Here is a 123,408-nt window from a genome sequence, read left to right as displayed (position 1 = left end):
AAAATCCAAGCTTCGCATATTGGTTTTGACCTTACTAACGCGCCACCTCTTAACCCTTTGACCCTATTTGCTGAGAAGCACAACAGCAACATTGTTTTTTCTTGTCTCTGTGTTTTTAAATGCTCAAAACATGTCCTAGTTAGATTGTGTTAATGTGAATGTAACAATGTCTTGATTTTAATGACTACCATGCGAAGAAACGCTTCTTTTTATCTGTTTTTGCCTGTCCCACTTTTCCCCCCAAAATAAATAAAAATAAATAAACGCTCCACTTGTATGGACAAGTGAAGTGGAGGCTTTTGACACCGGTGATGAAAAACACGATGTTGTAATTCTGTCGCCTTCGCAGCCATCTTGTTTGCCGGTCGCTTAGGTGTGGACTCAAGTAGTCACTAACTTTTAATTTTTAATGTGCTAGATTTGAATTCGGTAAAACTTGAACCGTGTTTTACAAAACAGCTTAAAAACATCTTCTATCTTTGGTGTGAATGAGGTATAACACTAATTCCTTTAAATTTTAGAAAAATTCCCCCGTCACGTATACTTTAAACAGCATTTCACGCTTCACGAATTTAATAGGAAAAGAATAAAATCTTTCTTCTTGTGTTGAGATTTTGAAAAAAGTTCAAGTGTCATGTATATTTCAGAAGGCAAATCACGCCTCACGCTGATTCATTAAGTCACGACTCTCGCTCGCCTCTCTGTAAAGGTCATGCGTGACATATTTTGATTTTGGCCTTGAGGTGGATTTCCACTGCTGCGTTTTTTGTCCACGCACGTGAACGTGTGTTAAAAAGATTGTTTACGTAGAATAAATGTCAACGAGCGTAAACGCCTTCGTTCGCTAAACTTAGTCATTTCTCCATTTCCACGTTTTGTCAAGACGTTTACGTACGTTTTACGTAGGTTGCAATTGCGAGTAAATTGCAGACTAAAGTTGAATAGCCTTCAACCTTGACTCACGGGCCTGCGTTTTTTGTACGTAAAAAAATGCTTTGTATCCATTTTTCGGGGAAATGGAAATTTCTTACGTACGTTTTACGTTCGCTAAAAGTTTCATGACTCTGGAAATCCATCTTAAATTACGCGTCACACTCAAAAACGGATGAGTGTGGTACGAGTCTAAGCTCAGCCCGTGATATAACAGGTGATACCGATTTCATTTGACCTCAATTTTCCGTTAAATTGCCATTGAATGATGTGCTTGTCCGAACGAGTATCTTATTACAAAATTTTACTTCATGTCGTGTCAAGGGAATGAAATAACTTTGTTGAATGTCTGGGAAGAGGGCAATTCAGAAACAATCAACATCAAATCCTGCATACAAGTCACGATTTTTTAAAAAAACTGAGAGGTTAAACAAAGTCTCCCATGAATGAGATTACTAACTCAAGCCAGCTCTCTGTAACCGGCTCGAAACCATAATTCAAAATTAAAGGGTTGCTTTTACGTTTAAAATCTTAAGGGAATCTTAGCCCCGCCCCACCCAACAAAAACGTTTCCTTCCTCTTTTCCGTTTCTTCATGGGAAGAGAAGAGGAAGGGGGGGGGGGGGGTTGGAAAGGTACGGCTAAAGGTAGGCTAGGAATTAAGCATGCGAGATTTCTAGTTTGGCTTTTAAGCGTCAGTTTTCATCACGTCACATTCAGCCACATTTAAATCTGTCACAACACAGACTCCATGCTCGGCACGTTTTTGGCAAAAAGTGGTTCAGGGAACAAGGAAACTTGTGAACGTGTTTCCGAGATTACAACACAGACTCCATGTTTAGCACGTTTTTGGCAAAAAGTGGTTAAGGTAACGAGGAAACTTGCGAACGTGTTCCCGAGATTACAAGATTATATCCGGCCACGTAATGTTCGTGTCCTAACATGAACGGGAACGGGAACGTTTTAGAAAACTGGCTCAATGCCGTCTTTCTCTGGTAGCTCTATAAAACAGTCGAACGGCTCCTGTTTGAGTCAGTTCCATTAGAGCTTCACAGAATACGCTGTTCAGCCCAGACGATTCAACCAGCCTCTCCCTTTTCAAGTTTAAATCAAGACTCCCTTCAGTGTCAAGGTAAACCAAATTGTTTTCCTGTAAGATAAATTGGTTTTTCAAATGATTTGGTAATGTAAATTGGCCACCGTGTAGAGTTTCTAAAGCTGGCGTTTCGAGAGCTAGCCCTTAGTCAGAGCGAAACGTTGATCACCTTTCAACTCAGTTGATACAACCAAATTACCTGGTTCTATTCCCCACCGACGCAACACTACAGTTTCTTTAGAAACTTACCCCCTATATATACATTTGTTTTCTTGTGATACGTTTTATGATCCTTTAAATCCATTTCTTTTCTAAGAGTTCCTCAAGTCATATACGCAGGTTTCGCTTTTCAATTCCCAGTGGTTACTTCTCTGGTTCTGGTTCTATTTTGATCGAAATCTTTCTGTATTCCGTCACCTTTTTACCCAAACCTTCGCTAGGGAGATTGTCTTTTAGAATTCACTCTCAAGCGTTATTCGCATACATTCTCTCCTTGCCATATATGCATCTTCCTTTAATATCAAATTCTCTTCACCAGTTTAAAGGGAAATGTATGATAACCACAAGGGAGAATTACTCGTCGGATTGAATAGGTGTATCGAATCAGTTTTCAATGAGAAACGACTCACCTGCTTCTTGTTAAATGATTGGGAGCATATTGAAAGAGCACGTTACCATGTGAATGAGTTATACATTGCTATCACTTTTCCTACTTGCAGATGAGTGCCATCGAGAGGACAACAAAGCATCAAGTCGATGAGCTGCGGGAAGGAGTGAAGAACATGTCTGTCGATATGAGAATGTTCTCCCTCACAATGAGATCCCTCTACGCCGAGAAAGCGGTGGGCACTGACGAAGAGGTTGCCAAAGAGTTCAGAAAACTCCGGGACGATACCAGGAATGATGCCATGGTGTACATTGAGGGCATCCTTCCTCTGACAACCGAGTTTGTCACATCAATCAGCACATACTTTGAATACTATGACGCTCTGACGTTTGATGAGTGGTGTGAAAATATTTCCATGATCCGCAATCAAGCTACTGAGTACAAGAAGCTCTGTCACACAATGTTGAAAATGCATGAAGAGATTTTGGTGCCCCTGAAGAAGAGAAGAGACCAGGCCGGTATTTTATTGAAGAAAATGACGCTCCTTGTGGCAGAATTTGAGAAGAAGAAGGCAGAATTGGAAAGAAAGGCAGGCAAAAAACGTTTTTGGGCAAAGGCACTTTGCTTTATCCCTAGCATTGGCACGATTGCCGGTGGCATATTACACGCTGCTGGTGACAAAAATTTGGCAGAAGCCGTTGCCACAGGTAATCATGCGAAGATCCAAGAAGCAGCGGCCTTGGCAGTGAGAGAAGCTCTCATTCCTGCTTTTGAAGCCTTCATTGGAGGAATTTCTAAAGCAGCCGGCTTCTTCTCTGTTATGGAGCACGAATTGCAAAAGTTTGAAAACAACGCCAAGAAGAGCGAGGACGACCCTCAATTTATCTTCTTCAAAGTAATGTCGGTTGAAGCCAAGGATATGAAGTCTATTTGCCAAGTGTTCTATGCAGGCTTACCAGATGTCAAGACCGACTTCCAAGCCCTGCCTACCGAGGGTACAGACCGCAACTACGTGGACGAATGGCTGGAAAAACAGAAAAAGATGATCGAAGAAGAATGTAGAGGTAAGCTTGCCACGAAGATGCTGAGAGCCATTGCGCATGCATTGGAGTAAAAAGACGAAGATGCTGCCCATGAAAAGCCACAAAGCTCCTGAACTCCCAAATGAACATTTAAAGTAAAGGCAGTTCCATTTGTTTCGCTTTTTTTTCTTTTTGTTCTTTGTGATGATTTTAAGAAAATTTCGCGTAAATTGTCAAAATTTTTTAGTAAAAGATTCACGTACTTCTTTCGTATCTTAGTCAAACATATTGAACTGAATAGCTAAGAAATAACCATCAAATACATAATTATAACAACCTTTTTAGAATTGATTGTTTAGAAAGATTTTTGACCATGGGAACAAAGATAAGAGGTTTATCACCCGGTCAGTTTTAAAATTTTATTGTGTTACTTTTGTACGATTATGTGGATTAATTTGGTCAGTTTGAGTACATCTTTAACAGTGCTTAAAATTACTCATCTGCTTCTTCAAAATATTCCCACATTAGCTTTTCAAAGAATTTTCAAATGCAGTAACTTAGCACCGCGAGACTAGAGCAAACTGAAGTTGTAGAGCGTAGCAAAATCAAATTAAACTTTTCATTATATATTTTTATTTTCATATATATTAGCTGTTGTATTGCAGAGGATTTGGGCTCCACATCATGACTTTATTAACATTCAAACGTGAAGGCAACTGAGTGGAACATCTTTAACAGTGTTTAAAATGACCCATTTGCTGCTTCTTTCCGGAGCCAAATTTTCTTTCGCGACTTTTAAAAGAAAAAAAAAGAGAACTGAGTACATCTTAAACAGTGTTTTTTAAATGACTCAATTTGATTAAAATTTTCTATCGCTGGCATGTTGTAGGAAAAACGTTTTCAGATTTATAAGCTTCCAGAATTGCCTTACAGCATTTATTATTGTTTCCAGTTTGAAAGTTATTTTGATTAAATAAAACTAACAATAAATTGATGTGCGTTAGCATTTATTTATTCGACTATATGCATGCACGAGGAGCCACGAGCGTTCTCTTGTTATGCAATATTCTTAACTGCGAATACAAAGTACCTTTGTATTAATTAAGAAACGTTTTCATCGAGCAGTGGGTCTGAAAACCCCAAAATAACTTTGGGAATATGTTTTCACCGAGGCCATCTGTAATGAAAGCCCTTCTTATGTGGCATTGACTTGCAAAATCGGACTTTTGACGTGCAAAATCGGACTTGTGTTCCGCTTAACTCTTTGATATCCGCAAAATGACATTATTTTTGATCCATTAATATTTTTGGCTTTAGCGCGATTGGTCGAGGCGCATCAAGTGAATTGAAGCCTTCAGCTTTCCCCGTGCTTTGCCCTTGTAAATTTTTCGCTTCTAGGATCTGATAATTTCCGAGGAGAAATATCCGCGAATATTTTCGCATCGTATGGAGGCTATTATCTACTCATCAAGTCGATTTTTGTTTTTTACTACAATCAGAATGGCTACATAAAGAGTGAAAATAAATTTTCACCCTAAGTATATTTCTGGCAGGAGACGTGGATACAATCGGCTTGTACTTCAACGAGAAGCGATGCTAGGATGAATATGTCCTCATTGACTAAAAGACTACTAATACAATCTATTAAAAGTGTGAGTGTTCTTTGACATATTTGGGATGTACTTACGCCAGGGCTTGGCTCCCCTTAGGAATAGACTACTGGGGATGTACCGCTGGATGGGACCGCATTTTCACGACTGGATTGACTATAATAGAGTTACATTTTCATTTGAGTTACTAGAAAGAAGACTCGCATTTTCGGGGTTTTGGGGATAAGATTAATTAGGAATTCGCGGCTAAAAATTTGTTACTTTATTCTAAAGGTGGCCAAGTTAGGGTCTATAATTGGCCACAGAGTAGACTTTGGTGGCTCTGAGAGGCCAGCGGCACATTTTCAGAAAAAAATTGACCCAGATACCTCCCCCGGCCTTGGCCCTTCCAAAGCTTCTACAGCTTGTTATAAGCCTCGACTGTTTGCCGTCAGTATTAGTTATCCCTATCTCCGACGGAAGCGGGTTTTTACCCAGAGTGGTCTTTTCTATGGCTTTCCAGACGGGTGAAAGCTCGTGAATAACCCAGTCATGATGGAATACTAATCTCCTTCGCAACAGAAGACGCCTAACTAGCCTCATGGCCACACGTGGATAATTAACAAAGAGCTTTAGTTTTTTAGCAGAAAGTAGACTAAACATGTCATCTCTTGTCTCGCTCCAGTCTCTTTACCTCTCGCACTTTACATCTTCATCGCTTATCGCATTAAGAGAGGAACCGACTTCTAGTCAAGCTTTTGACTCCAATTTTGGCAATATTACTTTGAAGAAAACAAAAAATGAGCGGACTAAGTTTTACTATGTCACACGGTCGTTCTCATGTCATCTTTAAGACTGATGAGCTAAAAAACCTGAGGAAGAAAATCGAGGAAGACAAACCCAAGCCAACTGATGTTAAGATCCTTAACCCATCCGACGATAGTGACTGGAAGATGATTAAGTCCTATAAATTGGTATGGTCGAATTCAAAGATTCTTATAAGTTGCTTTAAATGCAGGGGGGTTGTTTCAAAGGACTATTATCGCGTCTGTATAGAGCGAGTAGCAATACTCCTTCTCGTTGCATGCCGTGAAACTTGAATTGCGAACAATTCTCGGTAGAAATTAACTTCTTGGCCCTTAAGACTAAACTTAGAAGGATCATTTAATCTAAATTTTCAACATAATTTGGCGTTACTTCTAATCATGAACCTCCCTTTCTTTCAGATGAATAAGAAAATCAAGGATAGCTTCAGAAACGATTTAGACGTGAAGATTATTAAGCTTACTGAAGCTGGCCCCACAGGTCCATCAGGACCCAAGCTCGGCACTGAATGGCACAAACTTCTGAAAGACTCAATTAAGGGAAAAGAGATGAAAAAGTATCAGCCTGACCACGTACTGGCAGCCAAATCGTTACTTGACAAGTTGAAATCTGAACTAGGTATAGTAATATTAGAGAGCGATTTCTGTTTGTACGGATTCATGTATAGTGAAAGTGAATTGTCCCCGAGAGTATATTTCTGGCATGGAGAAGCTGATGCAATCGGCTACTACTACAACAAAATAAGAAACCAGTATGAGTACGTCATTGTTGATTGGAAAGTTAAGCGCGATCTACTGAATTTCTGGGAATCCAAGGACACATTTGGAATGTACCTACACCAGGGCTTGCTGTACGCAAAGCTGCTCCAGCTGCACTTGAAGCTCAACCATCTACCATCGTTCTCACTTGTTCCCATCTCTGGCGACAACGGCAGTGATGTCTACCCTGGTGTTTTCTCTGATTATCCCGACGAGTGCAAGGAGTTGATAAATCGCCAATTCTGGTGGGGTACCGAGCCACCTGCACTTAATCAACAGATCTATGCGGAAAAGTCACTGTTGCAGCGCGATGTACTGCTTAGATTAAAGGAAAAAAATTTTGATAAAAGCAGTTCTACCTATAGTGCAAAAACCCCTCTTAAAGTTATATTTGACGAAAATGCAACCGTTGGAGACTTGCTAAAGGCTCTGGGTTCTGATGCAGAATCACTGACCATCATTCCTAGAGAGAAATCAGAAGACAACTGAAGTGATTCCTTTGGCATCATCGAATTCAGTGGTATGAGGGACTCTAGTAATAATAACTAATAATGACAAATCATTTTACTTTATCTTTAGGCTTTACATTGTGATTAGCCAGACCTTTTATCTGCAGAGATAGAAATAACTATATCCTTCGATAAGCTGTGTAGTTATAAAAAAGCGGCTAGCTTCGACCAACAGTGTCATTTGCATATATACTTCATAAACATCAAAAAGCCCCGAGGCGCTCAGCAGGTTTGTTCTCAAAGAATATTTTTTTCAGAGGCAATATTCTTTAATGACTGCATTTCAAATGAGCAAGGCCAATCTTCACATGCCTTTTATGTAACGTTTAAAGAGGAAGAGATACGTGAAATACTTTAAAGCAATTTCATTTTTACTTTAAATATTTTTGCCTTATTCTATGGTTCTTTCGTTATTCATAATCAGGGACGCCGTAGAGTTCTATCCTGACATTTCTGTCACCAAGAACCACGTGACAGGACGGAAAAACGCGTGGACTGTAAGTACCTACCGTTGTCCCATACAAAGCCTTAGAAAACTTTTCTAAGGCTTTGTATGGAACAACGGGAGGTACTTACAGTGCATGCATTATCCGTCCTGTCATGTTATATCGATCGATTATCTTTGCTTGTCTTAACACTTCAAACGACCTGTAGCTTTCAAAGCTGGCTTTCAAATGAAGCCTTTTGTTCTTAATATTTTTCCTTATTCTATGGTACATTATTATTCATACCCAGGGACGCCATTGAGTTCTATCCTGACAATTCCGTCACTAAGAACCAATGATATCGATCGATTATCTTTTTTGTTTTTCTTTACACTTCGAGGGTTTCTCAAATGACCCTCAGCTTTTAAACCTGGCTGTCAAATGAAGCCTTTTGTTCTAGAAATTGCAATGAAATTTCACTCATTTCGAAGTTTTGACTTCCTTTGCCCAGATGATTTATTCTTTTATCAGAAATAACTTGCTCTCTTTTGTCCTTCATTTAGCTTGTCGCAAATGTCGAACGTTTTTTGTGACGTACAAAAATTAAACTTATGATCTTTAACTTCACGAAGACTACAAAACGAAATTGAAATGATAATAAACTAAGAAGGTACATGGATGGTTGAGGATTGAGAAGATTGAATTGGATTGCAAATGACGAATAAGGGAGATATTTTTCAGGACGCACAAACCGTTTCTTTATATGCTCTGAATCATACCATTTTACGTACTTGTGTGCCATTTTCGAAGAAATTACCATGTCTATGTTTCTTCTCATTTCTCAACGAGTTAGCCGCATGTCATTGAGGTGTTTAGTAGAAGAGGAAAATGCAGATTTTTATTAAACTTTGGGTCGAGCTTTAAGCACTAGACTACATCTCGAGACCACATGAGAATTATTGAAAAATGAATCCTTGGGTGAGATTTAATTCAGTGCGCTGGTAGATTATCACATGGACTCCGCAACTTACTAAAACATGTTGAACTGAAATGGCTAAGGAATATAAATAGTAAATACAATAGTTCATCTAGCTTTTAAGAGGTTCATTGATAAAAACGACTTTTGTCAAAGAGGTGGAAATTTAGTTTCAGAAGTTTTAAAGTTTCGAATGTTTTGCTTTTATGTGACTATGTGTGAATCGTTTTTGTCAATTTGAGTACATCTTTAACAGGGCTTAAAATGACTCATCTGCTTCTTCAAAATATTCACACAAGAGTTTTGTTATACAATTGTAATTACCGAATATTTTTAAGAGGAATTGAGTGAGACTAGAGCAAACTGAAGTTGTAGAGCGCAGAGAAATCGAGTTAAGCTTTCCATTAGATATTTCTACTTTGATACATAATAGTTAGTGTATTGCAGAAAATTTGGGCTCCTCATCGTGACTTAATTTACCTTCAAACGGGAAGGCAACTGAGTGAGATATCTTCAACAGTGTTTAAAATGACTCACTTGTTGTTTCTATCCAGAGCCTTATTTTTGTTTTGCGACTTTTGAAAGAAAAAAATAATTAGTGACTTTCAGTAGTGATCTTTGCGGAGACTAAAAATGGTCCAAGTAAAGGATTAGATAATTTTAAAAGAACTGAGTACATCTTAAACAGTGTTTTTTAAATGAATCATTTTTTATTGAGTTTTCTCATCACTGGTGTGTCGTGGGAGAAACGTTTTCAGGTTTATAAGCTTAGATAATTAACTAAAAGCATCTATTTTTGTGATAGTTTTGAAAGTTATTCTGATGAAATAAAATTACCAATCGATTGATGTGCGTTTCCATCATTTATTGTATTGTATACCTGGGGACTTGATGTATCAGTTTCAAAATTCACAAAGTTATTGACATGCTAATAAAAAGTGCGAGAAATGCCTAAACGATTCTTCAAATAACGAGGAATCGTTTTTACTCAACAGTGCTTTTGAAAACCCAAATTTGCTATGGGAGATAGTTTTTCACTGAAGCCATCTCAAATAGAATAATTCATAGAAAGCACATGGATCAGTGAAATGATACTGACTTCTGGCTTCATGTTCGGCTGAACTTCGAAGGCTGTTAGTTGACAACAAGCAAACATATTTGAGTAAATAAGTAGGTCTTTGCTAAACCCATTTAAGACGCCAATTCAAGTTATTGATCATAAGCACTCAGCAAGGATGTCACGAGCTAAAAACTGTTGTACTCGACACTTAAGGTATAGCAAAAGTTGCGTGACGACGATCCTTTCGTGATTCAATTCAACATTCAGAGTAATAGCTGGGCTTTAAAGACCAAATTCATGATGTTGGCGACATATTTGCTCAGCAGTGGGTTTCTCGACCGGAATTAGCCGGAAGATATATTTTTTTTGCCTAAGTTATCTAAATGAAACAAATGAAAGAGATCAAGGGGCAAGTCCTCTCTGGATTCTGTAAATTTTTGGCGTGCAAAAAGTTAGCAAAAGGTTAAACTTCGACGATACTGCCTCAGTGAACGAACGCTTTCACTGAAGTCAGCGACGACGAACATCCGGGACACTGATTATAATATTCGGTTAGAGTTTCACGAGCTAGAAAATACTTTACTTAACGTAAATGGTGTAGCAGGAGATAGCACATGAAAAACACGGGTTAGAAAAAATCTATACCCAAATACGTCATGAACGCTCTACATTTTCCGTATTACATTAACACACTGTCATTCATCAGTTTCCAAGCTATTTCTATTCAAATGAAGCTGTTTCTTCCCAGTGTTTGCGATGAACCCCAAATCATCAAAGTCGCCCATGGGAGAAATATTCGGACATACCGCTAAGATGAAGTTACCAACAATTCATTTCAATAAAGGAACGCATGCAAGAGGGGAGGGAGGCTTTGGTCATTATATAGAAATAAAGATGAAAAAAAAGACGCCGTACCGGGCCCAACCGCTAGAGGAGAGTCAAATGTACGTTTGAAGGTATTCTCAGCATCCTCCGCCGACTCGCCCCAGACTCTTCACCCTCGAGCGCCAAAATTTTCAACACGTCATGCACTTTGAGAAAGAAGGTAATCAATCAGTCTAACTGCGTGGCACCAAGGCATCTAGCTTCCGAATTGACATCGTCATATTGAAGACTACTGAAAATGACAGCCGAAGAGTTATGTAACTACACCAAGTATCTGAAAGAAGAGAGGGCGAGAATTATAGACGGGAAACCAACATCATCATCTCGTCATGTGAAGACTCTGAAACCATCTGACCAAAGCAGCTGGAAAATGATAAAGTACTTTGACGAGGTGTGTCGAATCGAGCGATTCACATAAATTACTCCCATATTTTGGAATGCTACTTTAAATTGGCAAGCACCCATTAAAAGAGAAGAGCAATGCTTTGTATTGTTTCCTACCATGGAAATCGAGAAAGCTTTAGCGGTAATGGGCTTCTTGCTTTGATAGCCTGATAACTTACCGAGTTTCGTTATGTAACTAAAAATTTCAAACCAGCTCGAAGAAGTCTCATCACTTATGTCAATTTTAATTTGATTCTCCCTTCACTTTAGATGAATAATGACGTCAAAGAAAGCTTTAGAAAACACCTATTCAAACCAGAAGAGATTGCAACACTGGACCATGCTGGCCCTAAGGGTCTGCCATATGGCACCGAACACGGCATAGAATGGCACACTTTAATGGAAGATCGTGCAAAGGCAGTGCTGACGAAAACCTCATACGAACTTCATGAAAAGGGAGATGCAGGTATTTCTTTACTCCGCAAACTGCGCGATGAAATGAACATATCTATTATTTGCGGTAATTTCCTTTTGTATGGCTATATGTGTAACAAGAAAAAAATTACCGCCAGTAACATATCTCTGGCAAGGAAATGCTGATGCAGTTGGCGTGTTCTACAACCAGAAAAGAAAATGCTCTGAGTTTGTCATCGTTGATTGTAAAGTAAAAAGAGATCTGCTGGACTTCTGGACAACTGGGGATACATTTGGAATGTACCTACACCAGGGTGTACTGTACGCAAAGCTGCTCCAGCTACATTTGGAGCTCGACTACCTACCATCAGTCTTACTTGTTCCCGTCTCCGGCGACAACGGCAGTGATGTCTAGCCTGGTCTTTTCTTTGATTATCCTGACGAGTGCAAGGAGTTTATAAATAACCAATTCTGATGGGATACCAACCCACCTGCACTTAATCAACAGATCTACGCGGAAAAGTCACTGTTGCAGTAAGATGTACTCCTTGGATTAAAGAAAAAAAATTTTAATAGGAGCAGTTCTACCTATAGTGAAAAAACACTTCTTAAAGATATATTTGACGAAAATGCAACCGTTGGAGACTTACTAAAGGCTCTGGCTTCTGATGCAAAATCACTGACCATCATTCCTAGTGAGAAATCAGAAGACAATTGAAGTGATAACACCAGAAAACATTTCCTTCCGAGCACCATTTTCTTCTGGCATCATCGAATTCGGCGGTATGAGGGATTCCAGTGATGATAACTAATAATGACAAATCATTTTACTTTATCTTTAGGCTTTACATTGTGATTAGCCAGACCTTTTATTTTCAGAGTTACAAATAACTATATCCTTCGATAAGCTGTGTAGTTTTAAAAAAGCGGCTAGCCTCAACCAACACTGTCATTTGCATATATACTTCGTAAACATCAAAAAGCCCTGAGGAAGAGATACGCGAAATACTTTAAGGTCATTTTATTCTTACTTTTAATATTTTTGCCTTATTCTATGGTACATTATTATTCATACTCAGGAACGCAATTGAGTTCTATCCTGACATTTCCGTCTCCAAGAACCAATGATATCGATCGATTATCTTTGAATTTCTTTACACTTCGAGGGGCTCTCAAATGACCTGCAGCTTTCAAAGCTGGCTTTCAACTGAAGTCTTCTCTTCTAGAAATTGTAATAAAACATCACTCATTTCGAAGTTTTGTCTACCCTTGCCCTGGTGATTTATTCTTTTATCAGAAATGACTTGCTCTCTTTTGTCCTTCGTTTAGCTTGTCGCAAATGTCGAACGTTTTTTTGTGACGTACAAAATTTACGATCTTTAAATTTAGGAAGACTACAAAACGAAATTGAAATGGTAATAAACTAAGAAGGAACATGGATGGCTGAGGATGGAGAAGATTGAATTGGATTACAAATGACGAATAAGGGCGATGTTTTTCAGAACGCGCAAACCATTTCTCTACATACTCTGGATCATACCATTTTACGTACTTGTGTGCCATTTTCGAAGAAAAAAAAATCATTAAGGTGTTTTGTTGGGGAGAAAAATGCAGATTTTCATCAAAATTTGGGTCGAGCTTCAAGCATTAGACTCCTTTTTTTTTGAGAATTATTAAAAATAATTCCGTGAGTGAGATTAAATTCGTTACGCTGGTAGATTATCACAACTGTTAAAATTGTATTCTTCGTAATTCTTAATCTGCATGTTTTTATCTAAGCTTTCCATAGTTGATAATAGAAAGTGGAATTTTTATTACATCAGTTGGTAGCAAAGGGGTGTTTTCCTCGGATAACTAAACCTTACACTTCTGATATAATAGACCTCTTGAGTTGGTACGATTTGCTTTCCCAATGCAGCTCTGGAGAACTGAGTCTTTCAATTTGCTCAACGTTTCAAGTGCATGTGTACTCATAATTTGCAATAGTCAAAGGGAGAATGCACTTGAGACTTTTATTTGGAAAACAAAATAAACAAGTTAAAGAGGCCATCGCTATATTAAATGATCGCTTGATGAATAGTCTGAAGAAATTTTCATCCAAGCACAAGGGCTAGGCCATGAGCATCGAGTAATATTGTTTACCGAAATTTGATTGTAATGTCGTTTGCTGAGTCAGTCTTTAACTTACCGTGCACCCTCATAGTATTTCGTGTTTTATTCTGCAAAATGAGAATCGTTGACGTTATTAACTTAAGTAAATATATCGCGTGAAAGTGGGTAAAAATAACAGTGTGTAGATTTACAGAACTTAAATAGCTATCTTCTTATGGGGCCGGAGTAAACTTCGGCAAAAATATGGCCTGTTATGATGTTACTAGTTGAATATTGTGAGTTTGTTGATTGTGCACATTTCTGCCACAACACTGAACTATTACTCAACAGTTATATTAACCCTTTAAACACGAAGAGTGACCAGCATCTAATTTCTCCTTACAGTAATACTGCTGAATCATTCATTAAGATCATGAGAATGAAGGAAATGATCGCCAACCTAAGAATCACACAATAATGTCATGAGAATAGGAGAAATGATTACCAACAAAAGAAGCTTTTGATCAGTAAACAAATTCTCCTTGTCAGCACCTTAGGAAATGTATAAAGAACAGTATGGAGAATATGCATAATGACGTTGGGGTGCAGAGGGTTGAGCATATGGCCAACTGTTGCTCGGTTAATTTTTAGGCTGCTGGCTTGAACCGGTTCTGTTCAAGATTTTGAAATCTCTATGATTCAAGGTTTCTTTTTCAGTCAGTACGCTAAGATCGAGATTTAGTTTGCCAAAAAGGTCAACCCTTAAGTTCTTGTGTATCATGGTGGAAAGAAATAAATTTTCGTTTAAGGATAACCTCGTGCAGTGTCAGCATATTTTTCTAGTTTCATCTCTTCGCAATTAAGGCAGTGGCGATGGAGCCTATTGCATAAGAGCTATTGTAAATTGGGTGGTGCTACCTTTAGTGCAAAGGATTTTAAATTACCTCCCTGTGAAAATATTGTGGGTTTTTTACGTTGATTTCTTTGGGAGAATAATCGCATTTGATTCAGTGTAAATACTGTTATAAGCGAGATCTCCATCCCAAGGACACCCTTGGCAGTACAATAAGCGATCCCCTGAATTTGGGTTCCTCTCTAAGCTTTAATTTGTGTTCCTAGGGATATGGAGCCCTCCGAGCTAAAGGGTCGTAGATTAGAGCCTTTCTCAACATTTTTTGTACCTTTAATTTATTTAGCCCTTATTCGATTTGCTATTTAATTGACCAGGATTAAACTGCATTACTACAAAAATCAACTAAAAGCGGTTACAGGCTTTTCGCTCTAAAATATCAATAAAACTTATCGTATTATACATTTCACACAAACTGCATGATTCGAGTAGTTAAATCTGCGCTACCTACTTCTGCTCACGACATACTCTATTCTAATCTAATTCGCAGCAAAACTGACAAAATTAGTGAAATATTGGCTTACAGAGAGCCTACAGTAGGCTTCGCTAAACTTAGACGACTGCTGGCTAACGGCCAGCCAACATTCCTGATGATACGTATCTGAGTTTACAACACAGACTTTGATTTACATCCAACATATTATGACTGCTTATTAGGGTATACATGCCAAAACTGCTCACTGTTGTGAGGTCTACTGTACTCGAGGAAATTCTCCAAGTTGTACTACACTAAAAAGAATTAACTGGGAAATAATATTCTACAAGAGCAAACTTTAGAAGATAAATGAACTACAAAGTTGCTACGTTGTGGTTCATGCTGACAATGGGGTTTATGCTCCAAAGCTATGATAAAGACGTGATTTCTAAGCACTAATTCACAAAGAAAGCAGTTCGGAATACATTACATTGCATAGCAACGAAATCAGCATACATTAACAAGCTTTTCAAGCACAATCAAGAAGAAAATGTTTTTATAATCCCTACAAATTATTGTAAACCTTTTTTTTAACACGTAAAGAATGCAAAAAATTTTAATGTCCCACTTGAGATAACAAAAACTAAAAAAATTCGAAACTGAATTATTTTAGTTTATACAGCCACACACTTGTAAAATACCACCTCTTGTTTCTAAGTTCATATTGGTTACATATGCCACGTATTAAGGCCGAGAGTACCAGCTAAACTGGAGGACTTTCGTTTCCTAAACAACACAATCTCATCTAATTAAAGGAAAAACAAGGCATTAGTTTTTCTTTTAAATTTCACAATAGCTCTTACAGGAAATAGTGTATTATGAAAACCACACTGAAAACAGAACATCATTTTGTTTTCAGTTGAGCTTATAATAATCTTAAAATGACTTTTATTAGGAGCTGAATTTCTTTCACGCTTATTCAACGCTGTTCCTTGAATTACAAATCTACAGCAACATACTCCATTTGTTTAGAAATTAACTCGTTATGATTTCAACTCAATTGAAGCTTGCAGCTCTGCCAAGCCTGAAATCCAGCCTCAGCACCAAGCCATTAGGGATCCGAGCGGATGAGAATTTATAACGCTCTTCATTGTCCATGCTGCTTAGAGACCAGGCTGAGAGATGGGAAGCCTGTAATGTTGAACATGGTATGGCTGTGGCTGGACCGAGTGATCTCAGTGGCTTGAGGGGATGCTAATTCCGACACGTAGCGCGTGACGCTGTTCGTTTGTGTCAGGTCACCTCCTCAAAGTCGTCACAAGAATGAATACTCCAAAATGATAAAACTGCGGGAGGGCTGGAGTCCAAAACTGCATGACGCAATAGAAGTCAAAAACATAGTTTGGACACCTGATGTTTTCGATTTCTTGCCCCAACGAAATTTTAGGACCGCATGTGGTTGCACACCTCATTGCCCACATTTATTTGGAGTATTCAATCTTGTCACGACAACCGCTGCTAGTTCATGTTTTCCTCGCCAATGGTTTCCTCAAGTCTGTAGGGATAAATACACCAAAACTAAAATAAAAGACTAGGTCATTTGCTTTAAGCTTTGAGGGTCTGGCTCAATCAATTTTGAGTTGGTCTTTACGAAATAGTAAACTGCCTTCACATTTGGAACCTTGAAATGACAGTTAACAACGGCAGATAAAAATGAACAAGCGAAAACTGAAGCAAAAAGTATCGGTGATGTTTTCGAATGAATAAAACAAACAAGGATTTTTAAATGGACTAAATTTTAGTTTTGTAGTTTCATGAGTTTTTCTTGTACTTACTGGCTGACGTCTTTCGACATGTGTTCGTTGAGTGATGTATACAGCGTAATAAAACCTCTGACAACCCTAAATAAGGAAGCAGTCTGTTAGAAACTCAAGAAAAATCAAATGAAAAGGAAAAAAAAATTGCAACGAATCAAGCTCAATTTTTTAAATTGCCTATTACTGCTTTATCATGGCTGCTTTCGACTGACGTAGACTTTCCTGGTACTTGATTGGTTAAAAAAAAATTGACACAGGTGTAAGGGCAAAAAAGAACCGAGCTGTCCAAATTTCAACATGGAGCACAATACGATGGCCTTCCCTGAAAGAAAAAATACTTTGCTGTATGTTACCTTTCAATTTGTTGGGTGTTTTGTTGAACTGTTTGGACTGATTCTCTAGTTATCATTGACAGCGAATCAAGTCTGCAAGAAAACAACAAACGGTTTTTAACTCTAAAACGTTAATGTGTTCTTTTGCACTGTAAGAGTGAGAAAGTTTCACACAATTTCATTGTCAGCTTTGGCTCAAATCTTGCGGGGAAGGGGAGGGGGGAGGGGTGAATTAAAGGCAATGCCGAAATGATCCAAGTGGGGATGACCCATGTAATCATTTCACTCAATTCATGACGTTAACATGAATGGTTATTTTACATATTGTCAATTCATGCCTATAGAGGGAACCGTAAGCCTACAGCTGACCTGCTCTAAACATCAATGGTTTCTTCACAGTTAATAAAGAAATCCTAATTGTGTTCAAATCCTGAACATATCAAATCTTTTTCTCTGGTAAAAGATTTATGAATTGTCCTTATAGCCTGCGATCAGTCTATTGTCTTTTGGTATACACTAAAACAGTGGATGGCGTCGAAGGCGTGCTCCGAAGGGCGACTCAAACTGTGAATATCTTTCAATATTCACCTTTAAGGAAGGCCCGCGGTATTTGCGCCCGAAAATATTGTTGTTGCAGGAATTAACGAGTTAAAGTCACCTTTTTGTACTTTATTATCTCCCCGTCTTGGTATATACGAACACAACGATTCACCCCAGTGTCAGAGGCTACTGGTGGATATTTACCCATAATACCCCCCTCCACTTTGGTGAATAGTTGTTAATATTACAAAACATCCCTGTGATGGCCATTTCATATTTTGTACTGTGCTCTTAGCAAAAGTAAACCCTTGAAAAATTTCCACCCGATACATACTCATTCCCAAGTTGGTTCACGGTGATACTATCCATATCTGGATCAGCATAACCATTCTGGGCGGCTGCAGCTGGCGCTGTTGCAGTCAGCATTGGGCTTGGAGAGGTGATGAGTTTCTGGAGCTTCTCAACAATCCTCTTCGACTTCTCTAGGCATTGTTCTTGAACCTTTAAAATCAAAGTGTCCCGTTAGCTGTCTGCTACGAACACGAACCGGTGCAGAATGTTTCTAATGAGTTTCGAGGTGAGTGAAGATGTGATCAAATAAGCTTTCAGATAGTGATCGATACATCTCATCCAACTACTTAAGAAGCAAAGGATGAATGACTCGCATAAAGCCATATTCGTTTTGCGTCTAATTGGTTGAAGGGGGATGACGAAAGTTTTCAGGACAAATCACAAAGCGAGGAAAAGTAAACAAAGTCATCTTGGATACTTTCGATACTCAATCAAAAATTTCTTTAACAGACTCACCGATCGCAACGAAATAAGAAAAGCATCTTGAGCTTGCTTCTGGCCCAGAAATGAAGAATGCAAGCTTTCTGCCTCTTCATAACAGTGGTTTACTTCACTATGAGAGGCAAACATTAATAGCGTAAATACAAATGTGTTTCTGCAGAATGTGGAAATGTCGATAGTTTTCTCTTTCGTAATATAGATCGATAACTTTCAACTGCAAGAAGTGGGTCTTCGAAAGTGAAATGTGATCATCGCAGTAAATTTTCCAATTTAAGCAATTGGAAAGAAGAATTGCTTTAATTGGAAAATTTACTGCGATGATCACATTTCACTTTCATCTACAACCGCAGTACAAATATGAATTATTTCATATAAACTTCACAAGTGGGTCTTCGTCAGACAAAGAGATGAACGCGCCACCTTTGAAAGCATAATGCTCCGCTGTGATTGGTGCATTTCGATCTTCGCTGGTTTAAAGAGGCAATTTACGCAATAACAACATCAAAAGGGGTGTTGGAATACAAATATTCCTGGAGCATGGCTACCCACAACAAAAGTGCAGTCGGATCAATGCACAGCACTTGGAGAATACACCTTCGAAACGCGCCAGTCTAAACAAACATAGTCCATGAGTGAGCAAAGCGCTAAATTGAGTTGACACAGTTCTTACTTGAAGTAGGCCATGGCATCAGTGTCGCGTATTTCAAGTACTCAAGCCTCGTCGAGGCTATAATTGTTTCTTCCGTGCTGTTTTAACGCCTTATCTGAACATTTTATCATAAAGAGGTCATTCCTTCATCACATCCCACCACGCCGCATCTTTTTTTCCATTCATAGAGGGGGTAAGTTTCGAGAGAAATTGTGGTGCTGTGTCGGTAGGAGTATAACAGGGTAATTTGGTATTATCAACTGAGTTGATAACGTTAATTTACCACCGAAAAGAGTTTCAAAGCTGACGTTTCGAGCGTTAGCCCTTCGTCAGAGCAAATGGCGTATGGTTAACGCTCGAAACGTCAGCTTCGAAATTCTTTACGGTGGCTAATTTACGTTACCAAATTACTTTGTTTGAATTCGTACGTGTAAATGAACGTTACTTAAAAAGGAAAATATAATTACTTAAGCCACCCCACAAGCTTTTCATGTAATGCACTTCTGTGTTTCACAGCTTCTTCAGTAATTTTGGTGATCTTATCGCTCAGGACAACCAACTTCTCCCGGTCAAAGTTGTGTCTTTGTTCATCTGCATACGAAAGTCCTACAAAAGCGAGGTCATATCACCAGCAGTTAAGAGTTGTTGAAACCGAAAATAGTGTTTTACCGAGTTAGGGGTAAATAATGTTGTGTAAAGATCTTACTGATAGGAATTAATTGTCTTCATCGCAGTAAGGACAAAGGGAAACACTTGTACTAAGATCAAGGTTTAGTCTCAAAGACAGTCGTTGTTGAATCTTGTCACGGAACAAGAGAAAGAGTGTTGCGTGAAGCCTGGTGCACACAAAAGATATAAGGGCATATCGAATCAGGTGTAACGAGGTTTGAATACCACTCTGAAATTTTGTTCGCTGTACGAACTCGTGGACATCAAGACAAATTTAGCCACCTGATGATATCAACACGACAACATGGGAATGGTCCTCACCAGCGACGACCAGCGACATGGAGGCATAACGACAAATATAACGACAAAAGAAGGTCGTTATGTCATTTTGATCGAATTGTGAACAGGCAGACGTAAACACAGGATAGCTACGTAACAGCATAGACTGAGTCATGAATAACGGAGGTAAGTTTCTAAAGAAACTGTGATGCTGCGTCGGTGGGTGGCATTACAAGATAAATTGTTTTTATCAACTGTGTTGATGATGTAAATTGGCCTCCAAGGGTTTCTAAAGCTGGCGTTTCGAGTTTCTAGTCCTTCATCGGAGCGATAATCAGGGACGGAGAGAGAAAAAAAAACTGATAATTTCTATATGCCGTTATCATGTCATGTCATAACGTCGCAAAGGAGTCAGGTTTGACTGCAAAGCAGCAGGTCTACAGCTTAAAAAAAACATAAATTAGATTGTCCAGGATTAACAGTTAAACTGAGTTATAGTTCCATACAAACAACTTACTCCTATGGTATTTGTCTTTCCGAAAGCTCTGGTAAATTTCTTCAATGTTTCCTGTATATGTAGACACCAAATTGAAGCTGGGAAGAAATAAATAAAGAAAAATTATTCAAAATTTCAAATGTCCTTAGTTTGTATGGATGTTGTTCTATTAAGTATCGTAATAAAAGGAGTATCAGATATTGCTCTATTTCCAACAAAGGAGGAAAATTATCTCCTGCAAAACACGAGAGAAAGATGTCAAATATGTCAAACATAGAAAGAAAAAAGGAAAGAAGAATCTGAGTTCTCCACGACGTTTCTAACCAAAGACCCTCCTTAGTTAAGGAAACAGGGCCTCATCATGTGTCAGTTTTGTGATGTGAGCTCCCTGAATAGAGACTTAAAGTACTATTCAATAAATATTATCATCATTGCTATTTCGTTATTATTATCTGACTGATAATAATACTATAAATGCTATTATTATACCTTCCGATTTCACAGTCGGATGCCCTAGTTCAGATGGGGGAGGGACTTCATTGTTAAGGTGGGGAGGGGGGGGGGAGAGAGGAGGGGCATATGTAGATATGTCATCTTTTGAAATGCAAAACTACCACTGAACAAGTAATGGTAGAAATATTTCTTGTAAACAACTTCAACAAGGAAAAAAACGGCCAAGCAGGCCACATTGTCGCAGTTTCTATGATTGTTCATGCCTCGATTCCAGCCGTTTCACTAGCTTTCTCCCGTTTTTAGATCATCGTTTCAGGTCATTTTAAAACGTAGTAAATAACAAAAGAGAAGAAAAGTTCCTTACAAGGATTGGTCATCGGTGTCCTTCGTGAAGTCTTCCAAGAAAGCACGGAACCTGTCAGTCTCTATGACTTCAGAGATAAGTGTCTTCATCCTGTCATTTCTCTGGTAGGCTTTGTTCAACTGTCAAGGAAATTACCATGGTAAGGCTTAATCCTTAACCTTAACATCAGTAGTTATATTCTCCATACTGTTCTCTATATATTTCCTAATATGCGCACAAGGAGAATTTGTCTATAAATCGAGTTTCTTTTTTAGTGATCATTTCCTTTATTCTCGTGACTGTAATGTTTGATTCAGGGATGATTCTGTAGGGAGAAATTAGATGCCTGTCACTTTTAGAGGTCAGAGGGTTAAACAGAGTTTTGCCATCATGCTTTTAAAGTGGAACTATGAGTGGTACAGTTTCTGTTCTTGGCTAAAAAGGCTGGGTATGAAACTTCAAATGCATGACCATTCATAAGAAAGCCGCTGAACAGTACTTTCCTTCTATCCATTGAGCCTGAACCGGTAAGACCTCAAAGAGTGATAATTGAAATGAAGGTTACGGTACACGTTCATGTAATACTAGTTATCATGTTGTACAAGTTGGGTCCCACCTTTAGGTCTGCGAATGAAAGCTAGTGTGGGGCCATTCAACAGAAAGCTACCAAGCATTCTTTTAATTCAAACAGTTTATTATTTAAGGTGGTTATCACTTTTAACCCTTTCACCTGTAGAGGACAAGAGAATAATGGAAATGATCACCAATTTAGGATGCTCCTGAGTGTCAAACAAATTTTCCTTGTCATTACCACAGGAAATGTAAAGAGATCAGTGTGGAGAATATGAGTATTGCAGTGAGAGTCTTTACCTCCGCTTCACTCTCTTTCTTACTCTCTGACCACTTCTGTATGTCTTGCACTTCCTCCAAAATCACTTTCACCTCATCTATTAAAGAAGTATGCACAATGAGAAAAGCGTACTTAAGGTGAGCGAAAATTAGGACATAAATTTCCCTGAAACTTACCCTTTGGTTCTGTTAGTTTTGACAGGAGAGCGTCAAACACCCAGGCATGGTGCATCTGGCTGTAAATAACAAATTTACCTGATTCAATATTGTGTTAATGATATAGGTACAGAGTTAAAAGGCAGTATTGAAAAATCAATATATATGCATGTATAATTCGGCTTGAAATCAGCCTCTCAAAGGCGTTACAATATCGGCCTGTTGGTGACAATTAAAAAAGTCTTTACTTAACCGGAGTTTATCCTGGTTTCCTAGGAGTATTACTACTTCCCCTTAGATGGGATGCTGGTCCATCGCAAGGTTACCCCTCAACCCCCCCCCCCCCCCCACAAAAAAAAAAAAAAAAAAAAAAAAAAAAAAAAAAAGAAGAAAGAGCATTAAATCAGGCTTCCTTGACAATTTGCTGGAACCCATTTATACTCCTGGGCGGAGAGAGGCACTGTGTGAGCAAAGTGTCTTGCCCAAGCACACAACACATTGACCCTGCAGGTCTCAAACCTGGAATTCTCTACCAAGAGTCCAGTGCACTGACCATCAGGGTGCTGCGTCTCCCTGCTAGTGGGAGAACCAGTGGCAAATGTTGGTACACCACATCAAATGCTAACTTGCCAGCAAAGTGTAAACATCAAAATCAATTGTTTAAGCAATACCCATTCAAGGTCTGAAAATTCTTCTATTGGAAACTTCCAAGAGGGGATTGCACCCTTAGATATTTCTTTTGCAACTGCCAGCACTAATCCCAATAGTTGAGCATGAACGAGAGAATCAGTGAGCTGCTCCTCCACGACAGGACTACATCCCTCCCCTCCCTCCTCCAAAAAAACGAAAAAAAGAGGTTTGAGGTTTATTTGGATCTTTTCAAGTAAACAAATACTCCTTCGTAGAGAGAGGCACTCTGAGAGAAAAGTTTCTTAACCCTTTAACTCCCATGAGTGACCAAGACAGAATTTCTTCTCACAATATCAATACAATATCAACCAGAAAGTGATGAGAATAAAAAAAATGTAAGTTTGAGGATTCTCTAGTTGATCCAGTACCAAATTGTCTGAACTAGCACCACAGGAATTGTATAGCAAATAGTAAGGAGAATTACTAAGGAGATCTTGGGCGTTTAAAAAACAGAAACAAAATAGTGTTGATAACTACCTTGTGTAATAGGCTTCAGAGATCTGTTGTAGGGCAGTCCATTCTGATTCCATTTGTTTACAGAAAGAAACATAAAACATCATATCCTTCTTGAGATTTTTTCTATGAAATAAGTAAATTTAAAACAGTTAATTTTGCCCTGTGGATTTAACAAGGTCCACACAGACCTGTGGTAAATTGACAATATGTGGGATTGCTTACAATGCAACCACCAAAACAATTTAAATTGTGATTCAAGTTTGATACATGGTAAAAGTAAGTCAAAATTGAACAAAGATCTAACCTTAACCCTCATTAATTAACATAACCTTAAGTAAGAAACAGATGTAGAATACAAGACTCACTAATGAAGTACTTGCTATTTGTTCTAAATACATTACATGTCCTCATGTAGCAATTATATAATTATGTCGGTGGATAAACTAGGTAAAATAAGCATAAATATAACCTGTGCAAGTAAAATAATTTGAATTATTGTAATCAATATCACCAATACTTATTTAATTATTGAATATATCATTTTCAACTGATTTGCAAAAATATGTTCCAGCTGTGAACATCTCCTTTATGGTGACAAGGTGACTTTTGAAGAATGTCCACAGGACTCATCAGGACACCTGTGTATAACATTCAATACAAAGAACATTGAGCACTCACAAGACGCTTTCAATGGTCACCAGCATTGCCTTAGTTGCTCTGAAGTATTGTTTGACTGCATACTTGCAGCACTGTGCACGATTTGCCATCATCTACACATAAATACATACAATATAAAGAATAAATAAATAAATAAATAAATAAATAGTACGTAATTAAAAAAACAGCAAATTCTTTAATTAAACCTTTAAACCCTAAGAGTGACCAGCATCTAATTTCTCCTTACAGTAATACTGCTGAATCATTCCTTAAGATCATGAGAATGAAGGAAATGATCGCCAACATAAGAAGCTTTGATCTTCAAATGAATTCTCCTTGTCAGTACCAAAATAAAATTTATAGAGAAGAGTGTGGAGAATATAGATACTGATATGAGGGTGTAAAAGGTTAAGACTAAAAACAGAATTAGTCATAAATTACTAAAAGTTAAAAATTTGAAATGCCTAGAGATAACACAAACAAATTTTCGCAAAATTATTAAAACCCTATATATCTGTATATTGAAGGAAAAATATGCATCAAAAATAGTTTGTAAAGATCAAGTGACTGTACTGTTTGTTAAACTAAAAATTAGAGTGTGATTTTGTTTTTCACTTGTATCAACTTTCTTTATAGCTAAACATCATTTTAAACATTATTTATTAAAAAGAGGTATTAAAGTATATCATTTTACATGACATAAATTCTACATAAAGTTTTTATTATTATTACATGTACCAGTACTCCCCAGCATGCAATAACATTAAATGAATGTTACCCTATGAGTAAGTAGATATTTAAAATATTTCATATTAAGCAGTAAAATCCTATCTGGCCCCAGTCGATACATGAGAGCAAAGCCACAACATTCAATCAATCTGCATGTACTTTGTTACTCTAGAGGGCTGTTCACAAAAACAATTGCTAGCCCTTCAAAGAAATATAGAAATGAGGAGATAGTGTTTGATTTAACACCAATATTACTGGTCTAAAATTTAAGGTATGCCTCACAAACAATGTAGAAAAGGATTCTTTAGGTCTTTGAGTGAAAGATTTAAATCAGAACCTTTGAAGTAGATGAATCTACTTCCAAAGTGCTTTCCGTTGGCAGTTTGAGGAGATTGGCTGCAAAGTGAATTAAAAGTCACAATCAAGTTTTTCAATCAAGGCACCACACTTGACAGTAAAAACTTTTTGCAAAGCATGCCAGATTAGCTCATCTGGCATGAATCTTTTTATTAAAGGGAGGCTTGGTGCAAACCAAATTATATCATATTTAGTGTAATTGAATTTGAATAAATCTGATGTTCATGTGAAATAGCACCCCAAAAGTCAGTTCAGGACATGACCAAAAAGTAAGATGATGTGGCAGGCCTATGAAAAAGGAGCCATATCTTATACTATAATGGATCAGTGTATTCATAGGCAAGATCAAAGGAGAAGTGCAGTGAATAACAAAAACTGAATGCAAAATTTAAAGATGGAGATGATTGGTTGCAATTGCACAAAGACGTCATTAGGTGACTAAAAAGTTTGAAAATATGACAAAGCATTCTGACCACATTCTTCAAACCATACATTAAAAAATCTTATCTAATCCTCAAGCAACATTCAGTCTCAGTGTACAATATGAAAGATCAATTCTTACGGATTTTGTAAAGGGATAACCGTTCTGGAGACATGTATTCTCCTCCAGTCATCACCATGAAGATGTCATCCTGAAAAAGATGCAACACTTATGTTGGACCAGACAACAATAAACAAATTAATTGATGGATAGATGGACACAGGAGTATTCCGTAACTGAGGATAAAAATATGCAAAGGAACTTTATTGCTAGTTCTCATACTCACAGATGTCTTAGGATAGGATGACGAAGGAGCCATGGGATCTGGCTTGAACTCATCATACTGAAAAAACAACTTCTGCTGAGCAGCACTAACTCCTGTTTGTACTGCAATGAGTTCCTGGAACTTTGCAAAGCTATATGGTTTAATAACAGGTGATTGTCATGTTAATAAGAAAGTCACAGGTACTAATAACATGAATTTTCATGGAATGCAAAGTGGTTAAAAGGTCAATTGTTGTGTAACCAAATGGTGATGACTGCTCACTTAATCACTACCCACAAGTTGACATGTGTTTACCACTGCTTAGTCAGTTTAGTTTTCTTTTGAATCAAAACTAAAAATTTTACTTCTACTACTACTACTACTACTGCTAATAATAATGATAATAAATTACTCATTCATTTATTGCCTTTTCTCCAGGATTCAAAGGCACTGATCACAATGGTTTGACTTAAAAATACTTAAACTACTTAAAATAAAAATAAATAAATAAATAACAAGTTACATATAAAGCCAATTAAAAATTAAATCTACAATAAAAAGACAGTAAAACATGAGTTAAAAGCTTGACAAAAAAGGAGTGGTTCAAGTTTGCATTTATAGTGTCCACCAAGCAAACAGACTTAATATACATGGGCAATTTGTTCCACATTTCTAGAGCAAACTCAGTTTTAGAGGTTTCTCCTAATGATTTTTTAAAGTTATCTACCACAATCACTGGCTTGATGTTACAACTGAAACTCACGTATCATTCTGCTTCATGTAGATCTTGTGGAAAGAAGCTGAATGGACCGAATAAAGATCGATAACCTATAAAAAAAAAAGGTTGTCATGATCATTATCATTATTAACAATACAATCATGGTAATAAAATTATGCTTAGTAGTCTGCACAATAATACAAGCAGTTTACTTGGCTTCAGAGGAGAAATATAACTCTTAACAAGGAGGCATTGAACACCTTTCAAGAGAAGGCTTTTTTTATGTCAGTTAGGGCAAGAACTCGTTTCTGAGAATGAGACTTCAAGATGTTTATGATTATCCCAATTAAAGCTCACAATTTCATCACAAAATAGAAGTTTCCTCCAACAAGGAAGATTAGACATATTGTAATACAAAATGTACCTTTCGTGACAAAATGTCTTGAATCCTTTTAAAAAACTCTTCAAATGACATGACATTTGCTGGGTCAGACTGCAAAATACCAGCCAGTACTGGTGTCAAGAGTTCTTTCAGACCCCTAAAATAAAAAAGAAAATAATTTATATGAAAAAAGTAATACTATTCCTATATTTAACAAACTTCGAGTCATCAACACAATGTCTTACCCTAATTTTGGTGGAAATTTGCTTTTTTTCAAAAGAATCAATCAATGTTATAATATTTTCTGAGTGCATCATTAACAAGTCAGTATAAACCAGTAATACATTCTTGATAAATGAAGGTCCCATCTACATTACATGTAAGTTCAAGTCAATATCAAACTGATTTAAGCTTGAGATAGTCAGTATATACAGTATATACAGTATATACAGTAGTCTACACAATGGCTGCCAATTTTTGCTAAGTCTTAAGGAGCTTTAATTTCATCTGTTGAAAAGATTAATGTTGCTCCTCTTTAAATTACCTGAGTCTGCATCTCTTTTACTATACTTTCCTCAAATATGATCAAAAGATGTTCTTAAATTCTTAAGAACTAACAATTAAAATGTTCAAGCCAACTGAGCCACTTTTAGATTGTAATAAAAATTTGTTCATTTAGTATTATCAACTAAGTTGATACTTAAATTGGCAGTTGTAAAGAGTTCCAAAGCTGACGTTTTAAGCGTTAGCCCTTCATCATTCACTCTGTCTTAAAGGGCTAACACTTGAGATGTCAGTTTTGAAACTCTTTATGGTGGCCAATTTACGTTGCCAACTCAGTTATAATGCTAAATTTCCCTATTATACTCTCCCACCAATGCAGCCTTACCCCCTTTAAGAGAATTTGTTGCATAACAATCACACTTACTGAGACAATCGTGTATGATCAGGAAGTTTGTCACTCCACTCAATGTCCTCCCCCTCACTCTTCTGAACTCCAGAAATCATACCAGACCGCTTCTTAGATGTGATCACATGCCTATAAATAGTAACATTACAAACAACCATTTAATTAGTTCATCAAAACCTATATGCAATAAAAGGTAGCAACCTGAACAGGAGTTGTAGGACCAGGTTAGCTGCTTTTAGGGGTGTGTCTCCTAAATAAAAGATGCATTTAGAGCACATAATAATATGGCTTTACATCTCCACAGTGGCCACCCCAGAGCATAATCTATTTGCTATTGTAGATAAGCCCTTTGCGTGAAGACCATTTAACAAAAGTTCACGTAAGAGTTTAGACTGCAACAGAGTTGTAACTTCTCCATAGTGGCCATCATAGAGCACAATCTGTTTCTACTGTACAGAAGTCCTTGCTATGAAGACATTTTAATAATTTACTATGAGTAATTAAAAGTTCATATCAGAGTATTGACTGAAACAGAGTTGAAACATCTCCACAGTGGCCAACCCAGAGCACAATCTATTTGTGCCACTGTACATAAACCCTTGCTGTGAAGACATTCTAATCAAATATCATATACGAGTATTGACTGCAACAGAGTTGGAACCTCTCCAAAGTGGCCAACCCAGAGCACAATCTATTTCTATTGTGGAAAAACCCTTGCTGTGAAGAAGTTTTAATCAAGGTTCGTATAGGAGTATTGACTGCAACAGAGTTGGAACATCTCTATAATGGCCAACCCAGAACACGATCTATTTCTATTGTGGAAAAGCCCTTGATGTTAAACAAAGTTCATATAAGAGTATTGACTGCAACAGAGTTGGAACATCGCCATAGTGGCCAACCCAGAGCACAATCTATTTCTATTGTGGAAAAACCCTTGCTGTGAAGAAGTTTCAATCAAAGTTCATATAGGAGTACTGACTGCAACAGAGTTGGAACATCTCCAGAATGGCCAACCCAGAGCACAATCTAATTCTATTGTGAAAATACCCTTGGTTTTTTCCACGTTCATATCAGAGTACTGACTGCAACAGAGTTAAAACATCTCCTCAGTGGCCAAACCAAAGCACAATCTGTTTGTGCTATTGTACATAATGCCCTTGCTGTGAAGACGTTTTAGAGTATTGACTGCAACAGAGTTGAAACATGTCCACAGAGGCCATCACAGGGTAGATAGATAGATAGCTTTATTAAAATCCATTGCAGCCAAAAGGCTGGATTACGGACTGTACAAATGTTTACTTAATACTAAATACAAAAAGAATTTAAAAAACTAAAAAAAAAAAAAAGGCTAAAAAATACCATATATGTATATTAAAATTCACATTACACATGATAAAGCCATTAGAAAATAGCCGCGTTGTACATGATAAAACTATTCTTCAGTCTATTTGTTCTGCAAAAAGGTACGTTAAAAGCGCGCTTGCTCTTTAAGGCTACGGTACTAAGATTACATGACGGCAAAAGGTCATGAAATTTGTGGCAGGTGTTGTCTTCGATATCACTAAATAGGCACTCCGTCAGCAATTGGCGCCGTTGTTAGAAGATGGCAATATTGCACTCTTTAAGAGCTTCTTGGTAGCTTAAGACTGGGAAAATTATTCTAAGTGCACGGCGCTGAATATTCTCTAGTTCTTCAGAAAGATAGACCATTGTGGAAAACTTGGCAAGCATATTCAGACACGGGCCGGATACACGTAGTATAGAAACAAACTAGCTGCGCAGGATCTCCTTTTGCACGCCTAAGTTGCCTTAACTGATAAAGCCTGGAGGATCCTTTTTTGATAACATTCTCTATGAGAGCGTTCCACTTAAGATTGTTTGAAATTGTGAGACCAAGAAATTTTACTCTAGTTACAACCTCTATTGGTTTGTTGTTGATAGTAACTGCTTCGAAAGAATCTGCAGATCTTGAAAAACTTATCTGCAACTCTTTACACTTGGTCTCATTCAGTTGAGACTTATCTGTCTCGGCTTGCCTAACTAGTTCGTCTACAGCAACTTGGATTCCACCTAGTTGGCCCTTGTGGACTGTCTCGGCCATCGATGTGTCATCGACGTACTTCCAAAGGTTAACGCTATTAACAGTGATGTCATTTATCTTGACCAGGAAGAGCCAGGGCCCCAATTTGGTCCCTTGCGGTACACCTGCCCTGACTGATCCCCAATCCGAGTAGCAATCATGGGCGAGCTTCACTCGTTGCTTCCTGTCTGTAAGAAAGTCCGCAATCCAGTCCAACAATTTTTGCAAGGACGGCAGGCTTGACGTAGCCGTCAACGACAAACTCTTCCCCAACTTTAGAAAGAATTGGGGTCAGAGAAATGGGCCTCAGGTGTTTGTTAGCATCACTAACAGGTGAGGTCTTCGGGAGGGGTATATTCTTTCAAAAAGGAAGAATTCAAGATGTCTGCCACTGGTGCAGCCAATACGTCCGCGTTTTCTTTGAGTACCCAAGAGGGGATTCTATCAGGTCCGGAAGCTTTGTTCGTGTTAAGCGCCGATAATTTCTTGAGGACTGAGATATAGGTCATATATAGGACGGGGAGGTTCTTGTTGGTGTACGTGCGCGTGCGCGTGTACATCCGACGTGGCTAGGGGGGGTGAATGCGCTCATTGGTGACAAAAAGGCGTCATTAATAACATGGGCCAAGTGTTTAGGATCTTCCCCCTCATCGGCAAGGTGTTGAAGGTCTGCGATGGGGTTCGCACGCTCGACTTTAGAAAAGCCACTTAGCTGTTTGATTTCCTTCCACCACTGGGCAGGCTTGCAAGCCTTGAGATCTTTGACTTTGGCAACGTAGTACTCTGCTCAAAACACTTTCCGATCTCTGTTCACTTTACTCCGGAGCTGATTGTACTCGGCCAGATTGTTGTTGGTCAGTTCTTTTTGCCGGCGGCGAATAAGGCATTTAAGAGAGTTATTCATCCATGGTGCCTTATTCGCTGATACCGACTTTTCTTTCAGGGGCATAATTGCGTCCATACCGGAAATAATAGCTTCCTCCATCATCTGCATTTTCTCGGCACATGTATCCTTGTTCTTTACAAGGTCAGTCCAAGTATGAGCTCGGAGCGACCCTGTGACTTTCCCGCTGGTCTCTTGTAATGATGGATCGTTTTGAAGGTTGTGTTTTGCGGCGAGACAAGGGCTGGAGTTCAACAGATGCGTTGTCTGACAGACCCAAGGCTGGGCGTTTTATTGGTTCCTCGTAGAATCCTTTAATGTTGGTCAAAACGAGGTCTAGAGTCTGATTTCCTCGAGTATGGAATTTAACAATTTGTTTTAGCTTAAAAGCGTTCCTAAATCTCGAAGTGTCGAGCCTGTTAAAATCCCCTGTGATCAAAATTCCACAGTTCAAAAAGCGCGATTCAATTGTAGACATTGAATCGAAGAGATAATGCAGGATCTCAGGATCAGAAACGTCTTTGTCTGTCTGCGGGTGGTAAACATTGGCGATAATTATTCAAGATAATCCACTAGGGAGGCGCGAAGGTCGTAGTTGAAGCCAAATTGCTTCAATTTTATCGTCATAGATCTTCTAGAACGGTGTACTTCAGCCCTTTCTTGATGTGAATACAAACGCCTCCATGTGTTACGTCAATCCTGTCTCTTCTCACTAAGTTGTACCCAGGAATACTGACGAGATTGTCGTGAATGTGGTCGCGCAACCAGGTCTCTGTTATGCAGGCAATGTCCAAATTTGCGTATGTAATAGCATTAGAGACTTCATCCAGTTTGGGGGCCAAAGACATTACGTTCGACAATAAAACAGACGGAACGTAGACCTTCTTCGCTCCTTGTTGGTCTTGTTGTGATAGAGAGATGGTCACACAGTTAGCTTTATTTCGGTGTTGCCGGGAGCTTCGTGAATGATTGATACGGTTGGTTAGCTGCACTTCGATGGAATAGCGACATCTGCTTACTCTTTCCCTTGCTCGGCGGCCGGCTCTTTTCCCTTTAAAACAGGACCACACGCGCCTAACATCCTTAGAACGACTTCGAAGCTGGTAAATCACCATAGGACTTAGAAATAGATGCAAATTTTCGATAAAAATATACGGAGCAAAAAAGTGCAGCCAAGCACGGCGCATTACAATCAGGGCACAATCTATTCACTATTGTGGACAAACTCTTGCTGTGAAGACATTTTCATTAAAGTTCATGTTAGAGTATTGACTGCAACAGAGTTGGAACAAGCTTAAGGTAACATGGCTGTTAGTTGTTAAGGTGGTGGCCTGTATCAGGTGTTCACTCAGTAAGTTAATAAAAAAAAAAAAGAAAATAAACAAATGGTGCAATAGTAAGCTATGGAGCAAAAAAAGAAAGTAGGTTTGGGTTGAATTGGGTTGAGTTCATTATGTGACCAAATCCAAACCTCCTTTTTTCACTCAGCCACAATCATTGTAATATTGACTAGGCATTCTTTGCTTTACTGACAAAACCCCTGAAACAGCCTATGACAATGCTGATTTGAGGAAGTACTTGTCTGGAAATGAGAGTCAATGATTTAACTGTAGGTCTAGTACTCTGACAAGGTTGATTTACTAACATGGTATCCTTGTTCTGTCGCCCACCATATGGTCTGAAGGGCAACTGTCCTGTAGCAATATGGTAAAAAGTTACCCCAATGCTCCACAAATCAACCTGGAAAACAGACATAATCATCAAAATACCATGGGGTGATTTGTTTATTATTCATATAATTATTTACATATTATTCATTCCATCGTACGGTGTAAAGGGCAACTGTCCTCAGTAGCAATATGATAAAATGTTACCCAATGCTCCACAAATCAACCTAATCATCAACATTACATAGGGTGATCAATGTTTATTATTACACCCATTCTGAAATCACTGGTGGTCCCTGTAATCTGATTAGTTCTAATTGGTGCGATTTATTCACGAATTGCACCATTTTTTGCTTTAAATTGCATCTTTTTCCCAGCCAATGAGGCTACACTAAAAAGAAAACAACCAATCAGATTTCAAGGCTTGTTTAAAGTAACCAATCAAATTGCAGGAAAATGAAAGACAAAGAGTATCATGTGGCAAATTTTGCAACTTTTGTTTACAAAACTCTTACTCCCCCCCCCCCCCCAAAAAAAAAATGGATGATTTTAATTACAGACCAGCTCAGTATTGCATTAATAAAATATTTGAACTGACTAAGTCCTGTATTTGGGCGATTTCAAAATGGATGTAATAAAGTGATAAAGTGTCATGCAATTTTGGTCTGAAATCATACTTGTGATTTCAAATCACGTGTATGATTTCAGCCCAAATTGCACTCCACTCAGTTCAATTACCATTGCTTATTTATCTATTTATACTTCACTCATTTCTTCACATCTTTATTGAATTTTAGTAAAACTATACATAACAGAACAAAGTGTTGGTGGTGTTTAAGGTCCTTACAACTTACAAATGCTGACTACCGTAATTTCCGGTCGATTACCCGCGGGTAATCTGTTGATTTTGCATTAAATCCGCGCCACTGCGGGTAATAGGGAGGTGCGGGTTATGTGACAATTTTAAATTCTTCTGGAAGTTGAATTGAAAAAATTTCTCACCTACCTGCGTTTCCACCTCTCAAATGAATTTTATTGTATCAAAAGTGCCACAAAGCGGCACGAAAACATGATGCCAACTCGAGTTTATTTCACGCATAATTAGTTGCGTGACAAACAAATTTTTATCGGCACGCGTGAAAACAAAACCTTGATGGTGACAAAAATAATCCAAGGATATCCGGCGCATCAGTAACAAATTTCCAGTTTTCACTAGCTTGAGCTAAAGAGAATTTTCCCGTTTTAAGGGACTTGTTAGGCCCAGTAGAACAGGAGATATCGATTTTTTTGAGAAATTGCCGACAGTAATTTTAAATCCCAAATGCATCACCAGAATGTTGAAAATAATAGGTGCGAAACTTAACTAATTTCGCGCTGAAAAAGTATTTTAACGACAAATGAACAATGGATATTGCTCATTACGCTCCTACATGCTATAAAAAGGTAACTGACTGAATAAGAATTATAAACCTCGATCATTCGCGATAAGTGTATCCACGAGTCACCAATTAAGTTAAAATGCCTGCTGTGAAACGCCCACGTCACAGTTTTACGTTTGATTATAAGCTTAGAGTAATAACTCTTGCCGATGAAATCGGTAATAGAGCAGCAGCAATAATCAATCAATAAAGTATAAGCTAATATTGACACAGAATTGTGCACATGTCTGAATCGAAAGACTGAAATGTATCACCTTAATGTCACGTTTTCGCCACCGAAAAAGTTGAATAACAACGTGCGGGTTATCCACCGGTGCGGGTAATCCGTTGACTTTTTTTTTCGCCGTATGCAATAATCGGCCGGTGCGGGTAATCGGCCGTGCGGGTAATCGACCGGAAATTACGGTAATTACCTTAAGTCACCACAAAAAAACTGTTAGATCTGAAGGAACCAATTTAAATGCAACAGTTATGAGTCTGGACAAGATTAATTAATTTGCAGTGAGTTAATACTTTCCTTAACTTACCATTGCACCAAATGTCTTGTTAGCATGTTTCCTAAGCACTCCTCTTTCATAGAGATCTGGATGCTATAAATTGAATTTGAGTTTAAGTAATAACATAAAACATTACAGTAAGAGAGGAAAAAAGGATTATTATGAAAGAAATATAGATCACAGGTAGCGCTGCCCCTTAGGGAATTGTGTTCTGTGATCTTGAGGTAACTCACACTGCATCCAGAGAGTAGTAAAACATTAAATTAAACATAACATTTTTACTCTTGATAGATGCTGTATTTCCTTTGACTTAAGCTTGTATGGGTTCCGTGGTAGGTGAGGTTTTGAATCGTTATAAATAGAGTGGTGATAGAAACAGGTTTTCAATGTATCCCTACTTTTGAATTAATTGAGGGAGGGGCACTCTTCCAAACAGGGCATGGCCTTGAGGGTGGGTGCATATTCGATGGAGGGCATTTCTAAGAGCCAGGGCACTTATTTGAGAAAACAGGGTGCATTTTGTTTCTATCATCAATTTTTTCAGCCTTTGCCAAGTAATATACACAATATATTGCTATCAACAGTTATTAATTGTGGACAAATCTAATTAGTGCCTAACATACTAGATATTCCTCTGTTCCATAAACAGACATAAAGCCTTCATGAGCTTCCAGTTCCCTTGCAGCCCCAAAATCAGTTAACTTGTAAACAAAGCTGATAAAAAAATTGCAAAAATTCAATTAGAGCCAAAATAAGAACAAATTTCCCATTTAAGTAAATAAGACAGCTGCAGCTCTTGCATGTTGGGTACTGATTCTCCATTGACAATCAGAGGAACTCAAGTTCCTTTCATGTTAAAATCTATTCAGAAGTATCAAGAAGTTGTACTCTGGTCTTTCTGGAAGTCATGCCTCAGCAATCATGTAATGGACATCACAATCATTTCAAGTCAGTGATAATTGCAAGCTAACATATACTGACACCCTCAATGAATCTGAGAGTGTATAATAATAGGAGGCAGAGCCAAGGTGGCTGAAGCTGCCCCTCCCCCTGCTCCCTAATGGAGAAATATCCAGAAATGCAGGCAGTAATGAAAATTGCAAAAAATTTGTCAAAATCATCAAATCTGCCAACCTGATTTCTCTTTGATGAATTTGACTAAAATTCACCAAAATTGTCAAATCCATGAACAGTCACTCAGTTTGAAAAAATTTCATCAAATCTCCCATTTTCATTACTATGTGCATATTTGGACATAAGTGGAGATATCTGGACATGGGTCCTAGTGCTTTGGCATGAGATAATAGCTTGCATCGCATAAATTGGCATGCTTAATATGCTCAGTCTCTTTAACTTATATATTCGCAAATTGTCTAGTCAAGCTTGAAAGGGATATACACTATGCTACGTGTATACACATTTCTTTTAGTTTAGCACCAGCTAGTTTGTTACCTTTGTGTATAAAGAAAGAAATTGATCTTATAAGAAATACCTTCCATCATCTTTTAATGCTCTCATGATGTTCCCAGGTTTGAGATCTCTGTGAACCATGCCTTGTTCACGCAAGTGCTTCATTCCTGCAACTAAGTTGAAAATGCAGGACAGTTTTATGTCACACTTATCTAATGACCCATGGTTACATTCCTTTGAGGACATTGTGTACTTTTCCCTCCCCTCCCCTTTTGTCTTTCTCTCTACCACTGGTCCACTTTTAATATCCCCCCCCCCTCTCCGTACCTCCTTCTATGAAAATTCTTCACAGATAACTTAAGAGGCAAGAACACTTGATAAGAATATTGTGGTGCTTGCAGGCCAAAATGTGCCTGCCATATAAGCCGGCCAGCAATTTTTGGATGTTTCTGGCTGCTTCTGAAAGTTAAAATTACTCACATTGTTCTTCAAATAGTCAGTGGGTCTGCCCCATACTGGCATGGATTAAAAAATTTCAATTTCAAACAAGTTCACCTACAAAATTTTTTTCACTGTCAATTTCCCAATACTCTAACTCAGAGAAACACCATCAGGAGAGTAGTCAGTGGGGATATTTCTTAATCAATGAAGGGCGATAATAATTCTTACCAACATCTTTAAGCACTTGTTTAAATTCATCTTCCATAAAGCCATAGGTATTAGCAGGATTTTCAAGCAGTGTAAACAAGCTCCCACCTGAGCACAGCTCCATGACAATGATTTCATTTTGCGACCTCAGCTGTTAGAGTTTAGAAGCAGTGTTTTGTTTTTTGAATAAATTCTGATGAATTCTCAGTAACTAAATGCATATAGACATTTATGGTGAAAAACAAATTATAAGTGGTAATAACTTGGTGTGTGATAGGTGTGATTTTCTACCACTTACTGAGGCTAAGGAGACATGGTTTCCTTAACAAACCTTTATTATTTAAAAACTCCTGTTGACGAATAAACTTCAGTGATATTTTTAGAATTAATATTTGACTTTGACTTCAGCTCCTAGCCCATTGATTGAGCCCAGACATGGCAAGGCAATAAGGAGTTAAAATAAATTGGCCATGTGAAAATTCCACTGTAAATCACATAGCTTCCTTATTTCATGACCTAAATAGGGATTATTAAATAATAAGATGAGCCTGTGATCAAAGCAAATGGGGCAAATCTTTTAAGACCATTAGGGAAAGCTGGTTACTAATGACAGTCTTTAATTGCTGCCAATGAAGATTTTATTGATAAGATTTGAGTGGCCTCTTAACATCATAGCCAAATATTCCACCATTTACAGTCACTAATGAAATGAATGACTGTTAGATATCCAAGGCAATGAATAAATGAATGACTAAAGTAAAGCCAAAGTAAATGCAATAAGTCTGTTTTTCCATCTATCAAGTAAAGCACAACTGTCTGAAGTCTTATCAGCAAGGTTACTTGACTTCTGTGGCCACTTGGAAAGGAAATGCCATCCAGTGATGTCAAACTTTTGAAACAACATCAATTTTATAGCTTCTCCCCAAGAATTATCTCGAAGCTTCCCCATTTTGGAGAGAAATACGTTTTTTTAAGAGTTATGTCTACAGGTAGCCCTTTATGCCTCCTTAAATGGTAGTCGGGAAGTTATCATTGGTGACGTAAGGGGAATCCCCTGATACCATATCGCAACCAAAACTTAAGAATCGCTTAGTGAGGCTAATTTTGTGAAATTTCATTCCTTTTAAGGCGATCTGCAAGGAAAGCCATTTTTAAATCAAAACAGAGCTACGAAAAATCGTAATAGTGGTCACTGAAATTTAAAATGGTGAATTTTAATCAGCCTTGTGATGGTTTTACGCTTGATTTGTCTCAACAATATTCAAGTAACTATGAATATTCAATCTGTTCTAAAATAATCAGGAAGTTTTGGCATTCTTGTAGCAGATATGTTGTTCCTGTACAGCTGTCACATATCTTCATCTCCGCACCTTTAAATGTGATTATAAACAAACGGTGGGGAAGATGCGAACATCTTGACAGATGCCGAATGACAACCACAAACCCGTGGAATTTAAACAATAAATTATTCCCTTGTAAAATATTCAATATACATTTATGACTTAAAACTAAAGACAATGAAGGCTATCGAGCGTTTCAGTCTTTAATGGGCAAGATCGAAATACATACCTCCTTTTCACTGTCGTATAACTTCACTATGTTCTCATGATTCAGTTTGGTCAACACCTCGAACTCTCTTCTCCTAATCTCCACTGGTCTCATCATTCCCATGTTATTAGACACTTTCACTGCAAACGTATCCCCAGTTTTCTGATTAGAAAAAGAAAGTGTAATTTGTAAAGGCAGATCGTAGCTCAACCTCTATACACGGAATTGAAAGCTATCGTGCTCCGAAATCAACTACGGAAAGCCCACTTTTTTTTTACCTTATGTCGAGCTTTGAAAACTGTCCCTGTGGCTCCTTCCCCCAAACGATCCTTGGTGTTCCAAATATAGTTCGAACTGCTTCGGATCTCCATATTGCTCTACGTAACATAAATATACATAACGAGATTATGTTGCAAACACTTTTGACAACAGAGTTCAATAGATTTCTTACAATTTTCGAAAGCGTATCGCAGCTGATCTTCCACTTTACATCAATTGTATTTGCGCCTTATCCATGTCAGCAAGTTTCCAGGTCTGTGCAGCCGTTATATTTGAAGGGAATTCGAAGAAACTGAGGAATATTTCCGATCAGACTTAACAGCTAGATCGAAGTACTTTGGACTAGTTGTGTTTACGTTACGATTTTTCTATGGGAGAGGAGGGTTGAGCAGTTACCTTCCCCTCCCTTAGAATATCGCGGGGCGCAGCTGTCTGCCATCTTTTCCTCTAAAATGTTCACATTTCAACTCAAAATCTAAGGAGCTTATACAAATAACTAGTATAGTTCAGGTTTTCGATAAAACTGTTTGACAGTTAAGTTTTGCCAAAATAAGGAAGTTGAGATGCTAAATTTCTCGGAATCGAAAGTGTTTTTTCTTCGAATCCTTGAGACCTCCATTTCAACTTCCGGTGATCAGGTTGAAGAAGGTCCAAATACCGAAGATTTTGTAAGCAACAAGGTACGACCAGAAATCAGCAAACCGTTAATCTTTTGCCCTTCGTCTCTCTTTCTATATTCTAACATTCCTTTTAGCTACATTTGCGAAAACGTGAGTGTCGCTTTTTCGCTTCGTCACGCAACGTTGGGTGACAGCTTTTATGAAAGATTCAGTGTTTCAATTCACATTGGAAATTTAAAAGTAAAAGAAAATAAACAGCATTTCTCTATTAGAAAGAAGCTTACCAATTACGTGATTTAGAAGATTAAAACTTTCATTCTCTTCGTTTTATAGAAAGTTTGCGAGCATGAAAAAATTGCTGCTTAAACATAAAATCAGGCCACGTCAGCCAAGTCAGCGATATTTTTACTTCTAGAGTTCTTTCTTCTCCTATTCCAGGAAAAATCGTTTTAGATGAAATCTTGTAGATGTCTTACCTCAATATATTCTTCAAAGGTAATATGAATTTCTTCGTGATTATCAAAACACTCTGATGTTTGATTCCCCTTTGTAAGTTAAAGTACACGTGCATCACAGAAAGAAGCTTGTATTGGGACGCAAATTTCCACGTTTTTCAAAAAGTATCAAGTATAGTAGCGAAATATGGCTTAAAGATCACTTAAAAGAGAAAAATATTTCGAAGCTTACCTCTAATTTGCCCAGTTCAAATAATATAATATTTTAGACAGCCCTTTAAGTCACGGTTTGGTCGAAACCTTACCACTCTCACGTGCAATACACTCAAGGTCACTATCCAAAATATCCACGACGAGGGAGAGTACGAGGTTAGTTATGTCAAGTCACTGTCTGCTATACTAATCTCAAAGACAAAAGAAGTAGTAAACAAAAAAATATTTTCCCGATCGAACGAGTCAAAGCGTGATCGAAGCTAACACGTAGTTTTACTGGCTAGGGGTTTTCCCATGGTAAAATTTCAATCTGACACTTGCGTGACTTTGAGTTACTCGATAAAAGATATAATGATTGCAAAACATCAACTGATTCCCGAAAAAGCGTTCAAACGAAGCTATATTTTAAAAGACAATTTTAAAACTTGCTGAGCAGTAAAAACAAAAAATTTCCGTAATTTGAGTGTCAAACATGCCCAGCACGCGTGACGGAAACTCAGTCTATACGCTACCAAAATGTAATTTCTCAAGCGTTCAGAAGATGACACCACAACGTAAAAATATGTCCAGATGCTTTCCACATTGCGCATATAGGTCATAGAATGCTTTCTAGAAGTCGTGTCGCCCCTGGAGAAAGTCTGCCTACGCATTTTTTAATGTAAACGTCAACGTACATCTCATTAAGCTTTACTTGTATTTGCCTTTCAATTGATGAATCAGAAAACTTAACTATTTAAAAATTACTCCTCGAAAGGAGAAGTGAATACTGTTTAAGACTGTTTCCTAAGCCTAGGGAGAGTAATGATTACTAAGAGGATTGCATTTGTTTCATTTTATGTTCCTTTTCAGAGATAAAAAAATTTTGGGACCTTAATGGACGCCCTTTTAAATTGAGTGCTTCAGTAATACAACTACTCTGCATGGCTTAGTTGTGTGGGTGATAATAGAAAGATGAGGCATGATCCTGGACCAGTCAGTCAGTGTGCAAACCTCTCTGATGACCAGGGCAATTTCTACTGGTGGAGTAACATAATTATGTTAAAATTAAGACACCTTTTAAATATTTCTTTGGTTCCCACTTGTTAACACCACAACAAAATTAAGTGATCTTCAATATGATATATATACATATATTGGATACTGAGCAGTAATTAGTGATCCAAACACATTTCTCTACCGCTACAAAATGTTTAAAATAGTTAAAGGTGACTCTGAAACCCACGGCAAGAGGATTGTAGTTGGAAATTGCATGTAAAAGTTAATAACTTGCCAAAAGAGAGCTAGTATTTCATTTGGGCTACCCTCAAAGCATGTGAAAATAAGTATGTTACCTTATCCAAAGTCATGGAACACTCTGGATTCTCAATGTAATGTTGACTTGTTAATTCCAAAATGAGGACACACTTCTCACAAAGAGAGAGAGAGAGAGGATACACCTATGAAAGATCCTCACAGTTTTGTTTGCTTTTCTAGCTTTAACCCTTTAACCTCTCGGAGTGACTAACATCTAATTTCTCTTTACAACATCACTCCTGAATCATGCAGTAAGGTCATGAGAATAAAGAAAATTATCAGCAGCTAAAGAAGTTGTCAATTGTTACACAAACTCTCCATGTCAGCACCTTAGGGAATGTTTGGAAAACAGTATGGAGAATACCTTTACTGATGTTAGGGTGTAAAGGGTTTAATAATTCATATAAATCTAGGAAACTTTCATTAAAACATTCATTGAAAAGGATGTGGAAAATCGTAACCTTAAACTGGAGTCCTTATTAAAAATGACTTAAAATTGCAAGGTTTCAACAAAATGACATAGTTAGCCTGGCTCTTCTTTTCAATGAATGTTTTTAATGACAGCTTCCTAAATTTATACAAAGCATCACATTAGTCGTAATAAATTTAGATATACTTTATGACAACTAATGTGCTGCCTGCAGAAGCATTAAGCCAGATCTTAAGATCAAGTATGGAACCAAAACCTTGAAGTAGATTGTTATTCATTAATAGACTTAGATTTTCTGAAAATTGCAGTCTAGGTAGATTTACTTTACCAAATGCTGCCTCAAAAAATATTAACCTCACTCTGCTTCTAAATGCTAGCATTCATCCTGCTATAAAATATTGCCTTAATGGTTTCTTTCAGTTAGCTATGAAGGAAACTTCCAGCAAGTTTGAAACTGATGAAAATGTTCTGTATCCTGAAAATTTGCTGAAAAACTAAGGTACACAAGAAGCAAAATTTATAAAAACTGGTAATACACCCAAGCAATATTGATGTTTGAATTTTCCAGTAAGCATCATTTTGTATTGTATGATGTCACTACCACTATCCCTATTATCATTAATCAGTCCTGGTACCTCTTTTTCTGAAGTAGTCCAAAGAGCATCATGCAGATAATTAGTACAACTGTAAAGGGCTTACAAGGAGAATTTGTTACACAATCAAGCATTAAATCCGTTTGTTTTGAATGTTGAAAGCAAAATGATGTTAACAGTGACGTCATCTATGCCTCTGTCCTTCAGTAGACCATTGGTAAAAACCAATTAAAGTAAAATTTTATCACAGCTTGTGATATAAAATTTGATTGAATAAAATTCCCTCTTGATGAGTGCCTAACTCTTAAGGGGATGTAAAATTTCTATTGATTGACATACACACCCCTACAAATTTATCCCAGCCTCCTACATCCCCAAATAAAGTTAAGAAAAAAAGTAAGTCCTATTCTGGCTGAATATACCTTACCCAACCCCAAATGTGTCACTAAATAAATGTACTGAAAGTATTTTCTGTTAAAAGCCTCTGGGCACCCCTGAGCGTGTTGGTTTCAAAAGACTGAAAAAATTCTGTTATTCAACATGAGAGAATGGAAACTTAATTTGGAGTTTGTGAGCTGAATAAAACTTTCGGTCTTACTTATAGTTACATGGAAGAAGAACCTCAATACTTAAAATGATACTGAAAACCATGCTGAAAGACGTGCAACGTGTCAAAAACGTACCTTGAAGCTTCTTGTAGGAAAACAGCCAGGCTAAAGAATGTTATAGAACTAATGATTTTCTTTACTGCTTCGTATACTTCTGAAACTATGCTCTGAAAGTAAAATATATAAAGGGTATTACCGAGCTAAAAACAGCTTAATTGCCGTTAACCCTGTTTGATTTTTCCCGCGTGCAGTTTCGGTTTTCGTCCTGTAACGCAATACTTTGCTCGTTCCAGCCCTTTCTCGTCTACTGTCACAACCGCTTACATAACGCCACTTCCTCTCTTGACATTTTGGTGAAAACCACGTCGAAAAACATGATCAAAAGCGCTTTGATTCAAGGTGCTAGCCGCGGTATTGGTCTTCAAATATGCCGTTACTTGCTTTCCAAACAAACATCTGTGATTGCAACATGCAGAGAACCTTCAAAAGCCCAAGAATTGTCTCAACTAAAAATCGATTATGGCGACCTCCTTTCAATTCATCGTGTCGATGTCTTAGATGAAAATCAAATGTCTGAAGTGGCTGTTAGCGTTGGAGATACGAAACTTGATTTGTTGGTAAACTGCACTGGGATGCTGCATCCTAGTGGTAAAGGAGAAACAAGCCTGCGAGAGGTCGATCTACGAAGTCTACAGACGACTTTAGCAACGAATGCGTTAGGCCCCTTGGTAATGGCGAAACATTTTAGTCCAATGCTAACGAAGAGAACCAGTGCAGATAAGAATGCTTTGGCTGGGATTCTGGTAAATATATCAGCAAGAGTTGGATCGATCTCGGATAATGCTTTAGGTGGCTGGTACAGTTACAGAATGTCTAAATCAGCTCTCAATATGGCTACGAAAAATCTCAGTATCGAGCTTGGAAGGAAGCGGGTCATATGTGTTTGTTTACATCCTGGAACAGTGGACACAGATTTGTCGAGACGATACCACAGAAATATTGACCCCGCCAAGATATTTACCCCGGAGTATTCTGTGAATTGTCTCATGAAGGTGATCGAAGGACTGGAAGTGAAGGATAATGGGAAGTTTTTTGCTTGGGACGGAAAGGAAATTCCTTGGTAAATGACGTGTCGTACACGGTCATTAATGCAAAATTGATAAAGGATTATTTTGAAACCTCATTTGAAATTCCCTTGCTGGAAAGGAAAATACCGGCACTTGATCACAAGTAGTCTCATTTTGTGATACTTGTGAATAGCATAAGTGAAATTAATTGGCCAAGTGTGGTATTTGATTTAGTAAGCCTTCAAGCATTACACGATCTTACACCAGTATGTTCCCCATACTGTTCCCGCACTGACAAGGACAATTTCTTCAATGATCAAGAGCGTCTTCAGCTGACGATCTTTTTCTGTATTCTCAGGACCTTAATATTTGACTCAGCAGTGATGCTATAAGACTGAAGAAATCGGATGCTTATCACTCTTGGGTGTGCAAAGGTTACTTAACTGAATCGAGGTAGCACGATCAGGAGCTTAATACATATTGCTTAATTGACTTGGAATTAAGTGAGTGATTTCCTTAGAAAGAAAGATCAATGAAGGTGTATATACAAGTTGGGTAAAGATTAAAGTAATACACTTTTAGCGATGCAAAATTCTGCATTTGTCAATGGTCATCTCGTCCCTGCTTGATCCCAAATGATTAAAAACACTTGGAAATTAAATATTCTCAGAGCAGTACATTGACAATAAATAATGTGCTGATGGTCACTCACCGCTTATAGCTAACACACAAACTTGCAATTATTTCATCTGTGAGAGCTCCATAGATTCCCCAAATTTTTATGTACCGCAAGTGAAGTTAACGCTTTGTTTTCATGAAGTATTTTCAAAAGGTTGCCTAGATCTAATTAGTCATCTTTTCACACGAAGACACTTCAAAAGAGAATTTATCCACTTCAGCATTTCCTCAGGTAAAACGATACACGCAGATACTTAACTTGTCGTAAAATTCCTTTCCAACTCATCAGAAAAGCCGGATGATGACATAGAGTTGATTGTTCCGAGAAAAAAGGTAACTCAGTCCAGTTTCGATCCTTCCGCCGGTTTTTCCAAGAATATAAACAGATATACCTTTTAAGGGAAATGTGGGACAAGAAAGATCGAAGAAGAATTAGGTTACAAAAGATCGGTATTGAGCCTACAATCAATGAGCAACTGGTCTTAGAATTCTGGTTTCGAGGGAAACATTCCAATTTCCCAAAGACTTCCTCGACAATTTGCCTATTTCAATAAGTTCTTTTTCTCTGCGCCTCAATTTCTATTTCTGAATTTTGTAACCCACTTGGAGCGACGAAGATAACTTATGGTAAGATTTCTACACAGTTTCGTTCTACCTTCGCCATTGTTTTCTTTATCCAAGACTGTATGCATAATAAAGTAAAGGGCTGAGCGGATATCTTACCCAACTTAATTCTACGAAAGGTGACAGAACAGATAATAACAAAACATGACGGTTTTCAAAGGTTGTTATTTCTTTATCTGGAGTTCCTCTGCCTGTCTCTAAACATGAACGCTACTTAATGTTCGTAAAAAGCGTAAAAAAAAATATGTCTATGCCTGAATAACAAGTTTGTGTTCGTGGTTGACGAAATACAGTGGAAAAACAAAGGCAACGTAAGAAAAAAATATGGTTGACTTCTTTGGGTTAATTTAAAGCGAAATTCTTTCTTCTGTACATGTAGGATACTATTAACAAATCAAGGTCTTGAAATAATTTATAATAACAAATTAACATTATTAAGAACCGGGTTAGAGCGAAAGCAGACGGCAAAAATTTAACTTTTCTTGTCCGCCTTTGAGCAATAAATTGAATATATTTGCATTTTTGTGAATATGAGTAATACTTCTGCAGGAAATTTATAGCGATTAGAGACCTACAAGTGAACCCCAAAGTAAATTTCTCCATTTGCCAGCAAACGCTTAAATATGCATGCACAGACTGACTGGTTTCCAAGCCATAATATTCAAATTTAAGAATTGTAATCCCAGGAGCGATCAAGGGACACTTTTCCACCTTGCAATATCAACATAATGTCAAGCAGAAAGGTGATGGAGAGCAAGAAAAATCATCACCAGCGGGATGATGCTTGACTTAACACCAAATTCTCAGAATCAATAGTTTATGAAATGTAAGGCAGACGATGCAGAAAATTAATATTCAGATCTTGGGAGTGAACGGGATAGAGGCACACTGCCTTTCTCTGACTAGTGTGTTCTTCTAAAAAGAGTACAGTTGAAGATACATGTAATTTGTTTGTTTCTTTACAGAATAATATTTACCCTCTAGACGTAACAATGGATCTGTTCAACACCCTTTCACTGAGCGAGATTGCGGTACCCTTAAATAAAGGCTCAGTTTAAAAGTTTTAGACTGAAGTAAGTGCTGTCACTTTTACAGGAAAACACACCATCATAAATCGGTGACCCCGCTACCAATATAAAAGAATTTGTAGAAAATTCGGTGCTATTTTCTATTTAAAAGAGAGCAGATTTGCAATTTTGACAGGTTTACCAAATACTGACTCTTTTTCAAATAAAAAAATAGCTTGTGAGGTAGTTTAGTATGTTCAAGATAATTTCAAGAACCGTTTTAGGCTTTGCTCAAATTGTAAATATCATTCAACCTTTGATCTGTAAAATTTTGTGTTTAACACTAACTGTTTCGATTTTCTTATTCGGGGACGCTGTCATCTCTATGATAAAATTAAAGTTAAACTCTATCCTCTGTTTTTACAGCCACCACACTGTAACTACATATATTAATATTAAACAAAACTCGTTCCCTCCGTCTGGTGGTGAAGGGACTTAGCCTTGGTCAAGAACGAAGGTTGGTGAAAAAAGCCTGAAAACAATAAATAAATGAACAGTTGTAGACCACAAACATCATACAAAGCACTGAAAGCATGCCGACTACCATTGCATTTAAATATTTAATTTAGATAGGATTAGGGAGAATTAGGTTTATTACTATTCTATACACCATTATTGGAGATCGCGGAGCACGAATAGGCAGATTCAGCACCGTTCCTATTTGGCTCGTCACGCAACCATAAAAGCGCGTTTCGTAACGAGTGTTGCGTGACGGAAAGCATAACGGCGCGGGAAACTTAAGCCTGGATAAAGAGTCATTTAGATGCAATACAATTACCATTATTTGTCTCGGCTTTAACAGAGAGGAATCGTAAATGCAGAAAACACACGAGAAAAGAAGTAAATAAAAGGAAAAAAATATAAATCAATGAATAAATGAATAAAATAAACAAGTCATCCCCAAGGTACCTTTATATAGTTCTTGAAGGTTTTTATGTCTGCGTGCTGTAAAGCCCTTGTATATTCCTAAGAATACAGTAAAAAAAACCAAGCAAACAAACAAACAAATTAACAATATCCGTCAGGGAAGGGAAGGAGTCAGTTGGGGGGAATGTTCGTTGGGAATGTCCGTGGGGAATGACCGAAGGATTAAGTCCGGGGAAAAAATCCAGAAGGTAATGTCCAGATGTAGCGTTCAGATTGACGTCGGGGGCATGATGTCTAAGGGTAACGTCCGTAGGTAAAATTGCTGGTTTTCACGTGACGTCACTAAATTTCAGACTTCAGAACTATTGATCCTCCTGAGATTTTACTTTCATGATGTATTAGAGCAGCTAAAAACTAATATTCAGACAAATTTTCACTCCAAATGGGTTCTTGGTTTAGTGATAGACTACTCTTGAATTTCTAAGCTTTTGCGTGACGTGGCCTTTACATGACGAGCGAGAGAGCTGTTATGTTGGTTTAAAAGGTGACTTATTTAGGGAAATTCAGCTATCTGAACAGTTCTTGTATTAGAATAAAGTATTATTGTTACGTTTATGAGTTCTTAGAGAGATAAATTCACGCTTTTGTAGCAAAACTCAGTGACAGATGTTTCTGCTGGTTTCCGGCCGCCATGTTGGTGCCCATCTAGGTGGGCACCAGCATGGCGGCTCCATACAAATCTCTATAAATTTGGGAAAAACGTTTCTCCTCATATCTTCCGTAAGAAAAATTGCTGTGACCTGAATCTTGGCGAGAGTCTTTACATATCTAGCTTCTTTCTATTTCCAGATTCTAGACTAAATCGATTGAACGGTTTTTATTTTTTATTTTGATCTATTTTGAATGGCGTGACACTGAAAACCAGCAATACGAAGGTTGTTCGGGACGTTATTTCCAGGGGCAAGGGGGGGGGGGGGGAAAGAAACGTCTGAGGGTATTTCCCCAGGGGGGGGGAGGGATGACGCAATGGTGAAAGCGTTCCAGTTTGATTTCCAGACCTGGCGTTACATATGGGTTTTATTTGATGTTGTTCCAAGGGTTTTTTCTCTCCCCGTCCCCCTCTGCGAAGAACAACACTCCAAATTCTTATTTCGACCTGGAAAACAAATGAGGAAGACTCGGCGAAGAGAGTTGATCGATAAACCATCCACGGTAAGCTGGCGCCTACCTGAATGAGTTCTGGTGCAATCTGAAGTGTTGGAAGGTATTTGTTCTGTAGGAATTCTATAAACTCCACTCCCTGAAAGCCACAAAACAAGAAGATATTAATCCAGGAGTATTCTCACTAGCGATTAACATGCAAATTCTTCTTAAGTTTTTCTACATTATCCAGCCAATAGGAAAGTGAAAAAAGTCTTAACTTGAGCCCAGTGGCCCACCCGGCCAGAACTTATCTCGGTTTCCTTCGCATGAAGCAACAACAAATGTCGGAGTATCACAACTCCTACCCCCTGGATAGGATGCTAGTTCATCACAAGGTTATCTCTTAGCATTTCATCAGGCTTCCCCGACAACTCACCGGGTGAATATTCCTAGGTGGACAGAGGCACTGTGAGGGTGAATTGTTTTGCAAACAACACATTGACCCGTCCAGGTCTCGAGCCCAGACCGTGTCTCCCACGTCAGTTTATAGGTAATAAAAGTTGAGTTATCAACTTAACTGGATGACTTCATTTTTATATAACAGTAAATTATCCCAACCAATTTACAAAGATGCCCTTCGGCTAAAAATTAATTGAATGTTTAGTCATATCTATTGACTGCAAACAGCCATACCTGTTTCTGCAAAATCATTTTCTGCGTGAGAGCAATTTCCTGCAAAGCCTGTTGGAAAGACAAAACGGCCATGAGCAGAAATTTTAACCTGCCTAGAAGTCGTGAATATTTTTGGTTTTGTTTGAACAAAGCTCAGACGAGAACCGCTCTAACGCAATAGCTAGATAAACGAAACTACTCATAATGACGAAGGTTTTAGAAAGGCCATATATTCTAGCTGATTGAGACCCAACGGGATAGAACAATTTAAGATTGAGTATAAAAAGTAATTCTGGATTGCTTTGTTTTCGCTTTACTTCGCTCTATGATTGGTCCTGAAAACTCGTGCCACTCTGTCAACCAATCAGAGGAGACACTAAAACCAACCACGACTTGGTCGCCCGCGTTTTACCGCGCTTTAGCGGTTTGATTATTTCGACTTTACCTTCACATTGGTTCTTCAAGGTAATTTCCGATTCCTTTGGTTTTGGTTTTCCAATGATTAATCGGAAAGGGCTCTGTATGCTATCATAGAGGGAAGGTAAGTTACAACGCTCTCTCTGAGCAATAAAAAATAAGACGAGGGAGGCCAATAGTTACATACCAGAATAGTCTGTGCGTCATTCATGTCAAAGTTCGACTTCATTGGAGCCACAAACGTTGCAGGTACAATATTTTCGTAAATGAACTCTCTGAAACCATTCAATCCATTGCTGCCACCTACGAGGAGTGAACGAGACACAATTTTAATCGTGATTCTTCAAATAACAAAATTCACTTTTAGAAAACAGAATTAGAAATCCTTACCCCAGAGTTCAACCAGTTTACGAAGAATATTGAAGGAAATCTTTTGAGCCTGATAATAACACAGAAGAAATCATTTAAAGAACGTCTTCCATTAATGCGAGGGGCTAGGCGGCAGGGCGAAGGTTTGTAAGAAATTACTTTACTTTTTCCCTTAGGAGGCGATTTAAGCTTCCATTTGGTATCGAGACGACCAAATAGAGAAAGAAAATGGATAAAATACAAGGTGACTCTTTCAAGAAAGATCAGACAGACTAAAAACACATTCGGACCGAGTCCCCTGTATGCTGAAGGATTCGTCAAGGATCGTTTTAACGTGAACTAAAAGCATTTATCCGTTTTCCAGTGTGGACAGAAAACACATCTTGGGTTGAAAGAGTGTAAACATCGTTTTCAAATTTTCTTGCATGCGGCGGGCGGAACGTTGTTTATTTTTCACAATTCTAGATTTAAAATCAGACAAAAAGAAAAGTGTTTACCACCGGATCTGGAAATTCTACTCCTCCCTGAATCAATGTCAACAACACCTGGTGCAAATCATGGGGAGCTGATATGAAAAAAAAGGAGATAGCACAATGTAAATTTTCAAAAGAAAAGAAAGGGGGAAAAAAGGGACTTAAAAAAAACACTGAAAAATCGACTAAGGATTTATTTCAGCTTCCACAACCTGGCGGCAATTGCCAGTTGATAAGACCAATAAATATCTTGGATCACGACATTGTGTGGTTTACACTTCGTGTAAGCCACACAAAGATGGACCCAAACACGAGATTAAAAGGGGGAACAAAATAAAAACCATACCACAGTACAGTAACCCTTTAATAGTTGACACGTCAACAAGTAAAATCTTCAAAAAAGGGATAAGGTCTGACGAATCGGTCAGTCCATTTCCACCTTAGCTTATCTCTGTTTCCTAAAGGGATACAGTGCTTACTACTCCTCCACAATGGAAATGTGGTCCATCGCCAGCAGTCCTCCAATAAGGTTCCCCTACAATTTGCTAATACCTATTTACACTCTCGGGTGGGGAGAGGCTACATAACGAAGTCTCACTCATACTGCGGTTTTATGCGGGCAGTGGGCCTAAGGGATTCTCTATAAGTGGGTTGATTTAATCAAATAAATGTCATTCTACTGTTGGCTTTCGGTCTTCTGGACACTGTTCATAAAAATGATTGTTAAAAAACGGCTAAACTTTGTGTAAATAAGCAGCTCAAAGAGTCTCGCTAAAGGACACAGCACAATGGCTCAACCATGGTTGAAGCCCAGAAGTCTTGATCTGGAGTTCAGCACACGCTGGAGGAGAAAGGTGTAGAAAAAAAAAAACGAATGGAGAGAAGAAACGAGAACCTGTCACTCACTTTGAGAGGTGAGGACCACTGTCACATCATTAGTTACCACAGCACCAACAAACAAGAAATAACTACGCCTCAAGGTTTCCTTTTCCTTGACAGCCTGCAAGAAATTATGAACAACACTACCGTTAGTGCTAAATAGAATGGGGCGTCATAATGCACTTAGAAAGTAGGGGGAGTTAAAACGTCTGCGACAGGAAAAGAATGAAATGTTTTGGACGCATGTCGGTTATGAAACTCGCAACTGCAACGCGTTGACACAAAATTTTCACGCCTTTACCGAGTGCGTGATAGACTATCGACATGTTCTCAAGATACGTTTAGAACAAATCAAGATAAGCTCACTCAAAATTAGAGAACAAGTTGGGTTTGATGTCGAAGAAGGAAAACATTTCACTTTCACAACTCGAGCATAGGAAGAGATGATCGTTGAGCCTAGCGCTATTTCTGGAAAGAGCGGGGTTATCCTATGGCTCGTTTCAGCCTAGGAGAGATAAGTTTATAGACTCTCCTTACAATTTCAATGCATTATCAAGTAGACCGCTAATGAGACGAAAGACAACTACCAATTAGGGGACATTGTTCCGATAGGACTGCTAGTTCTCCAGACTAGCAAACAAACAAATAAATATGTGGTTATTAAATGACAGAATTTTTTATCAGATCTTGAGATTTAAGATGTTTAGGGGGCCTTCGTAACCTGCGCATCTTTTTCATCTGCTGGTTTGCCAAGGACCGTGAAGATTGTGTTAACAATTGCCATGAAAACGTCCCTGAGGAAGGGACCAATTTGAGTCTAGGAGGAAACGTGAAAACAAAAAAAGAGAAATATTGAGCTCACATGACTTGATCATTGATATTACAAATTCGTACAAATAAAACGATAAGAAAATCGCGAAAGCAACGGAGAAGGGCAGATATTTCATTTACAAATATGCATAAGAAGACACTCTAGAGATGTACCTTGAATCTGCTGATGATCTGATTGATCAGCGGAATGAATTCTTGAATGTCCCGCGCCTGGAACAAAACAAAGAAAATCTTTGAATCACTTAAGATAGAGAGTACTGAGCTGGTCTCTCTGTGAGCTTTTCGAAAATTAAATGCAGTCAGATTTTGGTTCAAGCCCAGCATATGGCATGCAAGCGAGTCTCGTTCTTTAGTGAGAAGGAAGAGGGGAAGGTCTGGTGTCTAGCAGGCTGGATCGAAACGGGCGCCACCAAGCTCTAACTGACAAGGACGCATCCAAACCAGTTTCTACACACTTAAATTTCCCTAACCGTTCTAAGCAGCATATGGCAATTTGCGGCCTTTCCCTACATTTAAGCAGTCTGAAAAGCCGCAAAACTCTAGAACAAAAATTTACCTTTCAAATCGGCACTCTTAATCCCCACGGTATCACAGAGCACTTTTAATTTATTATTGTTTTCTTGTCACCATATTCCCACCAATAGCGTAGCTCCATTTTCGGCATATAAACACAACTCACAATTCCTCCAATCGCTCTGACGAAGGGCTAATGCTCGAAACTTCAGCTTTTAAACTCTTTACGATGGCTAATTTACATCATCAGCTTAGTTGATAATACTTAATTACCCCGTTATACTCTCCCACCAACGCAGCACTACAGTTTTCTTAAAAACCTTACCCCCCCTTACTGAGGTAATTACACTTATCGTACAAGCTGAAACTTTACACACAAACACAATCCATCTCAAGGAACATCATCGAGCCACGGGAAAGATGAAATATTGCGGAGAATCTGCCATAGACTAGCTTCCCACCAAGGGAAATACATTGTAATATTTCATTTCCAACCTGTGCTTTCTTCATCAGTATATACGTCATGCCTCCATTGGTACTTACCGTGCAATCTTCCAGCAAATGTGAAACTGCAACAGGGATGAAGGGTAGCACTCCCTCGCCCAGGCAAACAATCATCCTGTGGAGGTACTGCCGCACACCAGAGTGAATGGTGTCTCGATGAATAGGTATGTGCAGCGCTTTGAGGAAAATTGGCAAAGCCTGAAAAGTGGAAGTGCAAATGTAAATGTAAATAAATCAGGAACAGTCTACCCTGATGAGAAGCGTTTTTTTGGGTTTTTCTTTTGGTTTTTTTTTCAGAGCATTTACAGCTCCTAACCGTTCTGGTAACACACTACAACGGGTAGGGACCAGCGACTAATTTCTCCATACAATGTCGCCTCTGAGTCAACACGAAACTCACGAAAATAAAGGAAATGATTGCCAACTAAAGAAGCTCTTGATTGTTAAACAAATTCTCCTTGTCGACACCTTAAGAAATGTTTAGAAAACAGTATGGAGAATAGACATACTGATGTTAGGGTGTAAAGGGTTAACGTTACCTCTGTAAAACATGGTGCACAGCCACTTTCTTTTAGGGCTTGCTGGTTGGGGAAAGCTTTACTGGCTCGACTGAAATAAAAGAAAGCAGAAGCTTATCAGGTCGTTTTCCTAGTGAGTGTCCTAAAATCAGGATCAACGATATAATGATGGCCGATCAGAATAAAGAAAATTATTATAAAGAGCAAACGAGAACTTGAAGTAAGAACAAGCAAAACCGTCGTGAATACAGCAAAATGCGACTGTTTAAGCCGTGTTTGGTTTTGCGTTTTCATCTGATTCGTTGGGGCGAATGGAGGCAAACGCGAGGCGAGCGCAAAGTGTAAGTCCAGCGCGAGGGGAGGAGCACAAGATTCGCACTACGCCTTGCCTCCGTTCGACAGAAAAAGGCAAAAACAAAAATTACGCCTATTTGCAAGCTAGGTTGGAAACGGATCATGTAGCTAGCCTTAGGAATAGGCGGCATTTTTCCGTTCCATTGACGAACAGAGATGAGCGCAAGGACAGGATGAGTGGCGAAGCAAGCGCGAAGAGGGGGGCTCGAAAGAAGTGACTGAAATGTAATTTTTTTGCTCTCCCCTTCCCTCCCCCCCCCCCCCACACTCCTTTCCCTGGCGCTAAACTCCCCATAGCGCTCTCCTTCTAATTTTGATTTCTTCCGCTTTTCGGAAAAAACGCAAAAAAGGTGTCAATCTCAGGCTACCACAAATCCCACGTTGTTTAGTAAACCCAAAGGAATCTAGGACGCTTTCGATACTCAATAAAAATTTCGTCACATAATCAAGTATTTTCTTAAATCCCTAGGCGGCTCTAGCTCAACAATCCAATAACGTCCACGAAGATAAGAAATATCATAGAGAAAGCAAAGTTTTGTCCATTTTGTGACACAAAATCTTGTAAAATCCCGAGTTACCTTGCATAAGCAACAAGATGATAGAGCTGCTGGGCAAACACCAGGGAAGAGGCATCATTGGTCTCCGACATTAGCTGAAATGAAATAAAAATACCATAAATAATGATTTACAGCAATAGCTAACTGAAAAAAGTCACATGATGGCAATCTCCACTTGAGTGTCAAAGGTCATCCGGGATTGCAGATAAAAAAACAACAGAAAATCTGCGTTTTCCCGCGCTTTAGGCAGTAGGCTTGTTCTTACTCTGAGTTCTCATTGGCTCTTTATGAGATTTTCCCTCGCTCTGATTGGTCGAGGGGTTTCACTATGCAAGTATCGTTACCTTGCTAACAACTGAATCAAACTTTTCGATGATAGGGGACAGTAAGTCCTTCATGTACATCAGCTGCTTCTGAAAATGAAAAGATAAAGAAAAATTATGAAGTTAACTTCGTCGCTTACGAGTCGTAGATAACAAACGAGACCCTTGCAAGTGCAGTAGCTTCCCTGCAATTCTATGGAAATTTCTTTATCGTATGACAAATAGAGCTAAGAATTACACCAAAAGGTGTTGGTACGATTTTTATATTCAGTCTGAAGCTGGGTATGAGATCAAACATTTTGATCTAAAAATAGAGGATTTTTGTATTCTCCGTTGTGTAAACGGGCATTGCGTATAAAATAATTTTTTTTGGCCATGTGCATAGGAACACTTGCATACCGCCATTTGAAGCTCCCCAGCTTAACCCTTTACAACTGTACATCCTAACATCGGTTTTCTTATTCTCCATACTGTTCTCTAAAAATTTCTTAAGATACTGAGAAGGAAAATTTATTTTACAACCTGACAAAGAGCTTCTTAAGTTGGTGATTATTTCCCTCATTCTAGTGATCTTAACCCTTTGGCCCCTAAGAGTGACTGGCATCTAATTTCTCATTACAATATCACCCCTGAATCACGCTTCTAAGGTCATGAGAATAAAGGAAATGATCACCAACTAAAGAAACTCTTGATTGCTAAACAAATTCTCCTTATCAGCATCTTAGGAAATGTATATAGAACAGTATGGAGAATATGCGTACTGACGTTAGGGTGTAAAGGGTTAATATTGTAAGGAGAAATTAGGATAAGGGTCACAGTGTTCTCCTTTATTTTAAGCATGACAGGTAAAGTACATTTTCAAACCGGTAAAGAAATCCTTTCACCAATTGAATTTCAAGAATTCCAAGCAATTTTAAACGGTAATAAGAGATACTACAGGCGGTAAATGTTACTGGTTACCGCCTGAAAATGAGAACACTGTAGTAGGGTCACTCTTAGGCGTTAACCCTTTACTCCATACTGTTCTCTATACATTTCCTAAGGCGCTAAGAAGGGGAATTTGTTCCACAACAAAGAGCTTCTCTAGTAAGTGACCTTTCTTTTATTCTTGTCACCCCAATGTTTGATTCAGGGGTGATATTGCGAGGATAAATTAGAGGCTAATCACTCTTAAGGGTTAAAGGTTCAATTGGCCGCTTTTCTTGAGCAGCAACTGAATTTTGTGCCAAGTCTTAAATCTAACCCTGTTCTATCTGTATCAGGCGGATTACTAGGACCAAATAGATCTTCAAGTTTTGGGTAAAGGCAAAGGCAAAGGAAAGTGCTCTGAACTCTACCAATCATAGGTTTGAGGCATTCCCAGCTACTATTTATTTATTCCCAAATTTCTTACCTCTTGTACTGCTCCACTAGCAACAATGAGAATACCTGCGCTCTCATAAAGGAACAACTACAAGAAAATAATTCACAAAAAAAAAATTTGGATCTTAAACACTTTCAAAAACAAGTGATCAACGATTGCGTCAATAAGCCACCGCCATTAACCTCCTCACTGCCAAGATCTAAATACCAACTTCCCCTCACTGACCGCCATACATTTTTTATAATTCTTGGTCTGAGAATCTAGCATTTAATCATGCACTGTTTCCTCGTTGTTACATTTCTTTTTTTTTTGTTATCTATGTCTGGTTGAAAATGTATTGATATTGTAAGGAGAAATTCCATGCTGATCACCTCTGAGAGTGGAAGGATTAGAACAACTCGTGACAATATTTCAATAACGGACCAAATAAATATAAGGATTGATTTCATTCAAAAAAAAGAAATTTTAATACCCGATCATCTGCAGATAGAAGCTGCTGGTAACCATTGTCCTTCAAAAGAAAGGAAAATCACAATAAAGAATAAGAACGGAGAGACCTTGGATTGTGTGAACTGTGAAGACTGATCAACTTATAGTCAACCTTAAGCGTTTGTTTCTCCCAAGAAGAAACCCAATTTCAAATACCAGCTTAATATGTACTTGTAGGTTCCGGGTTATCAAACGTTATGGAGGAATAGGAAGGTAGGTTTACTCTGTGCTCGAGCTAACTGGTCCATCCACAACTTATCCTGATCTCCATGGCATGAAGCGACTAGGAGTATTGCTACTCTCCTCTGGATGCGATACCTGTCCATTGCACAGTTACCCTCAAGAATTTCATCAGGCTTCCCTGATAATTTACCGGTACCCATTTATACTCCTGGGTGGAGTGAAGTACAGTGAAAGTTTAGTGCTTTGCTCAAGAACACAACACACAGACCCGGCCAAGTATCGAACGCGGACTTTTTGAGCCCACAGTCCAGCGGTAACCACGGTAAGCCTATCGCGTCTCCCTCACAGAGTATGACAAGGTAGCGGTAAAATAGTTTTGCTTATACTCACTGCGGATATGACAAGAAGTCCCTGTAGTCTCTTTAAAACATCATGAGCATAGTTCACCATGATTCCCCTGAAACAAGCAAGTAAATTAGTACAAGAGAGTTTACTGTTACAAGATTATCCTTGCCCAGGCTAATTAACAAAGTCAGCGAATACTTGTGATTATGTCTGTTGCAGATATTGCGAGGAAAGTTGTGTACATTTACAGAACACAACGCTCAAAATTTTAAATCCCAGAAGTGAGCAACATGTACCTTCTCCCTATAATATCCATACATTATCTTGACAGCAAAATTATTTAACAGATAACTCTTGGCAAATCTCCACAATGAAACTTACTTGTGAGACTTGATAAACCTTGAAAACAGATAGGAACATCGGCTCCTAACAGTGCAGTTTGGATTCCGGAGTCCTCTCTCATCGAGGAAAGCAATCTAGGACACAAAAAGTTTTAAACTCTTGTTATTACAGCAAAAAGTACATTTCTTCGAAGGACAAGAGTCTAGATAAATCATCATTTACAATCAATTCAAGCCTAACAGGCAAACCTAGAGGAGACCACACAGATACACAGATACAGTGCGTACTTGACAGGGAGTTATAACCACAACTGTCTCTTTGAAGTACATGTAGAGATCGCGAGGGGGAGGGGAACTGCTATGTCTATGTCTGTAAAACACTTTTTGCTTGAGTGACATTAAACCAAAACCATCGAAATAACAATGAGCAATGTGAACAAGGAAAATATCAAAGATGTGCAAATGAGCAATCAAAGTGGGCAGATAAAAAAAAAGCCTCATTGGAGTTCAAGTGACCAAATCAATATCTATTTTTGTTTGAATCTGACTGGTCTAGAAGGTTGTGTACATCCAAATCCTTGAACAGTTTTGACACTAAATTGAAAATGACTCTGAAGGATTGTCAAAGAAAACTTTAAAAGATGGCTTTATAAAATAATTCAAATAGTAGATAAGCTGGAAACCACTCTGCTTCGCGTCGTGGTTTCCTACACTTATCTCGTGTTCTCCCAACCTCCCGCGTGTTTACATCAGGCTATGTAAACACGGAAACCATTTTACATTTCTTCATTGTAAAATCAAGTTCAATCCAAAACTCTCACCAGTACTGCTGGAATGTGTTGACTTTGGATGCTGAAAAATCTGTCATACCTGACAACTGTCTCAAAGAACTGAAAGGGAATGGAAAACAATTTGTTAAATTAAAAAGATTATATTCATGCCTATCAAGATTGAAAACGTACAAAAATTAAAAAAAAAAATGTTACCATTTGAGCCACCGAGGAGTGGTTGTAGTAAGACACATTACTGGTCACCAACTGTTAGAAGAAATGATCGATCAATCAGTGAGTCAAACCTAATCAAACCATTTAAGGCTGTAATAACACGTATTTTATCCTCTTGCTTCTGTTTTTCAGCCAACCAACCAGGCAGTCAATCACTTGTCATTCACTCATTCTGGCTGTCTGTAAGTCTGGTTCTTAGTCGAACAGTCAGTTCCTCAAGAAGTGAGTGAGTCAGTAAGTGTGTCTGTCAGTCTGTTTATTAATCCACTTACTCACTATTCAGTCACTCAGGTGGTCAGAAACTCAATGCAAGTCAGTCAGTCAGTCAGTCAGTCAATCACCCTGTCTAAATTACCCTGTCATCCATCTGTCTGTCCACCTAACTGTCCAGTCCATGCACTGCCGCAAGAAAAAAATAACCTACCAAACTCATCATTTGCTGAAGCGCTGAAAACTTTGAGGCATCAGAGTACAATTGTTGGGTCTGTTGATAAAAAAATAATTACCCAAAATGTGGTCTACAAACATTTTGTAACATCTGTACCTCACCCTCTCTAGCCTTTTTACTATCTGTAGCAAAAATATTAACAATAACAAAGCAGAAAGTATTTCAGATCAAACTAGAAGAGCCTCCTTACCGACATTGCTTCTCCAACCATGTAAAGAACCCGCACAGCTATCTCCACATCCATAAACTTGGCTGCATCTAATTGCCTGCTGAAAAAAAAACTGTAAGTTTAAGATAGCCAGTCTTATTTCAGCCACCTCTGTACCTAGAATTGAACTTCCTTAACCCTTTAACTCCCATGAGTGACCAAGGCAAAATTTCTCCTAACAATATCAATACAATATCAACCAGATAAGGGATGAGAATAAAGAAAAATACCAATTTAGGAATAATTAGTTGATCCAATACTAAATTCTCTGAACTAACATTACAAGAATTGTATGGTTGAGGGTAAGGAGAATTACAAATTTGATCTGGACTTTACACCCCAACAATAGTGTGTTTTATTCTCCATAATGTTTCCTATACAGCACATTTCCTGTGGTTATTGAGAGCGGAATTTGTTTACCAATCAAGAGCAACTTAAGTTGGTAGTTGTTTCCACACTTCTTATGACCACAAATTTGATGCTCTTGGGTGTAGAACTGTCAGGAGAAATAATTGTGTGAGCCACTCTAAGAGATTAATGGGTTAATCTTACCCAAACGTTGAATTCAAAATATTGTGAACTGAGACCAGCACGAGATTAGGGTTCTGAAAGACATACAAACAAATAAATATTTAAAAATTAATCCTCCAAGTTTAAATTCTGTGAGTACTACTTCAAATAATACTGTCGCACTAACATACCAGCTGAGCAATATTGTCAAATAAGATCTTCATTTCCTTTCTATATTCCATGAACATCACCTCATCTTCACCCTGAAAGATGCAATAGTCGTCGTCTTCATAATGAAAGAATTTTGGAAAAATATCTGGTGATGTACATTTGAGCCTCACATTTACACATTTAATAAAATTGTATGAAGACCTTTACCTCATGATCAAAGTTGTACGATTCATCATACTTCATCTTGTTGATAATGACATGCAAAATTCCCTAAAAATATTCCACAAAAAAAAAAACCAATCAGACTTACAGTATTACTTGCAAAAAGTTTCCTTGAAAGTAAGGCTTGGAGGAAACAATCAACTGAAAGTGTACATGCATTTTCTTGCATTTGCCTTCCCACTCTCAATATATGGTAGAAGCTGCCAACTCAAACTCCCAGGGGAAAAAAAAATGGTTTGAGTCAGCAGGGGTTTGAGTTAGCTGATGGTAAATGACAGAAATAATGGGTCAATGGAAATCTGACCCTCTGCTTGTTACCCAGGGGTTTGAGTTAGCATGGTTCCACTATAATGCTCTAAGTTAAATCAAGTTCATTCATTGTTCACTACTAAAATCATTATCAACCAACAAGTATCTGCATTTCACCTTATAAAAATCTTGAAAATCAAATTTGAAGAGCTTCAGTCTTACCCTTAAGTTTTCTTTCTGTTGTTCACTTGGATTTTCAATCTGAAAGAAATTTAAAGTCATTATGAACAGCTTTGGAATAATGATCATTGTCATCAACTTTCTTGAATGGTCATTGATTGACCAAAATCGAGCAGTATCCACCAACTTACAACTGATGGTGCCTGATCTCTTTATTTTCAATCTTTGAATTTTATTTAATTCATATCTGCATGCTGAAACTGATCCTGCTGATTTACATTTAAAATGTCACACTGCAAAGTGCATGCTGCATGTTCTGATGAGGAAACAAGCATCAAAGATGTGTGTAAGTTACTTGGGTGGTTGTGACTCCACTCCATTAAGGAAAGGCTAGCCTGCAAACAGGCCCTCCAATGTTTCCAGTCAAATTACCTGTTTCAACACAGTCAAGTAAGTATATCCAAAACCAGACACATTCTGGGACACATCATCATCATCATGACTAAGAAATCTGCAAAGAAACAACTGATATTATACAGCAAAAGAAATGGAAAGACTGAAGACTGACAATAATACCACATCTGTTTCATTTAAGAAATTAAATGAAGACTTGAATTTTTCAGAGAACCTTGATGCCATGGAGTACGAAAAAGTATTTGTGAACCATCAGAGATGACTGACAAAATCCTGAGGCAACATGAAGGCAACACATAAACTGATGTTTTTGCTGCTCTTTCATAAATGTTATAATATGCACATTTGTTTTGCGAGTTGTGCAGCCTTTTATTCTGAGCTACTGGAGTAGAACTGAAGTTGGCATGGTTTAGCAAGGCCTCTTTTTATTTTTCCGCTTTCCATCAGGATTTTTGCTCTGTTCTACAGTGTAATACTGTGGTATATTTTGAGCATTCCTATGCCCTAATATGTTGAAATCAGGTGGTGTAATGGTGGAGTAATAAAACACATTATACAGTACATTAGTTTACCAAATTTAATGACATTCCTAGAGGAATGACAAGCAGCACTGCAACAGTCACTTACCTAAACAGGTATTGCATCTTTTTCTCAGCAGCATAGAGGCACTTGGCTGCAGATTCTGTATCACCAGACTTTGTAAGCCTGAACAAGAAGTAAACCCTCCATAATTACAAAAAAATTACCTGAATGTAAACTACAGAACAGAGATCATGAAGAGGGAAATGCTTGAAGGCTCTTGTCTTGTAAATCTGGGGGGCCCAACTTTTTTAAGGGGCTCTTAAAAGCAAAGTCACACCAGTTTACAAAAACAAAAGTTGGTAACTTGTGGCACTGAGCTCTGTAGAAGTATGGTAGTATAAATGTGAACTACAGCTGAAAAGTGAGACACATGAGAGAAAAAAAGCCAAACACAAAGCAGAAAACTGACAAATAGTAGGAGAACCAAAAAACTTTTACAAGTGATTAGTAAAAGTTAATGGTTCATAGGTCAGAAAGACGAGAGTGAAGAGAGAGGAGAAAATAGAATAACATCAGGAGAGAGAAGAAAGAAAAGAAGAACACCTAATGATGTTGTCCAGCTCTGCTTTTAGACAGTTGTTTCTTACTTGCTGTAGCTGTTAAGAAGTTGTGTTCCAACAGCATTAATCAATTTTGACACTTTAGCTAAAAAATCAGCATCTTCATCCTGAAACATAAACAGAACACTCTTTACAAAGGATGTTAGGAATTCTTAGGGTGTCAATGAGGCAACAGATGACTAAGAATTCTCTAGCAACAACACACAATTTTCCCCAAGGGTCATTTGATAAAAGACTTGGAAGACTTAACACTTCAGTGAATTACTGATAAATAATACCATAAAATTTTAGCAGAGTACCTCTTGCGGCTGAAGGACTCCACTTTTTTCTAAAACACTGACAAGAGACTCTATGAGTTCCCGCTTGGCAACTGGCTCCATTCCCTTCATGATGATCTCGTGGATACAATCACAAGCACTCTCACGGAGGACTTCCACTGACATGTATCTAAGAAGGGCACTAGGAAATAACAATACAGTAGAAACAAAATTCAATAATTATATCATTTAAAAAGATACACACTGGATGGACATCTCTTTCAATCAAATAGCGGTTCATTGTCTATATCAAGTTACCCTAAAAAATGCTAATACCCATTTCATAGCTCTCAAGGCTTCACACTCATAGCCATTTCATGACCTTACAATACAACATAGTCACCACAAATTGTGCAGGATTTAAGTATCATTTGGTTTAAAGGTCAAAATTTTTAGCCAATTCTTAATAATTCTTACATTTTAACACTGTTTTATATTTTACATTATATTTTATGTGGGATAGTCCTCCTTAGAGACAACCTCTGATGTTTCCTTTATAAATTATAATAAAAGCATGATTTGATTTGATTTGCATTGGTCACAATCTTTTGTATCAGAGAAAATGACAACCCATTGACAACCCATTGTTAATACTATACAACTTGTACATGAAATAAATGATTACTTCACTTACAATATCCCCAAGAGAAAAAAATTAAACTAAGTAATAAAATCATACAGTTTGCTACATGAACTTGAACACAGGATGTCATATTGGCAACTTGCCACACCTCACGACTTAAACTGTCACAGCTAGGAGGGCTACCTCCTGGTGGAGAGGGGGGGGGGGGGGGGGGAGGAGGAGGAAGTTACATGACTCATCCAAGAACAGAGCAAACTACCAGCTGGCCAAGAGTCACACAAAGAGCTCCTTGTAAAAAATTCAGCATGCTGGTCACCAGAGATGTTACAAACAATAAGAGGATTGATCTAACTTTCCTATGAACACCTCCCTTGTTAATAATACTGGATGTGCATAACCACCACATCAGTTGGTGTTAACTCTTTGACCACCAATAGTGACTAGCATCTAATTTCTCCTTACATCATCACATCAAAATCAAACATTTAAGCAGCAAGAATAAAGGAAATGATCACCAACTAAGGAAGCTCGTAATTTTAAGACGTTGACAAACTCTCCTTGTCAACATCTTAGGAAATGTATCGAGAAGAGTATCGAGAATATGCATACTGATGTTAGGATATAAAAGTTAATGGAAAAGGAGAGGGGACTGATTACACTTTGTGATCAAGCAGACCCGAATGACTGTTCTCACCTTATAAATCTATCATTTGCTATCAGGCCAATATCAATCCATTCAATGTAAGCTCCAATAACATCCAAGCACAGGCACATAACTGATGATAAACTGTTCTCGTAGGTATTCTGCTTAAGAATAGTAAGATTAGATTAGTTTTGGCTGAATGTTAAGGTTATACTGTGCTAGCTGTAGAACCATTTTTTGGATATTAAATAAATTATTAACTACTTTTCTTCCACTGTTCTGTTGAGATGTCATGTCATGTTATACAAAACAGAAAACATACCAAGATTTGATACCAAGAGTCCACAAGATTAGTGATACAAGTCTCTCTGATAGCATCTTTGATCTTCATGTTTCTGTCTGCCTCCTATAAAAAAGAACGAAAATGAAAAAAGAGAAAAAAAGCATTTATATTTGAATTTGAGCTGATTATCATTCAATTTAGACACACACACACCTGCTGATTTCTTGTTACATCTCTGTCTACTACTTCCTCGTCAATGGCTTTCAAAATCCTCAGATACATGTCAACTGCTTTGGCACCAAACTGCAAGCACTGAAGAAGGTCTGAGAAAAATGTTGGCCACTGAAAGAAATTAAAAATTGCAAGTGTGAAGATTAGATTAGGAAGGACTTTGATGCAGCAATATACCAGGAACCTGTAAAAGGCAAAACTTGCCAATTGAGTAATTTTCAATTGTGCATGGAGTAATTGTGGAGAGCTATCAAGCCTCATGCAGTAAGCACCAGGTTCTCGCAAATGAATGCAGTCTTATGCTATCATGCTGACATGTTGACTGCATGAATAAAGAATAACACTCAGAATAAAGGAATACATGTCTTAGCTATGTGATTTTTTTAACAATTTTTTGGAGGAGTACGCTCCCATATTCCCCTTCACCCTGGAAAAGGTAGCACCCTCGGCCACACACTTGAAGGCTATGCAGTTGAAAATCTCTTCAACAGCAAATCAACTTGAGAGCCCTATGTATATAGAATTTTGTCAACATAACTACCATCCTGGCAAAGCTGGTGTGCAAGAATCACACTTTAGTCATGCTTGACACAAAGTTGCATTTCAGAAATCCAAATTAACAATACCAGACATTGGTAAATGTCAATTATCACATGACCCATACAGCCCCATGCATGCAATCCCATAGGAAACAATAGCAAAAGCTGATAGGCTAGTGGTTATATGATACAATGCTTATTGACCGAGTTGGGTCGGGGCCGGATGGGAAAATACTTGGCTCTTGTTCATGACACATGTACCTTGCTGCATGCAGTCCATACGTCATAATATTGAGCCAAATATTCTCCTTTCTAGCCTTCCCACTCAGTCAGTAAGTACTTATAATTATTATTCAATTACTTACCCCTTCAGGATAGTCACAGACAAAGATTAAACTGAACACTTGAGCAGCCTTGTTCTTCAAAAAGTTTTGATCATCTGTTTTACTACAACACTGATATGTAAAAACACAAGTATAAGCTCAGTTCTTAACCCTTTAAACGCTAAGAGTGACCAGCTTCTTATTTCTCCTTACAGTAAAACTGCTACATCATTCAAGATCAAGAGAATGGAAGAAATGATCACAAAGCTAACAAGCTTTGATTGTCATAGACAAATTCTCCTCGTCAATAACAAAGGAAATCTATAGAAACGAGCATAGAGAATATCGATACTAATGTTAGGATGTACATATACATGATAAGAGAATTTTTGTTGTCTAATTCTGTCTGTGATCGAACTACTACATTGTAAGTCCTATCACAATTACCATGAACACAACACAATTTGAAGTTCACTGTAAAAGCCTCTTGGCCACCCTATCTCCCTTTATAAAGCTGCATTACTGATTACTTTAAAGATTTGACTTAACACCCTGGTTCCAATAAGTGCCCCCTCTCTAAGAAGCCCCTCCTTTAGATAAGCACCCCTATTCTAATAAGCCCCCCCCTGTTGCTGAAGCTCCCACATTCTGATAGGTATCTTTATTCTGTTTCAGTGACGGCACTGCTAGAGTACATTCCCTACTATTATTATGCAAATATTCAGGGTATAATTATTAGTTCCTTTTACAGTTTTTGCCATTGATCCCTCTTAGATAAACATTTAGCACATCTGCTGTTTCTCAAACAAGAAATAAACACCCCGTCCCAGATAAGTGCTTCAAGTCAGCTTTCTTGATCCCAGAGTTAAAACGAGTAAAAAGTGCCCCAGGCACTAAATCAAATCCTTACTGTGATTACTTAGATATTGCAAGAAAAAACAAATACCTGATTTTTAAGCCATGTTAAAAGAATATTTCTTGCTGTACACTGATTTAGTGGTGAGGCTGTTGCATGTCTTTGAAGAGAAGGTGACAGGATTGTAAGCAAAAAGTTTTTTTTTAACTTCAGCATTACATCAGTCAATAATTTGAAGTTAAAAACTGATGGACTAGGAGCAAATTTCCCCAGATTATGAGAGCTGCATGTTGCCATTCATTCAACCCTTTCACTCATAATATCTTAATGAAAATTCTCTTTAGTGTCTACCACACACTCATTATAAATTTTGTTCTGAGAATTTGGTATTGGATCAAACCAGATCACCAGTGCTAACTCATACCTTGTTTTAATATAATGCTCCAAAACTTGGAAGCAGAAGAACTTCACAGTTTCATCACTGAAAAAAAAATTTTCATCTTCAACATCATTTCAGCACTCATGATCACAAGTAAGAGGCAAACAAATATCAGGGTCCAGCCTATAGAGGTCGGATAACACTATCCAACAGATAAATCGCTATCAGGTAGATAACTGATAACAAAACGCATGGCATTTATACTGGTCATACAAGGGGGCAAGCTTCTAAAGAAACTGTGGTGCTGCATTATTGAGAGAATATAACAAGGCAATACCAGTAAATCAATAAAGGTAAAGTTTGTACTCAAGCCTATTGGTTCATCCAGTCAGAGATTATTCTGGTTTCCACATAGCATGAAGCCACTAGGAGTATTACTACTTTCCCCTGGATGGGATGCTAGTCCATCCCAAGGTTACCTTCCCAGCATTTCATCAGGCTTCCCTGACAATTTTCCGATACCTTTTTATACTCCTGGATGGAGAGGGGTATTGTGAGAGAACACAACACATTGACCCCCCAGGTTTTGACCCAGACCTATTGACCCAGACCTCTTGACCCAGACCTCTTGACCCAGACCTCTTGACCCAGAGTCCAGTGCTCTGACTATAAGGCCACTTTGTCTCCTGATAATTCACTACTTTAACTCCAGAAGTGATTAACATGTAACTTCTCCTTATGATATCCCTGCATTATCCCACAAACAGGTAATGAGAATACTTAAACTTATCAGGTAGAAGTTGTTATCTTGATTTAACACCAAATTCTTTTAACTAATTGACAAGGAAATGTATAGCAGCCAGAGGGGTGAATTGACAATCAGATCTTGGGAATTATAGGGTTGACCAAAACTACATGTATGATAAAATTCAAGAAAAAAACCTAGCCATTGCTTCTATTTTTTCATGAGAAAAGGAAGAAAAAAAAACAATTAACTCAGTAAATTGCATGACAAAAGTACATGCATAATATGTATCTAGTCTAGTCACAACCTTTACAAATTCCTCAAACATTATTGGTGCAATTGCAGCTTCATTTTTCACTAAATCATACTGAATAGTTGTGATTGGACAGTTGGCTGTAATCAAACAGTTCAAGTAACCAATCATACTTAGTCTACTTGGCTAATCCACCAATCAGAGAAATGATCAAATTAACCATAGCAACAACCACTTACCCAAAGAAAAACTGGGGAATTTCCATAATGGAGGAATTTATAACAAAAGACATTGTCTCCACTGGAGATATTTGTTTTAGGTATTTGTTTTTAAAGAAATTGAAATAGTTATGATTAATTGGGAACAGGACTTCTTGTTGTCCAATTCTATTAATCACTCATATGATTACAGACCAAATTGAACTCCACTGGGTCCTCTTACCACTATAAATTACACAGGCATGATGCGCACACTGTCCAATCACAAGCATTACATGCACAGTGTCCAATCAACCCTCAAATCAGGCTGGTGATAACCGATCACATTTTAAATTTTGTTATAGCTTTGATTAATCTGTTACTCCCTAGCATCAATATGCATATTCTCCATTCTACTCCCTAGACATTTCCTAAGGTTCTGATAAGGAGAATTTGTTAAAAAATCAAGAGCTTCTTTAGTTGGTGAAAATCTCCTTTATTCTCATGCCCTTTATGTTTGATTCACAGGTGATGTTGTTAGGAGAAATTACATTTAAATCACTCTTAGGGGTTAAAGGGATAATCCAGAAGTTGCAAAGCCCCAACTGACCTTCCCCGCCCCTTCCCCTACTACCAATGTACAAGTACGAACTCCAGCTTCAACGAAAGACTCATTTTTTTTTCACAATATTATTTTTTGAAATGAGGTATTACAATACGATTAATTTTAGCCGCCAAAAATTTCCTTCTTTGTTTTGGGTAAATAAAACCGAAAGTTTTGATATTTCAAAAAGTGAACTGTTTAAAATGGAGATTAGAAACGACTGGCAAGTTCATTACAAATTGTAATTTAAAGACCGCATACCTATAAAGATTTCGAACCAAAGCATCACCGCAAAGTTTCCATCCATCTTCAGAATTTTTCAGCTGTTCAAAGTATTGCAGGGCCTAGAAAAAAATAGGGAGCAAGGTTTTGAACAAACTAGATTGAAATAATTTCTCTAGAATAAACGAAGCTCGTATAGTATGCGGACATTTATTGCACCGAATGATATCTTTGTGTTAAAAAAATGTAATTTTGACGGCTTTTTGGAAAATTGCCACCAAAGATTTAGCATGGAGAGTCAAAATACTTACCTCAGCTTGTGATGTGGAATTTGCGGCCGATTGCAGACCCTGTAGCAAATTTTCAGCCATAACGCATACAAAACTCACGGCAGTAGAAATCCGCAGTATTCCTCATGGGAAGTAGTTCACATCGTTAATTCGCTCACTGATTAGTTTGGCGGAAGGAGAAATTTGTCGCGATTTTATTGAAATCCTTAAACGTTAAAGATTTGAACGGTTTCGGCATCAACACTTCACATTTCGGAGATATTCTACATCAAAACACAAATCGCTATCACATGTAAGAAACCACGTTGCAACACTCTGCAACAGTTAGGACCGTTATTAGGTAGCATCATGGCACATCTCAAAAAACGAGCCTTTTCACTACTTGATCCTCATCGATATAATCTCATACTTTCAAAACACATCCGAAAAACTAGAAATATTTAGGTTAAGTCTGGAAATAAAAATGCCTAGTTTTTAAACTAAAACACGCGTTGAATTGGCGATGAGACTGTCATAAAGAAACCTTCCTAATACCTAGGATCCGAATTACGATACTTATTTCAGCCCTTACAAAATTTGCACCAACGTTAAAACGAGGGGACTGTTGCGGAATGATCTTTTGAGCAGGCGCAGTAAGCTGGCTCGTGATCTTCGGTGCTGCACCTTCCCGTACCTCGTGAAGTTTTCGCGCTCGGTTACCTCTCCAACCTCAGTCTTTCTTCAGATTAGGGATTTTCAAGCATGGATGAAGAATATGACTGTATCGTTCTTGGTACAGGACTCAAGGTTAGTTATTAAACATCTCGAAAGTGAGGAAATTTACTTCTTGATGTGGCCCTTTAAGCCATGGATCCAGTTTCACACCCATTTCCTTTCCCAGCAATCTCTGTGATATTCGCTGTAAGAATGAGATTGGGCCGGTAAGGATTCATTTGAAGAAGTTACCTTAAAATTGTCCGTACTAAGGCAAATTAGGACTTTCCATCCAGTATTGTATATCCTAAACGTCGTTGGGGACACATTGAATTCAACAAATCCTCGATTGGACATGAAATTCAAGCCCTACACCTTTGAAACGATGAAGCAAAAGTGTGGATGTTTCTTTACCCTGATCTCAGTTTTGCAATAATTTTTTTGCAGTTTTAATTACATAATAACCTTATTACTACGTTTTCAGATTTTTTCTGTATATTATCATTTTCGAAAATCAGTATAGCGTCAACACTAACGCTATAGCACAGCTGCTTTTGCATTTCCTCTTTTCTTTTCAGCCATTGTTATGTAAACATTATCTGCAGTACATCTATGTCTCTAAAAAACTGAACCATTAAACAATAATTTTGGACTTGTTTACCTTTGATCACCTCTGAAACTTTGTGGAGGTCATGAAAGAACTGTGATAATCCAATTTGCAGAGGACCGAAGTGATTCAGTAGTTTAATTCAGGATGGTAATTTGTTATACTCAAATCAGTTATCTCTGGTGATGTCTTTAACCCTTAAAAAAGTGAGATTATTTTATCTTAAGCAATTTCCTTTTAAACATCTTGATGATACTTTAGTGACCATTTTTTTTCTAAGAAAGACGTTCTCCAGAGCACCCCCACTTGCTGCCTCCTCCCAGTATTAAATGTTATTATGGTTGGTCTGATCACTGATCATTTCAGACACTCACTATCAATCCTTGAACTCCCATGATGAGTGACCTTAACAGAATTTCAGCAGACATTATCAATATTATATCAAGAAGACAAGTGATGAAAATTACTAAAAATATCAACTAGTGGATTTTTAATTGATCCAATACCAAGTTCTCTGATGAAACACCATAAGAATTGTGTGACAGGTAGTAGGGAGAATTACTGAGAAGATCTTGGGAGTGTAAGATTAACAAATTGAAGTTACTAATTGCAATATTCTTGATTGTATTTTCTGTAATTCAAATTGCCAACAACATCATCATCATTATTATTATTAGTGTTGTTTTTATTATTATTATTTCTTGGGATAGTGTTAAATTTTGAATACTTTAAATTTTACAAATCCCTTTGATAACATTGTGTACTAATGAAATTCAATTTGTATTTAATAGGAGTGCATATTAAGTGGATTTTTGTCAGTGAATAAAAAAAAGATTCTTCACATGGACAGGAATCAATATTATGGTGGGGAAAGTGCTTCAATCACACCACTGGAAAAGGTATAATGCTTTTAACCCTTAAACTTGGTTCTACCTATATTCATTGTGTTTAGTGTCTTCCCTTGGTTCAATTTTCCTTTGTTGTTAGAATGGTAATTTACAATACAGGTTTAAGGTAAATTTAGGATACAAAGAAAAATTACACTTGGATGTCTCTTAACCCTTTCATTCCCACAAGTGACCAAGACAGAATTTCTCCTTACAATATCAATACAATATCAAGCAGGGAGGTGATGAGAATAGAGAAGAATATCAATCATGGGATTATTAGTTGATCCAATGCCAAATTCTCTGAACTAACATCGTAAGAATTGTATGGCAGTTAGTAAGGAGAATTACTAATTAGATCAGATCTTGGGAATGAAAGGGTTTAAAGGGACCCCAGTATCCATTTATGACTGTTCAACTGTATTAACTCTTTACACCCTAACATCAGTATAGATATTCTCCATACTGTTCTCCACACATTTCTTAAGGCACTGACAAAGAGAATTTCTGCAACGATCAACACCTTCTTTAGCTGCTGATCATTTCCTTTTTTCTCATAACCTTACGGCATGATTCAGGGGTAGTATTACAAGTAAAGAAAAATTTAATGCTAGTCACTCCTAGGGGTGAAAGGATTAAATAACAGTCTCTTGTTCCTTTAGTTCTATGAACTGTTTGGAAAGACACCTAAACAACTAGGATCATCAAAAGATTGGAATATTGACCTCATTCCCAAGTTCTTGATGGCACAAGGTATGTACATGTGTAGCCTATGTGAAGATGATAAGATGGACTAAATGAATATTTTTCATGCAGTGCTCAAAGCAAGAATTTTCCTCACCATATTTATTTGATTAAATGCCACAGTGTTCATTAAATTTTTTGGGATTCAAGTGCAGCATTTATGTTAGTGTGGCATTTATACAAGGGCGGTGTTTATTTGAAATCCAATTTATTCCTTGCAAACAATAACATGGTAACTGACCACTTTCATTTTAAAAACTGCAAACATGTTTTAGTGTTTGTCTTAAAAGTATTTTTTATATGGTTCTAAATTTCAGAATTTGCATGTTAATACTACTGCAATTCATACTGAGTAGAAAGATCTTGTGTCGGATATGTTTTCTCGACATCAGAACTGGTACATTCAAAAGGATTTGTGTCTGGTTCACTCAAAATTTTTAACTGCAATCAAGGCAATGATTGTTGTGTGCTTTTTGAGTCTATTATGGGAATAAACGCCACATGATGATGTGGTGTTTATTCAAAGGCAGCAGTTATCAATATTTCTGCTCTAAAATGCAGCATTTGTTTGAGGAAGGCATTGATCAACTAAATATGGTATGTCCCATTCTGGCCTTTGGACAAGTACACTGTAAATGGATCAATGTCATTGTCTAAGCAACAACCCACCTACCCCTTCCCTTACCCAAAAACAGTCAACTGATAACAAGTTAAGGGTTACTGTTGGGTTAGGGGAGGGAAAGGTTCACAGTTGCCCAGATACTGACATTGATCCAAGTAAATTATACAATGGTTGCCAAGTAATTATACAATGGTTGTTAATTGTAACATTTTTGGTTGTGTGTCATGAAAAAATAAATAGTGAAATTGATGAAAAAAAATATGTAGATGAGTAAATGAAATAATTTAACAGGAGAGAAATAGGAGAGAAATAAACTATTGACCACACCTCATGTCTTTGAATTGAGCAAAGTGGTTGCACAACTAATCAAATCATACTTAGATGTGAACAGGACATCTCAAGGCTCCATGCTCTAACAATCAAGGCAAAGGAGGTAAATTTTTAAGAAGCAGGGCATGGTCAATATTTTGGACTTACAAACACTTGGTACTGTACCACTTGGGTGTACTGCAACATAGTCATAAGTGCTTGTATTTCATGGAAATTATACAAGCTTCCAGTGGGTGTTGTTACACGTGTGCAGTAAGAAATTACATTGTAAGCCCATACCTATGGTTTACTCATGAAGTCTTAACTTGTGTTTGCCAAACACAGCTCACCAGTCTTGTGAAGTGGCTTCAAGTTTTTTTGTCACTATGCTTTTCCTTTCATAAGGCCTTTCAAAACGGTCACAATGAAGTACTGCAACATTTAGTGTTAACAAGTCACGTTGGTAGGTATAGCAGTCTTCTCACCCACAAGTCTTTTTGCTAATGACCTGTTCACTAACATGTTAGGTTGAATTCTGTTCTTAGGTGACCTGGTTAAATATCTGATTGAAAGTGGAGTTACGCGCTACCTTGAATTCAAACAAGTAGAAGGAAGCTATGTGTATAAGGATAAAAAGCTTTTCAAAGTACCAGCAGATGAAAAAGAGGCCCTTGCAACCAGTCTCATGGGGATGTTTGAGAAAAGAAGATTTCACAAATTTCTTGTGTTTGCCAACAACTTTGAACCAGATGATAGCAAAACATGGCAAGGTATGGTAAATGTTTTTCCTTTTTTAATTTTATTTAATTGTTATCTGCTCCACCAAGCCCTACATTGAAGAAATGTAAAATGGTTTCCGTGTTTACATAGCCTTATGTAAACACGCAGGAGGTTGGGAGAACACGAGATAAGCTTAGGAAACCACGACACGAAGCAGAATGACTTTGCTAAGAGCATGATAATTTATTAACAATGTACAGTTAGCATTTGAAAAAAAAAATTTACTTCACTTACACTTTTAACCCTTTAACTCCCAAGATGTGATTGTTAATCCTCCCATCTAGCTGCTAAACATTTCCCTGTAACTTAGTTATGAGAATTTGGTGTTAGATCAAGACAACAACCTGTACCTGATAAGTTTGAGAATTCTCATTATCTCTTTGCTGGATAATGTATGGATATTATAGAGAGAAGTTACATGTTAATCACTCTTGGGAGCTAAAGGGTTAAATTTACAATACGTCCTGTGTTATTTATATGTGAGTGCAAGGAGAAATTAATCGAGAGAGTGCCAACAACAACAACAACGACGACAAAAATAAATAAATGAAATTAAAAATACATAGGCAGGAGGCTGAGAGGTTACCACACCTTTCCAAAGTATGTTGAACATACTTTTGTCAACCATACTCATGGTACTGTAGAAGAGATGCAGTGGCTTAGTGGTCAACTGTACTGGAGTCTGAGTCAAGAGGTCTAAGGTTGAGACCTGGCCAAGCCAAAATGTTGTGTTCTTGGGCAGAACACTTCACTCTCACAATGCTTCTCTCCACCCATGAGTTTAAATGGGTCACAAAAAATAGTCAGGGAAGCCTGATGAAATGCTGGGGGTGGGGGGGGGGGTAACCTTGGGGTGGAGGGAGTGCACTTCATGCTACTTGGAAACTGAGATAAGCTCTCTACCTGTGTTGCTTTTCCCACCTTACAAGAAATGCTCATACATGTACATGTAAGGTAAAGCAGTTGGATAATAAATAACTTATTAGTCATTTAAGTGTGTAGTATTGCCGATTAGTTTTACTCTTTGTGTGTACATAATACGGCACAACTTGTAAGGATGCTTAGTGATACTTATACCTTTAAAATTTACCCTTTCCTTAAATGCCTTTGTCAAAAAAGTAGAATTTTGTTCTAGGTCTTTTGTTTTGTTTTGTCAGTTGAATACCTTAAGAATGTCTGTTCCCTAGGTAAATTGACTGTCTCTCTTCCGTAGAGTTTGATCCAGAAAAGACCAAAATGAAAGATGTGTTTGCAAAATTTGGTGTGGATGCAAACACTCAGAGCTTCACAGGACATGCTCTAGCTCTTCATCTCAATGATAAGTACGTGTTGAATATGTGATGGTAACATGAGTATTTTACTTGGAAAAGCCCTGCTATCTGCACTATTATTACTTGCTTGAACTGCAGCGTTTTATTCAATCACATGTATATGTTAATCCCTTAACCCTTCACTCCCAAGATCTCATCAGTAATTCTCCTAATTGTTTTCTATACAATCCCTATGATGTTAGTTTGGAGAAATCTGTAATGGATCAATAGTTAACTCCTTCTGCAAGCTCTGTCTGCTATCAGAATGAGAATTTTCAATGAAATTATCTTTTGTCATGCGTTCAGTTCCCCTGATTTTCAAGGGATTATTATGGCAACAAATGTCACTAACCTAGTTTTTCCTTCCAGCTATTTGGAAGAACCTTGTAAGGAGACTTTAATGAAGATCAAGTTGTACAGGTTAGTATACGTGCATTTGTTTCTTAATGGTTATGTTCACTGAGATATAATTTTCAAACTTCAAGTCTGCCTTACAGAGGAAATGATAGTTGGTCAGCCATCACAAAGTCAAAATTTTCTTGCAAGCCATGCAAGGAGAATGGCTGAGCTGTTCCACTTTGAAATACAGACTGTGTAGCTGTTGTGAATTAATTTAGGTGTTGAACTTTCCTTGTACTTACCTCACTAAAATATAAAAATAAAAAATAGAAAAAATTGGTAGAGCATCTTTCCTTTACATTAAGATCAATTTTTCCCTTCTCTTTCAAATCTCAGTTACTCATTAGCACAGTATGGAAAGTCACCATATCTCTATCCCTTATATGGCTTGGGAGAACTTCCACAGGGTTTTGCCCGCCTGAGTGCAATATACGGTGGAACATACATGCTGGATAAGCCTATAGAGGACATCAAGTACGATGAGAATGGTAGAGTTTGTGGTGTCACTTCACAGGGAGAAACTGCCAAGACAAAGATGGTGATCGGTGACCCCTCTTATTTCCCTGACAAAGTGAAAAAAGACGGCCAGGTGAGTCAGTTGTGAACTCTTTGAGAACCTTTTTGTTGCAACTCCAGTCTAAATGCTTTGTAGTGGTTACCTAACAAGTATAGCCATAGCAACAGAGGAAAGCAACAATTTCCTCAAAAGCCAAATAGTTGTTAACCCTTAGCTCCCAGATGTGATTAACATTTCACTTCTCCCTAAACTATCTATATAGTGTACAGCAAACAGGTAAAGAATTCTCAAACCTCTGGCACTCAAGATGTAAGGAAACCTGGCCTCTTAAACTCCAAACAATTTAAATTCTGAAAAATAATAAGTCAAATAGCACTGGCACCGGACCAGGGTAGGCAGTTATGGGTTTAACAATCAAATCTTGGGAGTTAAAGGGTTAACTCCCAAACAGACCAAAAGTTTGATCAGCAACCTTTGAAATCTAGCAAAACATGTAGCTTTGTTTTTTCTTTCATATGACATTGTACACAGGTTGTTCGTTGCATATGCTTCATGGATCATCCTGTTCCTAAGATCAAAGATTCTGCCTCTTGCCAAATCATCATTCCTCAAAATCAAGTGAGCAGGAAATCAGGTATGGAGAAATGCAATCATGTATGACAAGGTTTGGTTTAAAAACCAAAATTTCAAGACTGCCATAAATTGAAAGGCTAATAGCTAATGAGAAGGTTCCCCTTGAATTTGTGATAATTTTTTCAAGGGTTAAAAGGCTTACATTCCACAGTTTTCTCAAGTTTGGTCTTCGATCTTCCTGAAAAGGGCTTGTAGGGGTGAGTGCAGGCTCATTTCCCAAACAGCGGCAGGAATTGAGCTTAGAGACTGCCTGGATTTTTGGTGTGTGACTTATGTTTCATTAGACAAACATGATGCAAAACCAGCCAGGACAAAATAAATTATGATTATAAATGAATCAAAACTAAAACAAAATTCAAGAAAGTGATTGGTTATCATCAGCCCAAGTTGAGCGCATATAGGACATTGTAGGTGTCATGATTGTAATTGGACAGTGTAATGGGACAGTGTAAACATCATGCCTGTGTAATTGGATGGTACATATTGTGTACATGTTCTTGTCACAACAGGACTTCTTCTTGTCAAACTGTCTGTAATTTATACTCATGATTAACAAATTGGACTTCCCCTTCCCAGTTGTGCAGTTTTCTAAATTGCTTGTATGATTACAGACCAAATTGGACTCCACTCAGTCCTATTACCATTACTTATTATTATCTATTACTATTTTTTCATTGTTAATTTTTTTCTTCCTTTAGATATCTATATTTGTGTTGTATCGTATGCACACAACGTGGCAGCCAAAAATTACTACATAGCTATTGTCAGCACAACAGTGGAAACAGCCGATCCAGAGGCAGAGCTGAAACCTGCTCTTGATCTGCTGGGACATGTTATAGAGAAGTAGGTTGAGTAGCACAGTGGTCAAATGTTGGTCATGGGGATCAATTTTGGCCAGCCAAGCACCAATTTTTGTGCAAAAATTCAAAAGAATACTTAAGGAACAACTGCTGTGATGCCAAATATGCAAAACAAAAAAACAAAAACAAAAAAGGAAAAAGACATTTATATGTTCATGTTAATATTTAAAAGGAAGCAAAAGTAGGGAAAAGGAAAACTGGAGTCCTTCATGTGCAAAGTTAATTTAATTGCTAGTTTCCTGTGGATTTATCATTTTATTTTAAGCTTTACTAAAAATGCTGTATGGTTTTCAGACACCACCACTTACTTGCTCATGAGGTTGATTATAGGGCAGTTTGTTTTATTAAAAGACACCCTGAAACAGGCCTGTAGCATCTACAAAGTTTGCACATGCATAGAAATTTGACTGCTGTGTAATGTTAAGTTTATCTACACTGGGACTAAAATTAAAAAAAAAAATGATTGAAATCCAGCTTACCTTATGGGACTACAACTTTAGATTGATATGTGGCCACTTACCTGAAAGTGCAGTATGTAAATTGCTCGGCTAGAAAAGCTGTCTGGTATGGAAAAACCTCTTTTTTTAAGCCATGCTTGCATAATCCCTAAGAAGCATAAAGAGGACAAAACTTGTATCAAATTAATTATTACAGTCTGTCTCTCCTATTAAGAAATGTACTTTTGAGTACCACTGGTTTCTTACTTTGATATACAATTCAACTGAGAATTTTACAGCCATGTACACATTATTTGCATGTGCTAATGTCAGTGTGAAAGGATTTCTGTATATTGTAGAGTAATCAAGTCTTCTCTGCTGTTAATTCCAAACACAAAGTAGATTTTGATCAATTTCAGTATAAAATATTTCCAGCGACTTAAAAAAGTTTAAAATTTTATTTGTAGTTAAATATACTTACATGTTTGGAAAGACTCTACAATTCTGGTGTGTTCTTTGCACCATGATTTTGATAACAACCAGCATGTCTTCTCTTATCCTACAGATTTGTGAAAGTCAGTGATATTTTAGTTCCCACTGATGATGGCAGTAAATCTGGGGTATGTTAACCTTTCTGAATGTATCTTTCTTGATAGCAACCTTGCTTTCCTGATAACATTGCGCAAGGTGGACCCAGCTCAATGTAACGCTCTGATGAAGGGCAAACACTCAAAACGTCAGCTTTGAAACTCTTTACAGGAGCCACTTTACATTATTAACCCTTTAACTCCTAGATCAAATGAGTAATTCTCCTTACTATCAACCATAAAATTCTTTTAATGTTGGTTCAGAGAATTTAGTATTGGATCAACTAATTATCCCCTAATTGATATTTTCTTTATTCTCATCACTTATCTGGTTGATATTGTATGGATATTGTAAGGAGAAATTCTGTCTTGATCACTCATGGGAGTTAATAGGTTAACTCAGTTGATAAAACCAAATTATTTTCCAACCTAACCCCTTCTTATATTAAGTTATTTCTCTGAATAAGGTTTTCTGTTAAGACTGGGCCATGTTCCCCACAAATGATTAGTATCATTTCATTTGTTTCTTACTCAGCATACACTTTAACGCGTCAACTCTCAGATCAAATTTGTAATTCTCCTTACTATCAACCATACAATTCTTTTAATTTTAGTTCCGAGAAATTAGTATTGGATCAACTAATTATCTCCTAATTGATATTTTTCTTTATTCTCATTACTTATCTGGTTGACATTGTACTGATATTGTAAGAAAGAATCTTTTTTTGATCACTCATGAGAGTTGAAGGGGGTAAGGGAATGTTACCTGGCAAGAGTGTTTTTCCCCAATTCATGTGAGAATTTGCTGAAGAAAAACATGGTTAAGGTCTTTTTTAGCTAGTAAGCATGTTAACAGAAAACAACGTGGTAGAAATTCAAGATGAATATATAACTTGCTTGGATTCAGCATGATTGTTAACTAATTATGTGTCTATGTCTCTCAGCTTGTTCTTGTTATAGAGGTTTCCCTGAAATGATTGACCTTCTGTTAAATGAATTTTGTCCTGGTTACTTTAAGGTTTTTATCACAACCACCTATGATGCCACAACACACTTTCAAACAACTTGCAAGGAGATTGTGGATATCTTCAAACGCTGCACAGGGGAAGATCTTGACCTTTCAAGTGTGCGGGAAGATCTGGAAGCTGCTCAAAGAGAATAGAGTACTTGGAAGCTTGCTGTGAAGTAAAGAGAATTATGAAATATTTGGACCTGATGAAACCCAATCAAAATATCAACCTATGATATCTCATTGTAGTTTGTATTCATTGTAAAAATACCCTTCATAGCTTGCTAGTGAAAGCCAAGCTTGGTAGACCTTTTCACCCTAAACATTCACACATTCTCCTTACTGGCTGCCATATACTTTCTTTCTTGTTGGTTTGAGAAGTTGGCGCCAGAGCAAGTCATCATCATCTAATATATAGTCTTGTTTAACTCCCATTAGTCAGTTACTTAACAGTATTGTGACACTGTAAGGAGAATTTGTATACTGATTGCTTCTGTGAGTGGAAAGGTTTACAACTGATGGAGTTCTTAAAATCGACATTCCTTGTTTATATGATTCATGTGATTTTTTACCCTTAAGCTTTGCTGGCAACCTCTTAGTCAAAACTCATTTTTGTAACAACTTTCACCCTGTAGATTGCCATGGGTATACACTTTTAGCACTGTTCTTTGCAATCAGTGTATATCTGGAAGGAATGAAAGTTAAAAAGACCAGCCTTCCTTCATTGACCTTCCAGTTTCTGTTTTGCCATTGTTTAGAGAAGGAACGCATGGGAATGGAACAGTACGTTTACGATTTCCTCTCACTCCTGAATTGTTCTCTGATCATTTTCATTAATTTTTTTGCTAATCTGTGAGACTTTTGTGCAAATAAATGGGTTTTATATGATCCATCTTGTGAGGATCAACTGGAGGAACACGTGGGTTTTTCTTAGATTTCCCCCCTCCCTCCCAAAAGCAATGTCTATGGTTAAGGCTGATGCTTTGGGGCCTTTAGAAATGTGTGATAGATAGATAGGAGATCAAGATCAGCCTGTGCCTTTCAGTATGTGCTAGTTTTGTCTGTCTCAGTGACACTATGGCTGAATAGTACACTTTTTAGAATGCTCAAAACAAGATGAACCTGAGTTTTGACATCATAGATATTTGCTGTTGACCCTTTAACTCCCAAAATCTGATTGTCAATTCGTCTTTCTAGCTGCTAGACACATCCTTGTAAATTAGTTATGAGAACTTGGAGCTAGATCGAGATAACTACAGCTTCTACCTGATAAGTTTGAATATTCTCATTACCTGTCAGCTGAATAATGTATTGATATTATAGGGAGAAGTTTCATGTCAATCACTTCTGGGATTTAAAGGGTATGCATGAGCTTTCAATGTATGCATGAGCTGTTAAGAAATATATGAAGAACATGAAATTGAATTTGTATCAGGGTAGGAGGTGCTTAGACAGTGTAGAACTCGCTTGGCTTTTTCATGTTTTAGAAAACGGTTCAGGAGGTTAAGAAAGTCATGGAACTATCCAGCTCCCGTAAAATATAACTTTGTGAAATGGTTTTTCTTCAGCCCTAAACATTTTGAGACTGGTTCATATAAACCATATGCATTTTCTATGAAAGCCCAGTCTTGAAATATCCATTGATTTATAAAGATTAGAGAGAGAAATAGAGAGTCCGTTTGTGCTAATAAATTTAAAATTTGTAGCTTGAATTGAATTGTTGTGTGGAATCTACATTAAAGAAAATTGCACTTGTTAAAGACACTATGCCTTAGAATGTTTAGACGACTGTCGAAAACTACCGAAGATGTTTCAGAAACCCAGTATTGTCATTTCAAACGCAATCAGAGAATTAGTAACATCCTGAATGCGAAAACACTGTGAAGAGCTGATAACTTATTCGTTTGGTTTCTCTTTTCCTTACGTCTACTGGGATAAAAAATCCGGAACACTGTCGAATTATTTTGAGTTTTCTAAATCCAACAGATATTCAATGTTGCTGAATCGGACTCGATCAGAGAACTGGTAACATGCTGAGTAGGAAAACGAGGTGATGAACTAGCGTTTTATACCCATTCAGTCGTTCACTGAGAGTTTTTCCACTCCAACGTGCGAGTGGCAGTTTCGCGCCTGTGTCGGTGTTCAGTTTCTTAGTCCTTTCCAGTTAAGTCGGCCTCGTTCTCATTTCCCGCGCTAACAACCAATGGCGGGAAAAGAGGTGGCAGCCGCGTTATGAGTAAGCTTCGCGGGACTAGGCCACTTACGGCGAAACCAAGGCGAAAATTAACGAGGAAAGGCATTACTCTACGCGCAGCCAGAGTAGCTGTACAACTATGGCGCTCACAGGAGTGAAAAAGGCCAGTACCAATTTTAAGTTGTCTTTCTTAAGAGTTAAGTTTGGAGTTCACGGGCCTTGCATGCTTACGCAAACGGCAGGCAGCGTGAGGAGGCCCTGACCTTTTTCTCGACAGTTACCTCTCTTTGTGATTAGACACGTCCTATTTTTCTGTTAGATTTATTTAAGATTAGCAGAAAAGTAACAGAAGTAAGAGCTAATTTTGCGGTTTTCCCTTTAATGCATCGAATTGCTTAAAGTATATATAATATCTCGCAATAAGCCTGCGGCAAACTGCTTGGCTACCTGGTAGTATTCTCAAATCAACAGTGAAATTTGTTCTGAAATTTACGACTTACCCAAGTCTCGCCAAAACGCGGTTGAATCAGGGAACTTTGAAAATCAATGATAGCTTTAATTCTCCTACAAAATTTAACAGCGAAATACTTCGGTTTTTATTACAAATCTTGGAAAGTACTGAGTAAGCGCGGATGTTAACAAGATTTCCGAATTTCAATCTAATGAGAGCCAACAGATCGCTTCATGAAATCTTTTTTAAGAATTTTAATAATAACCCTAAATATTCAGATTATAATGAGAAGAAAATCTGGATATTTCTAAAATACTGTCATCTCTAACTTTTATGATATACGACGTCAGTGTTTAATGTCATCGGGTAGATAAAAGTGACATTTTGTGCTGTGAAAAGTAAAGCCATCTGGCATGTTTGATAAGGTGATGTGAGAAGGAGGGAATTGTTCTCTCGAAAATTCTTTCAATGAAATGACGCCAGCCCCAAAAAATTCGGAAACAATGAAGCTGTGTTAGATTATTGTAGAGGTGTCGATCTTAAAAAAGCTTTGAAATGACTACATTCCAGAGTTGTTTTTGTTGTTGGTACTTTTCTTTTCAGTAAATACCCAATAATTTGCCAGAAGCAGTGCGGTTCAGATGGGCTTTGGCGGGCATACGTTTTGTCTCAAGTTATATGTAAGAGAAATGAGATTTAAACACCTAGAGGTATCTACTTCACCGTACTTTCCTCCAGTTGTGTCATAATATAGTCCAAACTAAACATGTTTCCCAATTTTTCTTTTCCATAATGTTCAGTGTATCAGTATAAATTAATCTATTTCTTTAAGACTGGGGCGTCGTTCATCTTTACAGATGGCTAGGAAAACATATCGGCTACAAATAACCTTAAACTTAAGAGCTTAAATCATATATGCTGTAATCTTGCACGTTTAAGCCTGAGCTTCTTTCACATCTCGCGTTTCGGGAAAAATAAGACTAATTCCAAGACAGAGTCACGCTTTTGAGCGTAAATGATATTCGTTTCTTCAGGCTTATTATTGAATATGAGATTCAAATATATGTTAAATTTTCTGACAACATTTTAACTTCTAAGAACTTTTGGTCCACCGACAGACTAAGACCACAAATGATAAAATTGTTGGCTAAAATGACATAACCTGGACCACCCTGGACTGAAGAATAAACAAATTCAGATACAAGCAATTCTGTCGGCAATATCCAACAGCATCAGTAGTTTTTAGCGACAGTTATTTCATAACCTTCACAGTTACAACGAACTTCACAGTTACGCAACTTTCATAATACTACGATTTGTTTCCCTGCCGCATAGTCGTTTTTGATAGATTAGCCTACCCCACCTTAGAGATTAAAATCAATCTTGTTCGGCTCTTCTCTACACTAAAGAAACCGGCCCAGTTCGTGTGACAAACTACAACCTAAAACGGATTTAAAAACTGTTCAATCTGCCTGACATAGATCATCGTCTCAGTTACGTAAGTTTTGTTTGGTCTAATGTGTGGAAAGATTACCTACCCTTCATAAAAAATTAGCCTATGGCGCAACAAATAATTAGTGAGAGTAACCTCTTCTGAAGTTTCCTAATTCTTGAACACTCATTGGCACTATACTTAGGTTCCAATGGCAGTTATAAAGGTATTAAGGGTCTAAAACGTCTAAGCAAATAGGGATTTAACCAAAACTCCAGGTTTTTAACACGATAAATGATAGCACAAGCTGTTAATCACTAAACAGAAAACCAATATAAGTTTGTTTGACATACGATTGATGGATAAATAGAAGTAAGAGAGGACTCTCTTGATAAAAGATGTACACGAAATCGGTTCAAATAACTGACAATTATTTACGATGGATACCAATTAAACAAAGATATCCATTACCATCTTTCAAGGCCAGTTGTTTATTTAGGGCGTTCAAAATCTTATTAATGTACAGCTATATAATTACAATGCTTTTAAGATTTCACATTTGAGTTGCGAATTTTTTTAAAAAACTCCGGTCTTAGTTTTGCTGACAAATATTTTTCTTTGAAGTTGGAAGCAAATTGTAAAGGCTACAAACTGGCGTTAAAAAAACGTACATAATAGTCTCTTAGTTATTCTGTAAATCGAAGAGGAATGCTTTTTCAGCCAATCACGAATGAACTAAGAACTAAGTAGATTTTCCACCGTTGGAAGCAGGTTACATGCTCTCTCGCGTTTATTGCCAGCAATATTGTTTGGTTGTCATGTGCTTTACAATGGAATGGAAATCTATCTGTTTACCACCCCATTTCCCGGTTTTAAACCAATGCAACACCTTCTAAACCCAAGTCCATATATATGGTGCGACTACGTTTTTGATCAGCATACAACTCTCAGTTTACGTTTACATATATAGTGGGCCACAATTATTGTAGAGGTGGGGATAGTTAACAAATTCAAGAATTTGTTTTGATGAATCAGAGCCTTCGATAAAAATTCAACCGTGATGGAATGTCCATTTTGAGGGATCTGGAAATGGTTTATAACAAAACAGTGCTTAGATCAATATCAAACGGTATCGTAACAAAGTATTTTCTGTAAAGCTTAGTCAAACCATTAATTCATTAGATACGATCAAGACAGATTATGGTGAGACGAAACTAACATGACGCAAATCACATTTCTAGCATATAATTCAACTTTTGCAATATTGATTTTTTTTCTTATTTAAATTGTTTAAATTCATCTAAAACTCTACGGTTTTGTTTTAGTGGAATTGTAATAAATACAATAAAAAAGGTACTTGTATAAACCAACTAACTGCAATTCGTTCCTCAGAGGAAAAAAATAAAATTATATAATCATTTCTCCTAACCTTAAGAGGAATTACTCATTTAGGAATTTCGTGTGTTGAGTAGATGAACTTTACGCTATCGAGCAAACTACCAGACAGAGAGCACAAAAAGGTTTTCCTGATCGATTGTCCAAAAAAGTAAACCGTAATAAAAGAGCTTCTTACGAACAGTGGCCAGGGCTCCAATTCAAAGCACCTTAATACAATATCTATTTACATCAGGGTTATTTTGCATATAATAAATTTTCTCAATGAATCAAACCTCTCTGATATTTTTGTTAATTCTACTGCTTGGGTAAATTTTTGCTAAGTTACCCATAACATGCAGAATATTACATAAAACTAAACGCTCTTTGTATACATCATACAAGCTTCCTCTGCTGAGCTGCGGGCTTAAGCTTAAGATCGCCAAGGTAAAGAGTTGATAAGCGAACTGGTAAGTGCTGTTAGCGGGGTGCCAATGACAGGCCATAATTAGCCTAATTAACATTGTATCTAACAGTCATATTCAATAAAAATCAAATAATTTAGAATACAAAAGTCTGATGCCGAGAAATTGATCACAGCACTCTCAAGAAGTCCCGTTGGGAATTCTGAGAATTATGCAGTTTTACGAGGTTTCACCTCTTGGAAACCTTGCAGTCTTTGCTGATTCTGATATTTTGATACTGCCAAGTATGTAATTACACTTGAAGTCGACATAGAATAAACCACATTGCTGTGAACTGAAGCGGCACGTAGAGTCGTTTCTAGCCTCTACACACGATATCCACTGACTTCGCCTTGGTCAAGATCACAGGTGCCATAATGAAAGGATTAGCTTTTGGAAGTTTTACCTAGATTCCCGAGGTAATGTCATACCAACTTGTGTAAATTTTATGAAGGATTCTTGCATACCAATGCATACCTGAGCTACTGTGAGCAGTGATGCCCGGGAACAGCCAATCTGCAAACCTCAATGGGGCGAAACTCCAATGAGCTAATTCATGACTGGAAATCACGGCATAACACGAGCAGAGGACGTTATCAACTACGATGTTTCCAGTTTCCGTGAGTGGTGCGTATGCCCCCTTCGCTGTGCTCCGTTTGACTCCATTCACGCGTCCAGCTGTGAATTTCTCCAAACCAGCACCGTTTCGAATATAAACAAAGTCTCCGACTCTTAAGTCCCGTGCAAAACGCACCGACTCCAGCGGCGAATGTTTGTTTAGCTGATAGATCAAATGCGATTCCGTAATTGTCACTTCAGCCGCAGGGTTTCTCGTCTGGATGGATATATATTCACCAGAAGTGTTGGGTTTGATGTCTAGAAATGTCACCACTCTGCTATAAACTATGCGACCACTTGTATCCATGGCCGCAACTTTGTCTCCAATTCTAAGCTCCTTCATAGTCTTTGTACGTCCTCCTTCGAGGTGAACAGAAGCTGTTTCAGGAAAGCAGTTGTAACTCAGCCTTTCTTGTTCAGCATCTTCTTTTAAAATAGAGAGCATTAAATCAGTTAATCAGAATGACGTAATTCATTTTTCAAATTCTCTTTCAAATAACTTTGAAACAAATAACCGCTTGCCTTTGAATAACACTTTTCAAGTTTCAAAGCCTAACCATACTTTATTGATATTTGTATTTTGGCACTTAACTTACTTCTTGTATACCATAACGAACAAGACAGGTATTTGGCCTCAAATGAATAAATGCCACGTCCATAAAAAACTAAGATCAGCAACTAACCTATCTGGGAAGGGAAGCAATAGGCCTACAGGATCTGAGTTAAACCGAAAAAAGCTCATACAGCTATGCCAGTATCGTATGTATACTTTACCTACCAGTTTTAACAGATGCGTGAATGTAGCCTCTAGTTGCATAATAAACCCAATCAAATCCAGCCTCATTGGCCATCCTTCCTAACTGTGGGTATTTATTCTTATCAAGGTCCTCCGTAGCTATGTCGACAGCTCGTCCTTCATGGTGTAGAGAGTGCTTACCATGGTGCCTTTTTCTGCCGCTATCTACATCGTAAGCATCGATAACTCGGAGTCTTACTCCCCATTTTGTTTTCACGGCAGATGCTAAAATGGCGAGTTTGTCTTGGCAATTCTAAGTAACAGTAAACAACAAGCAAAGCGTGTTAAGGGTATAAGCTATCATAGCTAAATTGACATCTATGCATGACTTATAGCATGAACATGCATGTCGTCGACGCTATACAAGGACACCGCAAATATTTTCCCCAGGAGCTCTTTAGATTCTAAGATAACAGCACTGAAGCCAGCCCGTGCGCTTTCTTGCAGTCCCCAACCATTATTTTGATGAGTCAATTATGTTCTTATTGCAGTGTCCTTGGTTGATAATCGAATTATCGCTTGCAATTGTTTATTATGCTCTTTATTAAAAATAAGCTGTAATTCTATCGACATGCACTGCCCAGAAAAAGCTTTGATTATCTGAAATGCTCCACTAAGCAGGTAAGCTCTAATAGGACAGGAAATACCGTTCTTTGAAAAAACACATGAATAGCAAAGCAATAACCACTACTTAACAAAACAAAGCTTAACATCAGCACTTCAGAACTCTCGGTTAGGAAACTTGATTCGTGAACTCAATCCACGCATCATCGGTAGTCTTATGTCTGGGAGTTTAGTAAAATTTTATTTGAAAAGCTTTGAGAAATGATAATTTTTCTGGTACAATTTCCCTTTAAAATCGAATAAAACCTTGATGAACCTTTGATGGACAAATACATTACGATTAACTCGGATTTCATAAGATGGCGAGCAGAATTGTTCCAGATACCTTGTGACGTAACCCTTAAATTTTGGACTTCTAACCCGTGCAAAATTTGCGACCAATAACACATCATCGACACTTTCGGATCGACGCAATAAAGATGATTACTTTCGACCGGTTAATGCTAACTATCGTTAGCATTTAGCATTTGACAGTTAGAATTGCATGAGAATAGCATCCTGAATATGGCGAATTTGTCCATGTATGGCCGTAAATGAAGCAAGTAATCCATGTATGGGTACTGAAACCATAACGTTTGATTGATTTCACTTCAGGTTTAGTCCTATAATTTTCAAATAATCCAAAATTGCAATAGCGGTTACCTTGGTCATTCTTCTATCATCTTCATTTTTTTCGTCGTTTTTGAAAACGATATCTGGGTTAAAATTTTCCTCCAATTCACTTCTCTTTACTCGACCAACATATTCTCCACTGGCTTGTATTGAGGTCTCCTCCACATCAGGGATTCTTTGTCGAAACTTCATCGGAGTCCTGGAACGAGTATTTCTTCCGGTTGGCCCAGGACCACAGGCCAGAAGGTTTCCACAAAGAAACGAAATAATCGCCAAAGTAAAATATACTTGTGGGACAGTAGGCACTTTCGGCCATAGACAAACACGCGGATACAAGTGGGATCTCATCTCTCTTTCGAGAAGCTTTAACTAAGGCACGAGAATGTTCTCAGGAGGAACGGTGTCGCTGATCACTCTAATTAAGAAAATAAAGAAATATGCAGTTTTCATAACCTTGGATTCATCAATGTACTAGAAGGAAAGAGGGAATGCTATGTAAGCAACGAAAACCACGTAGCGCTGTATGACAACATCAATTGACTTTGCGTTATAAGCGTTAAAGAAGACAATACAAAACAATAAAACAACTACTTAGACGGAGCGAGAACTCCAAGCTATTTCAAAAGCTGCCGATCTGTTGGCGACAAGCCTGGATTCGTAAGGTAAGATCAGCATCAATAGTTCCTCATTGATGAGGGACAAAGCATTTGACTCACATCAGACTCACCAAAAGATCTGAACAAACTTCTCTGCATCGTAGCAAATATCAGGTCGTCTTCGTAACTTGATCGAATATCGAAACCCTCAGGCTTGTCTCTGGCATTTTTGGACCCCTGGTGGTAAGGTTTTCGCTGGATAAAATCGGCAACCACAAGTGCACCTTATGAAGGGAATAAAACACACAAAACTCAGCGATTTGTGACCAATCAATGTTGCACTCTGGGGCGTCATTAGAAAACAATAGCAACTATGAGCAGGAACAAAGCTGTACTGCTTTATAACCACCAGTCTTGCTAATTTGTCGGCGAATGTCAACGAGTAGTAGTTTTACTAAAAGGTTTTCATGTTTAATTAGTGGCAACGAACATTCGTGACTTGAGAAAAGACAATTACAGAACTCTCGATGGTCAATCACTTGCCCTATTAATCTCATCGAACTTCGAAGTGAAACGGTCGTGAACCTTCGACACTTCTAACACACCTTGGCACACTTCGGCTGGATAAGAGTGACTCAAGTATTAGTTTTCTCGCGCTTTGGATGAATATAATCAAATTAACAGCAATTAGAAAATCCAGTCATAACTGTCCTTGTACTTGAGATTTGGGCGACAACAAAGATTTTACTAGAGACTAATTTCAACATTTCAGCTCTAATCCGCCGAACGGGAACGACCACATATGATAAGGTTTATCCGCTTGGAGATCTTAGATAAATTTTTCGACCGATCTGATAACTCACAGGTATGTATGTTTTGAAACTTAAATAAAAAGTCTTAAATACTTTATATCGAAAAGCTTAAAACTTAAACTGCTGTAAGCGCACTAAATCTTCAGCTTTCTTGCGTAAGTTGAATATTTCACTTGGATTTTGTCAAAAAGCCAGTTTAAATATAATAGTATTAACAGAATTAAAATTAAAAAAACCCTAAAACAAACAAAAGCGATTGAAGAGAATAGAAAAAGATAAAAATAAAACACAAAACAATGAACTTTGGGAGAACGAATCGCTTTGATGAACCACGCCAGAGGACAGCTTGGTTTGGGTTTCTAGCTAGCTCAAATCACTTAAAGTCAATATATCAAAAGTTATTTTTAAACGACCCTAGATTCCTTTCCCTTGTTATCATTTGTGCTGGCGCAGCGTCTAGTCATCTATGCTTCCTATTGCTTTTAAATTATCTGGGTTATAAAAACTACGACAGATAAAAATAGCATTTAGTTCGAAAACAGCGGCTTGATTAAAATCACAGTCTACCCCCTCTTTGTCTCTCTCTTTTCAGTAAAACGCTGGACGGTTTTGCTTTTCGGAGAAAGTTTTCAATTTTCAGGTCTAATTTCATGTAAACTACGGACGAAAACTCCCTGTATCAATATGGAGCTTGATAAAATTCACCTTGATTATATAATTAGCGGATAACTTTCTTTACAATTTTAAAAACAGAAGCAATACTTCGGTTGTATTAGAATCCCTTTACGTAAATATTAAAGTGCTTTTTCGAAACAAATATTTTCATTTTTCCCAGCCAAACTTAACTTTCTGTCAAAACGATCTTCGTCTGCCATTTTTGCAAAAGAGGGGAACTGGCAAGGGCCAATCCGAACTGAAATAAACAGTCCTAATACCTGAAATTCCAAGTCGTGGTCAAATCCGCAAATATCTCGTAAGTCCGCCCGTCATTCAGTTGTAAATCCACCCAATTTGTTTAAATACGTTTAGGGGTTGAAGGACCGGAAGAAATAAACGAAAGTATTGCAAATAATTTTTAGATCTCGGTATCAAGTTAACGAAAAGTTACTTCGCAGTTGATGTTTTCCGTTTCAAATTTTTCTAAAATATAGATGAAAACTCCTTATATCGGATATAGAGCTAGAGAAAATCTACTTTGACCATATAGCCAATCGGTAACTTTTTTTTTAAAAAAATTGAAAAACAACAACAGCATTTCGCTAGCATTAGCATTCTATGTGTGAATGTGTTTTTTGACATACATTTTTCCTGGCAGCTTAACTTTCTGTAGAGGTAAGGGGCAGACCCAACCTGAGCTGAAATAGTTCGGTTTAATTCCCGAAATTCCGAATCTTCATCAAATCCACGGTTATCTTGTAACTCCGCCCGTCCTTCAGATGTAAATCCATTAAATTTTTCTAAATACATTCACGAGGTGAAGGACCGGAAGTAATAAGTTGAAAAGATTACAAATAACTTTAGGATTTCGGTATTAATTCATGGAATAGTTACTTCGGCAATGATGATTTCCGGAATCAACAGTGTCTTGTTTATTTCGAATTGGCTCTAGCCAGCTCTTCATATGTCCTGAACGGAAAACATCAACAATTTAAACTTGTAATTTGACTGGTTTAGTGTCAACGTAAAAGCTAAATGACACTGACGCATAGACAACTGTAAGTTTGCGGGGATTAACAGTGCACTTCAGAGAACTAGAAAAATGACTGGAATTTAACTCTGAACGTTCGATTTCAACAAAGCAATTTGGTTCTTAGACGATGTTGTATAACGGTATTTGAAAACGTTTTTTCTAGTGGATACTGAAACAATATATACTTCCGGATTCGAAAAGTAATATGAATTCTTTTTTTAGGTGACATAGAGCTTTGTTCTGATAACTTTTCAACTTACTTCCTTTTTTTCTAGGTATGGACTTGAGTTTAAAGGCGGATTTTAATATGTCTGCTGGGGTGCATCAATGTAGCAGGCATTTACATTCAAACTAAAGACGTTAGGCTTGCACGGGAGATTAACATCCACAGTAAAAAAGAAAGTAAACACCTTCAAATATGACCTCTCCGTTGATACTTGAAAAAAAATATATATATACCAAACGAAAGAGGAAGATAATTTTTGAAACTAAAGCTAATAATGATGGTTATTAGTTAGTTACATAATGGTAGATGTAAGTCTGAACATATCACCTCGAGCAATTGAACATTTCCATTTGTTTCCCCGTGATTGCAGCTTGGGAAAAAGGACCATCAAGTCGACTAAAAGCTACGAAAGTCGCTATTAAAGCTATTAAAGAGCCGGAACGTTTCCGTTACTACGCGTGTATGTGTATTTTATTTGAAGACAAGTATGCACTGGCCATACATTTTAACTCTATCTTAATTTTCAATGAAAAAGAGGAAGCCACAGAGCGAATATTTTCAACAATCATCTGCCTCAGAAGATGTCGACCATGAACTAAATGATACTGCGGTGTTTTTACTCAAATATAAGTCGTTGAAGTACTTTCAAATCATCAGACAGCGGATTTCGTTTTGTTTTCGAATCGCAAATTTTGGGCACTAGTCAACAGAGACCTGACGGACTGAAACTTTTCTACGAGCAAGAAATCGGAGTCACATTGCAACGACTGTTAATTGCATTTCCTACTAAATGATTTGTAATTGATCAATTTATGTGTGTGTCACAGGCAAATTGGTACAAATAACATTTACTTCTTTCTTTCTTTACCTTTACCTTTGGGATCCATATCCTGTGTTTTGTTAAAATCAGAGCTTAACAATAACTAATCATAATCTGAGGTTCCCAGTGGCGACCTTGACTAGATAAAAGTTGATTTACTCAAAAGAATTATTTCCTTAAATGTTGTTCGACAGTGCTGTTGCTGGAACTGAAATTTCCAACCTCAAAGTCCCATAACCTTTAAATAATGTAACCTTTAAACGTTGCAACGCACCACAAACTTTGTTCGTAACAACTCGAGTGTTCAATCTGCTATGACTCCCACGGAAAAACACACTCTCTAAAAATGCTTTTAAGTCGACACATGACAATTATAGAGATGGAACATTGCAACTCCTTTATCGAGGTTATGTTTCTTAAATTACTTCTAATCGCTATGGGAAATATGCTTGGTATAAACAAACCAATCAAGTGTTTCGATAAAAACCATTTTTGATAAACCCAAGTGCTCACACGCCTCTGTCTCAACAGGTGTTTACTCATAAGCTCGCCATGTTAGATAAAATGTGAGCATAGGAAAGATTTTTTTTAAGGTTGATGGTTTCGGAGAAGAATAAATATCGATGAAATAATGTGCCTAACGACTGAGTTCCTTTGAGTGAAAGGTAAGCGCCACCAATATCCGACCCTTACGGTTAGGAGACAGACACTTACGCTTTAAAGGCTCGTATTGTCTCAATATTATGTCTAATCCAAAAATATCAACCAGTGCTCTACTTTACTGGGCCCCTCAGACATCTACCTCACCTAGCAACGTGAAGTGTCGTTACATCAAGACATAATCACCTTACAACCTTATAATCTTTTTCTTACTGCGCACAAATCACGGCTTTTGGATGTTTTTGTTAAAGACAGATTATTGCCGATAGGGGAAAATTTTTTCAAAAAAGTAAAAATCCTGCCAATATATTATGCAGTGATCACCTTCCCTGAAGCCCTGAAGGGAAGATATTAGTAGAAATCTAAAAACCACCAGAACACCATTTAAGGTGCAACAGGAAGGCTTATTTTAGTCCCGCAAGAGTAAAGGAAATTACTTGCAAGTCTGTGAGGAATCTCGTAAAGTCTGAACATTAACCATGACGATAGATTTCGCAAGACTCTAGGAACTTGTCTCTTCCAAGTAACTGAAATTTTAGCTCCGTTCTTCTATCTCTTTTAAATGTTGTCATCAACTAAAGAACATAAACTGTTACATCTTACATAAAACGATATGGATTCACTGTGTGCGATTTTCAAATAATTCTTGAGACTGCTCTAAATAAACTGTACTGCTAAAAATAAGGAAACTTCAAAAGCAGTAATTTACTAAAAACAAGTTTGGATTACTGCCCCACCCTCAAAGCACTGACACACTTAGTTGAAATATAAAGAATAATTGAACAATTTTAAGATCGTTAATTCACAAGAGTATTCACAGGGAGTGAAACTGATTTACAGACCCCCTGGTTGAACGGTTCTGATTTTATCAAATCGAAATTGTCAGAAATTAAATTGATTAATGGTCAATCTACAGCTTTGAGGTAACATTAATTTTGACGCTCTCTGTCGATATTTTGAAAAACTAATTTTCCAGAGAGAAAAGACGTTTATAACCGCGACTAGGATTTTCTCGGTCTAGCATGTAGCCCTTGGCAATTGCCTGAACGAAAACTATTATATTGTATTTCTTAATTTATCACTGCCAATAGAGTGCTTTTAAAGAAGTCTTTTCACTTGCACGCGACTGAGCACCAGTTTCTTTGCGATGGAATGTCTATGTTGTAGAATTTTTTATTGCTAAAGATTCAAATCGGAAGATCAGCGAAGCCCTACCAATATGTACCCATCCAAACAAACTTTCTATTTCATAATGCGACATTTCGGTCATTCGCAAAACAGTAATAATTTACAACTGAACTGAAATGACTGCCTGGCCATGTGTCATAAGGTTTATGAGATCAAGCTAAAGCCTTTTTCCCCTCACATTGTATCCACTGTTTTCGTGGAATTTGTGCAAAGAATTAGAAAACCTTTCGAAAAGAGACCTTTTCATTTTTTTCCGTCCACTGTTCTTCTAGTCACTCCCGACTGATGATAAGGACATTAAGTTCTTTATCGTTCATTAATCATGGAAAGTGAATGATTAAATGTGATGAAAATAATTACGCCAACGGAATTCAAACGGAAAGCAAAGACTTTTGGAACGTAGAGAACGTCCAAGTAAATGAAGAACGCATATGGTAGCTATCTCAGACATTAGCATATATCGCCGCAGCTAAGAGCTCAAGTCTTTTATTGTGAAAAAACAAATGCACAACAAAAAGTTAATCAGTTCGAGCATAACTAACACAGTTATTCAATTCGAAAAATCCTGAGGAAGTGCTCACCATTCTGTTACCAAATGGCCTTTGTTTCTGCCACAATTTTTAAAATCATGCTTGACGATGTTTGGAGAACGGCTTCACAAGTATCAAGATTTGGTTCGCAGTTACGATGAGTGTGGCACGATCGGAGTTTTACTGTGTACCACAACGATTAAACGAAGTTTCGCGACAGTCAGCATGAAATATTGCAAGAAGAGGTTGTTCGATTTCTTACGTACTTATTTATAACCTGATAGGTTTCCAGTGTTTCACGAAACAAAATAGTCACGATCAATTAATAATTAATGACTTGCCAAAATTTTTTTTCGGGTACCGGACTAACTCTCACTTTCAGCTCATGAAGGCTTTCTTAAATTCTTTCAAGTGAGGCCAAAAATCGATCATTAACCTTCAAATCATGAAAGCCTTTGGAGTGAAGAGCGATGCGCAGCAGTATTACAGTCTGATAGGCTGTTTGAAGATCTAACAAGGTAAAATGAGAGCTATGGTCAAATTTACATGAAAATAATGGCTTCCATACCCCGATTTGAACCTCTGCCTGAATACAATCAGCAAGCAACAACGGATTAACGTCCGTCTCTTTGCCTTGTACCTTCAGTTGTAGACACTCACTTGGATCACCAGCTTGTTCCCCGCCCTCTTGGCTTTTTCCCACCTTAATGCTGATCAACGGTGGCGCCAATTCTGTTTCGTGATCAGCCCTTGAAAACACTCGGCCGGCATTGACATGTTCTGGAAAGAGGCATCTGTTGCGACTGATGCGTCTTGGAGTGCAAATCACTTCAACAATTCATCAGTACTTATTCGCCTGGGAAGAAAGATAAGGTCTACAAAACCGAAGTGTTTTGCACGCTCGGCTGGAAAGGACATGAAACAGGCCTGAACTTCGACCCTCGTAATTATTCTCTTCGTTATCACATACCTCGTCCAATTTCGATGTTTAAGGAATTTTTCTCATCCAATTAGTTAGACAACGGATCTTCTTTTTGTCATTTTTTTGCATATTATTTAGCATGATGTCTAAGAACGGGCACCTAATATTCCCCCTACTTATAGTACCCTAAGTTCATAATGGCTGCATACAGACCTAACTTTTTTCTAAGTGTTTCTTTCGTGTTTGTAAAGTGTGATTGTTCTGAATTGCGTCTATGTAGTAATGTTTGGTAAATATCGACGACAACAATTTTAAGCCGTGGAATTTTTAGCTCTCACTCCTCAAACGTAATTATTCAGTCCAATCCTATAAGTAAAAAGGTTTGAAGGTTTTTATAACGTTACTTTATACCGCTCCATCACGTTCTCCTATGTAATCTCGGCGAGTTTCTTAAACCATGGTTGATGTAATAAGCTTCCTGATTGGACAACGTTATAATTACGAGATCATAAGAGTAATTTTTTTTGATATTCGTCGTCGAATCAATTTGGACTTAGCACTGCGAGCACATTCATTATTAATGTTACTCGCATATTAAGGTACAAAAACTGACAAACGCGATTTTAGGATTCCTTAGTTAATCGGTTTAGAAAACGAAACGGGTTATTAAGTCATACACTAAGGCAAAACATTTTCAAAAGGACTTTGGTGTTCACGTGGGATAAACATGATATCAGGTGATTACCAACTTTTGATATTTTATATACAAAAAAACAACGGGATCTTATCTCAACATACACTTCGTGCGCAAGCAGACGCTTCCTAGCGACGCTCGAAAAACAAGTGATCCATACTGAGCACTATATATTCAGAAGGGAGGATTTGATGAGCAATTTATCACAATTAACCTTTTTCCGCAAATTCTCTCGAACAAAATACTTAAGTAATTATACGTTAATGAAAGTTGATCTCAAAACCGCTAAATGACTATAAAAAAAAAAGCTACAAGACTAAAAATAATCAGTCAGAAAAAAAATACTTTTAAGATTTAGTTAAAAACTCGAATAACCAATTACATTGTTTTCATTTGTTGTTATATTATAATTCCTTTATTCATAATAGGGATAAAAACTCAGCTCTTGAAAGAAATGTTGAACAGCTCGGATCCGACACTTTCTGCTGCGCAAAAGCAAAGTTTGAGCTACGCATTTATTATCTTCATTCTCCAGAAACAAAAGTTTCTCGACATAAACGGTTCTCAGTTGACAGCGCGTGACTATTTCCTGCCCATTCCTCAAAGATTTCAAATACCAATCAGAGGAAACGTAGTACGTTTGGCTTGCTGAGGGGAACCTGGCGATAAATGTCAGGTGACAAGGATGATTGTAGTACATTTGTGCTTAACCCAGCTTGATTTTTCGACCAGCTTTATATTTTGTTATTTTGTTATTGTATTTATGTCCTTGAGATAGCACTTTCTCACAGGAAGCCTTCATTCACAGCCACAGAAGAAGAAAAAAAAGGCCAGACGTGACACCTAGCACGCTAGCGACTGAGTATTGGTTATGTGAAAACACATTAACGACAGACGATTTATAATTAATACAAACAGCTCTTTTGAAAGGGTGGCAGTATTGAAAATACTGCTCTTAGAGAGAAGTGCACAAAGTTAAGTGATCTCTCTGAGTAGAGGTACCGCTTGACGATTAGTGGTGTTGTGCCAGGAGCATAAAAGAATATCTCGATAAAAAGTCTTTAAAATTTTTCATCCAACTGATGACATTTCCTCGAATCCAAATCTGAAAGAAACGGTCGGAATGTGTTTACTAAGTGGAATTTGGCTGAGACCGATAGATAGTTTTGAAATAACGCTTTGCCTGTTTATTCATCGAAAAGATAAATATTTCTTTATCGAAGAGTCTCGTCTGGAAATGACTGTAGAATAAGAACCCATTCTCTCACACGATCAGGGAGTTACTCTAAGCCAGTCAGTGAATTTAAGTTCTCCATGAAGTTAGAAGTTGATAAAACTATGTCGCGTTTTTTTTTTTTTTTTTTCAGAGAAAGGGCATTTTTTAAAGGTATACCATGACGAGAATAGGACAAAATGCACGCGAAGGCTATCTAACATTGAGTACGATAACAGGCCTTACATCAGACGAAGGTAGACATCACAAATTATTGTGGTTAAAGAAGAGCTTCAAACGTAGTAAGTTATAGTTAGAAAGCGACAATTTTTCCCTCACGGTGTTTCATCGATTCGGTTATCAAAACACTTTTTGGAAAGTACGAAGAGAGTGAGCTCCAAAGGGCGAGTTTAGAAATGTAAAACAGTTTCCTTTTGGTCTTCAGGTTTGTAAGAAGCCAACAGCCGTTCAAATCAAACAAAGATTTGATTACACATCAACTGGCTGTAGTAACTTGTAAAATCTTGACTAAAATCGTATGCAAGCCTAAACAGGCCAATACGAACTTCCAACATGAACTTTAAATGAAACTCGATAGAAACTGTTGCGTGCAACGCGCCAAAGATTGTTTCTTGCAGAGTCTCGACGTTTTGCTTCTAAAAAATTTAATCGAGATTCTAGTGTCAACCGTAAATCAAGTTTAAGTGGACATTTCCGATTACAATGCAGCTATTTTCACCTACACAGCTCGGTTCAAATTGCAAAAGCACATTCCTTCAGAATTTGGCAAAGGCAAAACGCAGTGCCCATTGGACAACCATTGGCCATCACGCCAGTACTATTCCACTGGAACAACTTTAGAATGCATCGGGTCTTCTCTACGATAACTTTGTCGGTGAAGCGGAACTGATAATCTACATCAGTCTTCATAACGACATAGGTGAAACGAACTCGAAGATAAAATATGTCGGTCTATAAATTGAATTTAAGAAAGCTTGGGTCTGATATCAATGTTCAAATGCCTAGCCGTGGTGAGGTCAGTGCGATAACAATCGTATGATAGCGCGCATTGGTTTATCTAACCCTGCATATGGTGAAGAATTTCCGATTTTACGAACAATTCAGTCTGTAATAAACATATCAGTAAGGAACCATACCACGGCCAAAAGCTTTAGGCGTCTACTACAACAATACTATAGAGCGAACAATAACATACTAGTCACATACACGGTGCTATCTTTGAACACGAAAAGTCAGAAAACACCAAAACTACGGAGTCAGTTCGCGAAACTGTATGATGTGGTGATTTGCTTACAGATAAGGGGAGATTCATCTTAGCGGTTATTATTCTAAACGGCTGTCGAAAATTTCAAGCGAGCGACTCCTTGAGCTGAAAAAATATTTGTGTCTATGTGTATTACTGCATAACAAAATTATAGCACCTCATTAAGTCCTTTGTCAGCCCGAAGATCAGTCAATTTGGTTCAAGTCACAACCGAGTGCTATCTGCTGCTTAATGCTCAGGTTAACTTCTCACGATGGTCAATGAGTTAAGAGCGCGATAACTTGACTAATTCAATCAGAACTGTTTTATCACAAGTGCAGGGTTCAGCTGAGCGCTTGCAAAATTCTGCCTCGTCTCGCAGAGTCAAAAAAAAATTCAGGCTTTGGCGGTAAACCCAATGTCATCTCACAACACAAAAATGATGAGATTGTTTTACCAAGGTTAGGTAAAAAAATCCAAAAGCAACAACAAAACTGAACGTGGACGTGCCCTATGCCCACTCTTGGTCTCTTTCCAATCGGAGCCACTGGCGCACGAGGTTTCGGTCAGAAACTCTTCACAAAACAAAATTGGGTTAGAAAAAAATTATTGAAAGCTCTTTCCGCTTTAGACGCGTGGCTACAATTAACACTTTTAAACGCTTTTAAAAATAACGAATCCTAAAGCTGTTATTTTTGAAGCTTGCGTGAGAGTAGTCAGGTTTCCAGTAGAAGTTAATTGCAGTAAATTTAATCCTATTTACGAAGTTAAAACATTTCCTCAGCTTTTAGGAAAAAGAGCCGTAAAACCCGCTTTCGCGCCAGATACGCCACATTCAATACGGAGATGTTCTGGCAGGGAGTTTGGCGTATCTCCTTTGAACTCATGAGAGACGGACGTATACATTCACTTAAAAAATTCTGTAAACCCAGATATCACAACCGAAAAAAGCCGGTATTCAACTTGCTTCCTCTGAACTTCAACCCAAGGTGCGTTTAAATAAATTTTGACAATAGGGGATTCTCAGCCGACGAGTAGGTGTCATTTAGAGTTGATTAGGAATTCTAGACATTCACATTACACTTTCTGTTAGGACAAATATTTGGATTTAAAACTGGCGTTTAAAGACAAAAATCCAACCAATTTCTTGACTGAAAAAGAAACCTTTCCAAATTCTGAGCCTAAAGTCCTTTAGAGAAAGCGTTCCAGAAAATTTTTTTCAGGTCGACATCCGTAAATATAACACAGTTATATAACACAGTTAAGGAAGAAAAGAACACTAAGTTATCTTTTCCTTTGATAAGAACGAATTTTGTTCACATGATACATGTCCGGCCACTTAAAGGTTTATCTTTGCTTTACGCAAATTTTCTAAGGCTATTAACAAGCAAATAGCACAAGCAATTTTCTTGTTTCGACATAACCCTTTAAAAAAGTCATCTTGGAAGGAAACAATTTTCGTCAAAATGTTACCCAACCCTGTGGATGATTTAAGAGGGTGGTTTTACTCAGTTGAATATAGGTAGGCAACAAGAAACTTCAGGATAATTTTATTTGGTAAGTGCAATTTGCAAAAATACCAGCCTTTTATGAGTCAAGATCTTCTTTGTGATAGCCAGTCAGTTTAATCTTTATCCGGAAATTATGTTCTCTGAACTCAAAGCCACGGTTTTATTGCGTGATTGATCCAGTAAAATAGTCTTCCTTTCTCAACAGTTTAGAGCTTGACGATTAGTTCTGTGGTTGCACAGGCGACACGTACCTTTTAGTTACGCACCAAATCTAACTCGGAACTGGGCCATTTGGAGATAGCTCACATAACTAAGCTCAAACAATTAAGGGTGTTCTAAGTTATATTAAACAATCATACTTGCAGCTTTCACCGGCTTCGGATAAAGGCTCCAAAGAAAAACAACCTAACCAGAGATACTCTCAAATTTTTCGGTGGCTAGATGCGACAAACCACGAAATTCTGTTTGCGCGTGCACAAATTCCCTCGATAGATCACGGCTAGCCTTTAACGGCGCTGTTTAGCGGAACATTAAGCGTTTGATTTGCTCACCTTAAAACGACTTCCTTACTTTGAGGTACGGTTTTCTTAGTTTTTGAAACGGCCGGAGAAGTGTTCGTTTTTATCAGTCCAGTCACAGAACCAGGTCGTGAGTACTACGACAGTTGTGATCATAACCCTAATGCGCTGTCCTTTGCTCATGCTTAAGATGTCAAAACATTTGAGGTTAAACATACACACCGGCGGTACCTTTTAAACATACGAGCCGCGGCAGCTATTAAAAAGGGAAAAATTTGGACCCTAAGTACCTCACCTTTTATCCTAAGTTTTGACAGACATCCGATAAATTCAGATAAATTAAATCAGCTTCTACTACCCAAATAAGGCTGCATGTCGCTGTAATACTCTTTTACTTTTGCTCATTTCTCGTAAAGGTTTCTTCGGCGAAAATAATCGATCGAGATTAAGGGGTCAAAGCTGCTTATCTCAGTATAAAAGAGTCCCCTTTTCCGACTTGATAATGTGTTGTTTGCCTTCACGAGAAATTGTTCTTTGTGGATACTCATAAACCTTACTTAACATATAATTAGGAGCATTGTTTTCGTCAAATTACCTAATGAATAGCTCTAGAGCCTTCGAAAAAAATTTGAGAAGCACTTTTTATGAAACAGGTGCCTCTGAAATCGCCAGGAACGCTTCAGGCAATACAAGATAGAAAGTAACCCGCAAAAGACATACACCTTTTCGAGACATATTGGTTTGATAACTTGGCATGAATAAATCACTTTGATCTGAACTGTACAACACCACAGAAATACGATCAGGCTGAATTAATATAAACAGTTGTAGCCCACGTGTGTGTGTGTTTGTGAGTGAAAACTCACTTCTTTCCCATACCTTTATTCCCAGACTGAGCTCATCCGAGAAAAGTGCCGAAGTTTTTAACTGTAGACCGCCTCATTATTTGTTCCTTTCACGCCGCGGACTTCTAGCACGTAAAAGGACCGTCGGCTTTCTTAACATGGGAACAATTGCTGAATCACTTCATTAATTATAAATCGTGCTTTTAACTGTGACTCATTAACGAGGCATTATTTCAATAATATAATTCCTGTGACAGGATACTGGAACATTAAATATTACATGTCTGCTCTATTGATATTAATCATTCCGAGTCTGCAGACTTACCTATATCGCGCGAAATCCGCTAAAGATTAAAGTAACCCTTAATTCTCCTCACAATAGCAAAACATTGGAGATGTTATGACTACATCAGCCATAGGCACTGATAAGAAACTTACTTCTCTGACGCTTTTCTAAAAAAATATTTATTTATTCAGTTGAGAGCCTTCCACCTCTAACTGCCGCACTGTTCAGTTATCCAATTAATAGAAAAACAACGTAAATTAAGGAAAAGATTTGGAGTAATTAAGGAAATAAAAATGATACATATTTTAAAATGCACAATTACCTCTGAAATCGCCATTTATTCCGCATTACATGAATCGAGGAACTTTAAGGTTTTTTTATTTAGATGAAATTTTCAACTAAGTGCAAAAATTTTGCGAGGGGAGTAGTGACTGGAAGGTTTAGAGGATATTTAAAAATGATTGAATTATTTAAAGCGGAAGTGTTACTTCACAGGTTTCAAATCAGTTACAATTGGAAAATACTACCAAAAACAACCAAACAAAACTAATGCAGAATGAATGTAATCAAAACAGATACGTAAGAAAGGAAGTATCTGCGTTATTACATTAGGTGTGCCCACTCATCCTTGAAGCTGCGTCGAAAACACCAACGCGCAAGAAAAATATCACCCTCGCTGATATTTTCTCTGCGCCAGGCGCTACATTTAACTTGATTTTGATACAGTTTTACTGATTCAATTTGACAATTTGTTTGCATACCAAGCTGTTTGGTAGGAGATTTGAGCATCAGAGCCGCAAAAGATGAGCGGCGAACCTGTAAGTGGAATGGGTAAAAGGAACATAAAACCGCCAACTCAGTCAGGCGGGTCGTCGGAAAACGAACGCTTCGCGCTTACGGGCGGAATATTTGAGGCGCCAAAACCACTAAGACTATTTTAGTAGACTAACCACCTTCTTTTATCCTTGTACTGAAATTTGTAGTGATAATTACGAACTACCTTCAGACAATCAATATTTCCGTTCTGACGTCTTAGGAAATTTTTTTTGTGTTTTTTTCGCGCGTATTTTCTAGCATTAAAAATGGGTATGAATAAGAGATTAATTTTTTGTCATCAAGAATTAATTTGCACTGCAATTCTAAAAAAATAGGCGTTTACCCTTTGTGTCTAGACTGTTTTTACATGATTTATCGTAACTTGGCCTTTTCACAACCAAAGTGTTCTAAAAAAGGACGCTGAAAATGTTTTAGAAAAATCACGAATCGACAGTTTTAGACAAAAACAATTTTCACAAAAATTGGTAGACACGTACTCACCCAGAAAGTGAAACGTCACTGAAAGAGCGTTGTCAGCGTCAAATCCTATAAACTGTCGCTCTCATAACTGAACAAAACAATTTGAATGATCCGACGAAGGAAAGGTTCGTCAAATTCTCAATTCTTCGCTTGAAAACACTCGTGTGTCGCCATGTTTGGACCAATCACAGGCGAGGTTAAAAAAACTGAACACGGGCAGGGATTGGTTGAAAGCTACTTAGGTATAACTCTCTTAAACCACTGAAACCATATTTAGTGTTGGCGCTTAAAATGACTCATACTATTTTCTGTTTAGCCATCAAAAACCTTGGAAAAAAACAGTTTTTCGGTATCCTCCATGAAACCCTTCGACATCCACTTAAATTATCACTACTTAACGGGAACTTAAGCGGAAATTTTACTCTATTAACAGCTTTAAAGATCGTTGATGCTCACTGAGCTTCACATATCCTTTACTACTATGTTTTAAATAAAAACAACATACCGTGAATGCTAACAAATCGTGGTTTCAATACTGAACTCTTGTGGCTCAGACCAATTCCAGACTCTCTAGGGCGTTCCTATCGCATCCTGTGTGGTTCACCGACTTGAAAAACCGCACAAAAAGCACTCTCAAAGTAGTTCCTTCGTGTTTAAGACTAATTGTAGATGCGTAGGCGAACAGACGAAAACATTTGCTAACAGACAAACACTAATTATATAATCCTGCCTCCCCCGCACGCACAATAAGCAAAAGACAAGAAATTTGAGACACAAAAAGGACGCCAAATTAGATCTCGGAAAGCAAATTGAAGCAGAGAGCAAATCATCATGGAGCCACAATTTTATAAAAAAAAAAAAAAACAGTTTCAAATTATCGCAGAACTGAATAGGTATGGAGAAGCCAAAAGAAGGATATGAATATGGAAAACTATTTACCGACAGCGATACCCTTAGGGATGCTTAATGAAGCAACTTTAAACGAATTCTGCATTATGAAAACTTAAGCCTAAATTTTTCAAGATGGTTATTTGCAGTACCTGTGGGTCTTTTCTCCAGTGTTAATCTGCTCAAGCAAAGTCTTACCATAAGGTTTCCTTATATGCCTTCGACGCATAGGCAACTTCAGTGTCACAAAGTAACCATGCTTTCAAACTCAACGGCTTGACGACCGAGTGACCGACGTGAAATTTGTCCCTATGATAGCCAAACGTTGTCAAGCAGAAAGTTGATGAAATAAATGGAAGATATTTTTTCAAGTAATACCAAGGTGTTAGAATCAAAACTTTACGAAAGGTATGGTAAACAGTAAGGGAAGTTGATATTCAGATCTAGCGAGTGAGGAAGTTAATTTGAAGCAATTGAAAATCACTCTGCATTTTGTTAACTTGACAGTGATTTTTTTTGTTTTTTTATTATTATCATGATTATCTTTTTTTTTTTTGCTCCTCCGCCAATTTTGAGTTTGCATGATTATGACAAAAAAAATACTAGCAAAACAAAATACACAAGCCTTATTTGTATGACAAAAAAACCACAATGTGCCAAAGGACACAAACAGTCACGGAGCAATAGAAGGAGATAATGAAAGATCACGAAATAAACCTAAGTATGATATCAATAAATAAATTTCGACAACCGTGAAGAAGCAAAGTGGAAGAATTCATAGGCTGTATCACCCTTCATTAATGAAAGGATTTTGATGGTCGGAAGATTGTTTTGAACAGAACTGCCAAGATCAAGGTCGCTTTAATTGTGCCTCTCCAAGAAAACAAAGAAAAGATTGAGGAACGAACATTATATCAGTCCAATAAGAATCTACAGGTTTTTAGCTTATTCAACAGACCTTAAGTACGTGTACATCACTGTCCCACAATAATAAAGAAAAGTGAAATTAACATTAGGCTATGATAATTAGTAATTAGAATTGATACCTTGACGTCACGCATGGTCAGTGCGTGTGTCTTCAAATAAAATACATTTCTTCGTCATTCTTTGCAAGTGAAGGTTTATAAACATCGAAATTTGCTCACCACGGCCTTGAAAAACTTTGGTGAACCACAACGACAAATACTCATTTACCATACCTTACGTGTGATATTAAACCTCGTGTTAATACACTCATTTTGGGGTCAACAGACTGAGAAATTATATATTGAATCAATTTATATTTCCGCTGAACGTTTTCAATGACGTTATCAAATAGACCAGTGATCGCGAAATGAAAAAACGTCATAATTTTCTGACGCACATCCGTTGTAATCGTCAGACTTTTTGTTTTGATGCGTCATAATACTTACTCACAATTTTTCATCATCAACATCACTTATTTGCACTCAATAGCGGTTAGTTTTCATACGTTTTCAGGGTTTTGCTTGAAAAGTCGGAAATACGATACAAATTGGTGTCTCAAGTTATCCTATTAACATCAAGTGCGAGAAAAACTCTTGGAAGAATAATGATGAAAAGTTGAATATGCATATTTGATAACATTTTCGACAGAAAGTCGCCATCAGCCAAAAGTGGTTTTCAAGAGTTCTGTTTGAAGTAGAACAGCTCAGCGTTAGCTGTCAATGTATACGTAAATCTGCATATAATGTAATTTACCCTCTTCATTTAGGGAGGTTTTACAGCTGAATGTTTTCCAAACTGTTTATCAACCAGAGTATTTCAGTAGTTTTTCATTTCCCGTTTGCCAGTGGGACTTGAATGTGATTCGTCTGTCGGTCAGCCTGAGTCGCTTGCAATTGGTGTCGTTGACGAAACATAAGTATGCAAAATAATTGTGTAATGAATTTATTTTACGCTTTTTCAAAGTTCCTATTGGTATATAACGAAATTAGGAATCTTACCTTCTTCGTTGCAAAAAAAAGACTTGATGTTTCGTATAAGGCTTAGTAAGGCATCCAAACTAATGAAGAGGCCTTACCCTTCTGTTTTCGACAAATAATTTGCTTACAATCAGTTAAATTGTGAAGAAATAATCAGTTTTTTTCACAGCGAGACCTATGTTGACTCCTATGCTCTTAGATGTTAACCTGCGTTACTTCCATAGGAGCTGACCCTGACCTCCTGCTTAAGAAAGAATTGTAATAACCTCTGGTGACATCGCTCGGCTAAATTGTTAAAACACCACATTTGAATTCCCGCTAACATGAAATTTGATTCTTTGACAGAGGAACTTCGAACGCGATGTTCTATGACTTGTCTAGAGGTTAGCCCAATTTGCATAGGAGAGACGAATCAGGTACGTCCATCTAAGGAGGCAATCATGCACTAGTAAATTCTAACCCTTTTTCAAGTCATGTCATTGTAACAAAATCAAAAATTCTTCCTCTTCTTTGCAGAAACGACACCATATTGTAACGCATATAGCTCCTTAAATGCTGAGAAATTATTAAAAACTGTTTGTCTCTTTCCGACTGCAATATCTCTTTAAAATAGATCGAACCGTGCGAAATTGGTTTTTAAGATCAGAACGTCTATGTTTTAATATAATGACACAAAGAAACTCCCAAACATTGGAGTCATCCTTCACGTCATCCAATAAAAAAGACAATTCAGTTTCTTTAAATAACTTCCCGCATAATCAAACACCTAGATAGAGAGACACAACTTTGCTGAGAGTACAGAGACATTTTCAAATGAAATACGAGATGGAACTTAAGGAAAGAAAAGATAAAAATTTAAGTTAAATTTCAAAAAGGTTGGTAAAGTCACATCAATTTATTTATCTCTAGTTTAGTGATGCTTTACATCTTTTGCGTTTTGCTAATCAAAGCATTTTAGAACCTGCGTGTTTATGACGTCTTACAATGGCTGAGTCATAAACAGACGTCATAGTCACGAGACCCTCTGAAGCTTTTGGGCTGAAACGTTCATTGACTTATTATCCCTCAAACATCCAAGAGAATACCGATAAGTACCATTTCTCTCTCATGTGTATTATCATTACATGAGTCATCGTAATCATATGCGTGATTTACGTGCGCGATGTCAGTTGTTCATATCAAAAAACCAAAAGTGCAAGCTTAAAAAAAAACATCCATGAGAATTTAGCACGTGAAAGTTATGCTCTTAGATCTAGAAAAACTTTCCAAATTTTGTCTCTAATAAGACTGGAATAAGATTAACAAGTCTGGGTGCGTCTTTCTTTTCGGAATAAAGATTAACCTTTTCCTATGTTAACTCAGTTGATTCGATACATACTAGCCAGCGGTATGCAGTCATGAAGTCAACGTTTGTCGACTAAACATTGAATTTAATATTAACTCCATTCTATTCCGTGCCCCTCATCTACTTGACGAACTGGTAGTATCATTTACTCTTCTAAACGATGACTCTAACGTGCAACCTCTTCCTCTACTCTGAATCGTTGAAATCGGTGCGTGCATGCATGGACCACTTTACATTTTTACTATATCTTCCCTTAATGTCACAACTTATCATGTAGGGATCTTATCGAGTTTTCCCCTACTACCACATGGAATTTACACAGCAGTCATCCCGTAGTACGTGATCTCTTGAAAGGAAGTAACATAAATATTTTAAAAGGGGCTCGAAGTCCTTTTGTTTACTGCATTCATAATCACTGCATGAAAATTATCTTTCTTCGTTAGCTTTGATACCACCATCTTATTTTTGCGTGTGAGCAGAAACTCTAATCTTCCTCCTTATTCTACATTTCAAAATCCAACGAGTTCATCCGTAATCAGTTTAAATTTCAATGTAATCTTATGTCCAGCCTTTGCAAATCGTATAGGAAAGGAGAAAACTTTTAAGTTTTGATTCCCATACGATTTAAAATTCAAAAAATTGGTAAAATATCGTCCGCCAAAACATTCTGTATCACATGCAAAATGGTTCTACTAAGGATGATAAAATGTCATGGAATTTCTTTTCCTTTTAATGAGCTATAATTTTATAACACTCAAACTATCCCAAATGGTGAAGGCACATACATTTTAACATATAAAGAATGGAATGAACTCAAATTTAAGTTTCCTGATAGAGCCATTTGCGGACAGGTGTTCGTTGAGAATAACTTCTTATAGCTTGTCATTTGCGGTGGAAATAAAAAAATAACATCTCGACTTGCATAGATCCTATCATAACCTCGAGACGAAGGAAAATAATATGGGAAGTGAGTGGCACATATGAGGTTCTAATTAGAGAGCATAGGTCAGTTTAAAATCTCATTTCTTCTTTACGCAGAAGTTTCCTTCTTTTTATACCTTGAAATGTATTAAAGAAGGAAACTTCTGCGTTAGGGGAAAGGGAGGGAAGGGAAGGAAACTTCTGCGTCTTTAAGCAGAAGTTTCCTTCTTTTAATAACTTGAAATGTATTAAAGAAGGAAACTTCTGCGTCAAGAAGAAAATGAGACTTTAAACCTGACTTATGATCTGAAAAATCTGTTCTCAGTTGGGTAAGGAATTTAACCGGAAAAGTCCTAAGATAATATTTAGTTAGGATAACCCGGAAAATATAAAAACAATCAAAACATAAAATAAATAATAAACGCTATTGCAGACATTTTGTTCTGACGCGCATCAAAATTAGCCGAAATATATGAGCAAAGTGAATGTAAATAAAACAAAACAATCCACACGAAAAGTTCCTTGGTTCTCGACGGAGACCATCATTGGCCCAGATTTCTTAAATTTTAACGCCAATCAAACGTCTCCACCCATGTGTGAATGTTGAATTGGCTCGGTGGAGTGCTTTCAGACTGTTAGAACCAAGTTTCACACGAGTTAGAAAAACCACACAAGTCAGCAAGTTGCGGTGTTTTTAAAGCTTATAACTTTTATGGCAAAACTCCCAACAGAAAGGTCAATTAACAACACACTCGCGTTTCCGTTTACCTCCTTAAGTTTCCTTTTACAGATTTGCTTATTTTGCGGAACGGCGTTTGTTTTATCATATTTTCCTTTAAAAACTTCTGGCCAGAATTTATTCCCTTGGGCATGGCCGACGTTTGACCGCTGTGTTTATCTAGTTAAGTGCCTGTCACGTGGTACAATGTAGACAAGGTGACGGCGGCACGAAACGAAATAGAAGCTTGATCGATTGTAATTTTGTCGAAAAAGAGAGCTTGCCGCGAAAGTCAAGGATGAGCAAGACAATAAGCAAGGCAAGTGTTCCTAAAATATGGTGCCTTAGACGCTGTCAGCAGCTCATCGACACAGAAAGATAAAATTTGTTCTAGTTCCCTAGCTATTTTGAGGTTACTTTAGCCTAATTATCGGCCAAGATGATAGCAATAAATTACAGGCAGACTTGAATAAGCTAATGGAGTGGTCACGCATTTGGAGAATGGAGTTCAGTGTCAAAAAACGTAAGGTTCTAAGGGAAGTACGTAAGAAATGTATTTCTGAGAGGGATTATTTTCATGGAGAAACTAAAAAGGATCTGGGTATTTTGATCAGCCACGATTTATCATCACGTTGATATTACCTCCTCCTGAGCTCAAAGGATGCATGCAAGATATAACTAAAATTAGAACTAAAAAATTTTGTTTACATCAATTGGGTGCGGTCACGTCTAGAATATGCCAGTGTGGTATGGTCGCCATACACTAATAAAAATATTACCAGCTTAGTACAAATTCAGTGCATGGCCATGAATTCTCGGCAAGGAGTATTCTGAGCAACTTATATTTCTTAACCTTTACTACATCATAGTAGTATTCTTTTCTAAATGTTTTAATAATATACATATATATATATATATATAAGATTTTCGATTTTGCAACAAGCCTTTAAGAAATGCGGTTGCTTACCTTACACGTAATGTCCCTTTTATTCCAACAGAATCTTTAAGAATTCATTTTTAATTCGGGTTTGTTGCTCATGGAATGAACTAACTAACTCCTAACATTAGGGAGTCTAACACCTTATCAGTGTTTCGCAAGAAATTGTCTACTTATTTTTTTTGACAAGGTCTATGCTAATTTTTTCGTTATTGTTATTATGAATCAAGAACTTTCTTTTTTTCTTAATTAGTATTTCAGTAGTACTGATTTTTTAACTAGGTAAATAATTAACTATTGATTAAGTAAACTTTTGACACTCTAAAATGTTCAACCAAATTGTAAATCCTGACTAATTTTACTCTTTATCTGCTTAAGGCGTTTTGAGCTTGTACTTGTCTTGTGACAAAATTTTGAGAAACTAGAACAAAGCCGAATCCACGTGCAATTCTACATGACGTCATCGAAAGCATGAATATCCCAGACGATGAAAACCGACCAACTGCGTATGCTTGCTATCTTGCGAGAAAACCTGAATTTTCTTTGGGTTGTAATGAAAAGTGGTGCCGCTCCCTAACACTCGCCAGTAATAGAGAAATTAAGTGCCAGCTACCAAATTCAGGTCAAGTCTATTCCGTGGATAGATTTAGTGAGGTTGGCCTTAGTTCACGATGAATACGTCATTTCCCGACGATTGAAAGTAAAAAGTCCAATAAAACCAAATTTATGCAAATGCTGAGAATGCTTAGGAAACACTGAATATATGGAATAGACAAAGAAGGGATGTTGGGAAACATGGACAGCGAATCAAAAACACTAGCTAAAAAATAGATACATTCAATTTGGCTGCAATCCTCTTGAGTTGACTTTTATCATCTTATTTACATCAGGTTCATTTAGTAATTATTGTTGAATTATAATATCTAAAAGTATCATCAGTTAAGATCTAATCAAATTGTGCTTAATATTTTCTCACTTAACGACAATCGTGCGAGAAACAAACTGATTTTCAACACAGTGTATATCAAGTAAAACCAAAGCTAACACAAAATTAGCCTGATCCTGTTAAAATTTCAAATATCTGCCTCTTCATTATAAAATGTGAGAAAATTCAGATGCACAATCCCTCTATATTTCGACACAATATTCTACTCCATGCAAGATCTATGTTAAAACTCATTCTTGTTTTTCATAGAGGCAAACTTGAAGTATGCTTTAAGTGACAAATGATCTGAGGGAAAATACTTATTAGGCAGGCCAGTATATGGCTCAATATCAGAAGGTGGAACTGTCTCTAAAGCCGCAGTGACCTCTAGAGTCCTAGAGTCAAACCATATAAAGTCCAGAGTCCACACACATTCAGGTCCTTCATGGTTAGTACACTGAGGTTCTGCACCCTAGAGTTTGTCATTTATTTAAGTAAGTAATGTTGTAAAATAAATGTGTCCCAATAATGAAGTTGATGGTTTGTGTCATAGTTGAATGTTTACATGCTAACTTGTTAAGGAGTGAGCAAACCTGATGTACAAGAAGATCCTCTGGGATATGTGGCAGGGTATTTCACAAGTAAGTTTTATTTCAATAACCAAAAATCAACTGAGTTGTGTAAAGTAATTGTTGACATTCATTTAATAACTATTATTTATCCATTACTTTTACAGACTTACCATTATGCTCTTGTAGGCACTTTGCAAGTTGACAAGTGGATTTTTGAGTTGTGCCTCAGTCTTGTGTAAAAGTGACACTTGATCCGGTAACAGCTGTATTGTAAAACACATGGGTGATAGTATCATAATACTTATCGTGGTATTAAAGGTTTCTTGCAATAGAATGAATAACACAACTTTACACTTTTTGAAGACTCAATTTTTCTCTTAAAGGCTGCTAATGAGAAGAATTTCCAGGGAGGTCACTTAATGCCCAAAATCACCATAGGTCACTAATTTGGCTGCTTATGTTTTTTCTGCTTGTTAGGTTTGGTGCCTAAGACAGAGTTTCTTTGAATTGAGAGCCCAAGTAAGACATTTACAAACAAAATCTGATATCTACCAACTGAATTTACAATTCCTCTACTTTATGCAGTAATTAGTGAATTCAGTGAGACATTTTCATGGTTTGTGCAATTTAGATTCATGTACTACCCCATACCTGCAATGTTTTCTCCATGTATGTGTCACGACCCCATCTTATGTAATCATAACCCTTCAGAGTGTTGATCTCTTTATCTGTCAGTTTTCCCTCTACCAGAAGCTTGTAGGCAGGAAATTGAGGCTCAATATTGAAGTCTCCACAAAGAATGTGTGCCACTCTATTACCGTCAGACTCCTGCAGTGATGAAACCATATCATAAAGGGCTTTGGTGACCATTGCTATTTGACAAACTTGGGAAACAGTTTCTTTCAAGTCTCCCCATCGTATATGTGTTACACCTTCAAGGTTAAAGCAAAAGAGGGGATTAATTAGGCTATCACTGGGGAAGGCAAAAGGAAAGGATGTTGTCAGTACTTGGTACAACTTGTATATTACATGTAGATGTACACCTGGCACAGATTTCAGTATAACAAAATAGTATAACATTTCCATTCAGCTAGAGTTTACAACCAAATAAAATTAATGTACATACACATGTTTCTTAACATTTTGCCGGAAAAGACTGATCCACCATAGAGAGGCTCTTCCCCAAAGATCTAATTACTGGCCAACTCAACATTGTGACAATCATCATTTTTATCATAATTTTCATCATTATTACTCCCTCTTTAAGATCAAAAGGTAGGAAATTTTTTATGCTACAAGTGAAAAGTCACATATATGTACAGTGCTTTATCTAGAAGATGTAAATTTACTATTGAATACCTCAATTCTATATTTATAGTTTAATTGTGCAAAATTGTTAAGTGAAACTTATGAGGTTAAAGAAACCTTTACCATAATGATTATTCAATCTATGTTAATGATCATTTACTCATTCTTAGCACCTTGTATTTATGTTACTGCACATCTAACAGTTTCAAGTTATCAACATGATAATTTTATTACAATTTTTAAAAGCAATACGCCCTGACAGGAAAGAAACATTAGAGATGAAGGTTAAAAAATGTATTCAACCAACAACTTTTAAACAAATGAAATTCTATTCCCACAGTCCAGTTTTTCCAATGCTCTCAAAAAGTTCTATGACTTTAGATTGAATGGAACTGAAAAGAGAAATGGGTAATTGTGAAGAACAGCTGACTGTTGGTTATCTATCGGCTGACTGTTGGTAATCTGTTGGCCAACTGTTGGTAATCTGTTGGCCGGCTGTCAGCAATCTGTCCTGAGGGGAGCTGTTCTTCACAATTACCGAGAAATGCATACATGCAACAACTATCTGTATCAGTTAAAATATCAGTCACCATTAAAAGGCTATTCTTGTTATTATTATATATTTAAATGTAATTATTCTCATATGATTTATGCTGATATCATATTTTCATGAATTCAAATAAATAACTTACACAATACTAGAAGAGAATCACTAAGTTTGTGCCTCAATGTAGCAAGTAATGCAACCTCCCAAAACAGAGGTATCTCAGTATGCTGAAAGGTGCACTCTGCCATGTCATTCAAATAAACTGTCTTTGTTTCTTGGAGGTAAAACTTGTTCTTCTTAAAAAACAGTGCCTCCCCTTCTGGGATCCCCATACACTTCTTTGCAAAAAGACCTTCATAACCCAGCTCAGATAATTCCTCTTTCAGAATCTCATTGAAGTAAGATGTATCAACCTCTTGCAAGCAGATGATATCACTGTCAAGCCATCTTAACTAAATAATAAAGAAAAAATTGTTTAGACACACGCAGGACCAGGTAGGACTGGTGAAAATTTTGACTCACTAGTACATAAATGATTAGAATTTGTTTTTCAAAACAGGCATTTAGTGCAATATATGCCTTATCTAATAAACAAAATATTGACCCTTAAACCCCCAAGATCTCATTAGTAATTCTCCTTACTGTCTGCCATACAGTTTTTGTGATGTTAGTTTGGAGAATTTGGTATTAGATCAATTTACAATCCCCTAACTGATATTTTTCTTTATTCTCATCACTTGTCTGCTTGATATTGTGATAATATTGTAAGGAGAAATTCTATTTTGGTCACGCATAGGAGTTAAAGTGTTAAATGTAAAATATGAAAAACATTAAATGCATGCATCACAATGAGGAGCAGCACACAGAAACAAACAAAACCAATAAGTACCTCAATAGATGGAAATTTATATAATTTGTAAACAAAGTGAAACTAACATAGAAATATGGTACCAAAGATGGGGTGTTAGATAAACAAAATGTAAAATGTAAAATATGAAAAACATTTAATGCATGCATCACAATGAGGAGCAGCACACAGAAACACACAAAACCAATAAGTACCTCAATAGATGGAAATTTATATAATTTGTAAACAAAGTGAAACTAACATAGAAATATGGTACCAAAGATGGGGCGTTAGATAAACAAAGTTGTAAAGAAACAAAATAACTGCACATAAATTTAAAAGAAGTTGTGTAAACTGTGTTTTATGGTTGTAAGGTGGGTTTCATCAGAAAACCTTCAAATATTTGAAAAAACCAGGATCCTGTATCATGCAGTCCCTTTTCATTCCTTTCTAATTAAGACTAGCAACCCAAGTCACCTTGCTATCACAATCTTTGAAATACATGTACATGAAGACACATTCTATACATGCACACACCTTTGAAAGACATCAAGAGCTATAACAAAGTGCTCAAAATTTTCACACTTAAAATCATGAGGTAACATGAGTAACTTTCAACTACAGCATAAAAAATTATGTTCTAGCATTTGTAGTATTATTTTGTTGGTATTCTGCGAGGTTTTACTAAGTATTTACTTCATAAGGAATTAATAGTAGTCTGCCCAAGATAACTAGCTCTCTGTGGGTCAAGAAATATTAAAAATTGAAACTGCTTTTTGTACCTCAGCCATAAGCAGTACATGACGATGTGAGGCTCTTCCATTTGTTCTGATCATGTATTCCTTTGGGCAATAGTTGTAAGAGTCTTCTTTCCCTGAACTCTGTTGTATCCAATAATCAGCAAGGATGTTGTAGGTGACAATAGAAAATTCATATTCTTTTGAGTTAGCTTCACTGACTCTCTTCAGAGCTCTTCTGGTGAAAGGAACTTCTTTTTGCTGATTCATTACAATAATGTTTTTCCTAGGGTATTGAGGAATAGAAAAATATTTGGATTATGTAACCTATGAATAAGGTTCCATTGATATATTGGTTATATGATTAGCTGTCTGATAGTTGCCCATCTCTCTGGTGCCACAATAAACATAACATTTAGGTTCTGTACCTCAGTTGGACTTACATTTAGAAATCAGAAATTGTTCGCCCAAAGAACTGCAAAAAATTATCCAATAGTCTCTGAGTTTAAGTCTAGGCAAGGTATTTGAAATATATTCCTTTGAAACCTATACATCTGAATGTATATATATACAAATATATAAATATATATATATATATATATATACACCTGTTTTTAAAAGTTTTTCAATTTGAAAATATAGATAAAATAAATATTCCTTTCCTTTTTCAATTAAAAAGGTGCTGACAGAATAAATCATAGGGATAAGTATAGCTGTATGATACACCAGCGAATATCAGAGCTAATAAAATGCAGCAGGCATTGAGAAGAGTAAGAATTGATGGGTAAAAGAAAAATAAAGCTGCAGCTTTTTTCATTCTGATTTGTTCTTTTGTCGTTTTATATACGATGTAAAATTCAGTAGTGTAAAAGAACATTGATATTCACAGTGAGCTTAAACAACAACAGATAAGGTATTACTCCTTAGATGTGGAATATACAGGCATGGTCCATCAACTGTTTCATGAAAAGAAATAGAATGTAAATTTAAGATATGTTTTTCCAATCTGCAATGTTTCTTAAACCGGGTGTACATGTATGTATATGTGTAAACACAAGCTGGTCTTGTTAACTTTCGAATTTTGAGCAGACTTAACAAATTAGTTTAATGGTAATAATATCAATATTTGACCTGAATCATTCAGAAATACAGGAGCGACCGCTTTAGAATTGTTATGCTAAGATTTTGGCGTCTTGACGGAAGTTTTCTCAGGAACTGTCATTCATCGAGCATTCAATTTACGGACAAATAAAACGATTGCGGAAACAAAAGATTACTTTAGGGACTGCGGCTTTGTTTTAGAATAACAAAGAGGTTCCACGGTAACCGCTCCTGTTTAGAAACGTGTTTCCTCCAATTTTATAGGTATGATTCTCTTGAAAATATTTTACTGACAGCTAAACTAAAGTCTCTTAGTTCATATAATTTACACTCGGCCAATCATGGATAGAGAAAAACATCTCAGAGACTCAACAGAGATGGGTATGACGGTAGAACTAATTTACATGACTTTTTCATCGAGAATCACGCTTTCGACAACCCCGATCCTTGCCTAGCCGTATGCAGGACACTAATCAAACAAGTTTGTATGTATAAAAAGGTTGAGTATCAAAACGCGGAAATCGGAAAATTTGGCGTTTGAATCCTCCTGCCGAACTCGAACGTTTTCTACATCCCTACGTCCCCGTATTTTCACTTTTGTATTTATCAACTCACCTGAATCGAAGTATTTGGCCGACACTTTCGTGACTATACAGATCCTAATGAGAGTCCTAAATGATCCCACAAAAATTTTGAGACCGGTGAGCTACCTAGCCGGCTCAACTAGCTTCATTCAAACTTATTTCGTAAAAAACCTCATTCCTTACTTTTAGATTTGTATTTATCAACTCACCTCAATCGAAATATTCGGCCGACACTTTCGTGATTATACGGATCCTGATGAGAGTGCTAAATGATCCAACAAAAGTTTTAAGGTCGGTGAGCTAAGAAGCCGGCTCAACTAGACAGTGGTATGAGACAACGTGACTCTGGCTCCACCGTGACGTGTGTCTCCAACGTTTCTACTGGTAATCATTAAAATTATGGTAGTCATTGAAATAACCATTTGATAAAAAGGTGAAAAAGCGTAGCTTTTCTCGAGATCTTTCCTCAAGGGCGCAAATGCATAATTCAAAAATCATATTAAGATCAAAATGTGAATCAACAACATTAAGAGAAGCAATTAATATTTTTAATGACTGAAAATGAACTTGAGACACACCGTGTGACGTATACGACACTAAACTGAGGAACACTAATTCGAAAGACTTCTTACTTAGTGCACCCACTTTCATGGCTTATTGTACCAGGAAAAACACGGGCGGGGGCGTTTAAAAAATACATACATTGCTCATCTAACTAGTAACTTGATAGGGTGAAAATAGTTTGCTCCAAAAATCTAGGAACATCTACGTTCATGATCAGCGGAGGTGGCCTTCTTCATATAAGGTTAACGAAAGCTTGTAACCCCTAAGAACGATAAGCATCCAATTTCTCCCAACAACATCAAACCTGAATCAAGCAATGCGGAGTGAGAATAAAGGAAATGATTGTAAACTCAAGAAGCCCTTGATTGTCGGACAAATTCTCAGGAAATTTATAGGTAACAGTATGGAGAATTTGCAATATGACGCTGGAGTTTAAGGATTAAGGTAATATTGCTCAGGATGTCGATGAGAAAGTAACGAGATACGTGAAGAAATTAAATTTATTATTTATTATTTTTAAAAAAAGTTTTTTAGTCATTACGATTGTTTACTGCAAAATTTCATCAGGAAGGTTAAAGTTTCGGCTAAAGAACATTAGTCATACGTTGGTTATTGTAAGAATTGAGTCTTTCATAAAAAACTGATCCTCTGAATGACGGATACGGGGATTGAACGCGCCGAAGCTGGAAGAAGAGGTAAATCCGCTTCCTTCTGTGATGGGCGCCCATTGACCATTATCCTTCCGTTACCTCCACTCGATTTAGTTGCAGACAGAAACCTTGGACATAAGCAGTGAGGACAGTGAGAGAGAGGCATGACTGACTGGTGCGACGACTTCCCCACAGGCGAAATAGTGGAGCTTAACGAATTTACGGAAGAGAATCCAGCGTGGCTGTCAAATGGTGATGATTTAGATCGGCGAGAAGCGCTCATTTCTGGTTCAATGTTGCTTGAGTGTTTACTCAGCTTGTAAACAAACCTTTGGCGGGGAACCTGTAATAAATATTTGAAAGATCGCTAAGTGAATTGCATTACGCATTCAACGATAAATATAAGCCCCTGGTTTCTGAAGGCTGTCTTGCATCCATTATAATATCGTTATTTAAAAGGTATTGTCAACTTGTTTATCTGGTAATGTACTCCACCTTAAATTTATAATTATATTATGATATTTGTGATAATGTCACTCTTTGAATGGCGAACAAATTGTATTGTATATTGTGTATATATCAGTCACTGCCGTAATTAAATTCTCACTCCAAGGAGCCAACAGCAGCTTTAATGAACACCTATCTACAGACCAACTACAGTCAGGCGAACAGTTGGCCAGTCAGCCATTGGGTCAGTCTATCAGTTAGTCAGTAAGCCACTCGATCAATTAACCGGCCATTCAGTCAGACAAACAACCGGCAACCAAATCAAATAAGCTCAGAAAAAACGCTTGCTGTTGTTCAGACGATATTTGCAGAGAGAACATTATTTCACTTCAATTTCAACGAGTTCTGGATTTACCATCGTCACCTCATAGATTATGATGGTCTCTTTCGTCTCGGAGTATCTCGTAATATCGCTTACAGTATTAACGTTTTGCTGTTGTTTTCTGTCTTTGTAAACAAAGTTGGTTAAGTTAAATAGCGCAAACGTCCCCTGCTTTTCGAATTTACGGATTATTTTTACCTCTTGAAAGCATCATAAAAAGTATAATCACACTATTTCACTTCTAAGATAAAAAATAAAATGGTCTTTCTATAACATTGTATAACTTGGGGTTCCATTTGATCCGGGGTGATATGACCCTTCAAGACTCAGACCCAAACTCTTTATATGCACTTTTTGGTTTCTACATTCTAAAACAAGCTTTGGTTGCCATGCATTTGTAGACAACTTCAAACTGAGGCTATACGTTATAATTTTGAGCTAGTTTGGCAGTTAAAGTTTTGGAAACTTTTGTTGATATACTTACTGTATATCAACATGTTTGGTTGTTATACTTTTAGTGGGACCTTACATTGCTGTTGACTACGTTAGTTGCCCTAGATTTGGTGCAAAATTTTGGTCTCTGTACATTTTATAGACATATTTACAGTATAACTCTACGTACTGTAAAAAGCTTTGGTTCCTTCTTAACTTATGGCTCCTGTCCTCTCTTTTTCTGAGGGTTTGATAGTTTAGTTGTAAAACTCTTGTTAAAAAATGTTGGTTCACTGTTTTCATCCGTACTTTCCGCAGATTTATTCAGTAGCTGTACTTTTTGTGAGCAAAGCTTTTTGGTGTAATTTGTAGAAGTATGTCTGGTGGCACTTTTTTATGAAGACGAGTTAATTGCTCTTCATTTTGTTAAAGGAAACCTCCAATGATAGAATGAAAGGAAAGTAGCTTTACTCGGGCCAAGTGGCCCACTCAGCCGAAGCTTATCCCGGTTTTTTTACCATGAAGCGACTAGTAGTATCACTACTCCCCCCTGGATGGGATGCTCGTCCATCGCAAAGGTAGAACAATTTGTCGTTAAAATGATAAAAACGTCTTGTACTATGAAGATGCGTGACAAAAATTTGGAAATAAGAACCGAAATGTATGAAAAGTTTAGTCAAAGAAAAGCAAAATTAGTGCTCGAATTTCTTGGGGGCGCCAACTGTTGGCTCGTATGACTTTATAAGGTTTCCACCATCATCATCACACAATAGCTCTTTTGTTCCGTAACGCTTCATATGATTCAACATGGCGACACACACAAACAATTCTAGTTTGTAAACAGCCGATATCTATCTCGATCTTTCTTACAACAAGTACTTCATTCCCATTTACGACAACAAAATTTTACTTTAAAGATTATTTTCGATGACTCGTCGTAACTCAAGGACAAGTTGTTCCACCAGTGAAGGGTTCAAGAGCGGTTGCTGTCGCTTAAGGGTTTGGTTGTTGTATTTTGGTACGTAACGTCACTTGCTGTAGATTTTGCAACTAGTGTAGTTGTGCTCTATTTCGTGAAGAAGTTTTGTTCTTGCATTTTTGGAAAGCAGTTTGTCTTTTGTATTTTTGTTTGGGCTTATGGTTACTCCTCTTTTTGTGGTCGAATTCATAAAATCTTTAGTCCCTGTAATTTATGTTGATGGGTTGGATGGAGTGTCCTATGAAGGGTGCTTTGGATACTGCAAGTACTTTGTGAACACAAGTTTAGTTGCTTTATTTCTTTTGGAGACAAGTTGGTTTGTTGTCTCGAAAGAAGAGGTTTTTCTGCTGTGATTTTTATAAGTAACGCTGCTTACTATGTTTTTTGTAAACAATGTCATGCTGTCTTGCTAGTAAGCACATTTGGTTGCTACCCTTTTTGGCAGATGAGTTTGATTGCTTTCTCTCTAAGAAGCAATTCTGATTGCTATTCATTTTATAAATATGCTTGAAAACTGCAATTTTCGCTTACTAGTGTAATTGCCGTTCTCTTACAGGCATACACTTTTTGCAAATGCGTTTTAAGTTGGGTATTGTTCTTTTCACACGCGGAAGAGTGCTTGTATCTGTGCTCTCTATGAGCAAATTTATATTCTTTTTCTGCCATTATTTTGGTGGATGACTTTGGCTGCTGTATTTTTTTAAGAGGATTTTGTTGATTGCCTTATCAGTAGAAAAGTTTGAACACTCTCCTATTTTAAACAAGTTTGGTTGCTATTTTGAACAGGTTTGTTGCACTTTTCAGGGCAGTGAATAGATTTGTTTGATATGATTTATGTTGACATGTTTGGTCGTTGCATTTTTTTGAAAATAAGTTTAGTTAGTGTGCTTTATTTGAACAAGCTTAGTTTCTGCACATTCTGTAAACAATTTAGGTTGCTTTACCTTCGTTGAACAAGTCTGGTTGCTTTACCTTCGTTGAACAAGTCTGGTTGCTTCACGTTTTTTTGTCAACTGTGGTTGTTGTTCTTGTCAAACTAGGTTGTTTGTCATACTTTATGTAAAGGCGTTTGGCTACTAAACATTTTGTGACCAAATTGGGCTGCTGTACATTTTTAGAAAGATTGATTGATTTGATTGCTTTACAATGTACCTATGAAATCAAATTTGTTACACTCCTTTTATGAAACAGTTTGGTTCCTGGCTATTTTGAAACAGTTTCTTTGCTGTACTTTCTGTAAACATACTTGACTTGCCTGTTTGTTTTGTGAACACCTATAATTGCTATACTTTTTGTAGACAAATTCTTATCTCTTTTTTTCTTTTTGGAGGCTGTAAGTAATGAGCTGAAGAGAAGCGATAACTGATCTATCAGAATCGGGAGGGATTTTGCTTTCCCTTGAAAGAAGCCGCTGTAATTTAGAAAGCCTCACATGCAATTTTTTGCTTGATTACTGCACAAGTTCACCATGGAAATATATAATTGCTGCATACGAAGATTCTGAATTGATTTGCGACAATCTATTGCTTACTAAAGTGACAAACTCCCTCAGGAGTTGGTTGCTGCGGTTCAGAGAGTATACGCAGAACTTCTGGTAGACAATTCTTTAGTAGGTCGAGTGCTTGTGTTTATTCCTCTGGTACTTAGGACAGGTTATAGAGGGCCACGTATTCGTTTTTTAAGTTGTTAACAAATTATATGTGTTTCCAGAACGAGTCGAAGGTAACGCCACGCAGCATGCTTTACAAGTCTTATGAAAGATGTCATTTTCAACCAATCACAACATTTGTTAGACTACATCACATGATTTGATTGGTCAATACATTTACAAAGCAAATAATCCTTCGTGAACAATATAATAAAGTTGAATCTGTGAAAAAGTTCGTTTTTTCCGCCTCTATTGGAGGAAAAGCAGGGTTGAATGAAATGTTTAGGTCACAGAAACTTTCATATGTTAATTAGAAAGTAGTTGTTCCCCAGTAGAGGAAGGACGCTTCTCAAATTACTTAATTTTGACTCTTCAACTTCTCTAATTAATCGCTTATGGTAACAGTGGCCTCCGGAAAAAACTCCATGTTTATCTAAGGTTTATAACCTATTTCTCCGCATTTTCCTGAGCCAAAAAGGTTGCCACACTTGTCAAAATGCCCATCAAAATATTTGAAACTTTCCCACTATTTTCGTCACGATTAAAGTCTCTGTTAAAGCTCGTTCTTACAACTATATAGTGCTCTCGTTATTTCAAAACTTTATTGTTGTTTGTTCAAATGGTACTCTGATGGCTGTACTGAAAAGAAATTGTGGGACTGTTTCATCATATTCTCATTGCTAAGAGGTTGTGCAAATCTGTTGAGCTTACAAGGCTTTATTAGTCATATCTGTTAATGAAAATTTATCTTCGTTTTGTAACAATGAACAGTTTTCTAAGTGACTTACCTTTTGTGTGATTTTCTGTTGATAAGAGAACCTCAAGGTTCGATCAATCTTCTCGCAAGTCGTACCGTCTTTTGTGTCTTTGCTTCGTTTGGACGTCCTCTTTCTCTTCACTACTTTCTCAGGATATCTCAGTTTAAAGTCCCCGTGAACTTTTCTTCGCCTTGTACAGACTACTTGGTACCTTTTGGTTCTCACATGCTGTCCCAGTTGAGTCATATTCTTTTGGCGAAGTGGTTTGGCCTCTGAATAAGGTTTCTCTGCGAGATAGATTGAGGTAATTTCAACAACAGTGAACCAGGATGATAACCCAGAAACAAGCGTCCTTTCAAACTCGTTACTTAAGTTAAGCTAATCCGATATGTAAGAAAGTTCACAGGATATTTACCACGTTGCAGCTTACTCCAAGCAGCTACACAGAATATTCCTTTCGCACAGTTCAACTGAACCTGCAAATTAAAAAGCTGTTGGGTTTTAAAGGAAGTGTAGTAATAACGTTACCGACTAGCAATTTCCTTTCAAATTCAAAAGACAAAGCACGGGAAGTTCAAAATGATATGCATTGAACTTTCTACAGGCTGTCAATATGTGTGTCATCACGTACGATCGAAATACCCTATGGGTAAACTTACTATTCAAGCGGTCACAAAGCGACTTGAATTCGCTGGCGAAGAAAATAGCGGGTCATAAAGCTCTTGCAAAATACTACTTTCCATATCTTTTTTCCTTTCTTTTTATCACATTAGAGAGTTAATTGAACAATGCAATTTGCAAGGCGTATTTGGTTTTCCTCAGGCTTAAGAACTTCTAGAAAGATCGAGACGGAATTGCGCTTTAAGAATTAAATTAAAATTACCTCTATCGTGATTTCATCAGCTCCTCTTGCAGAAACTGCTTTGAATGACTCAGTGTCTCCCCCAAACTGATAGTATTTGGACCAAATGTCGTATTTCACCACTTCCTTGGATCGCCAGTCTGTTTTGTTCAACGGAAGTTCAAAACATTCTTCGATGCAGAGTTTATTTGTTTGGATTGTAACCAGAGCCTAGCCAGATTAGAACTGAGCCAATTTGCATACGTCAAAAAAAATTTTAAAACAACTAGAAACATTTGGTTCTTTACAAACATATATTTTTTCATAACTCAGGGTTAGAATCGAATTTCGAATGGCTATAGAAGAAAAACAGAGACTAGAAGTCTCTGGATAATTTCCTTGCGTGTAAGCTCAATTCCCAGGGTCAATTAAAGTTTACATGAAGATGCAGCACAGTGAAATCGCTTCTCAATATGTGCTTCTAAAAAGTGACCGACATAGTTTGATATCACCAGTTATAGGAACAAAGGAGCCAGTCAAGTCTAAAGTATAATATTAGTTTTCCTGCAGTGAGTTGTTTTGCTCGTGCGCTCACGCACGTCCTCCTGAGGAAGTAGGAAGTTGAACCTTCGATGGAACGTTGCCAGTCGCACTTTGTTATTACTTTACGTATTCCACTTCAAATCTAAAGGATTCTCACCTTACGTGGAAAATCATTCGATGATGCTTTAGGGGATGTAAGCTGTGCTAAAAAAATATTGCAGTATGACTAAAAGGCTAGATAATGTTGGTTCGTGATTTGTAAGGCGTTTATCAACGTTTAGATGATTGAAAAAAACATCTCAGTCAAGTCGACCTTGAAATTCCATAATGAATGTTAATTTCGGTGGACATAACAAAGCAGATCAAACAGGATCATTCGATTTTAAGGGCGTGGAATAATATTACATTATCATCGATGTATAAAGAAAGAAATCTATTAAAAGTTGCGGGTTTGAGACAAACTCACGTGAGGATATCGAACGACGCGTGGGATTGACACATTAACGCGCAATAGGGACGATTGACTCGCAATATCATGCATTTATACCGAATTTTTCGGATTGTAGGGCAGACATCTTGGTGTAACAACTTTT

The 123,408-nt window shown here is 37.4% G+C and overlaps 9 protein-coding genes and 1 long non-coding RNA gene across 20 annotated transcripts; 5 read left to right on the top strand and 5 right to left on the bottom strand.

Moving 5' to 3' along the window:
- Positions 1-1,963: 1,963 nt before the first annotated feature.
- LOC113672520 (uncharacterized) lies at positions 1,964-4,641 on the top strand. The gene is made up of 2 exons (XM_089206219.1): positions 1,964-2,061; positions 2,745-4,641. Exon 2 carries the CDS (start codon positions 2,745-2,747, stop codon positions 3,744-3,746), a length of 1,002 nt encoding a protein of 333 aa, XP_089062345.1. The 5' UTR covers positions 1,964-2,061; the 3' UTR covers positions 3,747-4,641.
- A 1,301-nt stretch (positions 4,642-5,942) lies between these two features.
- Positions 5,943-9,584, top strand: LOC149044789 (uncharacterized). The gene is made up of 2 exons (XM_089206218.1): positions 5,943-6,217; positions 6,470-9,584. The coding sequence occupies exons 1-2, from the start codon at positions 6,044-6,046 to the stop codon at positions 7,313-7,315; spliced, it is 1,020 nt and encodes a 339-aa protein (XP_089062344.1). The 5' UTR covers positions 5,943-6,043; the 3' UTR covers positions 7,316-9,584.
- A 5,251-nt stretch (positions 9,585-14,835) lies between these two features.
- On the bottom strand, positions 14,836-44,610 carry LOC113678513 (serine/threonine-protein kinase TBK1). 6 transcript variants are annotated; one of them, XM_089206215.1, is made up of 26 exons: positions 44,358-44,610; positions 38,366-38,464; positions 38,109-38,249; positions 36,561-36,690; positions 35,974-36,064; positions 35,105-35,195; positions 34,512-34,574; positions 32,524-32,618; positions 27,934-28,044; positions 27,048-27,162; positions 26,669-26,733; positions 25,927-26,056; positions 25,722-25,791; positions 25,140-25,198; positions 24,095-24,186; positions 23,438-23,539; positions 22,292-22,350; positions 22,136-22,212; positions 21,287-21,405; positions 20,491-20,567; positions 19,493-19,631; positions 18,392-18,488; positions 17,919-18,085; positions 17,066-17,137; positions 16,731-16,796; positions 14,836-16,450 (listed from the first exon to the last, which is right to left on the bottom strand). In XM_089206215.1, exons 2-26 carry the CDS (start codon positions 38,456-38,458, stop codon positions 16,414-16,416), a joined length of 2,358 nt encoding a protein of 785 aa, XP_089062341.1. In that variant the 5' UTR covers positions 38,459-38,464; positions 44,358-44,610; the 3' UTR covers positions 14,836-16,413. The 6 variants fall into 6 exon arrangements, with proteins under 6 accessions (XP_089062341.1, XP_089062339.1, XP_089062340.1 ...); XM_089206213.1 differs by lacking the exon at positions 44,358-44,610 and adding an exon at positions 42,654-42,821; XM_089206214.1 differs by lacking the exon at positions 44,358-44,610 and adding an exon at positions 39,674-39,929.
- LOC113678514 (uncharacterized) lies at positions 42,891-44,237 on the top strand. Its single transcript, XM_027195394.2, has one exon. The coding sequence runs from the start codon at positions 42,953-42,955 to the stop codon at positions 43,700-43,702; it is 750 nt and encodes a 249-aa protein (XP_027051195.2). The 5' UTR covers positions 42,891-42,952; the 3' UTR covers positions 43,703-44,237.
- Positions 44,611-45,098: 488 nt separating the features above from the next.
- On the bottom strand, positions 45,099-68,737 carry LOC113678528 (exportin-T). 2 transcript variants are annotated; one of them, XM_089206209.1, is made up of 38 exons: positions 68,190-68,737; positions 67,918-68,000; positions 65,903-65,959; positions 65,569-65,638; positions 64,665-64,754; positions 63,743-63,871; positions 63,569-63,652; positions 63,298-63,407; positions 62,003-62,162; positions 61,731-61,810; positions 61,189-61,266; positions 60,580-60,658; positions 60,190-60,228; positions 59,704-59,766; positions 59,517-59,588; positions 59,368-59,420; positions 58,798-58,876; positions 58,584-58,643; positions 58,142-58,192; positions 57,977-58,045; positions 57,196-57,290; positions 56,860-56,926; positions 56,270-56,308; positions 55,828-55,884; positions 54,456-54,524; positions 54,133-54,206; positions 53,222-53,291; positions 52,722-52,880; positions 51,819-51,875; positions 51,556-51,651; positions 50,862-50,955; positions 49,980-50,047; positions 49,504-49,552; positions 49,301-49,416; positions 48,718-48,765; positions 48,110-48,181; positions 46,924-46,980; positions 45,099-46,486 (listed from the first exon to the last, which is right to left on the bottom strand). In XM_089206209.1, the coding sequence occupies exons 1-38, from the start codon at positions 68,247-68,249 to the stop codon at positions 46,460-46,462; spliced, it is 2,880 nt and encodes a 959-aa protein (XP_089062335.1). In that variant the 5' UTR covers positions 68,250-68,737; the 3' UTR covers positions 45,099-46,459. The 2 variants fall into 2 exon arrangements, with proteins under 2 accessions (XP_089062335.1, XP_089062336.1); XM_089206210.1 differs by having other exon boundaries at positions 58,798-58,873.
- A 53-nt stretch (positions 68,738-68,790) lies between these two features.
- On the top strand, positions 68,791-80,326 carry LOC113678519 (rab GDP dissociation inhibitor alpha). The gene is made up of 11 exons (XM_089206211.1): positions 68,791-68,954; positions 70,260-70,367; positions 71,018-71,108; positions 72,576-72,800; positions 74,024-74,132; positions 74,490-74,540; positions 74,856-75,108; positions 75,568-75,670; positions 76,368-76,512; positions 77,532-77,586; positions 78,572-80,326. Exons 1-11 carry the CDS (start codon positions 68,910-68,912, stop codon positions 78,713-78,715), a joined length of 1,329 nt encoding a protein of 442 aa, XP_089062337.1. The 5' UTR covers positions 68,791-68,909; the 3' UTR covers positions 78,716-80,326.
- Positions 80,327-83,114: 2,788 nt separating this feature from the next.
- LOC113678520 (sonic hedgehog protein) lies at positions 83,115-88,000 on the bottom strand. 2 transcript variants are annotated; one of them, XM_089206195.1, is made up of 4 exons: positions 87,855-88,000; positions 87,158-87,542; positions 85,874-86,144; positions 83,115-85,521 (listed from the first exon to the last, which is right to left on the bottom strand). In XM_089206195.1, the coding sequence occupies exons 2-4, from the start codon at positions 87,473-87,475 to the stop codon at positions 84,884-84,886; spliced, it is 1,227 nt and encodes a 408-aa protein (XP_089062321.1). In that variant the 5' UTR covers positions 87,476-87,542; positions 87,855-88,000; the 3' UTR covers positions 83,115-84,883. The 2 variants fall into 2 exon arrangements, with proteins under 2 accessions (XP_089062321.1, XP_027051213.2); XM_027195412.2 differs by having other exon boundaries at positions 83,115-85,518.
- On the bottom strand, positions 87,868-116,560 carry LOC113678524 (uncharacterized). Of its 4 annotated transcripts, none has more exons than XM_089206197.1 (6): positions 115,781-116,560; positions 113,932-114,172; positions 112,448-112,754; positions 111,099-111,379; positions 110,618-110,710; positions 87,868-88,007 (listed from the first exon to the last, which is right to left on the bottom strand). In XM_089206197.1, the coding sequence occupies exons 2-6, from the start codon at positions 114,154-114,156 to the stop codon at positions 87,894-87,896; spliced, it is 1,020 nt and encodes a 339-aa protein (XP_089062323.1). In that variant the 5' UTR covers positions 114,157-114,172; positions 115,781-116,560; the 3' UTR covers positions 87,868-87,893. The 4 variants fall into 4 exon arrangements, with proteins under 4 accessions (XP_089062323.1, XP_027051216.2, XP_089062322.1 ...); XM_027195415.2 differs by lacking the exon at positions 87,868-88,007 and adding an exon at positions 108,840-110,347; XM_089206196.1 differs by lacking the exons at positions 87,868-88,007; positions 115,781-116,560 and adding exons at positions 108,840-110,347; positions 115,164-115,306.
- Positions 104,830-105,615, top strand: LOC149044788 (uncharacterized). The gene is made up of 3 exons (XR_016186537.1): positions 104,830-104,968; positions 105,375-105,445; positions 105,546-105,615. It is a non-coding gene; the product is annotated as an uncharacterized LOC149044788 (long non-coding RNA).
- Positions 116,561-116,617: 57 nt separating the features above from the next.
- LOC113678525 (uncharacterized) lies at positions 116,618-121,901 on the bottom strand. Its single transcript, XM_089206208.1, has 3 exons — positions 121,847-121,901; positions 121,462-121,718; positions 116,618-117,128 (listed from the first exon to the last, which is right to left on the bottom strand). Exons 2-3 carry the CDS (start codon positions 121,675-121,677, stop codon positions 116,766-116,768), a joined length of 579 nt encoding a protein of 192 aa, XP_089062334.1. The 5' UTR covers positions 121,678-121,718; positions 121,847-121,901; the 3' UTR covers positions 116,618-116,765.
- Positions 121,902-123,408: the final 1,507 nt, after the last annotated feature.

This window comes from Pocillopora damicornis, chromosome 5, assembly GCF_964200805.1.
Source record: "Pocillopora damicornis chromosome 5, jaPocDami1.2, whole genome shotgun sequence".
NCBI classification, from domain to species: Eukaryota; Metazoa; Cnidaria; class Anthozoa; order Scleractinia; family Pocilloporidae; genus Pocillopora; species Pocillopora damicornis.
The sequence above is the reverse complement of the archived record's forward strand: the minus strand, read 5'-3'. Positions and strand labels throughout refer to the sequence as shown.

Excerpts from the sequence above, each read along its gene's own strand:
- LOC113672520 (XM_089206219.1), top strand. The coding sequence starts at position 2,745 with ATGAGTGCCATCGAGAGGACAACAAAGCATCAAGTCGATGAGCTGCGG.
- LOC149044789 (XM_089206218.1), top strand. The coding sequence starts at position 6,044 with ATGAGCGGACTAAGTTTTACTATGTCACACGGTCGTTCTCATGTCATC. Across the intron at positions 6,218-6,469 it reads TGATTAAGTCCTATAAATTG|ATGAATAAGAAAATCAAGGA; the intron begins GTATGGTCGAAT and ends CCTTTCTTTCAG.
- LOC113678513 (XM_089206215.1), bottom strand. The coding sequence starts at position 38,458 with ATGGAGATCCGAAGCAGTTCGAACTATATTTGGAACACCAAGGATCGT. Across the intron at positions 34,575-35,104 it reads ATGGAACAGAGGAATATCTA|CATCCAGATCTCTATGAAAG; the intron begins GTATGTTAGGCA and ends TTCAATTTATAG. Across the intron at positions 26,057-26,668 it reads TACATGAAGCAGAATGATAC|CTTTGCAAAGTTCCAGGAAC; the intron begins GTGAGTTTCAGT and ends TAAACCATATAG.
- LOC113678514 (XM_027195394.2), top strand. The coding sequence starts at position 42,953 with ATGATCAAAAGCGCTTTGATTCAAGGTGCTAGCCGCGGTATTGGTCTT.
- LOC113678528 (XM_089206209.1), bottom strand. The coding sequence starts at position 68,249 with ATGGCTGAAAATTTGCTACAGGGTCTGCAATCGGCCGCAAATTCCACA. Across the intron at positions 63,872-64,664 it reads TCTGTGACTATCCTGAAGGG|TGGCCAACATTTTTCTCAGA; the intron begins GTAAGTAATTGA and ends AATTTCTTTCAG. Across the intron at positions 55,885-56,269 it reads TTCTATCTGCAGATGATCGG|TTGTTCCTTTATGAGAGCGC; the intron begins GTATTAAAATTT and ends ATTTTCTTGTAG.
- LOC113678519 (XM_089206211.1), top strand. The coding sequence starts at position 68,910 with ATGGATGAAGAATATGACTGTATCGTTCTTGGTACAGGACTCAAG. Across the intron at positions 71,109-72,575 it reads CAAGTTCTTGATGGCACAAG|GTGACCTGGTTAAATATCTG; the intron begins GTATGTACATGT and ends TTCTGTTCTTAG. Across the intron at positions 74,541-74,855 it reads ATGAAGATCAAGTTGTACAG|TTACTCATTAGCACAGTATG; the intron begins GTTAGTATACGT and ends TTCAAATCTCAG.
- LOC113678520 (XM_089206195.1), bottom strand. The coding sequence starts at position 87,475 with ATGAGATCCCACTTGTATCCGCGTGTTTGTCTATGGCCGAAAGTGCCT. Across the intron at positions 86,145-87,157 it reads ATGATAGAAGAATGACCAAG|AATTGCCAAGACAAACTCGC; the intron begins GTAACCGCTATT and ends ACTGTTACTTAG. Across the intron at positions 85,522-85,873 it reads TCACGCATCTGTTAAAACTG|AAGATGCTGAACAAGAAAGG; the intron begins GTAGGTAAAGTA and ends CTATTTTAAAAG.
- LOC113678524 (XM_027195415.2), bottom strand. The coding sequence starts at position 114,156 with ATGAATCAGCAAAAAGAAGTTCCTTTCACCAGAAGAGCTCTGAAGAGA. Across the intron at positions 112,755-113,931 it reads ATGTACTGCTTATGGCTGAG|TTAAGATGGCTTGACAGTGA; the intron begins GTACAAAAAGCA and ends TTTATTATTTAG. Across the intron at positions 110,348-110,617 it reads GTGCCTACAAGAGCATAATG|GGTGCAGAACCTCAGTGTAC; the intron begins GTAAGTCTGTAA and ends GACAAACTCTAG.
- LOC113678525 (XM_089206208.1), bottom strand. The coding sequence starts at position 121,677 with ATGACTCAACTGGGACAGCATGTGAGAACCAAAAGGTACCAAGTAGTC. Across the intron at positions 117,129-121,461 it reads AACAGAAAATCACACAAAAG|GTTCCCCGCCAAAGGTTTGT; the intron begins GTAAGTCACTTA and ends TATTTATTACAG.